The sequence below is a fragment of the Rutidosis leptorrhynchoides genome, chromosome 3, assembly GCF_046630445.1.
Source record: "Rutidosis leptorrhynchoides isolate AG116_Rl617_1_P2 chromosome 3, CSIRO_AGI_Rlap_v1, whole genome shotgun sequence".
Classification (NCBI taxonomy): Eukaryota; Viridiplantae; Streptophyta; class Magnoliopsida; order Asterales; family Asteraceae; genus Rutidosis; species Rutidosis leptorrhynchoides.
This window is the reverse complement of record NC_092335.1, coordinates 390179674-390323852: the sequence shown is the minus strand read 5'-3', so window position 1 is coordinate 390323852 and position 144179 is coordinate 390179674.

The following is a 144179-nucleotide window of genomic DNA, read 5'->3' as shown; positions in this document are numbered from 1 at the left end:
ATAAAGGAAACTGTTTAGTTTCTATATTCTGTAACATACAAGTTTAAATTATAAATGTTTTGAAGAAGTGTTGGGAATTGAAGCACGAGTTAGTATAATATAATGACGTCAGGCCAACGTGATTATATTACAGTAAGTCGTGCTAAATTTTAATGGAAGATGATGATTCATATAATTTATAATCATCATTTGTCATGTTACACGACTCTTACATTCTACTTAACCTCTGAACATATCAAGAAAATATATTCTTGATAGTTCTATCCTTAGTGATTCTGGTAATTTGATAAATCAAATTGTGATATTACGTTCCTTTCTGCTTAGAACATTAGGTTCATTCGAAACTTCATACCTACGAATTCTGGACCATTACTCGCTTTACTTAAGAGTCGAGAAGAGAATAAAAATGCAAAGAGCTCCGACATATAAGGGAAAATACAAAGCCTGATAATGACACCGAAATTACAAACCGTGTATATCGATACGTATTGCAACATAAAGACATGGGAGAATTAAAAACACTATAACCCCAAGGAAATAGTAGAAGTAAACAGATTCCTCCAGTGGTAGATGAAAAAGAAGAAAGACAGAAGCGATAATCAGAAAAATATCCAGGATAAGAACTGGATGGAGCATTTTCACAATCTTTGGAAATATGAATTAAGGAAGAAAGTATTGGAGTGGTGAAAATAATGAAACGGAAGAAGTTAATTTATAGCAAAATTCCAGACACAGCAATCGAGGCAATTCACCGCATTTAAATCAAAGAAAATCTCAATTTCCTTAATTACCGGAGAATCGAATCTTATAGATTATGAAGATGTCTTTAAATCCCTTAATTTCCGGAAATCAACTTTAACCATGTCAAAAGTTAAAGCAAACAGATATTTCATCATTTCACTATTTTACGATAGCTTCGTTTATACTCTTTCTATAATCACTTATTCATATTACTCAACGATGATAAAACTCTATTTTTAACTCATATTCATCATTAAAATATTCTTGTTATAAACAACGACGATCTCTATCTATACGAACTCCTCTCTGTTTTGTCCGCCCTAAAATTATGGCATAAACGCTCAAAGTTTTAAATGAGCTCAATACTATTCATAACACATTTCATGTGTTCAGTTTACTGAAATGCTTGTATAGCACCATCATCCCTTTTGAGGATAACCTAGTCAAATGACACTCTTGTTAATCCTTTAGATAACCTCCGCATTAAAAATAAAATGCACTTCGTAGAATTTATGGATCGTATGATTTAAACTCTCGAAACAAAACAATATTCTATCTGTTGGAATTCACGCAAGGCCCCGAACATACCTGGGAACGTGAAGATCAAATAAAACGTAAATATCCTCGTCTATGTATGAACAACGCCGATTGATGGCAACAACTAAAATTTCGGGACGAAATTTCTTTTAACGGGTAGGTACTATAACAACCCGGAAATTTTCGACAAAATTTAAACCTAACTTTTATGAAATACCAACGATTCACGAACAATTATTTGTAAATAATAATACATTAGTATTAATTAATATTATTATTATTAATAATATCTATCAAGATTAACATTATCATTTACAATTATCATTATCAGTATTGACAAATAATATTATTATTAATATTATTATTATTATTATTATTATTATCCAAATTTTTATTATTTATCATTTATTATGATTAATATGATTAGTAATAACATTAACCTTATATATATCATTAACATTAGTATTAGTATTATCATTTAAGTATTATTATTATTGTTACTAATATTATTATTAGTTATCATTTTTAATATTATTATTAGTATTAATGATATTGAAAGCATTATTATTCTTATTGTTAAAATTATTATTATTAATATTATTATCATAATTATTATTACCATTACCATTATCATTATCATTAATAATTAATATAGTTATTATTATTATTATAAAAATATTATCATTTATTATTATTGTTACTAATATCATTTATTATCATTTATCATTAATAGTATTATTTCTATTATTAATACTTTTATTATTATTAATAAGATTATCAAATTATTATTATTAATATAATTATTTATAATGAATATTAATTAAAAATATAAAAAGAAAGTCAAAAACAATGAACTAATCATGTAAATTTTTTTAAAATCTGCTTTTAATTATTAATCAGATCCAGCTTTTTATTTTTTATTAATCGTGATATTTTTTTATTATTTCCTGTCACCATTATATTTTTTTTTCAAATCGTGATACCTGCTCGATTCCTTCTACTGGTTTCAAATTTGGATTTATCAACCTCATTGTGATTATATACAATCTCTAATTCTTATTGAAATCAAACAGAAAATAATTTTTTTTTTCCAAAATGTAATATAGCAGTTTTGTTAGGAATAAATTACTCAAACTAACTTCAAAATTTCGTATTCCAATTCATCAAATTGAGTTTGAATTTTTGAGTCAAAGTTTCGAAAGTAAAAAGTCAACCTAGGTGTTCATGAAGAAATTCGGATTCGATTCAATGTTTCAGGTTAAATTAATGATTTCAAAAGTTTCTATAATTGATTTAAAACGTATTTCATGTTATAATCAGAAGCTAAAACGATCTAGATTTCACAATCAAATTTTGGGTTTTATTTTTATTTTTCTTCGACTGCAGCAGCTGCTGCTACACAATTATATATTTTTTTATTAATTTAATTAACTCCTAAGTATTTCTGTATCAATTTAAAATGCTAAAACTAATTTTGTGTTCGAGTATTGATTAATTGATTAATTCAAAGTTGACTTTTGAAATTAGAAAGAAGAAGAAGGATAGAAAGACAGATAGATATAAGATAATAGATCGTGTAATATAAAACAGAAAAACACACTTGGAAGCATGGTTAAGAGTGTTAGCGGGGTAGCGATTGATCGCGGGTTCGAGCCCCGTCTTGGGCAATTTTTTTTTAAAAAGCTTTTTGAGGTAGTTTTCCTTTATCAAAATTATTATTATTATTATCTTTATTATTGTCATTACTAATTATAATCATTGTTATTATAATTATTGTTACTAGTATTATTATCATTAAAAGTATCATTATAAATATTAGTATTATCATTATTATTATTACTAGTATTATCATTAAGTATTGTTATTATTATTATAGTTATTATTATTATTATTACTAGTATCAAGTATTATTATCAAAAGTTATTATTTTCATTATCATTTTATTATTAAAATGAGTATTTTTATTATTATTAAGAACTATTGTTATTATCATTTTCATTAAAAACTACTATCATTATTATTATTATTTTTACTACTAAACTCATTATTATTATTACTATTACTATTTAAGATATTAAAAAAATTATTAATATTACTACTACTGTAAACATATAACATTTTAATTATTATAAGAACTTTCACGTTTACAATTATTATAATTATTATTATTAATTTTACACCTTATTATGATTATTATCCTTTTACTACTAGTATTATAAGTACATATATACAGAAATATATATAAAAATTGAAATAATATATACAAACTTATTCGATTACAAGTATATGTGTTAATATATATACTTGATATAGGTTCGTAAATCCGAGGTCAACTCAACTCTGTACTTGTTCAGTACCATCCTATGCATAATTACTACAAACTATCATATCGTATCGTGAGTTTATTTGATTCCCTTTTACTCTTTACATTTTTGGGCTGAGAATACATGCACAACTTTTATAACTGTTTTACATGCTAGACACAAGTATTAACTTTAAACTATGCTATACCCGGCTATGTCCGACTAAGTCCCTAACCGACAAGTATAAACACAACTTGTCTTTGGGGTAAACTTTGAACAACTTTTGGATCTGCGTGATCTACTAATTGGTCCCTGCGAGACCAAGCTTATGAACAATGTTTGGATCTGCGTGACTACTAATTGGTCCCTGCGAGACCAAGCTTATGAATAACTTTTGGATCTGCGTGATTTACTAATTGGTCCATGTGAGACCAAGCTTATGAATAACTTTTGGATCTGCGTGATCTACTTTTTGGTCCCTGCGAGACCAACTTTATGAATAACTTTTGGATCTGCGAGATCTACTAATTGGTCCCGGCGAGGCTAAGCTTATGAACAAAAATCTTGTGGTCTAACACTATTACTGAAATCATTATTTATGACAAACCTATGAAGTCACTCAACCTAGTGTTGACTTTTTAAGCATGTTTATTCTCAGGTACTTAAATATTGCTTCCGCTGTATATCTGATGCTTTGATGATGATTGCTTGCCATGCTTGGAGTCTTCATTTCATATCATATCAATTAAAGACATTTAATGCGTTGTTCATTAAATACAATGTAATCTATTTATCTTCCGCTATAAAACTCAATAAAACGTCTCATATAGAGTCATTCTCGTTTATACAACTGTGATTTGATATATTTAGTGACGTTATTCTTCCAGGCCCTATCTGGAGGACGTCACAAATACAGCAGGAGCATTGGTTAAACCAAAAGGCATGACAAGAAACTCATAGTGTCCATAACGAGTTCGGAAAGCAATCTTAAAAACATCAGTTTTCTTGACTCTCAATTGATCATAACCCGACCTAAGATCAATCTTCGAATAGATACTTGACCCTTGCAGTTGGTCAAACAGGTCATAAATATGCGGGAGTGGATAACGATTCTTGTTGGTTAGTTTGTTGAGTTCATGGTAATTAATACACGTCCTCAATGTGCCATCTTTCTTCTTGACAAAAAGAACGGGTGCTCCCCATGGAGACGAACTAGGACGAATGAAACCTTTCTCCAAAAGTTCTTGGAGTTGGTTAGATAATTCCTTCATCTCGGATGGAGCTAAACGATATGGTGCCTTTGCAATAAGTGCAGCACCTGGGGTCAAATCAATTTGAAACTCAACCTGTCATTGGGGAGGGAGACCAGGGAGTTCTTTAGGAAATACTTCGGGAAAGTCTCTAACCAACGGTACATCTTCATTGCGTTTCTCTTCCAGTTCTACTTCCTTAACATGAGCCAAGATAGCTTAATATCCCTTCATTAGATACTTCTGGGTTTTAATACAAGAGATGATATTGAATTTGGAACCACTCTTTTCACCTTGAATGACTAGAGTTTCACCATTCTCTAGAGGAATGCTAACGGTTTTATCGAAGCATAGGATTCTCGCTCTCAATGGCGCTAAACAATCCATTATAGATACATCGAAACTTCGTAACTTGATCGACAACACGTCAATGTACTTATAAGTTATGAGGTAGTTTGGTTATCTTCAAATCAGATGATGTTTATCCTTCATGTAATCACATTGAGATTTTCGAATAAGTAATTTGGAAATTTTCTTTGATTCACTTTCTATTCCATATGTCATGATATTGGAATTTCTATATGAATTACCGTAACATAATCACGTTGATCAGGCATCATTATGTTTCACTACTTCACACTTCCATTCCAAGGTCACTCCATAGGGCCAGGATATGTGATCAAACTACAGAATTTTTATTAGAAAACTTTCTAAGGACTTAAAGCTCAATTGCTGTTTAAAGAGTTCATAACCTAAAGCGTTTCCTAACACACTAAAGATTGCATGGAGAGAATCTTCATGAGTTTAGAAGGACATTTTCTGGTTCGTAAACCAAGGCATCACGGTATGTATTATAACAATAATGTTATGTACATGACTGTAATATATGACATGGAAAATGTCGTGAAATTCAGAAGTCATAAATGACATCCTTAGGAAAGGAAGCAGGGTATCGAGAGGGATGCTAAGGAAAGATACAAGGGCAAGATATAAAGAAACGTATAATAAGGAAGCACTAAAAACTAAGGCAGGAATATGAACAAGTAAAGGCATTTAAAACTAAGGCAAGAATATAGACAAATAAGAAAGGCACTTAAGCTAAGCCAGGAAAGGTTATAGTCCTAAAGAGTGCTAAAGAACCCTGACTAACATGTAAGGCACACATAATATGCAATCCTGGTTCTCTATAACAAACCTGGCTCTGATACCACTTTGTCATACCCCCAAATAGGGCCGGGGAAATATGACTTCACAATATCACAACACAAGTATGTATAAACGAGAAAAACTCTACATAAGACGTTTTAACAAGATTTGATTTGCAGCGAAAACATAAAAATGTTTTACATAATGAAATTCATATGTAAATAACAAATGATAAGTCTAATATGTGAACTCCAATGCAACAGCTAACTAAGCATCATAGGGCAGCATACAAGCTAATCTTCACCTGAGACAAACATGCTTAAAATGTCAACACAAAGGTTGAGTGAACATCATAGGTTTAATAATCATAATAAGTTTTAGACCACAAGATTTAATTCAAAATATTCAATATGCCATGAGTTATAATATCGAACTAAACATTAACCCCTGACACTGTACGGGTGTCGGCAATCATTATTATGTACCCCCTTGACGATTACGCCAATGGGTAGAGACGTCACTCTCAATAGGCCTACTCACAATAATTAAGCTTGTAAAATTTCAATTCCAGCAATTAACGATATTATGGCGGGGATTTGCATGTAAAGATAAATACATGTTTAATAAAAGTCTCACGAAATTGCATATCAAATAGTTTAGGCACTTGTGTCTAAATTGTAAATTATTTTAAAAGCAAGCATGTGTCTCACCCTAAAGTTTATAAAATAGTTAAGAAATAGTAAAAAGAGGGGCTATGAAGTTCACCTTAGTAGCAAGCAAGTAATTCCACGCAAGTAGCATGAACGAAGTATGTAATCGGAGATCTCAACCTAGTGATATAACGTTTGATTAGTTAATGTCTAATAGACATAAAGCTTGTTTATTAATATAGCAAACTATATTAACAGTGACGGTTTTTGAGAAAAGTTCCTATCTCTCAAAAGTTTCTATTTTTGGGAAACCTACTATTTATGGAAAGCTTCCACTTATAGTAAGCTCCTAGGTTAAGAAACCCGGGTTATAATTCTTAACAAAGATGTTGTACAATCTCGCCCAAACTTCGTTGCTATCATGCAAGTCACTCGAATGATCAGTTGTTACCGGGCGCCCAGGATTCTTGACCAGAATCTAAGTCATGGCATTCGAAATCCACAAGCGGTTCCCACAAGGTAACAAGGACCACCCTAGGCCACAAGTAGCGGTGATGTTTGTAGACTTTGTACGTTATCTTTAATTATAACCTTCACGTAATAAGTGTATACACACAACGAATTATTAATGTACTTAATAATTATATATGTGATAATATAACTTAGTGTAATTAAGGTGTTACCATATAGATAAGTTTACAAGTTATAGTAGTAATATTATTACTCTAATTACTTTTGATTAATCAACCTTAGAGTAACCGTATCATGTTTTGTACATACCTATCCTTATATATATATATATATATATATATATATATATATATATATATATATATATATATATATATATATATATATATATACACACACTTACATGATACATACATATTTTCTTTATTATTATTATTCATGTATATGTTTATAACTATATGATATATGTATTTATTATATATGTGATACATATACTTTAAGTATAAAGATGGTACATATATATACATACAACTACATATCAACTTTTTGTATTTACCAATTTCATATACACATTCATTAATTAATCGCAAGTACATATACATATATACATACACACACGCGTATACACATACCCATATATATATATATATATATATATATATATATATACTACATGTGTATATATACACATATACATATCCCGCATGCATGCATGCATGCATGCATGAATGCATGCATGCATGTATATTTATATTTTTTTACAAGACCACTTTCATATATTATACCATTATCATGTTCTTAGATCATAATATTAACTTCATAATTTCATAATATCACTATAATCTCTTATAAAGATCACACCCTTTATCACAATTATTAACCATAATATTTATTCATATTCATAATCTTTAACTTATTAATCTAACTTTATGATCATCATAATTATTTATAGTTTATACTCATAACACTTTATCCATAATAATCATAATCATAATCTAATAACTTTTAACCGTATTCATCATATTTATAATACCTTTAACTATTATTATTATTATCTAGTTTTATCATAATTCTTAATATTATTAACTAGTTCATAACTTTTTATTATTCATACACCATTCATGATACTTCTTCTTATTAACCATAATCATAATTTATTTATAAACCTTTATCTATTTTAATTTACTTCATAAACAAGATCATAATTAATCAACATGATACAATAAAAGTAATAGGTTTAAAAGTATGATTATCATAGGGTTCTAGGTATACCTTAAGAGTTTAAGACCAAGAAAAAGGTGATGAATATGGACCGAAACAGGATGCTGAAATCCAGCAGCAACTCGTCCCAAACCAAAGGCCTTTTGGGTCTGTTTTGTCACGCAAGAACCAGTAGGAACCACGCAGAAAAATTGCAGCTACACAGGTCGATCTTGGGGCTATTCTTGATCACAATTTGCAGCACGAAAAAGGCTGTTTTGGTGGTCGAAAAATACAGCAGAAACTGAAGCAACACAGTCAACTTTTATGGGCTATTTGGGTCACGAGATATAGCAGAAAAACAGCAGCAGGAAAGCGACTTTAAGGGCTGTTTGAGTGGCAGTTTGACAGCAGAAAAAGGGATGTAGGTGGCGGTGGTGATGGCTGCAAAAACACAGCAGGAAGTGGCGGTTTTGGGACCGTTTTGAGTGGCGATTTGGAGGGCAGCTACAGAAGCTAAGTATGGCGATTTATATGGTTGTTGGAGCTGTTTAAGTGTCGAATAAAAGAGGAAGGGGGAAGCAAAATCTGCCGAGTACAAGCAAAGAAGGATAGGCCTTTTTTGTGGTTTTAATTTGTGGTACCATTGTGAATGAGAAAAGATCAAACTAATGGGTCTTTTTATAGGAGATTAGGATGTGTTGTAATCACATTAGGATTGTTCGGAAATAACTTAGTGATCAAGGACTTGGAACTAGATTAGGATGCAAGGAATTTGAAGTTGATTAGGATCAGGATTTAGATTAGCTTAGTGATCAAGTTTTTCTTCCTTTTTTTTATTTACAAACCGTCCCATATTATTTTTATATATTTATTATTTATTTTAATTTAATTCATCTCATATTCATTAATTATATAATTTATCTATTTTTTTAGTTACTTTTATTTAAAATACATTTTATTTAATCATTTTACAATATTTGTCTATGTCTTTTATTAAATTTTATTTAATCCTCAAGAGTTTTACATTCAACTAAGATTACTTCAAGTTTAATAATTTAGTTGTTAAACACTACAATTTAATTGTAAAGCTAATTATATAACTTTATATTATTTTGTTATATATTTTCTTATATACAAAATAACTTAATTAGGGTTAGGGTTTATATTACTAGAGTTTTAATTAATTAATATTTGGGGTTAGGGTTTCAGTTTATTAATTACAAGCATTAATTTACAGGTCGCTCATTTAGTCAAGCACTTATTATATCCGAATAACAACCGTAATGATAATACATAGAATCATATAATTAAACCCTAAGGGCAATCTGGAAAATTCAGAATAGAAAAATGAGGGTTGTTATAAATTCCGTTGGGGTGATACGGTGCATGCTTTATGCCTCTCAGTTTAATCCAAAGCACACCGGGTACCTGATGCGACGATAGTGTCTGAAGAGTTTCCTCATAACGCGTTCGTGGGTGGCAAATGAGGGCATTCAATGTCAATATCGCCGTTAAAAAAATAATAATGAAGAGACACAACCATGATCAGTTTTGGCTAGGGATGACAATGAATCGGGTGATGCCGTATCTATACTCATATCCATTGAGTTTTTGTTCATTCATATTCATATCCATATCCATTTAATTTCGATTCATCCAACCATATCCATATCCACTAGATGATGCGGGTTAATGGATATCCTTTGTATATTGAAACGATGTTATAATATTTCCTCATATGCGATAAAAACAAAAACGTAGTATAGCAAAAATGAATATAACATGACATAATCAAAATATATCTACAAGAATATGTAATCTTTGCCGAAGATAAAACACATTTGTTGACTTTACTATTAAACATAGATTATGAAAAATTAAATATGTAATTTGTTCGTTTATTTTGTTAGGTTACGTGTTTTATTGTAATATATCATAGTCATTTCATTATAAGGTTGAAAGAAAAATGTAAATCTAATAGTAAATGCATTTGTAATAATAAATATGTAAGCATATATTAATATTTGTGTCTTTATATATGTATTTCGGGTGTTAATTGATATATCCATGGATGAAAATTTTCATCCATGTCCATGTCTATATCCATATCCATATCCATATCCATTTAGGTTTATCCATATCCGTATCTATATCCATTTAGAGTCATCCAGATCCATCACGAAGCGAGTGGATCGGATGGATATCCGTTGGATCGGGTGACCATTGTCATCCCTAGTTTTGGCTGCCCCGTGAACCCCGCCAAGGGCGCTGCCGCTTGAACCCCGCCAGGAGCAATGCCCTTTGGGCCCCGCAAAGGGGCCCCTTGACACCTGCAAATTAAGCGATAGTTTTTTTTAACGGCCAAAGAATGATTATAAATAAATAAAACGATCTCTAGCAAGGCGCTAAGGGAAAATTACAAAGGAATAGACAGCCATGAGTTCCAGTTTGAAACTAAATGACCTCTATGTTTAATCCAACGAAAAGTAATTAATCTAATGAAATCAAATAAACTACTTTTGTTACAAAAAGAATCTAAGAAAACAACACCGTTCCTGAACCGCCATAAAGCCCATAAAGACGTCACCACAACCGCGATGATCCGATCTTTTGACAACGGGCGTAAACGAATACCTTCTAACCAGGTAAAAAAGGAATCCCAAGATGACATTTGAGGCATATCTCAATCAAGCCAGATACGTATTTTATGCCATAAATCCCGAGCCACATCACACTCGAAAAACAAATGATCTCTATACTCCACCCCATTATTACAAGACGGACAAACAATAGAAGAGACATTGATCCCCTTCGTGGATAGGTTCTAACGAACAGGAAGAGAATCTAAACGAAAACGCCATAAGAAAATATTAACTTTTCTAGGCATAAACATGTACCAAATAGTCTTAACTTGCGAGGTCGGAAGAAGCAAGTAATCAATAAGCTCTCTAGCTTTTTTAACTGTATAACGACCATCATTATTCAAAGAGCATGTCCAAGAATCCGGGCGATCGCACAACACAGGTTTACCAATAATCCCGAAAAGTCTATTCATAAGATCCTCATTTCTACCACCTAAATAATCTCTAACCCAAGTAAAAAGCCAATTACCATCAACCCATTTATCCGAGATGTATGCATTCGGGGTTGAATCCAAGTGAAGTATTTTGTTAAAATGGTGCGAAAGAGGTTCGTTTCCAACCCATAGGTCGTGCCAAAATCGAATACTACGGCCATCCCCTATTAACATACGAAAACAATCTATCGGTAACAGCTTCTTAATCGTGATATTCGAACATACAGAAACGATCGATGCCCAAACTGACGAGCTGCTGTGATTCGAATGAAAATTATGCCCATGTATCGATTTAACAACTCTAGCCCACAAGTCGTTCGGGTTCTTTAAAAACCACCACCACCATTTAAATACTAAGGCGAAATTGAAAGCTTTAAGGCTTCCAATATTCAGCCCACCTTTGTCAAACGAAGCTAACACTTTCTCCCATTTGATCCAAGACATCTTTTTGATCGAGTTACTTCCACCCCAAAAAAAGTTAGCTCGTATCGATTCAAGACTTTTAAGAATAGTATCGGGACATTTAAATAAAGAAAACCAATAAATCCCTAAACTACCCATAACATTTTTAATAAGGGTCAGTCTTCCGCCTGCCGAAATAAGACTCACCTTCCATGTAGATAATTTAGCCCGAAACTTCTCACATAACGAATCCCACTTTGACACAATTTTCATATTCGAACCAATAGGAATACCCAAATAAGAGGTAGGAAATGTACCAACTCGAGTGCCAGTAGCACTCGCAAATGATTCTACCTCAGATTGGTCCACCCCGATACCAAAGACATGAGATTTATTGAAATTTAGCTTTAAACCTGAGGCCTTATAAAACACTTCTAAAATAAGAAGAATGTGTCATAACTAAATAGCACTCCAATCTGAAAAAATAATTACATCATCCTCATATATAAAATGAGAAAGATTAATGTTCTCCTTCCCCACTTTAATCCCGCGAATAATATTTCTTTCCATGGCATGATTAAAAGCTAGATGAAGGCCTTCCATGACAATAATAAAAAGAAAAGGACTGAGAGGATCACCTTGTCTCAACCCCCGTTTCAAAGGAAATTCACGAGTCGGAGAGCCATTAACAAGGACTGACGTGCGAGCTGAAAAAAGACACCCCTTAATCCATGAACACCATTTATCGCCAAAACCCAAAACCGATAACATAGATAAAAGATACTCAATATTAACTGAATCGTACGCCTTCTCGAAGTCAACTTTAAACATGAGCATCTTTTTATTTTTTCTTTTGTACCAATCGATTATCTCACTCAACATGAGTGGGCCATCTAGAATCTGACGTCCAGCAATAAACAAGGTTTGAACCGGACTAATAATTTTATCGATGATACTTTGAAGACGATTCGTAAGAATCTTGGTGACTGTCTTATAAAAACAACCAACCAAGGATATAGGTCGAAAATCGGTAATCAACATCAAGTTATGAATTTTCGGGATAAGAGAAAAGAAAGCTGAATTTGCACCGCGAGGCATGGAACATGAAGAGAAAAAACCTCTAATGTCCCTGCAAAAATCAAACTTTAATAGATCCCAAAAGTGTTTAATGAAACGAAAAGAGATACTGTCCGGCCCGGGAGCTTTAGAACTACCACAACTCCACACCGCTCGTTTAATTTCCTCATCATCAACGTCTACTTCAATAGTCGAAGTTTCTGTTTCAGTGAGGACACGAATAGGCCGTGGATCAGAACAAGAAAAATCAGCTTCATGAACATCGAATTTAGCTTTGAAGTGATCGAAAAATCTCTCTTTAATATCATTCGGATCATCAAACCAAACCCCGTCAACTAAGAGACCTTGAATGTGTTGAATTCGACGGGTGCGTTTCAAAGAGGAGTGAAAAAATTTAGAATTTTCGTCACCCTCCACGTCCCAATTAACTTTAGCTTTTTGAAGAAAATCAAGATCAATAAATTTAGATAATTCATTCTTTTCGTACGCCAAAGAGTTACGCAAATCCACTTCCGGATTGCTAGCCAAACCCGAATCGATTATGATATCTAACTCGTCAATCTTACCCGTGATCACTTTCAACCTCTTCGCTTCATTTGATCTAGTATTATGGATCCAACTTTTTAATTAACCTTTTAGTAATCTGAATTTGGCCACAATATCAAGATTGGAGTCCACACTAATCAAATCCCACGCTATACGAACCGAATCATCAAAGTCCTGTCGGTCGAACCAAGAATTAAAAATCTTAAAGTAAGTAGGTCCGAAATCAACCTTGTCTTGGAATAAAAGAAGCGGAGAATGGTCCGAAGAACCACGAGGAAGAACAAGCCCTTTCAAGTCGTGAATGGCATTAAACACGTTCTCGGTAATGAAAAATCTATCAATCTTACTGAACTTGCTTCCCGACTTATTACGCCAAGTGAATTTCAAACCACCTAAAGGGACATCAAATAATTCATCATGCTCCATGAATTCATTAAAACAAAATGAGTCTTGAGAACAAAACACCGAACCACATCTTTCATCCGAATTTCTAACAGAATTCCAGTCTCCCATAAAAATATAATCACCGGGATGAGAAGAAACAAAAAAGGAGAGTTTTTCCCACAGACTACGTTTTTCCACCAACGGTTGGGGAGCATACACATTAACCATAAAGACATCAATATCAAAACGAAGCCACTTACCCTTAACAATCACAAAGTTATCATCGCACCAAATGTCGCTTCTAACAAAAACTTTCGGGTCCCATATAGAAATGATACAACCTGAAAACCCTCGGGCCAAGCTCAAAGCATAATCAAAATTTGGATTACCCCAAAAAGATCTAAGACGAAACATATGTAAACGAGACAACTTAGATTCTTGTATGGCCAAGAATTCAATATTATGCGTTACACATAGATCTTTAATCCATTTTCTTTTATCAAATAACAACGAACCGCAACTATTAATAGATAGAATCTTCGTGAGAAACCAAAATTTTCATAATCACGATTCAAGAATTTCTTATTACCTTTGGTGGTGAAACCGAGAAGCTCACCAATACCAAAAAATATCATCACTTTGATCATTACTAAATTCAGCGACTCGGTCATGATTAAGAAAAATAAACGGGGTATGACAATTGACTGATGGAACTGAACAAAGACTTACATTCTGATCTGTATCATTCGTAAAATCCGGAGGATGTGATACACTCCAGCTAGCAGTAATTAGTTTGGTAGAATTTGAAGCTGCATCATCAGGTAATTCATTACCTAGATTCACAAAATTGTCATTTACGTTTCTGTCTTTGGAACATTCGCTCTTCTTTTTAGACGACGCTGAAGACAAGTCTTTAGGAACATCCTCGCCTGACTTAACATTGGAAAAAGCATTATTCGATTATGTTTTTTCGCTACTGACTTCGGACGAGGAGTTTAGGTCAACCCCCACAAATTCTTTTAAGTGATTCGTAACATACTCTTCATCACTATCATTCTGTGAATTACACGAACCCTCATCTCCAACCGACCGATTTTCATCTATGTTTTCCAGCTTAATTGTGGAATCGATATCAAATAACCAAGTGCCTACTTCATTAACCATCACCTCCACTTCTACATCATCACAAAAAACACTAGCAATGGAGGATATCGGTTTTTTTGAGTAAGTAGTGATGCATACCCTACTTGAAGAAATATGTAATTTACAATTAGATTCGAAGAACAAGAAATGACCAAATTGTGAAGCCACCTTCTTGCTTGCTTTAGTACCCCATGCACATGTCGGTAAACCTGAGATTTCAATCCAAATAATTCGTTCATCTACAATAAAAGAATTAGATGGTACTTTCATGCACGAAAACAATTCCAACATATTGGGATTTGACTTAAATTCTAAACAAGTATCGATAGAATGAAAATGAAACCAAATCCATAAGCCGCCAACATATTGAACTTTGAAGTCTGAGAAGCCTTCCACAATGCATTGTTGATAAATGGTATACAACGAGCCTAATTCTTTAACTTTAGCTAGGACAATATGACCATTATCAGTCACATTAATCAAATCGTCTGCTTCTAAGGATACTTTCTTGACATCTTGTTTCATCCCGTTCAACTTAGACGCATATGTAACACCATATGGCACAATCTTATCAAGCCTAACAGAACACTGAGAAGTTACCTCATCAGCAACAATAGGTTTATCAAACACTCTTTTCTTTTGCAACTGATTTTCAATTGGTTTTTTAACCTTATCGAATTTGGATGCTTCGACATACAAATGGAAATTCCCTATCCATATGTCAGATAAACGCTTCTCCATAGCCTTAACATTCTTCACACCCATGAATCTAACAAACGCGAATCGTTTTCCCGTTTTTGCTCTTTTTTTTCCAACATAAACAATCAATAGACAGTCGTATTGATCGAAAACCTTACGAAGAGAATCTTTATCTGCATAATCAGGGAAATTAGTCACAAAAAAGGATTGATTACAAGGTTCTTCTGACTTCTGGAAATCAATATTGATCTTCCTGTAAATCGTTTTTCCAGATTTCCTTTCATTTTTGATCGGTACGTTACGAGTATTCCCGGCCATGGTGAGGTGGCGTTTGAACCCGCCGAAGATCACCGGAGAAACAAATGGTGGCAGGACAATTGATCTAAAATTTAGATCTAAGATCTAATGTGAAAAGAAGTTTGTTACTGTAGCGTGAGAGAAAAAGAGGGATTTTTATTATACTTTTTTCTCTACCAATCCACGGAGGACGAGTACAGGGTAGTTTTCTTGTTAAGCGATAGTTACAAGTCAACTCTTACGAGTGTGTATTTCATACTCTCCGAACTCGTTATTAAGTATAACTAATTAACTCTTGCGTTCTGGTAAATCTCAATTAATTAAAATAATGTTAGATAACACTAATTTTTTTTTAGAACGGCAATATCGGCATCGAATCCTCTCATTTGCCATCCACGCACCTGTTAGGAAGAAACTCCTCGCATCCATTGCGCAAAGCGTACCCGAAATACTTTAGGTTAACTGCTTGGCCCGTAAAAAGTGAAGGAAACCAGAAAACATAGAAACTTTATCAGGTAAAACATAGAAAGCTTCAAATTAATAAAAACGAAGAGACTAGTTAATGACTTACAATTTACAGAGATGAGTTGAACAAAATTTAACATATCAAAAAGTAAGTGAACTTATCATCACTTGTTCAATAATGAGTTCAAGAGTTTTTTTAAAGAGATTTTAGTCTTTATGAAAAGTAATTAAGGAATTTCTAGTAGTTTATAAGTAACTAGTTTTCGAACCCTCGCTTCACGCCGGGAGTTCGGTTTTCAATGTATTTTATTGCGTTTAGTTTGTAAAATTATTTCGTGGCTAACGATGATGTCGTTGAAGCGCAACTCGAGTCGAGTTAAAAGGTATAACTCGTGAAAGATTTAAATGTTATTTTAACTTAACAATATATGTGCATCTCCACGTTTCGCTATGGAATTGTCGACTTTTAAAAATTTAACACAAAATCAACGTGTATGAAAAGTACCCCAAATATTTATCGTTTTTTAAAAAGCGTCCGTTTTGCATATAGTTAGTGACATTGTGTTCCTAAAATTATTTCGAGTTTAACGATGATGTCGGAAAAATTTAACTCGTTGTGAGCGAGAAGATATGACCCGTTGAATATATGAATGGAGTTTATTTAAGATTTTTTATGAAAATGGTTATTTGACAATTTAACCCCCTATTTTTAAGAGTCGATTTGAGTTTTTGAAAAAAGTGTGGGGGGCTTTGTTGGTGAAATGCAATTTAGTAAAAATAAAAAAAAATAAAGTGAAAAATCGAAAATACCCCTAGTTACTATTCTTAACTTTTAATATTTGAAAATGTGAGTTTAGGTCTTGTCGCAGAGTAAAAATGTGTGTTTGTCATTATTTCGAAAAAAGTTATCATAATATTCTATTTTTTTTCAAGTGCTGGTGTGTGAGTTTACGTTTAGAAACAATAATTTAATTTTTCCTTTGTTATTAATTCTACAGAATAGAATACATAAACTTAGAAGATTTAAATATAATCAGGAGAATAGTGCTTACGAGAAATATTTCTATAGTTCCATCTCATCACAACAATCTTCTAACGCACCACTTAATTTATTAATTATTATTATTGTTATAAAATTCCGTCATTATCAGTCTATCAACATCATCAACTCATGCCATCCTCATAGGCGAAATTTCATTGTCTTCTCCATTGTTGAATTCTTTCCCTATTATGGTATTCTACACTCCTAGATGTCACTGCTAAATATCATAGTTATCAAATTCCGTCATTATTGTTTGTGTAATCATTTGTTGATGCTTGGATGCAAAGTTATTTTATTTATCAAGTATTATATGATATGTTTCAATGTTTTAATTTTAGTTAGGGTTGATATTTTATATTAGCATATGATTTTGTGGACTCAAACAAGGGAGGTTCGGAGGAGTAACAAATTGATCGATTGCTTGGAGTCTAGGATTTTCAAGAGCTCAATTTTTTTATATACATAGACATAATTGAAGATGTGAAAAACATGAAAACTAGATAAACACAATTAAAGTTGTGAAGACGATGCATAATAGGCTCAATAACAGTGGCGAAACTACTTGGGGTAGGGGCTAGTGGAATTTTTTTTTTCAGTGTAAAAATTTTGGATTTTTCGACTTTTGCCCCATTGGATTGTTTTTTTCTCCAAAACGTACATATTTTGCCCCAAAGACATTCAGATTTTGCTAAAAAACTTTCAAATTTTGCCCAAAAACATTTATAATTTGCTTAAAAACCTCAATATTTTGCCCCAAAGCCTCCATATTTTGTCCCAAAAAAGTTCTACGGTTTTAAATATTTTTTTTACCCCCGGTGAAAAAAATTCTAGTTCCGCCACTGCCCAATAACAACAATCAAAGACCCTACAAAAAGAAGAAATCAAAATCCACTAACATTCTAACTAGGGATGACAATGTCCACCCGATCCAGCTGATATCCATCCGATCCACCCGTTTCGTGATAGATATGGACGAACTTAAATGGATATAGATACAGATATGGATGAACCTAAATGGATATGGATATGGACATTGATGAAAAGTTTCATCCATGAACATATCCATTAACATCCGAAATACAAATTCAAATTCAAAAATATAAATATATGCTTATACATTTACTATTACCGATGCGTTTACCGTTAGATTTACATCTTGTTTTCGAAATTATAATGAAAAAACTATGATATATTACAATAAAACATGTATATCTAACAAAATAAATGAACGAATTACATATTTATTTTTTCATCATCTATGTTTAATAATAAATTCAACAAATATGTTCTATCTTCGACAAAGATTACACATTCTTGTTAAACTAGTTTTATTATCTCATGTTATATATATTTTTTCTATACTACGCTTTTATTTTTCATCGCATATTAGGAAATATTATAACATCTTTTTAATATCCAATGGATATCCATTAACTCGCTTCATCCAATGAATATGGATATGGATATGGATACGGCATCACCCGATCCATATCCTCCATTGACATTCCTAATTCTAACAAGACTCAAAGGGCCCTTATTAAAAGTGCTTATATTATTCATTAGGGTCTAAGGGACTAAGGGTCTTTTTAATAACTTATATTATTCGTTATGATCTAAAGACTTTTTTTCGACCTCGTTTTAGGTACTTAAATTCTCGAGACCGGCTGTGAACTCAAAATGTATATCAGGTAGAAGATTTGGTTGAGATATTTTTGTGGCTAAGATGTGTTACTACTTGGCTATATAAGCACCCCTTTTTACATTTGATAATAAAACATATAGTCAATGTCTTCTTTTTTTCATATTACAAAATCGTGAAACATAGTTTCATTAGTCTCTATTAATACCAATACAGATTCTATTTAAGAAAGCTTTCAAACCTGTATTGTACTTTGAGTTACGTTGTTTAATGATTAGCATATTACTCACAATATTCATGCTTTTTATTGACTGTATTATAGTTTGTTTTGATACTTTCTATGTAAGACTTAACATTGCTATGGCGTTCGTATAATTATGTGTCATTAGAACCGGAATACATGCAACAATCATGATGGAGTGTTGATAGCATTAAAATTATACATATTTTTTGTCGGTGCATATTTGTAAATTTATAGTTCTATCGTCTATATAATGTTTAATTCAGTAATTGGACATTTATGTAATCGTACAATGGATATTTGAAGTTAATCGTATTTCGTTGATATATCGATTGACTGTCAAGACAGTCGACCGACGGTCTCCGACCATCGATCGAGGGTTACAACATATAGTGTTGGTCCGTTTAAGGATCATTAACAACCATATTCGAGCAAGATCAAAGACGGAAGAGATAAACATGATGAACACGAATAAATCAATATAATATAATAAATGTTGAAGTTACAATATTGATTTAAACAGAGAAACATTGGTGCCAGGGGGAGATCGAGCATGATCTCCCCTTAGCAATGGATTGCCAAACACGGCTCACCAAATTAGGGTTTAAACTATTTTCTCTTATCTAATGAACACATAAACTGGTATTTATAGACAAACTAGACAAACCCTAATGGGCCTCACTCATATGAATGAGCCTCTTGAACATTATGGCCCAACAGTTACATATGCTCCTGTAACTGACCAGTTTCATGTGTATACATCAACTAGGTGTACAAAAGAATAATAAACGTTATTCGCCCAGCGACGACCATACAAATATGCATCAACAAATTCCCCCTTGGACGTTGCTAGCGAATTATTGTAAACACCTCTTGCAATCTTCAATCAATCTCCGTAGTAGTACCATAATCTTTATGAATCACAAGCTCCATCAAAAGTCTTCCAGAATACATGAAAACCCAAACTTCGAACATCAATGTTTCCGCTCATTGAAGTCGAAATGCTAATAGTCATCCTGTAGTTTCTTCAAACTTCACTCATATGTGTTAACCATAGTACTAATACAACAAGATTCCCCCTGTGACTGATCTCGATCAAATTCCTGATGTTCTAGTCTTCATACAAACCAATAGGCTCAGTATCGTCAACTGTAGAACTTCCCCCTCTCAAATAGTTGCATCTTAATAAACTTTATAAGGCACATATCATCTTCATGACTAAAAAATTATAGGCATATAATAAAGTTTTTCATCCCACAACTAACGATCCCAAACATATCAATAAATACTCCAATTAGTCACCAAGAATGACAAATGTATGATCCTGTGATTGCGTAACAATAACCCAAAAGTGCGGAATATAAAATATAACATAATTGGCCCATGAATAATCATATGCTCCCGACTACCCCACAATATTTCTCAAAATCAATTACACTCATGCTCTTCAATTTATTCACAATCTTTTGTAAGTCTAATGAACAAAGGGATATCGTACATTAAACTTGTATAAACGACATCTTCATGTGAATATATAAAAATTGAAGAACACACCTTTATTAACCCGAAAAATTCTTCCAGAAACTGCAGCAAAATAAAAAATACACATCTAAATATTCAACGGTCGGATCATCACCAAAATTTTACCTCACCTAGAACGATATGTCTTTCATCTACAAAAAACATTTCACGTAGATCCAACGGTAGACAAAGCCATAATGATTTTTCTATTACAACGGCAAATTCATAACCCCAAACGTTTTTCTGAGCAACTGCTGGATTAAAAAATTGTATCTTCACATTTAACGGTCCAATCACTTTCATATTTTAACCACAGTTCTATACGTTCTGAATCTACATCCCAAAAATCAAAGCGATCCAACGATTGAATAACTTGTTATGAATTTTTCCATATATTGCTACATAATCAAAACTCTAACGAGTTTTACTGAACGACCGCAGCAGCTTCGATAATTCATATCTCAACATTGAAAGCTCCAATCTCTATGAAATTTTAACCACCGTTAGATCTACGTGTATAGATCCCACAGTCCAAAAATCAAGTAGATCTAACAGTTAACGAAACCGTTATGAATTTTCTCTCACAACAGCGCAATCAAACTCCAAGAGTTTTTCAAAAACGGCTGTGAACTTCGGAAAATCATATCTCACAATTGAAAGGTCTGATCGCCTTTAAATTTTATCTGCTTTTAGATATGTGAGTTACGAACTTACAGTAGAATTTTCAAGGTAATCCAACAGGTGACGAATCCGTTACTAATTTTCTCCCGCAACAGCTCCAGAAACTCTGAATTTTTAACCCTTCTTCAATTTAACGTCTTCGATCGATCCAAATCAAGAGCTCGGTTGTTTCCAGCTCTGATACTAATTTGTTGTTTGAGTTGGTTCCTCATTCACCACATCATCGAATACCTCATCAAGATATACATCCTCCCCCTCAAATTGTAGTGTCGTTTCCTCGAACTGAGGAACCGAATCATCAGAATCCGACTCATCATTCTTTGGCCCAGTTTCCAGTGCACTTTCTTCAGCTACAATCGGTATGTTACTTTGCACATGCACATCAGACATGCGTTCAGTGGAGATACGCATGTTGTACATCATTTGTGCTGCAATCTCTTTATCCTCAGAGTTATCCTTAGGTAGATGGAACGACTTGAACAAATCATCATAATCAAACTGCCACGAATACCCTTTACTAGTTGGAATAGAAGCATGCCTTTGAATATCAATTTCAGTACGTTCTTCAAAACACCGAGAATCCAATTATATACCCTTTTACACATATTCCCATAACCCAAGAATCTTCCTGTAATCGCTTTCGGATTGAATTTTCCACCTGTATCCTGAACCTAAATGGTACAAAGAGAACCAAACGGTTCAAGATGTTTGATATTTGGTTTTATTTTCAATAGAAGCTCATAACATGTCTTGCCATAACGTTTCACTACAAGAACCCTATTCATCGTATAACACACATTTGAAACTGCTTCACTCCAAAAAGTAACAAGTAATTCTGAGTCAGCCAACATGGTTCTGGCAATCTCAATTATAGTTCTATTTTCATCTGCGGAGTGTACGGTGAACTGAACTGTTGTTGAATACCACTTCAATTACAGAACTCTTCCATCTTCTGATTCTTAAATTCGGTCCCATTATCTGTCCAGATCTTTCTTACTCTCAATTTGTACAATGTATCAAGTCTCGTGATCAGCAACTTGATTTGATCAAACGTATCAGCCTTACTTTTCAGCATTACTAGCCACGTGAAACGCGAGTATTCATCGGTAACCACTAAACAATATGAATGTCCAGTGATACTCTTCTTGTTGATTGGACCAAACAGATCCATATGGAGAAGCTCAAGAGGAGTATCAATGGAATGATGTTTCTTGACTTTATGTGGTTTCTTGGCGTGCTTCCCTTTCTTACACTGCAGACAACCATCAGGAACATGAAACCTTTTGACATTAAATCCTTCAACCAAATTGTTGTGAACTAAGTGGTTCATCTTCCTGAAGCTTAGATGACCCATCCGTTTATGCCACAAGATGGACTCCTGTTCAGTAGCTTTGGACACAAAAGCCTGCTGCCCTATTGTTGCTTTGACATAAGCCTTTGAGATATCCAGAATATATAGGTCTTGCATCTTGGTGCTGTCATAAGAATCATGTTTTTCGGAACTTTGTAATCTTTTCTCATAATATAACACTGCTGCTCGTCAAATAAAACTTTATGCCTCTTATCACAAATTTGAGAGACTGACAGCAGGTTATTTGACATTTCTTTCACATAACTTACTTTATCAAAATTGATCGAGGAATTAGAAATCATTCCTTGAGCAGTAATAAAACCTCCTTGATCACCTGCAAAAGAAACAGGTCCACCTTTAATAGATTTAACATCATGAAGCAGTGACATGTTTCCTGTCATGTGCCTGGATGCCTCACTATTCACAATCCACGTGTTTTTGTTTGGACTGTAGGCGACCTGCACAAGTAAAGAAAAATGATTAGTTTAAGGGGGATACCCATGCCTTTTCGGCAATGGGTTTCCCGTCAATAGTAACATCCTTTTCATTTCCCTTATGATTAGCAGTACCTGAACTGCTAGCCCCAACGACTTCATCCTTAGTTTTCCACATTTGATTTTTATGTAAAGGTTTCTTAAAATACACATTGTTTTAAACGACCTTTAACTTATTTGTTGATTTGGACGGATGATCAGGAATCACATGCTTTTCAGACTTCCCAAAGGTAGGCCTGGAAGACATATGATTCTTTGGAGGAGAAACTAATCTAAATTTGTGAAATTTCTTAGGGGGACTCAGCTCAATCCTCCTCCTGGGTGCTATGAACCTTTTTGGATAATTAATTGCCCTGTGACCTCCCAACCCACAATGAAAACACGAACGAGTAGTTTCTACATTATCATCCCTATAGTAAGAGTTAAACCTAGGGTTGTATGCAGGTGGGGATCTAGGTCTTTGAGGCCTTGGTGGAGACCTCGTTTGCACAGGCGACCTTACAGGATTCCTAATCGGAGACCTTTTAGGTGGAGGAACATATTTTGGCAGTGAGTTACACGCGGGTTTCAAGAAATCCTCCTCCTCAAAACTAGGACCTTTAACAAATTTAATTGGGGATCGGTTCCTAATTCTGACTGTTCTCTGATTAGCAAGGTTCTTCAAAATAGTTATGGGCTTGGGGTTAGGTTTCTCTACCTTATCAGCCTTTTCTACCCTTCCTTTAGAAGTCTCAGATTTCTCTACCCATTTACCCTTATCCTATTCAGTCACCACTGGTTGAATAGGAACATAGTCCTCACCAAACTGTTTCTCAAGTGGTGAGAAACTGTAATCATGCTCAAATGGTGGAGGGCACTGCTTATAGTCACCGCTAGACTCCTTTCCCGCTATGTTTTGACAATACTCTAGATCAAAAGCAGATCTTTTATAGATATACTCCTTATCTCTTTCAGTTTCATTACTAATCCTAAAGGACTCTTTCTCTCTCTTAAGGTCATCTAACTTAGGAATATGCCTCATTATGGTCTGAGTATTAAGAAACACATTCGATTTCAAGTCTGTCACCTGGTCATCTAAAGTCTTAATGATTTCCCTAAACTCTTTTTCTCTAGTTTTAAAATCAAGTTATCCTCATACGGTTTCTTAAGAACCTGATTACCTTTCTGAAGCATATCAATTTCCTGTTCTAAAGCAGTACAGTTATTACAGTTTTGGCAAATCTCAGTCAGTTTCTTAACCTGATCTTCTAAAGTGACACATTTATGACAGACATTAACACATTCTATAAGTTCCTTAAGTTACAATTCTAAACTAACACAATTTTCACAAGCGGTATTATTTTCAGCTTGTACCTTTCTTTTATTAGAAGAATCTGCCATAAAAGCATAGAGATGTGTAAATTTTTTCTCATCTTGACCAGATTCTGATTCTAATTCCGATTCCGATTCTGAACTTGAGCTATCAGACCCAATCTCCAAGTTACCCATCTTTTTCCCATTAACCTTCTCAGCAACATTACCCACTGTAACACCATCAGTACCAGAACCACTTCCAGAAGACTGAGCATCATTCTCACACGACTTCTGAGATTCATCATCTGAGGATGACGATTCACTATCTGTCCACACATCACCATAACTGTGAATGGCCCACTTAAACTTTTCTTTCACCCTTTTGTTCACAAACTCTCAACGCAAGTAATTTGCCCAGTACCATGCTCTGTCAATTCTTTCTTCCATCTTGCATCCAAGGCATTTGCACAGCTTGTCTTGTCCAACACATTTCATCTTCTCTCTTTCAGCTTTCTCTTTCTCAACCTCTTCCTCGGTCATTTGAACTCTCACAACATTCGCATGATGATCATAAGTATCAATCACATCAATGGACCAGTCGTACACCTCATCTTCATATGTAGCAGCCAAGGCCTTTGAAGACTCTTCTACAATTGGAATGTTGATCTTAGCTGTCGGTTCTCGCTTCTGATTGTGAAATGGATTATGAAAACCTGGTTGCTTCGGATGGCTACAGTTTCTCTTGAAATAACTCAATTCATTACACTTGTGACACCTCACTTTATTCATATCGAAGACAAACTTGGTGTTCTTGTTGACACCCAAATTCTTCTCATCGGTCTTCTGGAGATACCTCTTAGCCCTACGAATCACACTACCCATAGCCCAAAGGATGTCCATCTTCTCCATTTCATTCTCATTTATTTAATCATAATCCTCTTACTCTAAGTGACTGTTCTCGATGTGTCCATTCAGCAGATCATTGTACGAGTTCACAACCATAGCAACTAATGCCATGTCCTCCTCAACACCTTGAATAGTATGCAAGCGAATGTTATCTGTTTTGAGGATTTCTGAATTCTCATCCTGGCATGAAGTGGTCTGATGAAGAACACTTTGAGGAGCTGGAGTAACATAGCTTGACGTCTGTGATGACCAGGAAATTTTCGACCAAATTTAAACTTAATCTTTATATGATTTCCACAAGATAAGCAAAGTCTGTAATATTGATTCTCAAAATTTTTGAACTAATGTTATATATTCAGTTAACTTTTAACTGTTGACCGACGATTCACGAACATCTATTTGTAAATATATATATATATATATATATATATATATATATATATATATATATATATATATATATATATATATATATATATATATATATATATATATATATATATATATATATATATATAATAAGTTGGAATATTAATTATTAAAATTAATTATAAATAACTTGCAATGTGAATTTAAAAATTGATTTATGTATATTAAATATAGATATATACATATATATAATTTCAAGTTATTTAGTAAACGATAGTAACATTCGTTAATTGATTCGATTGATATTTAGATAAGTTAACTAAAATGTTTAAGATGAACAAGTAAAACACTAAATTGCTACAGTATTTTCGAATTGCTACAGTACCCGAAAAGCTACAGTGTTTTCGAAAACCACTATTTGCTACAGTGAAAATCATTTTGCTACAATAAAACACTATTTTAAAATGAAAATGTATGTATATTTTAAAAATGTTATAAAATATAATATTAACTTAGATATAAAACGTTTTGATTTAAAATAATATTATTACGTTAATTTATAGATGCAAATGACCAAAACACTCGAACGTACAAGATACACTTCGAGTAACATAGTTATTGGTAATGTAAGTCTATATTTTGACAAAGGTACACGTCGCGAAACGTAAAGTACAAGTTATTAAAACATACGAAGTAACGTTCGAAAAACCGGAACCTAGACATAAACTGGGCATCAACGTACAAGACAACGAAACTAAAGTTACAAGTCACCTATGCACGAGAATATAATATAATATATATATATAATTAATATAAATTATATATATTATATTATATAATTAAATAATATGTCGACAAGCTAGTGTACAAAAAAATGATAGCTGGATCAGCACCCAATGCGATCGCATGGGAATTGGGCATCACAGCCATGCGATCGCATGGCCCCAAAAGTTTGGCCAAGTCCTATAAATTGACACGAATTCTGCTCGAGTTGTTTGCACCTTCACAATTCTTTCTCTCCCTCTGTAAAGAAAATATATATATTTATATTATTATTATTATTATTATTATTATTATTATTATTATTATTATTATTATTATTATTATTATTATTATTATCATTATCATTATTATTATTATTATTATTATTATTATTATTATTATTATTATTATTATTATTATTATTATTATTATTATTATTAATCTTATAGTTAGGAGTATTATTATTATTATTATACATAAAATATTACGACGAAGTTATGTCCAAACGATTTCAAAACAAGCTTTTAGAGCGGGATAGAACTAAGGAAATTATGGTTTATAGCTATGGAGGTTATGAGTATTACTTGGGGGTTATGATCATGAGTCAAAGGTCAACCTAGCGTTTATCATCTCCGTTGCATCTACATACTTTCCTGCAATATTGAATCACACTATTGATACGTGAGCATTCATATCTTACCTTTTATATATTAATACTATATACATGTCTAGTGCTCGAGTATATATGTTTGTGCATGCTTGTATGCTTTAATTTTGTCGTTAAACAGTTTATTATGAATCACGAATTTGATACATATGCTACTGATATAAAGTATATGATATGCATGTCATTGGAAAGCTATCGAAAAATTAATAACTTTTCATTTAGAAATCCCGTGATTTCAATGAACGGATTAAAAGATATGGCCAACTGAATTATGTTTGACGTTAATTGAAATTGTGTTTGAAAATGTAAATTAATATTTAAAAAACTTATCTATGAGATTGATAAAATGGTTTTTAGATATTATTAATCGAGTAAATGAATTTCTATATAAGGCAAGTCTCGTTTTGTTGAACAATTGTCAAAGTTGACTATCTTATCATGTTATAAAGCTTTATAAACACTATAATCTGATTTTATAAGTATTGGAAAGCTTTGTGAAAGCCATGATAATTTAAATATAATATAGCTCCTGAAATAAATAATATTTTGAGTTTTATAAACTATAAATTCGTTCAAGACTGATACTATGTTAATATGATAAACATGTATAGATTTAAAGATCATATTGGGTCAGGATGACTTTTGAGATGACTTTTGTTAACTTTTGTATGTCGGTCTTGAGCATTAGGATTGTGATACACTATGACCCGACCTAGCTTGTTAGACCTGTATTGACCAACATATGTTCTCTAGGTTGAGATCTACGGTTATCTTGCATTCCGAGTTTCGATCACATTTCAGTGAATGACCTTATGTGCTGCTAAGGTGATTTTCATTTGCTCCCTTTTTAATTGCTTTTGCAATCTATATTTTTGGGCTGAGAATACATGCACTTTATTTTAAACGCAATGGATACAAGTACATACTAAATTCTACACCGAGTTTGAACCGAAAATCCCTTAGCTTTGGTAACTAGTAACTGCCGGTTATAAGAACTGGTAGGCGCGAGTAGTTATATATGGATCCATAGGGCTTGACATCCCCGTCTATTCCAGGTATAGAAACCCTAGCCTGAACTATAAAACAGACGTATGCTATTTGAGGTTAATACACGTTGGATTGCATGTATTGTACATGTTGGTTGCATGTATGTAAGAACATGGGTACTTATAATAACGTTAAAGTTTAGTTACCAGGGTGCTCAATTTCGTAGAATATTTTGATAAACGTTTCTGGATGAAACAACTGAAATCTTGTGATCCACCTTTATATACAGATTATGCGCAACATTAAAACTATGAATTCACCAACCTTTGTGTTGACACTTTTAAGCATGTTTATTCTCAAGTTCCTAGAAGTCTTCCGCCGTTTGCTTATACGTTATACAAGCTATGTGCATGGAGTCATACATGCTTTATTTAAGAAAATTTTGCATTCACAAAATCATCACCATGTATCTTATTTGACTGTATTGTCAACAGATGTATTGTTAAAAACTATTATATACGGTGATTGTCTATACGTAGAAATCATCAGATGTCGAAAACCTTGAATTTATATATTCATTTATGGTGTGCCTTTTCAAAAGAATGCAATGTTTACAAAACGTATAATATAGATATCAAAACCTCACTATGAAATCAATGAATGATGTATTCATCCAAATAGATTTGGACGGGTCATCACAACGTCAACTTATGAGTGTTTGAAGTGAAAGTTGTCTGAGGTAGTGGGTGTTTCTTATTAGATGAACCAATTGCTTGAGCTTTATAAACCACAGGGTTTTGAACCACTTCCAATCTTTTCAACCTTTCATGCAATTCAAGTTCCTTCACCTGCAACTTAGTAACAAAACTGCTAAACGAGTCATCCAAAATCACACAAGATTGCTCAATTTGATGCACAATAGGATCCCACTTAACCGGTAAACCCTCACGAAAACATTGCACAATCTTCTTATTTGTGATGACAATATCAAATCTCTTGAGCTCAGTCAACAAGCGATGGTACCTAGCAACAACTGCCTCTAAAGACTCATCAAGTTGAACCGCAAAGTTCTTCCATTCTTTCTTAATCACTTTACCCTTAGTCTTACGATATTCAGCGCTACCATCAACGCCACTCTTAATAGCATTCCAAATAGCATAAGTAGTCAAATGTGTCACAAACTGATGAAATATCTCCTTTGAAAGAGCTTGCGTAAGATGATTGTATGCTTTACATTCTAGATTGTAGTCCTCTCTTTCCATAACGTTAAGTTCCATAGGGATCTTAGATTCACCATGATTTTTGGTAGGAAACTTGTACTCAACCTTCAAGAAGTTGTATAAGCGAGAGTCAATTTCGTTTAGTGAGATTAAAAACCTAGGTTTCCAATCAGCAAAATCATTGAGAGATTCAAGCCTAGGAACGCGATACGAACTTCCTATCTCATTTTCCGTCTTAAGTAAGTGATGCAGACCCGACGAAGAAGCACCAACTAAAGCGGACTGAGTTTCTAAAGTTTCAAACTGCTCTGACATTGCAACCATACGGTTGCAATACATGGTTGCAGAATAGGAACATGGTTGCAGGTATTACACGGTTACACTAACATGGTTTCAAGTTACACGGTTGCAGTGTGTAACCGGGTTAAGGTAATATGGTTGTAGTGTGTAACCGGACGGGTAAGGGTGTATCTGGACGGTTGAAAAGACACACGGTTGTAGGTTAAACGGTTGTGATTTACACAGATGCAAGTGTGTATTTGTGAGGTTGCAGTAATGGGGTAGTGTATTCGTATGGTTGCAGTGTGTAACCATACGGTTGTATTCTTGATCATTCTAGGCAGAAAACTACACCAAAATTAGGGTTTTTGGTTAGATGAAGTCTAGCACTCGATCTGGATCAAAAATTTGATGTTTATTACATCCAAAACACTGAATTTGACCAGATTAACAATTTCAATTACCAAACACACAATTTTACACGTAAAATTTTTGAGATTTAGTGATTTTTTTACATAAACACCAAACCACAACTTTTAAAAACGATTTTGACACAAAACTGATCGTGTAATCCCTCACACAAGCTCTGATATCACTTGTAGGATCGTGTAAGGATCATTAACAACCATATTTGAGCAAGATCAAAGATGGAAGAGATAAACATGATGAACACGAATAAATCAATATAATATAGTAAACGTTGAAGTTACAATATTGATTTAAACAGAAAAACATTGGTGCGAGGGTGTAAGACCCAAATTATTATGATACAGCAGTGTAAATATGGTGCATAGAGTGTGGGTATCACTAGGTATTTAAACAGAGGTCAGAAGCGGTCCAGACACTTGTGCGCGCCGCACACACTTAAGGGTGTGCGTGGCGCACTTCTCCTGGGCACAATTCTCTGCATTTTAAATAAAAGCTAAATGAAGGGTATTGTCATCTTTTCACATGAGGACGAGTTGGGGTTGTAAAGGCTAGATTGGTGGTGGTTGAAACACACTTAACTATCATCTACCACATCATCTCTCCAATTCAATTCCTAGAGTGAGAAACCCTTTAAGAGAGAGAAAGCTTAAATCAAGGAGGAGGAAGCTTGATTCGGGTTAAAGCTCAAGTATTAAAGTGGTTCATCTAGCGTTTAGCTATGTTTTGATTGTGGAAGTATGTCCTAACTTTGATTTCCCTTCTTTAATTTATATAAGGGTTAGGGTTTGGGTTAGTGATGAACATAAAACCCATATTTGGTGATCTTGGGTGTTCTTGGGTAAGATTGAGTCATAAGGACTCAAATATGACTAACCTAGGGTTTTGAAATGTTAATTTGTGTAAAGGGGTCTTAAATGTTAGTAAATCACTAACACACTTAGTGGTTAAAGTGAACGGGTGTATTTGGGTATGATAGTGACCCAAATGAGTGTATTAACCTTGAAATGGGTCAAATGAGTCTTTGATGACCTAAGTGGGTTAATGGGTGCGAAAATGAGATAACTTTGTGTAAAAAGGTGTATTAAGACCATAATCGAATTGTTGGTAAGGGTTTGACATAATCCCGACCTAGTGTTACAATGAATGGTGCAAATGGGTCACGTTTGCACTATGGGCCAAATGGCACTTGGATGGCGAATAAGTTGGTTGACCAACTTGAATGTATGATTGATATATGTGCAAAATGTAATAGGTACGTTATTTTGAAGTTTTGAGCTTGGTTTATCAATTCACCGAAGGCATAAGGTGAGTGGAATAATTATGCGTATACGTATATAATGTATTTATTTGTGTAGCATGGAATGTGGAATTGTCGCGGTGTTCAAGACACCACATTCTACGTAAAGAGTGGAATTGTCGAGGTGTTTAAGACACCACTCATTGATTTGATTGACATGTAGAATAGTCACTGTGTTTAAGACAACACATTGTCATAGGAGTGGAATTGTCGCGGTGTTCAAGACACCACTCATTGATTCGATTGACATGTGGAATTGTCGCGGTGTTCAAGACACCACATTGTCATGGGGGTGAGTTAGTCGCGGTGTTTAAGACATCACCCGGGAAATTAGTGATTACGCGGCATATGTACACTAATGAATGTTATGAACTCTGATGGTCTCTAGCGAGTACCGTTCCCTTATACGATTGGTTAACCATGGTTGTGTGAATTTTGTATTAGCATATTTAATTGTGAACTATATGCTTTTGGTGCCGCTAGCTTATTATGAATTGCGGATATTGGTTTATGCATAATGTTTGCATAGTTGTCGAATTGCTAGCTTGTAGTGATTGCAAGTAAGTAGGTTATATATGTATATGTATAATTATTGCATTCACTAAACTTTAGCTTACCCTCTCGTTGTTTACCTTTTTATACGCTCCGGCGTGGACAGGGGTAAGGGCGTTCGTTTGGATTAGTGATCCCGTTTCGTTATGTTAGGAGAAGCTTTTGGACGTATAGCTTTTTGAAGTTTGACCGAGATTTGGGTAGTTTAACCCCCAAACATCATGCTCTAGTGTCGTTTGGAATTTAAACTAATTCGGTTGAAACTTGTATTTTGTACGAAACTCGTAATTTGGGCATATGTGGGCCCGGTGTCGTAAAACTCCTTTTATTATTGAATCGTGTGAGTTTTTCATATTATAATGTGTTGTTAAAAGCGTTTCGTCTAAAAGTGTCGGGAAATGGGATATCTTTAAACAAAAAATGGAAATTTTGGACAGCGGGCTGACTGGCCTTGTGCGCGCCGCGCACCCTAAGGTGTTGCGCGCCGCACACTGTACTGTAATAAAAAAAATTTATTTCACGTGTTCGATTGTATAACGGGTTGGGTTGTTACAAGTGGTATCAGAGCATGGTCTAAGGGATTTAGGCGACTTGAGTAGGTGCATAGACTTAGACTTTCTTGTGTATGCGCTTTATGCGGGACTTGTAGGAGACGGGTCGGATCGGGAATTGGTTAGTGCCAAGGTTTAGGTGAACTAACTATGCGCTAATTGTTTTGTGTTGTGTTTTGCAATCATCAAGCGAGATAGACGTTGTACTAGCGAGTTAATGCGACGTGCTCACGTAACAATGATTAGCTACCATTGTTACGGGTTCAAGTCGTGTCTAACAAGCGATGTACAATGAGTATTGAGCAAGATGGGATGGTGTGATATGTATACATGTAATATATATATATATATATATATATATATATATATATATATATATATATATATATATATATATATATATATATATATATATATATATATATATATATATATATATATATAGGTGTCGTTTCTTTCGTTTCGTTGTTTAACCTATTCCGTTTTATAGTATGAAGACGAGAAACGGACCCGAAAACCATGACGGAGGTACGAGTGAGGATGCCGAGTTCACGGCCAAGGTTGAGGCCATCTTTAAACGTCAAAAAGAGGAGTTTCTTGAAGACGTCAAGAAGATGTTTCTAGATTCAATTGATGAGCAAGTAGTCAATATGGTTAAGGAACAAGTTAAGCTTGTTCTACAAGAAGACAATGTGGGAAGGCGGGACTTCTTTTATAAGAATTTCAAGGATTCTCAAACCTCCCACTTTTGATGACGAAAGGGATCCGCTAAAAAGAAATCGTTGGATCTCCGATATGGAGGGGCTTTTCGAACTTGTGAATGCCCTCTCAAAAAGAAGACGAGGTATGGTTGTAGCGTGTTACGGGTTGATGCCAAGTTGTGGTGAGATGCGAAAATCCAACTTTACTACGAAGAACAATGTATGGATTTCACTTGGGACGAATTCAAGGCGGAGTTTTTCAACGAGTACCGAACTTCGGCCCATCTTACTAGACTTAAGGACGAGTTGCGTGCCTTGAGGCAAGGGTCGATGGATTTGAACACTCTCAAATCCGTTTTCTTGTCAAAGACCTAATTTTGCTCGGAGTATGTCGAGAATGATAAAATGTTGAAGGAAGACTTTTATCGAATCTTGAACGACAACTATCAAGATAAGATTAGTGTAAACGTGGTGAAAAGCTTTGATGAGTTGTTTGATATGGCCAAAGGTTTTGAGTCGCTCGCTTTGAGAAAGAGTGGCTTCACTTTTGGCAAAAGGAAGTTCGAAGCTACTAGTCATTCGAACAAGAAGAGTAAAGGTGCAACCGAGAGTGTTGGTAGTGTGAAGAAAGGGGCTTCCGGAGCTTTTCCTTATTCTTGTCACAATTGTGGACGAAGGGGGCATATGGACCGTGATTGTACCAAACCATCTACTACAACCAAACTCACTTGTTATAATTGTAAAGAACTTAAATCAAAATACTTAATAGCATGGCGATAAATTTATACAAAACTTCTACCCCGAGCACACGCAATGGAACCGTAGATAGTCAAGTGAAATCCAATCCACGAAATAATTTGATCTATGGACAACATCATTGTGGTAAAGGTCGTAATGCCAGAGAAATCATTAAAGAAGGGCACCGAAGGCCGGAGTGTCCCGAGTTGCGGGATGATCATGTTAAGAAGTTGGAAAAGGCGATGGGTATGGCTCGGGGACAAAATTACTTATTGACCCATGATGAGGCCAATCAATCAAACGAAGTTGTCTCAGGTACTTTCATGGTTAACTCTAATCCGGCAAGGATCCTATTTGATAGCGGTGCTAATTTATCGTTTGTTTCTCCAAGTTTTGTGCCAAAGCTTGATAAACCGCTAGCTAAGTTAAGTCATCCGGTAGAAGTCGAAATAGCGGATGGTAAGACGGTGCTAGGGTTGATGTGTGTAATGATTGTGATATTGTGTTTGGTTCCAAAACGTTTAAAATTGATCTTATCCCGATAAACTTGAGTGAATTTGATATTGTTGTTGGTATGGATTGGCTCGATCGTTATAGAGCTGATATTGCATGCCATGAAAAATCTATTTGTGTGAAGACCCCAAGTGGGGGAGAGTTAATTATTCATGACAAGAGACGGAGAAGACTTGTGCCATTATGCACTTATACACGGGCATGTTGTTTTCTTGTTAGTGGTGGTATGGTTTTCCTTGATCATATAGTTGATACTCGCGAAGAGCCACCTTCCATTCGTGAAATTCCAGTGGTTAGTGAATTTGAAGACGTTTTTTTGGATGAATTGTCGGGTGTTCCGGCGGAAAGACAAGTTGAATTTTGCATTGAGTTGGTTCCGGGGGCTACTCCCATTGCTAAAACTCCTTATCGTTTAGCACCAATGGAAATGCAAGAGTTGTTAAATCAAACCCAAGAATTACTTGAAAAGGGTTTTATTCGACCGAGTACTTCTCCATGGGGTGCTCCGGTTTTATTCATGAAGAAGAAGGATGGTAGTATGCGGATGTTCATTGATTATCGTGAGTTGAACAAGGTGACAATCAAGAATTGTTATCCATTGCCTCGGATTGACGATTTGTTTGATCAAATCCAAGGCGCGACTTACTTTTCTAAAATCGACTTACGATCCTGCTATCACCACATGCGGATCCGTGAGGAAGATATTGAGAAAATGGCCTTTCAAACGCGTTATGGGCATTTTGAGTTTGTAGTTATGCCTTTTGGTCTTACGAATGCACCGGCGGCATTCATGGATCTTATGAACCGAGTGTTCCAACCTATGTTGGACAAGTCGGTGATTGTGTTCTTTGACGACATACTTGTTTATTCGAAGAGTATGAAGGAACATGAACATCATTTGCGTGGTGTGTTGAAGGCGTTTCGAAGGAGAAGTTGTATGCAAAATTCTCCAAATGTGAATTTTGGCTAAGGGAAGTTCAATTCCTTGGTCATATTGTGAACAAAGATGGTATTCAAGTAGATCCGAGGAAGATTGAGACGGTAAAGAGTTGGGGACGACCGACTACGCCTACAAAAATTCGAAGTTTCCTCGAATTGGCCAGTTATTATCGTCGGTTTATCCAAGACTTTTCTAAAATCACTTCTCCTTTAACGAAGTTGACGAGAAAGAACGCGAGATTTAATTGGGAGAACGAGCAAGAAATTGCTTTTCAATTATTAAAAGAGAAGTTACGTCAAGCTCCGGTTTTAGTGTTGCCGGAAGGTGTAGAAGACATGACGGTTTATTGTGATGCTTCTTTAAATGGAATCGGTTGTGTTCTAATGCAACGAGGTAAAGTCATCGCGTATGCCTCTCGATAATTAAAGGAACATGAAACGAGATATCCGACTCATGATCTTGAGTTGGCGGCGGTTGTTCATGCGTTGAAAATTTGGCGCCAATACTTGTATGATGTCAAGTGTACGATTTATTCGGATCACAAGAGCTTAAAACATCTTTTTGATCAACGAGATTTGAATTATCGTCAACGTAGATGGATAGATGTGGTGAAAGACTATGATTATGAAATAATTTATCATCAAGGTAAGGCGAATATGGTCGCGGATGCATTAAGTCGGAAGAGTCAACATCCGACAATACGAGTAGGGTCGTTACGCATGATTATTACTAACGATTTTCTTGTAAAGCTCGGTGAGATTCAAATTGAAGCTTTTGTTAACAACAAACATGAGGAACGAATCGTGGGCCAAACGGAGTCTATTACCTTAGGCCCGCATGGTTTGTTATCCTTTAAAGGACGAGTGTGGGTGCCTAAAATGGGTGATTATCACCGAGTGCTACTTGATGAAGCACATAAGTCAAAGTATTCCATTCATCCGGGCGCGACGAAAATGTATCTTGATTTGAGAAAAGAGTATTGGTGGTCGAGCATGAAACTTGACAAAATATTAAATAACACAAGCATAATACGAACATAATATTTTATTAATAATTCTTCATCACTTAAACATTTAAACACTTAGGAGCTATTGTGACGACCCGGAAATTTCCGACCAAATTTAAACTTAATCTTTATATGATTTCGACACGATAAGCAAAGTCTGTAAAGTTGAGTCTTAAAATTTTGGAACAGTTTACATTAATGCATTTGTCCTTTGACTGCTCTCAACGATTCACGAACAATTAATTGTAAATAGATTTGTGTGTATTTAAATATATATGTATATACAATAATTTGGAAATTAACTTTAAATATTATATGTTGTTGTATTAAAAATTAATTATGTAAAATAAAATAAAAATATGATATTATGATAATTATTTACAACATATCTATATATATAAATAAAGTATGAGAATATATATTTTGTGATTTCAAATCTAATTAGAAAATGACAGTAACACTCAATCGTCATTCGATGGGTATTACACAAATTAAATTCAAACTAATATTATTTTAAAATAAACGGTGATTCGAAAATAAGTTATATAAATTATAGGCTTATTTAAAATATATTTAGAATTTATTTGTTGAATTTTAAAACTTTTTATATTTTACTTAGGGTTGAAAGTGAATAATTAATGTAATTTTAACTTAATAATTAATGATTGAATTTTATACCATAATGATCAGAATTAATAATTATAACTAATACAAAAATTTGGAAATTTTTTCGAAGACTTTTATTCACCACTGTTTAACCACGGGACGCGAACTACACCTAATAAGTATCGGCAGTCAGTCTGTGAGCTGTAAAACACGTTTTAATATTTTATGACTTACAGGAAAACCACCTAATATTATATACACATATTATGTTTACACCTAGATCATCACCATCTTTCTTGAAAAGAGACTACAATCGAAACCCATCACCTATCAACCTCACCACCGTACACCATCTACAACCATAACCGCCACTACCACTCAAACACCAGGAGCAACCGCTACCCTACCCTTAAACCACCTCTCCAACCATCAACCATCAATCATCATCATCACACTCGTTTTTTTTTCTCGTTGAAACCATACAACGGTTAGAAGCATGATGAACATAAGTGTATTCATACAAATCAACCATCTTTACATCGACAAACCACCTCTTCCTCTCTTCATTCGTGAACTATTATTGTTGTTGATAACTTTGAAAGAAAACCATTAAACGTCACCATTTTTTTCTGTTATAGTACAACGATTGTTTTTATTCGATTCATTTCACCTCCACTAATCAATATCTCATCATCTCCTTCGTGTCTTTCCTTGCTACTGTTTCTACACCATCATCAAACCCTCACACAAACTAAAACTATTTTCTTGTTTCTCTTTGGATCACAATCAAACCTAACAACCTGAAGATTTTCCTAACTGCTGCGAATTATTTTGTTTCAATTTCCATGTCACGAGCTAGTTGAAAATAAAATGGTACAGCTTTTGTTTATGTTTTGAGGTATGTTGGAGTTTAAAACACGTGATGTAACTGATAATGATTAAAGAGCTAAGAAAAAAAAGGTATGCAGTTTGTTGCCTTTACTGTCGAACCTACAACCCAACAACCCTCAAGCCATTTAATTAAAGTAATGGGCCTCTTATTTTAGTAGTCCAGCAGGTATGTGAGCCTGTTTGTCTTGATTGGACGGCCCAAATTGTTTTGAGTTTGTGGTATTGAAACCCATGAAATAAACACGATGACAGATTATTTCTGGTGATCTGTGTTAACGGGGATATGATGATAACGATCACGATAGATAGTAGAACGATGATGATTGATTAGTTATGATAATGATGATTATGAAACGATTAGTATCGAAGAGGATTCACGTAAGATAGATTGTGATGATCATGGATTATGATTATGCTAATAATTATAATTATGATGATTATGATTGTTAGATAGATGATGAGGGTATGTATATGATAAACGATAATGATGGTGATAATCGATTATGTATTGATAATGATGCGAAGATGATGAATGTAATAACAAGGATTAGATGTGCGAAGAAGAAGAAAGGGAAACAGTAAAAATCGAGTTAAATAAAAATTAAGTGGTGTTCTTAATCAGAAAAACAAGATAGCATGAATGGTTAAGGGTGTTAGTGGGATAGCGGGAGGTCGAGGGTTCGAGCCCGGGCATGGGCGTTTATTTTTTTAAAGACTTGTTACATTAAGGTAGTCTTTCTAACCTTATTATTATTATTATTATTATTATTATTATTATTATTATTATTATTATTATTATTATTATTATTATTATTATTATTATTATTATTATTATTATTATTATTATTATTATTATTATTATTATTATTATTATTATTGTTATTAGGTTATTAATAATATTAAAAAATATAATTATTAGTATTACTCATACAATTAATATTATTATCATTATTTTTAGTAATAGTAAAATTATTATTATTATTATTAGTACTAATATTATCATTATTATTAAAAATAGTATCTTTATAAAAACTATCATTTTTATCTTAGCATTATTTTTTTTTAAACTATTATTATTACTATCATTATTATTATTACAATTATTATTAAAATTATCATTAGTAGAATTATTCACATTGTTAACTTTATTAATAATATTAAGTATTATGATTAATATCATTTTTACCATTATTAATATTATTATGATTAATATTTTTAACAAACAAATGATATATATATATATATATATATAATACATATAACATAACAAAAATTAATATTTTTATATATAAAATGAATATATGAAACATATATATACTAGTAATATAAAAAGGATATAACTAATAAATTTATATATATATTTTTGTTCGACTACAAGTATATGTTTTAATATATATGACTAATATAGATTCGTGAATTCGAGGCCAACCCTACACTTATTCAATGACGTCATATGTATTTTTACTACAAAATAAAGTATAGTGAGTTTCATTTGCTCCCCTTTTAATTGCTTTTGCAATATATATTTTTAGGCTGAGAATACATGCGCTGCTTTTATGTTTGACGAAATAGACATAAGTACTTAAAATATATTCTACGTTGAGTTGTACCACCTTGCATATCTTCCCTAATAGTTTGGTACCTAATATTTACATGTTGTAAGAACATGTAAGCGCGAATCCTATTGATAGATCTATCGGGTTTGACCACCCCAACCGGGCTAGTCGCTCTAGTATCGTAAACGGTTGTATAGTACTTTGTTTTTACTACACTTGGTACAGAGTAGGGAGATTTCATAATAAAGAAAATATGCCACATTAATTGTTAAGTATGGTTACCGAAGCGCTCAACAAGTTATAGAATACTTTTATACACTTGCGAGTGTACATATATTCATGAAACTAAAATCTTGTGGTCTATTAAAATGATGGAAATGATCGATTATTATAAACTAATGAACTCACCAACCTTTTGGTTGACACTTTAAAGCATGTTTATTCTCAGGTATGAAAGAAATCTTCCACTGTGCATTTGCTCATCTTAGAGATATTACTTGGAGTCATTCATGACATATTTGCATTCGAGTTGTTGAGTTCATCAAGATTATTATTAAGTCAATTATAGTTGGATATATTATGAAATGGTATGCATGCCGTCAACTTTCGATGTAATGAAAGTTTGTCTTTTAAAAACGAATGCAATGTTGGTAAAATGAATCATATAGAGGTCAAGTACCTCGCGATATAACCAAATGTAATGTATTTTTCCAAATGGATTAGGATGGGTCACTACAGTTGGTATCAGAGCGGTGGTCTTAGCGAACCAGGTCTTGCATTAGTGTGTCTAACTGATAGTTGTTTAGATGCATCAGTGGGTCTGGACTTCGACCGTGTCTGCATGTGAAAAGTTTTGCTTATCATTTAGTGTCAAAAATTATTTGCTTATCATCCTTAAAGTCTAGACATGTCTTACTGCCTCTATTGCATAGACAGTGTATAGATAAATTCATATCTTAGTGTATCTGTTATTGTTACCTTTGCCTGACAGCTTCCGTAGATTCCTCCGTAACTTATGGGATTTTAGTATTATATATGCATATGTAAATTATGTATTGCAGGGTACTAATCTATATCCTATAATCTATTTCTTATCAAAAATCTTTCATCTGATCGTGCGAGATGAATCCCTCAACCAGTTCGAATTCCTCGAATTCCGACAGCTATTCCGATATGGAGTTTCACCTAAGCTCCGAAAGCAGTGTCACCAAAATGAATCAACCAATTCATCTGATGGGTTCGTAGCCTACTTAATCATTGGAGACAAAAAGAAATTGATCCTTTCCATCAACCAAATTAACCTCTTAGCGAAGAACCTGAAGCACTTACCGGCGAACCTATCTGAAACACCATTTTCAGCCTCATTTACATAGTAGCTCGACACGATTATATTCTATCCACAATTCTAAACCTTATTCATCCGCTCGTTCCGACCGACAATCATCCAGGAATAATAGAAGAAGTCAACGAACTTCGCGCTCGAGTAATCAATTTGGAGAATATGGTGCAAAATTTACCAGCTTCAGCAACATAACCGACACCAACAGTACCATCAATAACAGCACCAGTACCATCAACAATCCATGCCTCAACATCTCATTCTGTACCTCGAGTATAATCATCGTTCTACGTATCGTTCTACATCATTTATCTTCATTCGACATGGCGATTATGTAATCTCTAATGTTTTAGAGATTATATATTCTTATTCTAACGGTAAATCAAATGAGTTTAATATCATATTGACTCATTAAATCCATGGTTACATCTAAAGAAAATATATATGTATATATGTTTTCATAAAGATTGTAATTAAAAATTCTTTTTGTACAGACTGTTAATGGTGAAAATATTTTAACGGGTAGGTAATACCCTAAAAATATTTAGATTTCACATTAATAAGTTACACTTTACATTCTTCCAATCTGATTCAACAGTCATTTACTATCCTACTTACATCCACAGATATACGAATTCGTTCACCGCAGAATAACCATTTTCATTCAATTTCACATTCGGATTTTGACCTATCAGAATTCAACAAGTGGCATAATGAAGAAAACATTTTATAAAATAAAATTTGTTAGAAACAAACAAATTAACTATGAGAAGAATTTTGTTAGGAATCCACGCTAACTGTTCCTAGCTAACTGATTACACTTTATATATCGCAATTTATATTCGCGCAATTTTATTTATCGTCATTTAATTTCTGTTATTTATTTTACGCACTTTAAATATCGGGACACGTATACAAGGTTTTGACATATCATATCGACGCATCTATATATATTATTTGGAATAACCATAGACACTCTATATGCAGTAATGCTTGAGTTAGCTATACAAGGTTGAGGTTGATTCTCAAATAATATATATACTTTGAGTTGTGATCGAGTCTGAGACATGTATATAACGGGTCACGACATGTATTAATTAATTCGAATACTATATATTAAACTATATATGAATTATTGAATTAATAATTGTGGACTGCTAACTGTGGACTGCCAACATTGGACAATTAAAATGAATTAAAATATTGATTATAACATATGAAACTAAACAATTCTTCAAGTTTGCCACTTGATTTCATCTTAAACCTCATTTGTATCTTGACGATTACAATCTGCGTTCAAACCTTTTATGATTCTTGAAAATACCTCAATACATATGAAACTAAACAATTCTTCAAGTTTGCCACTTGATTTCATCTTAAACCTCATTTGTATCTTGACGATTACAATCTGCGTTCAAACCTTTTATGATTCTTGAAAATACCTCAATCTAGAGGAACTTGAGTAAACGTTTAACACGTATCTGTGCTAGCCCCTTTAGCGTTGTTATTACCAAAAATTACATTGCAATTCCTCTCCAAATTAGCCAATTTTGTCACAGCTTCAGCAAACCAACTTTGACTTTCATTCGGATTAGCCTTATTATAACCTTGATATATAAGTTTGCCTTTCGTTATCATTATCGGAAAACCGTTTATATTCCACCACAATAGCAGTAAACTTACCAGCAACTTCATTACTCATTGGCTTAAGTCTCTTAAAAGAACCATTATATTTGTTCATTAAAAACCCTATCATATAATCATCCACATCTTGTAACGAGAACTACCATACCAATTATCGGGAATCAGCAATCAGTATTTTGAAAACTCGCAGCATGTCTACATCAACAGTTATATGTATACATATTGTAGCGCCCTGACCAAATCGTGTTTGACGGCGCCGACTACTTAGGTCCCATTACGTGGTCATAAGTCTTTAAAATGACGTTTGACCAAAAATATGTCGCATTCATTTCAAAAGTTAAGATTTGTTCCCAAGTTTACAAAAATCGTTCATCCAAAAGTTACGTTACAAAGTTATAAGTACAATTGAAATCTATGCGACACGATTTAAAAGTAGCCAAAAGATGCTCCATGTATGCATGTATATACTCGACATCCAAGCAAGTATCAAAAGTAATGAGCAGAAGCATGTATCACAAAATGTTCAAGGACCTGAGAAAAACATAAAAATCTGTCAACGAAAACGTTGGTGAAATCATAGGTTTAAGTAATTAAGTACAAGTGAACCACAAGATTTGTAACATTGATATAATAGTAATACATTCCAAAAGTTTGTTTCACGAGCACCCATTATCAATGCTTAACATTCCTTCCATAGAACCCCATCACAATAGTGTTAGAACATACACTGTTTCTCGAAAATATATTTCATTCGTAAACGGTAGCGAACCGTTTGAATGAGGGTTTGTCAAACCCATATGGCCATATAACATAAGTTCTCGCTTACACCCGGTAAGTGTAACTAATGATAATCGAATTGAGGATTTTTGTTCAAACTCGTATGTAGAATGTTTGTTTTCCTGTACTTGTGTTCACTTAGTAAAAAGAAACGTTTATGTTTTCTCATCCCAAATGTAAGTTCAAAAGAGTAAAAGTGGGACTATGATCTCACCTTGAGTGCACGTATGAAAAGTACTTCACAAAGTAACGTGTACAAAGGGCAATGCTAGTCTTGACCTAAACAAATAGGTCGTATTAATAACGGTAAACACGATAGGTCAAAGATGTTCAATTAGTCCTATGGCTCGTTACGACTCGATTATGTAGCAGGTGAATCAATTTGTCAAGTTTCATGTAAGATACAAGTATAGAAACAAGCTAGGAAGGTTGCATAATCATTTGGTTAAGTTTGACAAAAAGTCAAACTTTGGTCGGTCAAAGTCAACGAAAAACTCAACACGTTCGGGTCGGGTCCCGAACTATTTTTCTGAGGTTTTTATTCATATATAAGCATGTTAGAACAAGTCTCATGTGAATCGGAGGTCCATAGCGTGCCAAACATTTTTCGTATTTTAACCAAGTAGGTCAGAACCTGGTCACGTTATATGTCGCGCCGCGACCCAAGGCTGCCGCGCCGCGGCATTTAACTGGTGCTGGTACCTGGTCAGTTTCAATTGTTCAAGTCTTTTTCCGAACTTCGATCAAACACAAAACACAAACCGCAAACACTTATGACACGCATCTTATATCGTTGGAAAGGTAATTTGACAAGGAACACAACTAAATACATTTTATCAACCAAAACCTTATTTGCAATAACCGACTTTTCAAATCAAAAGATCAATCAATGCCCACATTTAATGCTTCAAATCTTACAAGTGCACATTTATGATTCGGGTGTTTAATGCATACATAAAACACGCCATTTTGTAGGTAATCAAGCATACAATACAACTAACTACTTACTAACAATAATTCATGGCATTCAATGCATCAAATATTCATTTCAAGCTTATCAAACCCTAACCCAAATTCACCAAATCACTAATCAAGTTTATGGAGTTTTCTCAAGCAACCTACACATCAAATTGAAGCTAGTGATACTAGGAACACATTTAATACATGCATTTATAACATTTAACAACATTCAAACAACCAAATCACCAAATCAAGCACACCAAAGTTCATACTCAAGCTAGTTACTTCAAATAACAAAATCGAACATATAAATCATATATTCATGTTAGACTTGAGCCATAGACACTAATTAACAACTTTATAAGTTAAAAACATCAAGAACACAAAATCTAGTGATTTTAGAAAGTTACCCAAATGTAATGAAATCGGTATGGAATCGAAGAGGAAGTTGCAAGGATTCCAAATATGTAATTTGTTTTGCAAGACACCCGCTAGCTTGGATTTAGATGATGATTCTTTGTTTGAAGATTTGAGAGAAAAAAGGAAAGTATAGAAAGAAAAGGAAAATGAAATGGAAAAGAAAGAGGAGGTGGGTTGACTAGTCAAATGCTAGTCACCTCTTTGGCACTTTGGCGAAACTAGTCCCTCGAGTTCGGTTGCGGGTGCGTGAATTACCTAAACGAGATATTTTTAAAACGCGTATTAACGAGGGATGTCATAAACATATAACGGAATTTAAATAGTTAAACGGAAGAGTAAACGGAAAAAGGCGGGATGTTACATTACCTACTCCTTAAAAGAAATTTCGTCCCGAAATTTAAGTAGGCGTAGTAGTCGTTGTTTCTTCCTCGAAATCTTGCGTTTCCGAATTCGCGAATAGATGGGGATACTTCCTTTGCATTTGATCTTGCCTTTCCCAAGTAAACTCGGGTCCTTGTTTGGCGTTCCAACGGACTTTAACAATCGGAATTCGGCTTTGTTTCAATGTCTTGACGGAGGTGTCCACAATTTCAACCGGTTCCTCCACAAAATGAAGTTTGTCATCAATAGTAAGTTCCTCGAGAGGGATGACGATATCGGGTTCGGCAAGACACTTTTTCAAGTTAGATACATGGAAGGTAGGATGAACGGAGCTCAATTGGGGCGGAAGATCTAAACGATAAGCAACGGTTCCAATACGCTCCAAGATTCCGAAAGGACCAATATACCGCGGATTTAGCTTCCCGCGTTTCCCAAAATGGATTACACCTTTCCAAGGTGCGACTTTTAACATTACTCGGTCACTGACTTGAAATTCGAGGTCGTTGCGTCTTTTGTCGGTATAGCACTTTTGACGACTCCGGGCCGTCCGAAGCCTATCTCGGATTTATACGATCTTCTCGGTGGTTTTGTGAATGAGTTCGGGTCCGGTGATTTGTACATCGCCTACCTCGGCCCAACAAAGAGGTGAACGACATTTTCGGCCATATAGCGCTTCAAAAGGTGCGGCTTTAATACTCGCGTGATAACTATTGTTGTAAGAGAACTCGGCGAGAGGTAAGTGCTTATCCCAAGCTTTTCCAAAGTCGACAACGCAAGCTCGTAGCATGTCTTCCAAGGTTTGAATTGTGCGTTCGCTTTATCCGTCGGTTTGCGGATGGTATGCGGTGCTCATGTCTAAACACGTTCCCAACGCTTCTTGAAAGGTACGCCAAAATCTAGAAACAAAACGGCCATCTCGGTCGGAGATAATCGATAAAGGTACACCGTATCGGGCTACGATCTCCTTGATGTAAAGTTGTGCAAGTTTCTCCATTTTTTCGGTCTCCTTCATGGCAAGAAAGTGTGCGGATTTGGTGAGACGGTCAACAATAACCCAAATGGTATCATAACCGCCCGTCGTTTTTGGTAGTTTGGTGATAAAATCCATTGTTATTCCTTCCCACTTCCATTGCGGGATTTCGGGTTGCTGAAGTAACCCGGACGGTCTTTGGTGTTCGGCTTTGACTTTGGAACATGTCAAACACTTGGAAACGTAAGTAGCTACGTCCCTTTTGATGTTCGGCCACCAATATTGTTGTTTAAGGTCGTGGTACATCTTATTGGCACCGGGGTGAATCGAGTATCGTGACTTATGGGCTTCATCTAAAATAAGACTTCGTAGGTCCCCATAACTAGGCACCCAAATCCTTCCGGCAAAATATCGGAGTCCGGTTTCCTTAGTTTCGAATCGAGAGACGAGAATGTTCAAGAGCTCGCGTGAAACGTTTTCATCCTTGAGAGCTTCATCTTGGGCTACCCAAATTTTGCTATTAAGGTTTGTGTGGATGGTGATGTTTAAGGCTCGGACACGAAGAGGCACCGCTCTTTCTTTTCGACTTAAGGCATCGGCTACTACATTTGCCTTTCCGGGATGGTAACGAAGCTCGCAATCGTAATCGTTTAAGGTTTCAATCCACCTTCGTTGTCTCATGTTTAGTTACTTTTGATCGAAGATGTGTTGGAGACTTTTGTGATTGGTAAAGATAGTACTCTTGGTTCCATAAAGATAGTGTCTCCACATTTTAAGTGCAAAGACAACGGCTCCGAGTTCGAGATCATGTGTCGTGTAGTTTCGGTCATGAATTTTGAGTTGTCGAGAAGCATAAGAAATGACTTTCGTTTGTTGCATCAACACACACCCAAAACCATGTTTCGAGGCTTTGCAATACACAACAAAATCATCGTTGCCTTTGGGAACTGACAAGATAGGAGCGGTGGTTAGCTTCGTTTTCAAGATTTGAAATGCGCATTCTTGTTCGGTTGCCCAAACGAATTTTCTTCCCTTATGAGTTAACGCGGTTAGAGGACGAGCGACCAAAGAGAAATCTTTGATGAATCTACGATAGTATCCGGCGAGACCCAAGAATTGACGAATGTGAGTAGGAGTAGTAGGAGCCTCCCATTTACTAATGGCTTCGATTTTCGTTGGATCAACTTTAATACCTTGGTCACTTACAACATGACCAAGAAATTGAACTTCCTTCAACCAAAATTCACACTTGGAGAATTTGGCATAGAGTCGTTCTTGTCTTAAAAGTTCAAGCACAAGTCGGAGGTGTTCCTCGTGTTCTTCTTTGCTTTTAGAATAAACCAAAATATCATCGATGAACACGATAACGAATTTGTCAAGATACGGCTTGCACACGCGGTTCATAAGGTCCATGAACACCGCCGGTGCATTAGTGAGACCAAATGGCATGACAAGGAATTCATAACTACCATAATGAGTTCGGAAAGCGGTTTTGGATACATCTTCCCCCTTAACCCTTAATTGATGATAACCCGAGCAGAGATCGATTTTCAAATATACACAAGACCCTTGTAGTTGATCAAAGAGGTCATCGATGCGAGGAAGAGGATATCGGTTCTTAACCGTCAATTTGTTTTGTTCATGATAATCAATGCATATTCGTAGGGATCTGTCTTTCTTTTTAACAAACAAAATCGGAGCGCCCCAAGGTGAATGGCTAGGTTGGATAAAACCACGATCAAGTAGTTCTTGGATTTGACTTTGCAATTCTTGCATTTCGGATGGAGCGAGTCTATATGGTGCACGTGCTACGGGTGCGGCTCCCGGAATAAGATCGATTTGGAATTTAACCAGTCGATGAGGTGGAAGACCCGGCAATTCGTCGGGAAATTAATCAGAATAGTCACTAACAATTGGCACATCATCGATGTGCTTCTCGTCGGACTCGACTTTCTTAACGTGAGCAAGTATCGCAAAACAACCCTTACGGAGTAGTTTTCTAACTTTAATGCATGAAACAAGGTTGAGTCCGGTGCAACTCTTATCGCCATAGACGATCAAAGGTTCACCATTCTCGATAGGAATTCGGATTGCGTTAAGATCACAAAGGATGTGAGATTTCGTTTTGGCTAGCCAATTCATACCAATTATTACATCGAAACTTCCTAGTTCCATGGGTATCAAGTCAATTTCAAACTCATTACCCAAAATGTTTAACATACACCCCCGGTAATATGTGTCGGCACTTAATAGTTTTACGTTGGCCACTTCAATGGTATAAGTGGTATCTAGTGGAAGTGGTGGAATGTTAAAAGAATGAGTCAAAGTCTTAGATACAAAACTCTTATCGGCACCCGAATCGAATAAACAAGTAACATAAGTGTTGTTGAGAAGAAACGTACTTGTGACAAATTCATTGTCATCTCGGGCTTCCTCGGTGTTGATGTTGAAAGCTAGGTCGCGTGTGTTGGGGTTATCTTTCTTCTTCGGGCATGCATTTCTATAATGGCCCGTTTGGCCACATTCATAACATGTGCCCGTTTTTGGTGCATTGGGCCCCTTTCGAGCGATGGGGGCGACACTTTTACACTCATTGGCCTTATGACCAATTCCTTGGCACCGATAGAAAATTAGCTTGTCACATTCGCCAAAGTGATGTTTGTTACATTTGTTGCAAGAGGTAGGTTTCCGGCATAACCCTTCTTGTCGTCGGAGGTGTAAGGCTTCTTGGCAAAGTTGTTGTTGCTTGATTGGGGGGTTTCCCATTTTCTTTTGTTGTTACCCGACTTATCCTCGGCTTTAGGTGCCGGCACTACAATTTCGTCCACCGTTTCTATCAACTTGCGGGCCATGTTCAAAGCTTCTTGATGATTAGTGGGTTTGGATGACATTACCCCGTGTTTGATGCTCTTTGGGAGACCATCCATGTAAAGTTCAACCCTTAAAGCTTCGGGGTTCACAAGGTTTGGGCACATCAAGGCTAGTTCGGAAAATCGTTGATTATAAGCCTTGAGATCGTTTCCGACCGCTTTCAAAGTTCTTAGCTCTTGTTCGAGCCTTCGGGTTTCTTCACGAGGGAAATATTCGATGATCATCTTTTCCCTTAAGTCGGTCCAAGAGAGGGCGTGAGCTTCATCGGTACCCACCGATTGTACATAGGTGTTCCACCATGTGAGGGCGACACCGTCGAAAGTGTGAGTGGAATATTTGACTTTATCTTGGTCTCGACAACCGCTTATACTAAAAATGGCTTCCGTTTGTTCGAACCATCGAGTGAGTACAACCGGTCCCTCGGTTCCATCAAAGGTGTGAGGTTTGCACCCCATGAAGGCTTTGTAGGAGCACCCTTCGCTTGAGTTACCGGCCCCTTGATTGTTGTTGTTGTTATTGTTGTTGGTGGAGTGATCGGCCATGGCTGCCTCTACGGCGGTGGCTACCATTCGTTGTAGAGCTTGTTCAGGTGTCTCATGGCATGGCACACGACGAGGAGGCATTATTCCTTCAAAACACAAGAATACCGTTGATTAGTATTCTTAATAATACTAACCATGATATGGAATAAGGAGAGAGAGAAATTTTCCTTGACTCGCCTTAAATTCTTTATGTCATAATGTCGGAATGTTCATATGAGTCACCGTAATATAATCCCGGAAATTATATTACCCTAATTCATATGTGCATTCGACACTATTTCATATAGTCACGGTGGCGCGTCAATTAAATCAAGTAACGTGAGATTAAGGTTGAATAAGAATTAGATATGATAGAAGAGTTCGAGTATAATTTACAAGTAGTCAAGTAATTCCTACTTCAAGTCTATATGCCGGTTGTAGTCTTAATGTTTTAGCAGGGTGGTATAAAAATACTATTAAATTTAGCAGGAAATACTATTGAATACGATACATTTTTACACAAGATATTTATTTATTTATAGAATGGATATACTTAAACCTTGCTACAACACTTATAGGCAGTGTACCTAATCGTACAGTAGTGTAGTTTTTAGTAAGTCCGGTTCGTTCCACAGGGAATCTTTTTAAATAAAGCTTAACGCTATATTAGTTTACTTTTATAAAAATACAAATATATATATAAGTAATATTATTATTATAAAAGGGGGGTTTTTACTGTTTAATGACCTGTTTGTCGATTTTAAAACTTTAGTCACAGTTAAAACCAAATGTAAAATATTAAAAATAAATACAAGACTTAAATTAAAGCGTAAAGTAAATAACGATAATGAAATTGTGAATAATAAAAGTGCGATAAAATAAACTTGCGATAATTAAAAAGTACGATAGTTAAAAGTGCAATTAAATAAAATAACAATAAAAATGCGATAATTAGAAGTGCAATTAAATATAAAATAAAGGAAATTAAATATGAAATAAAAGAATTATGCTTATTTAAACTTTCGTAATCATGATGTTTGACGTGTTGATTTTAGTTTTATGCCCATGGGTTAATTGTCCTTTGTCCTGGATTATTTAATATGTCCGTCTAGTTTTTGTCCATAACAGTCCATCAGTCATAAATATAAAGTGCGAGTATCCTCGTCAAATTATCCTTATACCCGAAGTTAAATATTTCAACTAATTGGGGACTTAAACTGTAACAAGATTTTAATACTTTGTTTAATAATTACACCAGGATGTCGACTGAGTGTAATCCAAGGTTTTAATATTTTGTTATCAATTATACCAAGTGTCCTTGTACATAATTTCACCCCTGTTTTAATTATTCTAGTGGCTATTAATCCATTCCCTTATCCGGTTAAATGAACGATTATTCGTACATATAAATACCCCGCCCATCGTGTCCGATCGAGTGTATATGGTAATTTATAGGGACGCCCAATTGTAAATCTTTATATTAACATTAACAAACTATCATTTAGTTAAACAAATATAAAGCCCATTAATAGCCCATAGTCTAATTTCCACAAGTGTCGTTCTTTTGTTCAAACCCCAATTATGGTACAAAGCCCAATTACCCAATTTTAGTAATTAGCCCAACATCATGATTACTTTGTTTTAAATAAGCATAATATAACTTAGCTACGAGACATTAAATTAAAAAGGTTGAACATTACTTACAATGATTAAAAATAGCGTAGCGTTACACGGGCAGAATTTCGACTTACACCCTTACAACATTTGCTAACATACCCTTATTATTAGGATTAAAATTAAAATTAAAATTAAAATATAAATTATATATATATATTTTACGTATATAGATAGAGAGATGGATATATGTGTGAGTAAAAATGATCAGAATTCGGTTGGCTTTATAGGGAGTTTCAAACTTTGGGGCTCCGCGACTCGCGGCATTTTTTGCCTTCAAACTCCGCGAGTCACGGAGTTTGAAATTACAGCTCACAAACTTTGGAGTCTTTCTTGCCGACGGTTTTTTTATTATTTATATAATATATAAATAATTATAAGAATTATTTAAATATTATATTATATTTATGTGCATAGTTGACTTGTAATTTTTAGTCCGTTGCGTCGAGCGTTGAGAGTTGACTCATGTCCCGGTTCCGAATTTTCGAACGTCCTTGCGTACAATTTAATATCTTGTACTTTGCGTTTTTAATCTTGTACTCTTGTAATTTCGAGACGTTTCTTATCAATAATTGGAACCTCTTTGATTGTCTTTTGTACTTTTGAGCTTTTTGGTCGTTTGCGTCTTCAATTCGTCGAATCTGTCTTTTGTCTTCACCTTTTATTATTTAAACGAATATCACTTGTAAATAGAACAATTGCAACTAAAAGCTTGTCTTTCTTGAGGAATAATGCTATGAAATATATGTTCGTTTTTAGCATTATCAAATATTCCCACACTTGAGCGTTGCTTGTCCTCAAGCAATATCGTCTTGAAATACTAGAATCACTTCTTTATTCTTCACACTTTGTACATCAGTGATTTCTATACGGCGGTATAAACAATGGTAATAACGATATGGTTTACATTCCCACATGACTATAAAAATTTAGATCCATTAAGGAAATTGGATCTTTATGAAAACATTTGATCTTTTGAAAATTAAATCTAGTTTTTACCCTAGATAAGTTTTCCGGAATAACCCTTTACCGGTGTTTGCAAAATATTTTTGTGGGTTTGGTGGGTTTCAGATTTGAAAATTTTAGCTCAAAACTTGTGGTTTTGTGTCACCCACTTGCTAACCTTGTATTTGGAAAGCAACACGTCCAGTTTACTTGTCCCGTATATTACCTTTCGGTAAACTACCGTCCAGTTGTAAAGGAAAGCGTTGAACAAGCAACTGTTAAGGCAATGTCCCCTGACATGCTTTTAATTATGGTCTATAACGTGTCGGACGCAATTACTATCCTTGGTAGGAGCAATAGTAAAGCTCACCCTTATAATTTTTCGGTCTGGCACAAGGTCCTGTCTTTGACCACTATGCAACCACCGTTCTTACGGTTGACACCCGATTTAGTTCAGGTGACCTAATGAATTCCATGTGAATTCCTAGGATTTCACGTTCAATGGTAATGAACGCATTGAAAATAGGGTTTTCAGAAAACAAATCGGTTTGTAATTTTGATCAAAATATTTTCTCGTTCAAGCTCGAGTTTAGATATCATTGAATTCCATGAGTTTGAATTCTCAATCTTTAAGGTCAATCTCAAGGATTGAGTAATATCAGTCTTAAAAGCTGATTTTTAATCTTTAAGGAGATTATCCTTTCTGGGGATCTGATTCATTAGTCTTATCCAGCTAATTTGCATGGTGCCCCCCCCCCCCCATTTTACGAGATAAATCATTCTCATGGTTAGGATAAATCTGACCACTTGGCGACCATGTTTAATGCTGAGGTCCGTGGATTTCCTGCTGATTTTAGTGATGACTTTTCTGGATTTTTCGTCAACCTACAGCTGGTCTGGACGACAACTTCATGACCTAAATCAAGAAGCGCGTGTCTTTTTTCGGAAGACTTTACTTCCTTTTAATGATGGAATTGATTCATCATGTAGATCCATCTTTCTTACAGTAAATCAGGTAAAAGTTTTTAGTTTAGTCCAAAGCAAAAGTATTTTCAGTTATTTGTACAAAAATATGTGATATATGTTTTGAATAACTTGGAGAATTTTCCCACACTTGGTTTTTATTTTCCTTTTTATTATCCTCTATTCCATTTTAAATGAATTTTAACATTTTGGTTTGTTTCTCAATTTATGTCCTTTCTGAGGTAACAATAATTTCGGTGTTAAAACCTAGTTTTATCGTTCATAAATATGTATAAACATGATTTTGAGTTCATTTAATTGAAAATTTTGAAAATTTTTACTAGAATTGGATAGTCAGTATATAAGACTAGGACTGTTCTTTATTATCAGAGAGCACTAGATTCTAATACAAATACTACTTTACTAGTATTTCTAATGGTAACCAAGTGTATAAAGTAAAAATTTTAAAAATCCGAAAGAATTTAACCCCTTCCCACACTTAAGATCTTGCAATGCCCTCATTTGCAAGAAATCAGTAACAAATTAAATTATTGAGGGTGATTTGTGTGAAAATGATTAAATTTTACCAAAGTTTCCAAATATATTGGCGTTTGTTTGCTGAATGATAAATGGTGCACATCATTTGTTCATTCCGTCTTGTTGTTATTTCACATATATTTTGCATCTTGTCGTCAAAATTAGTTGCTTTTACTGAACTCAATGCCAATCTTTGAAAATGCGTTGTTTTACCCTGTTGTGTACATAAGATAAACTGCAAACATATACACATATTTTTGAAGTTTGGTATATTACCCCACATTCAAAAATTATTAAAATCTAAGAATAAAAGTTAGAAAATTATAAAAACTATTACAATATTAACATAAGTATTAAACGTATCAATATTACAAATTACAAAATAAATAAAACTAAGTAGACTAGGGATGATACTGGTACCAATAGGGGTTCCATGCATAACCATAGGTGCTATAAAATGCTTCGGCAGGGTTATACGTAGGATACGGTGGTTGCATCTCTATAGACCAGGGAGGGAATATGGGTTTTGGTGTAGGAATATAGTTTCTACCTATATGTTGGCAATGAGCTATGATTTGGTTTTGATGAACTTTTCAATCTTCAAATGCTCTCTGTCTAGCATTTTTGTACTCCTGTGAAGCTATAAACCTTTGCATTTCTTGCATTTCTTGCATTTCATTTCCCCCTCCTACATTACCTTGCTCTTGGTTTCTCTCAACCTGTGGATGTCTACCATGGTATTGTACTGCGGCGTTATTTCGCCTCTTCAAAACTTTCGCACCATGGTATACATTTAAACCTATAGTATCGCGGGGTTCTGGTTCTTCGACTAATAATCCCCCCCCCCCCCGACTTATATCCACACCGAGATATTCAGCAATCAAAGTAATAAAAATACCACCTCCTATTATGCTATGCGGTCTCATCCCCCTAACCATAGCTGATAAATAATAACCCACACAATAAGGTATACTTACAGCGCTTTGTGGGTCTCGAATACACATATGGTAAAACAAATCCTGTTCATTTACCTTTTCCTTGTTCTTACCTCTTTGTGTAATCGAATTAGCTAAAAACCTATGAATCACTCTTAATTCAGCTCTATCTATATCCAAATAAGAGTAATTTCCCCCTTTGAATCAGTGATGGCTTGTCATTTGACTCCATACACCATGTGTATCAAAATTTTCATCTATCTTTCTACCATTTAGTATCAACCCTCTACAACGGCAGATGCTAACTCCTCAGGCGTATATATACGTAAAGCCTGAGCCATGTCTAGTAAAGACATGTGGCGCATCGAACCTCCTAACAAAAATCTAATAAAAGATCGATCGGTTAAACTAGCTACCCGATCATTTAATTCTATACTACACAACAATTCTTCACACCCTACTTTATATACAGGTCTACGCATGGTGAATAAACGTACCCAGTCATTAAAAGTAGAATTACCATACCTCTGTGCAAGTAATTCCCTAATTGGCCCGGCCAATTCTACAGCTTCTAAGGGTCCCCATTCTATGACCCTAGGTACCTCAACAACTTTAGAATGAAGCGTATGCAACCCCCTTTGATACTTTGGATAATCTATCCAAAGTCTGTCAAATCTCAGGTTCGGGTGCAAATCTTCCAAGTGCATATCAGAAAATGTCATGACTGGATGAGGTATATCCTGCTTGTAGTAGTTATCCACCTCATGTTGTTCCGCATTCTCAGCAGGAGCATTGCGAGCTTGGGATGAAGATTCACCCCTTTCAGTCTGCAAAACACATCAAACACAATTTTTGTGCATCCAAATATGCATTAGTGTCAGCAAAATCATCAATCAAAATAATTACAATGACATGATCAATTTATATCAAACTTAAGCTCATTTTCACATTTTTATCAAATCTACACTTTTTCAAATAAGCATATACGAAAATGTTCCCCAAGTTCATAAGCATTCAACTCAAATTACATGTCAAAATAATCATTACTAGCAATTAAACAAGTTTCAAATGGCATTATCTCTCAAAAATCAAGTTCATGAATTTTTAGACTTGAAAAAGTCCACTTTAATTCTCAAAATCATGTTTAGGCTCAAAGTTTGGATCATTTAACTACCTAAACATGTTACACTACTTAATTTAGCAACAATTCATGATAAAAATCGGCCATAACCTATTTATATCAAAAAGCCTCAAATTTGCTCAAGAACACAAACCCTAGATTACTCAAAATTTGAAGTTTAAGGCTTCTAATCATGTTAAACAGCATCAATCTAGGTTATACAAGCATAATACATAAACAATTTAAGCCTAATTACACTAAAAAACATCAAAATCAAATTGGGAAAAAAATTGCTCAAGAACACTAATTTTCGGATTAAATGGTGTTTAGGTGTAGAAATTTACCGTTTTTCTTGAGTAATTCCTTGATAGCATCCTTCTCAATATGATTTTAGTAAAAGATTTGATGATTAACGGTTAAAAATTGTGATTTTGGGGGTGTATTTTCGTGTTTTTTCGGCCGTTATTTTCGCAGTGTTTTCTTTTTGTGGTGTGTGGTTTGAGACTGATCAGTTCGATCAGCTTTTAATTTTTTTCTGTAATTTGGTCCCTCCGCGACTCGCGGTGTTTGGACCCTTCAAACTCCGCGACTCGCGGAGTTTTTTTTTTTTTTTATAACATCTTATACTAATTAAAACAATTAAGTAATTAATTTTAAAATTTTGTTTCCCTTGTTATTTAGGACGAGGTCGTTTCGGATCGATGTCCTAGTCCGTCCTTCGACAAAATTTTAAAATTTGTCTTTTTGTAGCGATTGTTTTAAAAGTTAAGATTTTTGGGTTTTTTTAATGTTTTTGGCATACTTTAATTCAATAAGAAAAAAAATAATGATAATAAAAGTTCTCGTCCCTCCCTCGGGTAAAGCAATTTCGGTTCAACGACCTAGTCTTCAACTTACGACGAATTTTTAAAAATCATATTTTTAACTTAATGAGATAAAGTAAATTTTTGTTTTTAAATTCACACAATTTAAATATAAAATTCAAAATTAATATTAAAAATTCACACCAAACTTTAAAATTTGAAATGCATAAAATTAAAAATTCATATTTTAAAAATTAAAAATTCACACCAAACTTAATTTAAAAATTCATATTATAAATTCACACCAAACTTATATTAATTTTTCAATTATTTACAATTTTAAATATATTGTTTTTACAAAGTTTACAATATTAATTTAAGATTTATATATTAATTTTAAAAACATGGTAAAAATAAAATTAAAAATCTTTTTGGCTTTTTATCCCACTTTAATCAATCAAATATTATCAAAAATATGCGCCCCTGTTTTCGGTAAAGTAATTTCGGTTCCAAGACCTAATTTAACTCATGACGAATTTTTGAAATATTTTGGGTTGATTGATTAAAGATATTTATACCTTAAGAATAAACGTTAAATTTCGCAGTGATGTAATAAATTTTTGAATGATATCAATAATTTCGGTCGCCAAACCTAATTTTATTCAATACCAATTTAATACTTTATAGCGAACAAATTAGCGTTTATTATCAAAAGGTCAAAAATAAAAAAAAATAAAAAAACTGTACAGACTTACCTGTGAAATAGATTTCTTAGTTATATGATCTATCCCATTCATAAGATAGTCGGTTTAATTGGTTTTCCATAGCTACATAGGCGTAACCTCGAGCATTCAGTGTCTATTCTTCTTAACATATGAACGGTCCGTCTCTGCATAAAGTAACAAATTCTGTATTTGAATAGGTTTGATTATTTGAACATTTACCTCCATGTGACCATTTTCCGCATTTGTGACATCTTTCTAGGTGTCGTGCTCTTCTTTTCGCTGCGGATTTTGATTTTCCTTTACCAAATTGTAACTTATTATCTTCGCATCTGGATTCTTTTCTAACTCCGTCCATTCTTTCTCTGATTACTGATTACGTGTCATTATTACGTTTAGTGATCAAAGCGTGTAGCATTAGACTATGGTTTAGTTCACAGGCAGTCTTCATTTCCTAAAAAAAATAAATATTCAGAATGGGGGGAGAAGACTAGTTCTTTAGGGTCTGCCAGGGAAAGACCATTCGGGTTCCATTTTCGAGAACTACACGAAACCAGACAATCTAACTCTAACAGAAATACATATTATCCTTTAAATACTTGATTCTCCCCACACTTAGTTAGCTGTGGTGTCGAAATTGTGATTAACGTCGTTGTCGACTTCCATCGGACTATCTATGTAGTGTTTAACTCTGTGACCATTAACTTTAAATTCAATCCCATTTGAATTTATCAATTCTACCGTTCCGTATGAAAAAACTCTTTTGACTATGAATGGTCCAGACCATCTTGATTTCAATTTTCCAGGAAATAGCTTGAATCGTGAATTGAAAAGAAGAACTCTGTCTCCTTCTTTAAATTCTTTTAAACTTCTGATTCTTTTATCATGCCATTTCTTTGTTCTTTTCTTATAGATTAACAAATTATCGTATGCTTCATGTCTTAATTCTTCTAATTCGTTTAGTTGACTTAATCGTAGACGTCCGGCTTCATGTAAATCAAGATTACATGTCTTCAAAGCCCAAAATGCTTTGTGTTCAATTTCTACTGGAAGATGACATGCTTTTCCATAAACAAGTCTAAAAGGTGTGGTTCCAATTGGAGTTTTGTAGGCTGTTCTAAAAGCCCAGAGTGCATCCTCCAATTTAATGGACCATTCCTTCGGATTTGATCCTACGGTTTTCTCTAGAATACGTTTTAAAGCTCGGTTGGTATTTTCAACTTGTCCACTTATTTGTGGATGATATGCGGTGGAGATTTTATGAGTTACTCCATATCTTTTAAGAACTTTCTCAAGTTGATTATTACAGAAATGAGTACCCCGATCACTTATTAAAGCTTTCGGTGTTCCAAACCTTGCAAAAAGACGTTTTAAAAAGTTGACTACAACTCGTGCATCGTTAGTTGGGAGAGCTTGTGCTTCCGCCCATTTAGATACATAATCAATGGCTACGAGTATATATAGATTATTATGAGATTTTGGAAATGGACCCATAAAGTCAATACCCAATGTCAAATACTTCACATACTTGGATGACATTTTGTGGCATTTCATCACGTTGACTTATTTTTCCGGCCCTTTGACAAGCATCACAGGATTTGCAAAGAAGGTGTGCGTCTTTGTAAATTGTAGGCCAATAGAATCCAGCATCATAAACTTTTCTTGCTGTTAGTTGAGGCCCATAATGCCCTCCTGTTGGTCCTGTGTGACAATGGTTTAAAATTTTACTAGCTTCATCTCCAAATACACATCGGCGTATTATTCCATCGGGACAACTTTTAAACAGATGTGGATCTTCCCAAAAATAGTGTTTTATATCACTGAAGAATTTCTTTCGTTTTTGGTACGATAATCCTTTTTCAAGGAATCCACAAACTAAGTAGTTTACATAGTCTGCAAACCATGGGATTTCATTATAATCTATCTTCAATAGATATTCATCAGGAAAGTTGTCTTGTATGGCCGATTCATTTAGAACTTCTAATTCGGGATTTTCAAGACGAGAAAGATGATCAGCGGCGAGATTTTCTGCTCCTCTTTTATCTCGGATTTCAATATCAAACTCTTGTAAGAGTAAGATCCAACGGATTAATCTTGGTTTAGCATCTTGTTTTGAAAATAGGTATCTAAGAGCAGAATGGTCGGTATAGACCACCGTTTTTGCTAGAACGATATATGATCGAAATTTGTCAAAAGCAAAGACAATAGCAAGGAGTTCTTTTTCAGTAGTTGTATAGTTCGTTTGTGCTCCTTGTAACGTCTTACTAGCATAATATATAGGTTGAAATCGTTTTTCAATCCTTTGTCCTAAAACGGCTCCCATTGCAAAATCACTTGCATCGCACATTAGTTCAAATGGTAGATTCCAATTTGGTGTTATCATGATCGGCGCATTAGTGAGTTTTTCTTTAAGAATATTAAAAGATTTGATACACTCATCTGAAAAGATGAATGGAGCATCCTTTTCTAGGAGTTTATTCATAGGAGTGGCAATTTTAGAAAAATCTTTTATGAAACGTCGGTAAAAACCGGCATGCCCTAGAAAACTCCTAACTCCTCTAACATTAGTGGGATGTGGAAGTTTAGCAATTACATCTACTTTAGCTCTATCCACTTCAATTCCTTCTTTTGAAATTTTATGTCCAAAAACGATGCCTTCTTTAACCATGAAATGGCATTTCTCCCAATTAAGAACTAGATTTGATTTTTCGCATCTAATTAGCATTCGTTCCAGATTAACTAGACATGATTCAAATGTATAACCGAAGACTGAAAAGTCATCCATGAAAACTTCCATGCATTCTTCTATCATGTCATGAAAAATCGCCATCATACACCTTTGAAAGGTTGCAGGGGCGTTACAAAGTCCAAATGGCATGCGTTTGTAAGCAAAAGTACCATAAGGGCACGTGAATGTGGTTTTCTCTTGATCTTCGGGTGCTATTGGAATTTGAAAATATCCGAAAAATCCATCTAGAAAACAATAGTAACTATTTCCGGCTAATCTTTCCAACATTTGATCAATGAAAGGTAAGGGAAAGTGATCTTTTCTGGTGGCGTCATTTAATTTTCTATAATCAATACATACACGCCATCCTGTTACAGTCCTAGTAGGAATAAGCTCATTTTTCTCATTTGTAATGACAGTCATGCCACCCTTCTTAGGCACGCATTGAACTGAGCTTACCCATGGACTATCAGAGATGGGATAAATTAGACCTGCGTCTAGCAGTTTAATAATCTCTTTCTTAACTACATCTTGCATATTAGGATTTAGTCTTCGTTGGTATTGCACATACGTTTTATGACCTTCTTCCATAAGGATTTTATGTGTGCAATACGAAGGACTTATTCCTTTAATATCATGAATCTTCCATGCAATGGTTGGTTTATGAGCTTTCAACACAGAAATGAGTTGTGATTTCTCATTTTCAGTAAGAGAAGACGATATTATTACAAGTAATTCTGATTCACCATGTAAATAAGCGTATTCCAAATGGTTTGGAAGTGGCTTTAACTCTAATTTCGGAGGTTCTTCTATCGATGATTTGTATCGATATCTGTCTTCTTCATTTAGCATTTGAATTTCTTCTGTTGTTGGTTCATATCCATTAGCTATAAGTGTAGCTAACATTTCAGCTTCATCAATTGGTTCATTACCTTCTCCTAAAGAACATTCTCCTGTTCCTTGTAATTCTGGAAATTCTTCTAATAATTCTGCATGTGCATCTATAGTTTGAATATAATAACATGTATCATCTGCAGATTGCGGTTGTTGCATTGCTCTATCAACTGAAAAGGTAACACTCTCATCCTCTATACTTAGGGTCAGTTTCTTACCGAACACGTCTATCATTGCTTTAGCCGTGTTTAAGAATGGTCTTCCTAATATGAGAGGAACTTGAGAATCTTCTTCCATGTCCAGAACAACAAAATCTACTGGAAATACTAAAGTACCAACTTTAACTAGCATGTTCTCCATTATCCCTCTAGGATATTTTATTGATCTATCGGCTAGTTGTATGCTTATTCTGGTTGGTTTCAATTCTCCAAGGTCTAGTTTAGCGTATAGTGAATACGGCATTAGATTTATACTAGAACCTAAATCTGCTAATGCTTCTATTGAACTAAGACTACCCAGAAAACATGGAATTGTGAAACTTCCTGGATCAGATAGTTTTTCTGGTATCTTATTCAATAGCACTGCTGAACAATTAGCATTCATAGTAACAGCCGAGAGTTCTTCCATTTTCTTTCTATTTGAGATTAGATCTTTCAAGAATTTAGCATATCTAGGCATTCCTGAAATCACATCAATGAAAGGAAGATTTACATTTATCTGTTTAAACATATCCAAGAATTTGGATTGCTCGGCTTCAAGTTTCTCTTTCTTCATTTTACTCGGGTAAGGAAGTGGTGGTTGGTATGGTTTAACATAAGGTTTAGCCTTAACTGTGTTATCTTCATTAACCTTTTCAACTACCGGTTCTTTTTCCTTATCTTGATCAGGTTGTGGTTCTTGTGGAGTAGGAATAGCTTCATCAGAAGTTACAGGTATTTCAGGTGGTTTAAGTGTTGTACCACTTCTTGTGGTAATGGCTTTAGCTGTTTCATTCCGGGGGTTAGCATTTGTATCACTAGGTAGACTTCCCGGTTTTCTTTCACCTATTAACCTTGCTAGGTTACTTACTTCTTGTTCCAGATTTTGAATAGAAGCTTGTTGATTTCTAAATGCTTGAGAATTTTGTTCATTAGTTTGTTTTTGAGATGTGAAAAACTGCGTTTGAGTTTCAACTAGCTTCGTCATCATGTCTTCTAAATTCGGCTTTTTATCATCGGTTTGTTGTGGTGGTTTGTTTTGAAAATTAGGTCTTTGCTGATTGTAAGTATTATTGGATACTTGTTGATTGCTAGGACCTTGTTGGTTGTTGTATGGAATATTTCGGTTATAATTCTGGTTTTGATTGTAAATCGGTCTTGGCGGTTGATAATTATTCTGATAATTATTTCCAGGCCTTTGGTTTATGTATGAAATATTCTCTCTTTGTTCCATTGTTAATTCAATACTAAGACAATATTTTGTCAAATGTGGTCCTCCACACTGCTCACAACTAATTCGTATTGAGTGAATATCCTTAGTCATCTTTTTCATTCGTCTCTCGACAACATCTATCTTTGCGGAAATGGAATCTAAGTCATGGCTAGAATCGGCTCTAGCTGCTTTAGATGATCTAACGATATCTTTTTCTTGTTGCCACTCATGTGAGTGGGAAGCAGTGTTATCAATAATTTTGTAAGCATCAGTTTCGGTTTTCTTCATAATAGAACCACCAGCTGCTATATCTATGTCTTTCCTTGTAGTGATGTCTCATCCTTGGTAGAATATTTGTACTATTTGACAGGTGTCTAAACCATGTTGCGGACATCCTCTCAACAACTTTCCAAATCTTGTCCACGCCTCATATAGAGTTTCATTCGGCTTCTGTGTGAACGTAACAATTTCTCCTTGAAGTCTTACGGCTTTAGATGCAGGAAAGAATTGTTTAAGAAATTTTTCAACTAAAACATCCCATGTATCAATCGCCCCTTCAGGTAACGATTCCAACCAATCTTTGGCTTCTCCCTTTAAAGTCCAGGGAAATAACATGAGATATATCTGTTCATCCTCCACTTCTTGGATTTTAAATAGTGTGCAGATCCTATTAAAGGTACGTAGATGTTCATTTGGATCTTCCTTCGGCGCACCACTAAATTGGCATTGATTAGTCACCATGTGTAGAATTTGTCCTTTGATTTCATAATCTGGCGCATTAATGTCTGGATGAGTAATTGCGTGACCTTGGCCAGTGCGTTTAGCTCTCATTCGGTCTTCCATACTTAAAGGTTCCAGATTCTCCATAATTGAATTTGTTGAATCGGAATCACTAGAGGATTCTGATTTAATGGTTCGTTCCTCAACAATCTCTGTTTGAATGATTGGTGGTTCCGGAGGAAAGTTTAGTGGTTCAGGATCTACGAATCATTCCTGAATATTCTCCGGATTCTCAATTGTGAGGTCGGGTTCAAAAAATGGATTATCGGAAATTCGAACTGAAGTACTTGGTCGACTGGATGATGATTCTAAAGAGAAATCAACGGCAGTAATATTTGCTAAATGTCTTGATCTAGTTACAGGTGGTGAACGTACAAAAGGTGGTGAACGTCTTGCTCGGTGCATTCACTGAATATCCTATTAGTTTTAAAAAGGAAAGAAAAATTATAATAAGTTATCCAATCAATAGACTTTTCTGATTTTGCCCACGTTTCGAATAGCCAAAAGATGCAGCAGAGGGGCAGGATTCGTTTGGTCTCAATATAATTGAGTACTGTTTGGCTCCAATAACCCGGTCCACGTACAAATCCAACTATTATTACGAACCAGAAAATTTTGATGTCTATCAATTTAACCACTTAAAATAAATTTTCGTAATTTTAAGAAATTTAGATAAGAAGTAGAATAAAAATCTATGTCCTAAAACTAGAATAGTGAGAAATAAGAAAGAAAAAGAGCGTGTCGGAAAAAGGTCGAAAAAGAAAATTGGTTGAAAAATAAAAGGTGACGGAAAAATAAAAGAAACTTATAAAACTTAAAAACACTTGACTAACCTAACCTTATTACTACAACTAACTTAAAATTATAATCGCAAATTGAAATTACTATTTGGAATGATAATTGATACATAGGTAAAAGTCGTCTAAAAATATTAAAGCTTACAGGAAAAACTAAATCCCAAATGGAAATAACTTAAAAAGAAACTAAAACTTAAAAAGGCATCGCAAAATTCTAAAGCACCTAAATCTTAGTCTAAAGAAAAAGCCCTTAAGGAATTCTACGGCAAAGCCTAAAAATCTAGAAGTAAAAATAACTATGGCAAAAACTAAGTTTAAAACTAAATATGAGCTAAAAATACAAATATTACGCTAAAACGATTAAAAAGGGATAAAATATAAAAATATACAAAAAAGTTGTAAAAAATACAATTTTTATAAAAATATTATTTTTATATTATTTATTTATTAAAACTATTAATTTTACAATTTAATTAAACTAATTAAACAAAATATTAATAAAAACTAAAATAAATATTTATTTAAAACCTAATTAGGGTTTTATAATAATAATTATAATAATTACTCGTAATTAATGCCTGATTAGGGTTCTGTCGGCGTGTCAGGTTAGCTCCGCGAGTTGCGGTATTCCAAGAAGAAAAATCCGCGAGTCGCGGGGATCCAGAATTCAACTCAGGTACAGTTTTTTATTTGACGCGTTTTTTTTTCTTTTTATATTTTCTGTTTTTATATTTTTCTGTTTTAAAATCTAAATATTTGTATAATAAAAAACTTATATTTTAAAAACTTAAATAAAAATAGAACTACTTTATAATTTTAAAAATATCTTAAAAATAGATTTATATATATTAAATTTTTTTTCGGTTTTTTTTATTTATAAAATATATTTATAAAATAAATTAAATAAAACTTATATTTTTACAAACTAAAGAAACTTTATAAAACTTAAATATTTATCAAACTCCTAAAAATATTTATATTTTTGTTTTTCTTTTTATATTTTAAAACGTATTTTTATAAAAACGAATTTTAATAAAAGTAAACTAAAAATCTTTTTTTTTTATATTAGCGTTGCGCTTCCGGCTTTTAAAAGTTCCCCGGCAGCGGCGCCAAAAATAACTTAATGTTTTAGCAGAGTGGTATAAAAATACTATTAAATTTAGCAGGAAATACTATTGAATACGATACATTTTTACACAAGATATTTATTTATTTATAGAATGGATATACTTAAACCTTGCTACAACACTTATAGGCAGTGTACCTAATCGTACAGTAGTGTAGTTTTTAGTAAGTCCGGTTCGTTCCACAGGGAATCTTTTTAAACAAAGCTTAACGCTATATTAGTTTACTTTTATAAAAATACAAATATATATATAAGTAATATTATTATTATAAAAGGGGGGTTTTTACCATTTAATGACCGGTTTGTCGATTTTAAAACTTTAGTCACAGTTAAAACCAAATGTAAAATATTAAATATAAATACAAGACTTAAATTAAAGCATAAAGTAAATAACGATAATGAAATTGTGAATAATAAAAGTGCGATAAAATAAAGTTGCGATAATTAAAAAGTACGATAATTAAAAGTGCAATTAAATAAAATAACAATAAAAATGCGATAATTAGAAGTGCAATTAAATATAAAATAAAGGAAATTAAATATGAAATAAAAGAATTATGCTTATTTAAACTTCCGTAATCATGATGTTTGACGTGTTGATTTTAGTTTTATGCCCATGGGTTAATTGTCCTTTATCCTGGATTATTTAATATGTCCGTCTGGTTTTTGTCCATAACAGTCCATCAGTCATAAATATAAAGTGCGAGTATCCTCGTCAAATTATCCTTATACCCGAAGTTAAATATTCCAACTAATTGGGGACTTAAACTGTAACAAGATTTTAATACTTTGTTTAATAATTACACCAGGATGTCGACTGAGTGTAATCCAAGGTTTTAATATTTTGTTATCAATTATACCAAGTGTCCTTGTACATAATTTCACCCCTGTTTTAATTATTCTAGTGGCTATTAATCCATTCCCGTGTCCGGTTAAATGAACGATTATTCGTACATATAAATACCCCGCCCATCGTGTCCGATCGAGTGTATATGGTAATTTATAGGGACGCCCAATTGTAAATCTTTATATTAACATTAACAAACTATCATTTAGTTAAACAAATATAAAGCCCATTAATAGCCCATAGTCTAATTTCCACAAGTGTCGTTCTTTTGTTCAAACCCCAATTATGGTACAAAGCCCAATTACCCAATTTTAGTAATTAGCCCAACATCATGATTACTTCGTTTTAAATAAGCATAATAATAACTTAGCTACGAGACATTAAATTAAAAAGGTTGCACATAACTTACAATGATTAAAAATAGCGAAGCGTTACACGGACAGAATTTCGACTTACACCCTTACAACATTCGCTAACATACCCTTATTATTAGGATTAAAATTAAAATTAAAATTAAAATATAAATTATATATATATATTTTACGTATATAGATAGAGAGATGGATATATGTGTGAGTAAAAATGATCAGAATTCGGTTGGCTTTATAGGGAGTTTCAAACTTTGGGGCTCCGCGACTCGCGGCATTTTTTGCCTTCAAACTCCGCGAGTCGCGGAGTTTGAAATTACAGCTCACAAAATTTGGAGTCTTTCTTGCCGACGGTTTTTTTATTATTTATATAATATATAAATAATTATAAGAATTATTTAAATATTATATTATATTTATGTGCATAGTTGACTTGTAATTTTTAGTCCGTTGCGTCGAGCGTTGAGAATTGACTCATGTCCCGGTTCTGGATTTTCGAACGTCCTTGCGTACAATTTAATATCTTGTACTTTGCGTTTTGAATCTTGTACTCTTGTAATTTCGAGACGTTTCTTATCAATAATTGGAACCTCTTTGATTATCTTTTGTACTTTTGAGCTTTTTGGTCGTTTGCGTCATCAATTCGTCGAATCTGTCTTTTGTCTTCACCTTTTATTATTTAAACGAATATCACTTGTAAATAGAACAATTGCAACTAAAAGCTTGTCTTTCTTGAGGAATAATGCTATGAAATATATGTTTGTTTTTAGCATTATCAAGTCTAGACTCACTAATGTACCCTATGACTCGGGGTTGACACCAATGAACTCTAAATCCCTACAACCAAAGCTCTGATACTATCTGTAGCGACCTGACCAAATCATGTTTGATGGCGCCGACTACTAAGGTCCCATTACGTGGTCATAAGTCTTTAAAATGACGTTTGACCGAAAATATGTTGCATTCATTTCAAAAGTTAAGATTTGTTCCCAAGTTTACAAGAATCGTTCATCCAAAAGTTACGTTACAAAGTTATAAGTACAATTGAAATCTATGCGACACGATTTAAAAGTAGCCAAAAGATGCTCCATGTATGTATGTATATACTCGACATCCAAGCAAGTATCAAAAGTAATGAGCGGAAGCATGTATCAAAAAACGTTCAAGGACCTGAGAAAAACATAGAAATCTGTCAACGAAAACGTTGGTGAAATCATAGGTTTAAGTAATTAAGTACAAGTGAACCACAAGATTTGTAACATTGATATAATAGTAATACATTCCAAAAGTTTGTTTCACGAGCACCCAATTATCAATGCTTAACATTCCTTCCATAGAACCCCATCACAATAGTGTTAGAACATACACTGTTTCTCGAAAATATATTTCATTCGTAAACGGTAGCGAACCGTTTGAATGAGGGTTTGTCAAACCCATATGGCCATATAACATAAGTTCTCGCTTACACCCGGCAAGTGTAACTAATGATAATCGAATTGAGGATTTTTGTTCAAACTCGTATGTAGAATGTTTGTTTTCCTGTACTTGTGTTCACTTAGTAAAAAGAAACGTTTATGTTTTCTCATCCCAAATGTAAGTTCAAAAGAGTAAAAGTGGGACTATGATCTCACCTTGAGTGCACGTATGAAAAGTACTTCACAAAGTAACATGTGCAAAGGACAATGCTAGTCTTGACCTAAATAAATAGATCGTATCAATAACAGTAAACACGATAGGTCAAAGATGTTCAATTAGTCCTATGGCTCGTTACGACTCGATTATGTAGCATGTGAATCAATTTGTCAAGTTTCATGCAAGATACAAGTATAGAAACAAGCTAGGAAGGTTGCATAATCATTTGGTTAAGTTTGACAAAAAGTCAAACTTTGGTCGGTCAAAGTCAACGAAAAAGTCAACACGTTCGGGTCGGGTCCCGAACTATTTTTCTGAGGTTTTTATTCATATATAAGCATGTTAGAACAAGTCTCATGTGAATCGGAGGTCCATAGCGTGCCAAACATTTTTCGTATTTTGACCAAGTAGGTCAGAACCTGGTCACGTTATATGTCGCGCCGCGACCCAAGGCTGCCGCGCCGCGGCATTTAACTGGTGCTGGTACCGGGTCAGTTTCAATTGTTCAAGTCTTTTTCCGAACTTCGATCCAACACAAAACACAAACCGCAAACACTTATGACACGCATCTTATATCGTTGGAAAGGTAATTTGGCAAGGAACACAACTAAATACATTTTACCAACCAAAACCTTATTTGCAATAACCGAATTTTCAAATCAAAAGATCAATCAATGCCCACATTTAATGCTTCAAATCTTACAAGTGCACATTTATGATTCGGGAATTTAATGCATACATAAAATACGCCATTTTGTAGGTAATCAAGCATACAATATAACTAACTACTTACTAACAATAATTCATGGCATTCAATGCATCAAATATTCATTTCAAGCTTATCAAACCCTAACCCAAATTCACCAAATCACTAATCAAGTTTATGGAGTTTTCTCAAGCAACCTACACATCAAATTGAAGCTAGTGATACTAGAAACACATTTAATACATGCATTTATAACATTTAACAACATTCAAACAACCAAATCACCAAATCAAGCACACCAAAGTTCATACTCAAGCTAGTTACTTTAAATAACAAAATCGAACATATAAATCATATATTCATGTTAGACTTGAGCCATAGACACTAATTAACAACTTTATAAGTTAAAAACATCAAGAACACAAAATCTAGTGATTTTAGAAAGTTACCCAAACGTAATGAAATCGGTATGGAATCGAAGAGGAAGTTGCAAGGATTCCAAATATGTAATTTGTTTTGCAAGACACCCGCTAGCTTGGATTTAGATGATGATTCTTTGTTTGAAGATTTGAGAGAAAAATGGAAAGTATAGAAAGAAAAGGAAAATGAAATGGAAAAGAAAGAGGAGGTGGGTTGACTAGTCAAATGCTAGTCACCTCTTTGGCACTTTGACGAAACTAGTCCCTCGAGTTCGGTTGCGGGTGCGTGAATTACCTAAACGAGATATTTTTAAAACGCGTATTAACGAGGGATGTCATAAACATATAATGGAATTTAAATAGTTAAACGGAAGAGTAAACGGAAAAAGGCGGGATGTTACACATATAACAATTATCTCTTAGAATTATGATCTTTCAATCTGAATTTCTGAAAAGTGCTTTAGCCTATGAATCAGTTTTCTATGTTTTGAAAAAAGCTGATGAAGCAGTGAAAACTGAAGACTGCCTTGACAGTTAAAAGTTGATGATAAAGAATGGAGTGATGGAAACACTCAATGGAAAATTTGTACTGGAAAAATGGATTGAGCAAACCATGAAGGAGACTCTGAAACAAATCACAAGGACTAAACTTGTATATAAAGATTCCTGATGATTATGTTTCTGAAGAAATATTTAGCGAATACCTTACTCCTTAACCGCTCTAAATCATCGTGAATGAATCTCTTCATCACAATTTGATTGTGAAATTCTAAGATATCATCGTATCTTTCTTTATTAATATCCTCAATATTTCTGAAGATATCTTCATAAATATTCTTGTTCGATATCAATTATCTCTCCGCTCTATCTGTGTTATATCATAAAAGAAATTGTTTTAGTTTCTAAAATTCTGAAGAAAAAAAAAATTTGAATTTGAACTATGAATGAATTCTGAAGTAGTATTGGGAACTGAAGCATGAGTTAGTATAATATAATGACACTTGATCAACGTGATTATATTACAGTAAGTCATGCTGAGTTTCTAATGGAACGTGATGATTCACAGATCATAACGTCATCATGTGCCATGTTACATAACTCTTTCATTTTGCTTAACTTCTGAACATATCAAGAAAGTATATTCTTGATAATTCAATTCTCAGTGATTCTGGTAATTTGACAAATCAAATCGTGCTATTACGTTCTTTCTTGTTTAGAACATTAAGTTCATTCGAAACTCCATACTTATGAATTCTGGACCATTACTCGCTTTACTAGAGGTCGAGAAGAGAATAAAAAGGCAAAGAGCTCCAATATATAAGAGAAAATATAAAACCCAATAACAACACGGAGATTACAAACCGTGGATATTAATACGATTAGCAATATAAAGACACGGTAGAATTAAGAATACTATCACCCCAAGGTAATAGTAAAACTAAACAGATTTTTCTGGTGGAAGATTGAAAAGAAGGATGACAGAAATGATAATTAAGAAAATATTAAGGATTAGAACTGGATTAAGCATTTTCGCAATCTTTTGGATGTACGAACTAAGAAAGAAAGTATAGGAATGGTGAGAATAATGGAACGGAAGAGTTTAATTTATAAAGGAAAAATCAGACGTAACAATCGAGACGGATGACCGCATTTAATTAAAGAGATCCTAATTTCCTTAAATCTCGAAGAATCAGATCTTATAGATTTTCAAGATTTTCTTTTGAATCCCTTGAATTCTGGAATTCAACCATGACTAGTCAAAAGTTATGATGAAACATGTCTTTCTCATTTCACTATTTAGTGATAGCTTCATTCGTACTATTCGAGTAATCGATTTATTTTATCCGTATTACTCAATGATGATAAAACTCTATTTATCAACTCATATTCGTCATGAAAACATTTTTATTGTTAGCCATGACCACCTCACTCAAATTTCGGGACGAAATTTCTTTAACGGGTAGGTACTGTGACGACCCAGAAATTTCTGACCAAATTTAAACTTAATCTTTATATGATTTCGACACGATAAGCAAAGTCTGTAAAGTTGAGTCTCAAAATTTTGGAACAGTTTACATTAATGCATTTGTCCTTTGACTGCTCTCGACGATTCACGAACAATTAATTGTAAATAGATTTGTGTGTATTTAAATATATATGTATATACAATAATTTGGAAATTAACCTTAAATATTATATGTTGTTGTATTAAAAATTAATTATGTAAAATAAAATAAAAATATGATATTATGATAATATATATATATATATATATATATATATATATATATATATATAAAGTATGAGAATATATATTTTGTGATTTCGAATCTAATTAGAAAACGACAGTAACACTCAATCGTCATTCGATGGGTATTACACAAATTAATTTCAAACTTATATTATTTTAAAATAAAAGGTGATTCGAAAATAAGTTATATAAATTATAGGCTTATTTAAAATATATTTAGAATTTATTTGTTAAATTTTAAAACTTTTTATATTTTACTTAGGGTTGGGAGTGAATAATTAATGTAATTTTAACTTAATAATTAATGATTGAATTTTATACCATAATGATCAGAATAAATAATTATAACTAATACAAAAATTTAGAATTTTTTTTGAAGACTTTTATTCACCACTGTTTAACCACGGGACACGAACTACACCTAATAAGTGTCGGCAGTCAGTCTGTGAGCTGTAAAACACGTTTTAATATTTTATGACTTATAGGAAAACCACCTAATATTATATACACATATTATGTTTACACCTAGATCATCACCATCTTTCTTGAAAAGAGACTACAATCGACACCCATCACCTATCAACCTCACCCACCGTACACCATCTACAACCATAACCGCCACTACCACTCGAACACCAGGAGCAACCGCTACCCTACCCTTAAACCACCTCTCCAACCATCAACCATCAATCATCATCATCACACTCGTTTTTTTTCTCGTTGAAACCATACAACGGTTAGAAGCATGATGAACATAAGTGTACTCATACAAAACAACCATCTTTACATCGAAAAACCACCTCTTCCTCACTTCATTCGTGAACTATTGTTGTTGTTGATAACTTTGAACGAAAACCATTAAACATCACCATTTTTTTCTGTTATAGTACAACGATTGTTTTTATTCGATTCATTTCACCTCCACTAATCACTATCTCATCATCTCCTTCGTGTCTTTCCTTGCTACTATTTCTACACCATCATTAAACCCTCATACAAACTACCACTGTTTTCTTGTTTCTCTTCGGATCACAATCAAACCCAACAACCTGAAGATTTTCCTAACCGCTGCGAATTATTTTGTTTCAATTTCAATGTCACGAGCTAGTTGAAAATAAAATGGTACAGCTTTTGTTTCTGTTTTGAGGTATGTTGGAGTTTAAAACGCGTGATGTAACTGATAATGATTAAAGAGCTAAGAAAAGAAAAAGGTATGTAGTTTGTTGCCTTTACTGTCAAACCTACAACCCCACAACCCTCAAGCCATTTAATTAAAGTAATGGGCCTATTATTTTAGTAGTCCAGCAGGTATGTGAGCCTGTTTGTCTTGATTGGACGACCCAAATTGTTTTGAGTTTGTGGTAATGAAACCCATGAAATAAAGACGATGACAGATTATTTCTGGTGATCTGTGTTAACGGGGATATGATGATAACGATCACGATAGATAGTAGAATCATGATGATTGATTAGTTATGATAATGATGATTATGAAACGATTAGTATCGAAGAGGATTCACGTAAGATAGATTGTGATGATTATGGATTATGATTATGCTAATAATTATAATTATGATGATTATGATTGTTAGATAGATGATGAGGGTATGTATATGATAAACGATAATGATGGTGATAATCGATTATGTATTGATAATGATGCGAAGATGATGAATGTAATAACAAGGATTAGATGTGCGAAGAAGAAGAAAGGGAAACAGAAAAAATCGAGTTAAATAAAAATTAAGTGGTGTTCTTAATCAGAAAAACAAGATAGCATGAATGGTTAAGGGTGTTAGTGGGATAGCGGGAGGTCGAGGGTTCGAGCCCGGGCATGGGCGTTTATTTTTTTAAAGACTTGTTACATTAAGGTAGTCTTTCTAACCTTATTATTATTATTATTATTATTATTATTATTATTATTATTATTATTATTATTATTATTATTATTATTATTATTATTATTATTATTATTATTATTATTGTTATTGTTATTAGGTTATTAATAATATTAAAAAATATAATTATTAGTATCACTCATACAATTAATATTATTATCATTATTGTTAGTATTAGTAAAATTATTATTTTATTATTAGTACTAATATTAAATATTATCATTATTATTGTAAGTATTATTATTAATATGACTATTAAAAATGCCATTAAAACTATCACTATTATTAAAATTACCATTATTATTAAAAATAGTATCTTTATAAAAACTATCATTTTTTATCTTATCATTATTTTATTATTTTTTTAAACTATTATTATTAATATCATTATTATTATTACAATTATTATTAAAATTATCATTAGTAGAATTATTCACATTGTTAACTTTATTAATAATATTAAGTATTATGATTAATATCATTTTTACCATTATTAATATTATTATGATTACTATTTTTAACAAACAAATAATATATATATAAATATATTTAATACATATAACATAACGAAAATTAATATTTTTATATATAAAATGAATATATGAAACATATATATACTAGTAATATAAAAAGGATATAATTAATAAATTTATATATATATTTTTGTTCGACTACAAGTATATGTTTTAATATATATATGACTAATATAGGTTCGTGAATCCGAGGCCAACTCGACACTTGTTCAATGACGTCATATGTATTTTTACTACAAAATATAGTATAGTGAGTTTCATTTACTCCCCTTTTAATTGCTTTTGCAATATATATTTTTGGGCTGAGAATACATGCGCTGCTTTTATGTTTGACGAAATAGACATAAGTACTTAAAATATATTCTACTTTGAGTTGTACCACCTTGCATATCTTCCCTAATAGCTTGGTAACTAATATTTACATGTTGTAAGAACATGTAAACGCAAATTCTATTGATAGATCTATCGGGTTTAACCACCCCAACCGGGCTAGTCGCTCTAGTATCGTAAACGGTTGTATAGTACTTCGTTTTTACTACACTTGGTACAGTGTAGGGAGATTTCAAAATAAAGGGAATATGCCACATTAATTGTTAAGTATGGTTACCGAAGTGCTCAACAACTTATAGAATACTTTTATACACTTGCGAGTGTACATATATTCATGAAACTGAAATCTTGTGGTCTATTAAAATGATGGAAATGATCGATTATGATAAACTAATGAACTCACCAACCTTTTGGTTGATACTTTAAAGCATGTTTATTCTCAGGTATGAAAGAAATCTTCCACTGTGCATTTGCTCATCTTAGAGACATTACTTGGAGTCATTCGTGACATATTTCAAAAGATGTTGCATTCGAGTCGTTGAGTTCATCAAGATTATTATTAAGTCAATTATAGTTGGATATATTATGAAATGGTATGCATGCCGTCAACTTTCGATGTAATGAAAGTTTGTCTTTTAAAAACTAATGCAATGTTTGTAAAATGAATCATATAGAGGTCAAGTACCTTGCGATATAACCAAATGTAATGTATTCGTCCAGATGGATTAGGACGGGTCACTACAGCTATATTGCTCTTACATTCATTATAAAGTAATAAAATAAAAACACTCAGACATAATATAGTCCTAATAAACATATATAAAGGGATAGGTAGTTTTGATTATAGAGTCATTTGCGCGTCTCTTTTCTTCTTATGGAATTACTCCTTAGGCTTATTCTCTTCACACTTACTTTTTTCATACTCATTTAATGCTTTAATTTGTTGCAAGAAATTCAATGTGATGTCAAGACCCCTACGAAAAGACATTTCAAATGAAACACTCAACTCATGGATATGTTTTCTCACTTCAGTGCTAAGTTTATATTGATCTTTTATAAATTCAGTAACAATTCTATCCACGGTAAAGTCATCATCTTCTTCTTTATCAACTTTAACCATTTTCACATTAGAGCGAGGAACTTTGGATCTTGGAACTAACGAAATAGATTCAAATATTGCACCATAATGAATAGTTAATGAATTATCAGCATAGTTAATGGTAGCACGAGCGGTAGCTAAAAACGGAGATCCTAGGATTAATGGAGTTATCGGATCTTCTTTCATGTCCATCACAACAAAATCAATTTTGTAGAAAGCATAACCAACAATAACTTCAACTTTTTTAACAATCTCTAATGGCTCATGTAAACGACTATCAGCAAAACAGACATTTCCTTTGATTGGTTCCAACGACGGTTGAAATGTCCCGTTCTTATTGATTAAAAACGTTCCATATTAATTGATTTCGTTGCCAGGTTTTGACCTCTATATGAGACGTTTTTCAAAGACTGCATTCATTTTTAAAACAAACCATAACCTTTATTTCATAAATAAAGGTTTAAAAAGCTTTACGTAGATTATCAAATAATGATAATCTAAAATATCCTGTTTACACACGACCATTACATAATGGTTTACAATACAAATATGTTACATCGAAATCAGTTTCTTGAATGCAGTTTTTACACAATATCTTACAAACATGGACTCCAAATCTTGTCCTTATTTTAGTATGCAACAGCGGAAGCTCTTAGTATTCACCTGAGAATAAACATGCTTTAAACGTCAACAAAAATGTTGGTGAGTTATAGGTTTAACCTATATATATCAAATCGTAACAATAGACCACAAGATTTCATATTTCAATACACATCCCATACATAGAGATAAAAATCATTCATATGGTGAACACCTGGTAACCGACATTAACAAGATGCATATATAAGAATATCCCCATCATTCCGGGACACCCTTCGGGTATGATAAAAATTTCGAAGTACTAAAGCATCCGGTACTTTGGATGGGGTTTGTTAGGCCCAATAGATCTATCTTTAGGATTCGCGTCAATTAGGGTGTCTGTTCCCTAATTCTTAGATTACCAGACTTAATAAAAAGGGGCATATTCGATTTTGATAATTCAACCATAGAATGTAGTTTCACGTACTTGTGTCTATTTTGTAAATTATTTATAAAACCTGCATGTATTCTCATCCCAAAAATATTAGATTTTAAAAGTGGGACTATAACTCACTTTCACAGATTTTTACTTCGTCGAGAAGTAAGACTTGGCCACTGGTTGATTCACGAACCTATAACAATATATACATATATATCAAAGTATGTTCAAAATATATTTACAACACTTTTAATATATTTTGATGTTTTAAGTTTATTAAGTCAGCTGTCCTCGTTAGTAACCTACAACTAGGTGTCCACAGTTAGATGTACAGAAATAAATCGATAAATATTATCTTGAATCAATCCATGACCCAGTGTATACGTATCTCAGTATTGATCACAACTCAAACTATATATATTTTGGAATCAACCTCAACCCTGTATAGCTAACTCCAACATTCACATATAGAGTGTCTATGGTTGTTCCGAAATATATATAGATGTGTCGACATGATAGGTCGAAACATTGTATACGTGTCTATGGTATCTCAAGATTACATAATATACAATATGATGTTGTACGAGGTGTATATAAAATAGTTATTAATTTTAGCAGAAAACACTATTAAATACGATACAATTTTACACAAGATATTTATTTATTTATAGAATGGATATACTTAAACCTTGCTACAACACTTATAGGCAGTGTACATAATCGTACAGTAGTGTAGTTTTTAGTAAGTCCGGTTCGTTCCACAGGGAAATCTTTAAACAAAGCTCAACGCTATATTAGTTTACTTTTATTAAAAATACAAATATATATATAAGTAATATTATTATTATAAAGGGGGGTTTTTACCGTTTAATGACCGGTTTGTCGATTTTAAGACTTTAGTCGCAGTTAAAACCTAATGTAAAATATAAAATAAATACAAGACTTAAATTAAAGCGTAAAGTAAATAACGATAATGAAATTGCGAATAATAAAAGTGCGATAAAATAAACTTACGATAATTAAAAAGTACGATAATTAAAAGTGCGATTAAATAACAATAAATAAAAGTGGATTAATTAGAAGTGCAATTAAATATAAAATAAAGGAAATTAAATATGAAATAAAAGAATTATGCTTATTTAAACTTCCGTAATCATGATGTTTGACGTGTTGATTTTAGTTTTATGCCCATGGGTTAATTGTACTTTGTCCTGGATTATTTAATATGTCCATCTGGTTTTTGTCCATAACAGTCCATCAGTCATAAATATAAAGTGCGAGTGTCCTCATCAAATTATTCTTATACCCGAAGTTAAATATTCTAACTAATTGGGGATTCGAATTGTAACAAGGTTTTAATACTTTGTTTAATGAATACACCAGGTTATCGACTGCGTGTAAACCAAGGTTTTACTACTTTGTTAACAATTACACCAATTACCCTTGAATGTAATTTCACCCCTGTTTTAATTATTCTAGTGGCTATTAATCCATTCCCGTGTCCGGTTAAATGAACGATTATTCGTACATATAAATACCCCGCCCATCGTGTCCGATCGAGTGTATATGGTAATTTATAGGGACGCCCAATTGTAAATCTTTATATTAACATTAACAAACTTTCATTTAGTTAAACAAATATAAAGCCCATTAATAGCCCATAGTCTAATTTCCACAAGTGTCGTTCTTTTATCCAAACCCCAATTATGGTACAAAGCCCAATTACCCAATTTTAGTAATTAGCCCAACATCATGATTACTTCGGATTAAATAAGCATAATAATAACTTAGCTACGAGACATTAATATAAAAAGGTTGAACATAACTTACAATGATTAAAAATAGCGTAGCGTTACACGAACAGAATTTCGACTTACACCCTTACAACATTCGCTAACATACCCTTATTATTAGAATTATAATTAAAATATAAATTATATATATATATTTTTCGTATATATGAGAGAAGAGAGATTATAGATTATGAAAAATGATCAGAATTCGGTTTGCTTTATAGCCAGAGTTGATTTTTGGGGCTCCGCGACTCGCGGCAAAATCCTCTTCAAACTCCGCGAGTCGCGGAGAATGTATTTACAGCTCACACCCTTGGAGTTTCTCTGCCGACGGTTTTATAATATATATATATATAATATATATATAATTAATATAATTAATTATATATTATATTATATTTATATGCATAGTTAACTTGTAATTTTTAGTCCGTTGCGTCGAGCGTTAAGAGTTGACTCTGGTCCCGGTTCCGGATTTTCGAACGTCCTTGCGTACAATTTTATATTTTGTACTTTGCGTTTTGAATCTTGTACTCTTGTAATTTCGAGACGTTTCTTATCAATAATTGGAACCTTTTTTATTGTCTTTTGTACTTTTGAGCTTTTTGGTCGTTTGCGTCTTCAATTCGTCGAATCTGTCTTTTGTCTTCACCTTTTATTATTTAAACGAATATCTCTTGTAAATAGAACAATTGCAACTAAAAGCTTGTCTTTCTTGAGGAATAATGCTATGAAATATATGTTCGTTTTTAGCATTATCAAATATTCCCACACTTGAGCGTTGCTTGTCCTCAAGCAATATCGTCTTGAAATACTAGAATCACTTCTTTATTCTTCACACTTTGTACATCAGTGATTTCTATACGGCGGTATAAACAATGGTAGTAACGATATGGTTTACAGTCCCACATGACTATAAAAATTTAGATCCATAATTGGATCTTTATGAAAACATTTGATCTTTTGAAATCTAGTTTTTACCCTAGATAAGTTTTCCGGGATAACCCTTTACCGGTGTTTGCAAAATATTTTTGTGGGTTTGGTGGGTTTCAGATTTGAAAATTTTAGCTCAAAACTTGCGGTTTTGTGTCACCCACTTGCTAACCTTGTATTTGGAAAGCAACACGTCCAGTTTACTTGTCCCGTATATTACCTTTCGGTAAACTACCGTCCGGTTGTAAAGGAAAGCGTTGAACAAGCAACTGTTAAGGCAATGTCCCGTGACATGCTTTTGATTATGGTCTATAACGTGTCGGACGCAATTACTATCCTTGGTAGGAGCAATAGTAAAGCTCACCCTTATAATTTTTTGGTATGGCACAAGGTCCTGTCTTTGACCACTATGCAACCATCGTTCTTACGGTTGACACCCGATTTGGTTCAGGTGACCTAATGAATTCCAGGTGAATTCCTAGGATTTTACGTTCAATGGTAATGAACGCATTGAAAATAGGGTTTTCAGAAAACAAATCGGTTTATAATTTTGATCAAAATATTTTCTCGTTTAAGCTCGAGTTTAGATATCATCGAATTCCATGAGTTTGTAATTCTCAATCTTTAAGGTCAATCTCTAGGATTGAGTAATATCAGTCTTAAAAGCTGATTTTTAATCTTTAAGGAGATTATCCTTTCTGGGGATCTGATTCATTAGTCTTATCCAGCTAATTTGCATGGTGCCCCCCCATTGTACGAGATAAATCCTTCTCATGGTTAGGATAAATCTGACCACTTGGCGACCCTGTTTAATGCTGAGGTCCGTGGATTTCCTGCTGATTTTAGTGATGACTTTTCTAGATTTTTCGTCAACCTACAGCTGGTCTGGACGACAACTTCATGACCTAAATCAAGAAGAGCGTGTCTTTTTCGGAAGACTTTACTTCCTTTTAATGATGGAATTGATTCATCGTGTAGATCCATCTTTTCTTTTCTTTCATTGGGTAAAACAGTTTAGTTTAGTCCAAAGCAAAAGTATTTTCAGTTATTTGTTACAGATATATGTGACATATGTTTAAAATAACTTGGTAAATTTTCCCACACTTGGCTTTTATTTTCCTTTTTATCGTCCTCTATTCTATTTTAAATGAATTTTAACATTTTAGTTTGTTTCTCAATTTATGTCCTTTCCGAGGTAACAATAATTTCGGTGTTAAAACCTAGTTTTATCGTTCATAAATATGTATAAACATGATTTGAATTCATTTAATTGAAAAATTTTACTAGAATTGGGTAGTCAGTATATAAGACTAGGGCTGTTCTTTTTTATCAGAGAGCACTAGATTCTAATACAACTACTGCTTTACTAGTATTTTTAATGGTAACCAAGTGTATAAAGTAAAAAATTTTTAAAATCCGAAAGAATTTAACCCCTTCCCACACTTAAGATCTTGCAATGCCCTCATTTGCAAGAAATCAGTAACAATTTAAATTATTGAGGGTGATTTGTGTGAAAATGATTAAATTTTACCAAAGTTTCCAAATATATTGGCGTTTGTTTGCTGAATGATAAATGGTGCACATCATTTGTTCATTCCGTCTTGTTGTTATTTCACATATATTTTGCATCTTGTCGTCAAAATTAGTTGCTTTTGCTGAACTTAATGCCAGTCTTTGAAAATGCGTTGTTTTACCCTGTTGTGTACATAAAATAAACTGCAAACATATATACATATTTTTGAAGTTTGGTATATTACCCCACATTCAAAAATTATTAAAATCTAAGAATAAAAGTTAGATAATTATAAAAATGATTACAATATTAACAAAAATATTAAATGTATCAATAATTACAAATTACAAAATAAAATAATAAGTAAACTAAGGATGATATTGGTACCAATAGGGGTTCCAGGCATAACCATAAGTGCTATAGAATGCTTCGGCAGGGTCATACGTAGGATATGGTTGCTGCATCTCTATAGACCAAGGAGGGAAGATGGGTTTCGGTGTAGGAATATAGTTTCTACCTATATGTTGGCAATGTGCTATGATTTGGTTCTGATGAACTTGCCAATCTTCAAATGCTCTCTGTCTAGCATTTTCGTATTCCTGAGAAGCTATAAACCTATGCATTTCTTGCATCTCATTCCCCCCTCCTACATTACCTTGTTGCTGGTTTCTCTCCACCTGTGGATGTCTACCATGGTATCGTACTGCGGCGTTATTTCGCCTCTTCAAAACTTTCGCACCATGGTATACATTTAAACCTATAGTATCGCGGGGTTCTGGTTCTTCTACTAATAATCCTCCCCCCCCCCCCCCCCCGACTTATATCCACACCGAGATATTCACCAATCAAAGTAATAAAAATACCACCTCCTATTATGCTATGTGGTCGCATCCCCCGAACCATAGCTGATAAATAATAACCCACACAATATGGTATACTTACAGCGCTTTGTGGGTCTCGAATACACATATGGTAAAACAAATCTTGTTCATTTACTTTTTCTTTGTTCTTACCCCTTTGTGTAATCGAATTAGCTAAAAACCTATGTATCACTCTTAATTCGGCTCTATCTATATCCAAATAAGAGTAATTTCCCCCTTTGAAACGGTGATGGCTTGTCATTTGACTCCACACACCGTGTGTATCAAAATTCTCATCTATCTTTCTACCGTTTAGTATCAATCCTCTACAATCGGCAGACGCTAACTCCTCAGGCGTATATATACGTAAAGCCTGAGCCATGTCCAGTAAAGACATGTGGCGCATCGAACCGCCTAACAAAAATCTAATAAAAGAACGATCGGTTAAACTAGCTACCCGATCATTCAACTCTATACTACATAACAATTCTTCACACCATACTTTATATACAGGTCTACGTATGGTGAATAAACATATCCAGTCATTAAAAGAAGAATTACCATACCTCTGTACAAGTAATTCCCTAATTGGCCCGGCCAATTCTACAGCTTCTAAGGGTCCCCATTCTATGACCCTCGGTACCTCAACAACCTTAGAATGAAGAGTATGCAAACCCCGTTGATATTTTGGATAATCTATCCAAAGTCTGTCAAATCTCAGGTTCGGGTGCAACTCTTCCAAGTGCATATCGGAAAAGGTCATGACTGGATGAGGTACATCCTGCTTGTAGTAGTTATCCACCTCCTGTTGTTCCAAATTTTCAGCAGGAGCATTGCGGGCTTGGGATGAAGATTCACCCCTTTCATTCTGCAAAACACATCAAACACAATTTTTGTGCATCCAAATATGCATTAGTGTCAGCAAAATCATCAATCAAAATAATTACAATGACATTATCAATTTATATCATACTTAAGCTCATTTTCACATTTTTGTCAAATCTACACTTTTTCAAATAAGCATATACGAAAATGTTCGCCAAGTTCATAAACATTCAACTCAAATAACAATACAAAATAATCATTATTAGCAATTAAACAAGTCTCAAATGGCATTATCTTTCAAAAACCAAGTTCATGAATTTTAGACTTGAAAAAGTCCACTTTAATTCTCAAAATCATGTTTAGGCTCAAAGTTTGGATCATTTAACTACCTAAACATGTTACACTACTTAATTTAGCAATAATTCATGACAAAAATCGGCCATAACCTGTTTATATCAAAAAGCCCCAAATTTGCTCAAGAACACAAACCCTAGATTACTCAAAATTTGAAGTTTAAGGCTTCTAATCATGTTAAACAGCATCAATCTAGGTTATACAAGCATAATACATAAACAATTTAAGCTTAATTACACTAAAAAGCATCAAAATCAAATTGGGGAAAAAATAGCTCAAGAACACCAAATTTTGAATTAAATGGTGTTTAGGTGTAGAAATTTACCGTTTTTCTTGAGTAATTCTTAGATAGCATCCTTCTCAACATGATTTTAGCAAAAGATTTGGTGATTAACGGTTAAAAATTGTGATTTTTGGGGGTGTTTTTCGGGTTTTTCGGGAGTGTTTTTTGCAGGTTTTTATTGTTTTGGGGTTGGGACTGATCTGTTCCAGCTCTTTATTTTTTTCTGATTTTTCATCCCTCCGCGAGTCGCGGTGAAACACCCTTTAAACTCCGCGAGTCGCGGAGTTTTTTTTTTTTTTTTTTTTTTTTTTTTTATAATCATTAACTTTTGAAAACAATTAAGAAATTAATTTTAAAATTTTGTTTCCCTTGTTATTTAGGACGAGGTCATTTCGGATCGATGTCCTAGTCCGTCTCTCGACAAAATTTTAAAATTTGTCTTTTTGTAGCGATTGTTTTAAAAGCTAAGATTTTTGGGTTTTTTAATGTTTTTGGCATACTTTAAATTAATAAGATTAAAAATAATGATAATAAAAGTTCTCGTCCCTCCCTTGGGTAAAGCAATTTCGGTTCAAAGACCTAGTCTTCAACTTACGACGAATTTTAAAAATCATATTTTTAACTTAATGAGATAAAGTAAATTTTTGTTTTTAAATTCACACAACTTAAATATAAAATTCAAAATTAATATTAAAAATTCACACCAAACTCAAAATTTAAAATGCATAAAATTAAAATTTTATATTTTAAAAATTAAAAATTCACACCAAACTTAAAATTAATTTTTCAAATATTTACAATTTTAAATATATTGTTTTTACAAAGTTTACAATATTAATTTAAGATTTAAATATTAATTTTAAAAACATGGTAAAAAATAAATTTAAAAATCTTTTTGTCTTTTTATCCCACTTTAATCAATCAAATATTATCAAAAATATACGCCCCTCTTTTCGGTAAAGTAATTTCGGTTCCAAGACCTAATTTAACTCATGACGAATTTTTGAAATATTTTGGGTTGATTGATTAAAGATATTTATACCTTAAGAATAAACGTTAAATTTCGCAGTGATGTAATAAATTTTTGAATGATATCAATAATTTCGGTCGCCAAACCTAATTTTATTCAATACCAATTTAATACTTTTTAGCGAACAAATTAGCGTTTATTATCAAAAGGTTAAAAATAAAAAAAATAAAATAAAAATAAAAACTGTACAGACATACCTGTGAAATAGATTTCTTAGTTATATGATCTATCCCATTCATAAGATAGTCGGTTTAATTGATTTTCCATGGCTACATAGGCGTAACCTCGAGCATTCAGTGTCTTTTCTTCTAAACATATGAACGGTCCGTCTTTGCATAAAGTAATAAATTCGGTATTTGAATAGGTTTGATTATTTGAACATTTACCTCCATGTGACCATTTTCCGCATTTGTGACATCGTTCTAGGTGTCGTGCTCTTCTTTTCGCTGCGGATTTTGATTTTCCTTTACCAAATTGTAACTTATTATCTTCGCATCTGGATTCTTTTCTAACTCCGTCCATTCTTTCTCTGATTACTGATACTATTTCACTCGGTAGTATGTCATTATTTCTTTTATTGATCAAAGCGTGTAGCATTAGACCATGGTTTAGTTCACAGGCAGTCTTCATTTTGTAAAAACCTAAAAAAATAAAAATTCAGAATGGGGGGAGAAGACTAGTTCTTTAGGGTCTGCTAGGGAAAGACCATTCGGGTTCCATTTTCGAGAACTACACGAAAACAGACAATCTAACTCTAACAGAAATACATATTATCCTTTAAAGACTTGATTCTCCCCACACTTAGTTAGTTGTGGTATCGAAATTGTGATTAACTTCGTTGTCGACTTCCATCGGACCATGTATGTAATGTTTAACTCTGTGACCATTAACTTTAAATTCCATCCCATTTGAATTTATTAATTCTATCGTTCCGTATGGGAAAACTCTTTTGACTATGAATGGTCCAGACCATCTTGATTTCAATTTTCCAGGAAATAGCTTGAATCGTGAATTGAAAAGAAGAACTCTGTCTCCTTCTTTAAATTCTTTTGAACTTCTGATTCTTTTATCATGTCATTTCTTCGTTCTTTCTTTATAGATTAACGAATTTTCGTATGCTTCATGTCTTAATTCTTCTAATTCATTTAGTTGACTTAATCGTAGACGTCTGGCTTCATATAAATCAAGATTACATGTCTTCAAAGCCCAAAATGCTTTGTGTTCAATTTCTACTGGAAGATGACATGCTTTTCCATAAACAAGTCTAAAAGGTGTGGTTCCAATTGGAGTTTTGTAGGCTGTTCTAAAAGCCCAGAGTGCATCCTCCAATTTAATGGACCATTCCTTCGGATTTGATCCTACGGTTTTCTCTAGAATACGTTTTAAAGCTCGGTTGGTATTTTCAACTTGTCCACTTGTTTGTGGATGATATGCGGTGGAGATTTTATGAGTTACTCCATATCTTTTAAGAACTTTCTCAAGTTGATTATTACAGAAATGAGTACCCCGATCACTTATTAAAGCTTTCGGTGTTCCAAACCTTGCAAAAAGACGTTTTAAAAAGTTGACTACAACTCGTGCATCGTTAGTTGGGAGAGCTTGTGCTTCCGCCCATTTAGATACATAATCAATGGCTACGAGTATATATAGATTATTATGAGATTTTGGAAATGGACCCATAAAGTCAATACCCCAAATGTCAAATACTTCACATACTTGGATGACATTTTGTGGCATTTCATCACGTTGACTTATTTTTCCGGCCCTTTGACATGCATCACAGGATTTGCAAAGAAGGTGTGCGTCTTTGTAAATTGTAGGCCAATAGAATCCAGCTTCATAAACTTTTCTTGCTGTTAGTTGAGGCCCATAATGCCCTCCTGTTGGTCCTGTGTGACAATGGTTTAATATTTTACTAGCTTCATCTCCAAATACACATCGGCGTATTATTCCATCTGGACAACTTTTAAACAGATGTGGATCTTCCCAAAAATAGTGTTTTATATCACTGAAGAATTTCTTTCGTCTTTGGTACGATAATCCTTTTTCAAGGAATCCACAAACTAAGTAGTTTGCATAGTCTGCAAACCATGGAATTTCTTTATAATCTATCTTCAAAAGATATTCATCAGGAAAGTTGTCTTGTATGGCTGATTCATTTAGAACTTCTAATTCGGGATTTTCAAGACGAGAAAGATGATCAGCGACGAGATTTTCTGCTCCTCTTTTATCTCGGATTTCAATATCAAACTCTTGTAAGAGTAAGATCCAACGGATTAATCTTGGTTTAGCATCTTGTTTTGAAAATAGGTATCTAAGAGCAGAATGGTCGGTATAGACTACCGTTTTTGCTAGAACGAAATATGATCGAAATTTGTCAAAAGCAAAGACAATAGCAAGGAGTTCTTTTTCAGTAGTTGTATAGTTCGTTTGTGCTCCTTGTAATGTCTTACTAGCATAATATATAGGTTGAAATCGTTTTTCAATCCTTTGTCCTAAAACGGCTCCCATTGCAAAATCACTTGCATCGCACATTAGTTCAAATGGTAGATTCCAATTTGGTGTTATCATGATCGGCGCATTAGTGAGTTTTTCTTTAAGAATATTAAAAGATTTGATACATTCATCTGAAAAGATGAATGGCGCATCCTTTTCTAGGAGTTTATTCATAGGAGTGGCAATTTTAGAAAAATCTTTTATGAAACGTCGGTAAAAACCGGCATGCCCTAGAAAACTCCTAACTCCTCTAACATTGGTGGGATGTGGAAGTTTAGCAATTACATCTACTTTAGCTCTATCCACTTCAATTCCTTCTTTTGAAATTTTATGTCCAAGAACGATGCCTTCTTTAACCATGAAATGGCATTTCTCCCAATTAAGTACTAGATTTGATTTTTCGCATCTAATTAGCATTCGTTCCAGATTAACTAGACATGATTTAAATGAATCACCGAAGACTGAAAAGTCATCCATGAAAACTTCCATGCATTCTTCTATCATGTCGTGAAAAATCGCCATCATACACCTTTGAAAGGTTGCAGGGGCGTTGCAAAGTCCAAATGGCATGCGTTTGTAAGCAAAAGTACCATAAGGGCACGTGAATGTGGTTTTCTCTTGGTCCTCGGGTGCTATTGGAATTTGAAAATATCCGGAAAATCCATCTAGAAAACAATAGTAACTATTTCCGGCTAATCTTTCCAACATTTGATCTATGAAAGGTAAGGGAAAGTGATCTTTTCTGGTGGCGTCATTTAATTTTCTATAATCAATACATACACGCCATCCTGTTACAGTCCTAGTAGGAATAAGCTCATTTTTCTCATTTGTAATGACAGTCATGCCACCCTTCTTAGGCACGCATTGAACTGGGCTTACCCATGGACTATCAGAGATTGGATATATCAAACCTACATCTAGCAGTTTAATAATCTCTTTCTTAACTACATCTTGCATATTAGGATTTAGTCTTCGTTGGCGTTGCACATACGTTTTATGACCTTCTTCCATAAGGATTTTATGTGTGCAATACGAAGGACTTATTCCTTTAATATCATGAATCTTCCATGCAATGGCTGGTTTATGAGCTTTCAACACAGAAATGAGTTGTGATTTCTCATTTTCAGTAAGAGAAGACGATATTATTACAGGTAATTCAGATTCACCATGTAAATAAGCGTATTCCAAATGGTTTGGAAGTGGCTTTAACTCTAATTTCGGAGGTTCTTCTATCGATGATTTATATCGATATCTGTCTTCTTCTTTTAGCATTTGAATTTCTTCTGTTGTTGGTTCATATCCATTAGCTATAAGTGTAGCTAACATTTCAGCTTCATCAATTGGTTCATTACCTTCTCCTAAAGAACATTCTCCTGTTCCTTGTAATTCTGGAAATTCTTCTAATAATTCTGCATGTGCATCTATAGTTTGAATATAATAACATGTATCATCTGCAGATTGCGGTTGTTGCATTGCTCTATCAACTGAAAAGGTAACACTCTCATCCTCTATACTTAGGGTCAGTTTCTTACCGAACACGTCTATCATTGCTTTAGCCGTGTTTAAGAATGGTCTTCCTAATATGAGAGGAACTTGAGAATCTTCTTCCATGTCCAGAACAACAAAATCTACTGGAAATACTAAAGTACCAACTTTAACTAGCATGTTCTCCATTATCCCTCTAGGATATTTTATTGATCTATCGGCTAGTTGTATGCTTATTCTGGTTGGTTTCAATTCTCCAAGGTCTAGTTTAGCGTATAGTGAATACGGCATTAGATTTATACTAGCACCTAAGTCTGCCAATGCTTCTATTGAACTAAGACTACCCAGAAAACATGGAATTGTGAAACTTCCTGGATCAGATAATTTTTCTGGTATCTTATTCAACAGCACTGCTGAACAATTTGCATTCATAGTGACAGCCGAGAGTTCTTCCATTTTCTTTCTATTCGTGATTAGATCTTTCAAGAATTTAGCATACCTTGGCATTCCTGAAATTACATCAATGAAAGGAAGATTTACATTTATCTGTTTAAACATATCCAAAAATTTGGATTGCTCGGCTTCAAGTTTTTCTTTCTTCATTTTACTCGGGTAAGGAAGCGGTGGTTGGTACGGTTTAACATAAGGTTTAGCCTTAACTGTGTTATCTTCATTAACCTTTTCAACTACCGGTTCTTTTTCCTTATCTTGATCAGGTTGTGGTTCTTGTGGAGTAGGAATGGTTTCATCAGAAGTTACAGGTATTTCCGGTGGTTTAAGTGTTGTACCACTTCTTGTGGTAATGGCTTTAGCTGTTTCATTCCGGGGGTTAGCATTTGTATCACTAGGTAGACTTCCCGGTTTTCTTTCACCTATTAACCTTGCTAGGTTACTCACTTCTTGTTCCAGATTTTGAATAGAAGCTTGTTGATTTCTAAATGCTTGAGCATTTTGTTCATTGGTTTGTTTCTGAGATGTGAAAAACTGCGTTTGAGACTCAACTAGCTTTGATATCATATCTTCTAAATTTGGCTTTTTCTCGTCGGTTTGTTGTGGTTTAATCGGAAAAATAGGTCTTTGCTGATTGTAAGTATTGTTAGATACTTGTTGATTGCTAGGACCTTGTTGGTTGTTGTATGGAACATTTCGGTTATAATTTTGGTTTTGATTGTAAATCGGTCTTGGCGGTTGATAATTATTCTGATAATTATTTCCAGGCCTTTGGTTTATGTATGAAATATTCTCTCTTTGTTCCATTGTTAATTCAATACTGAGACAATCTTTTGTCAAATGTGGTCCTCCACACTGCTCACAACTAATTCGTATAGCATGAATATCTTTAGTCATCTTTTCCATTCGTCTCTCGAAAGCATCTATCTTTGCCGAAATGGAATCTAAGTCATGGCTAGAATCGGCTCTAGCTGCTTTAGATGATCTAACGATGTCTTTTTCTTGATGCCACTCATGTGAGTGGGAAGCAGTATTATCAATAATTTTGTAAGCATCAGTTTCGGTTTTCTTCATAATAGAACCACCAGCTGCTATATCTATGTCTTTTCTTGTAGTGATGTCGCATCCTTGGTAGAATATTTGTACTATTTGACAGGTGTCTAAACCATGTTGCGGACATCCTCTTAATAACTTTCCATATCTTGTCCACGCCTCATATAGAGTTTCATTTGGCTTCTGTGTGAACGTAACAATTTCTGCTTGAAGTCTTACGGCTTTAGATGCAGGAAAGAATTGTTTAAGAAATTTGTCAACTAAAACGTCCCATGTATCGATCGCCCCTTCAGGTAACGATTCCAACCAATCTTTGGCTTCTCCCTTTAAAGTCCAGGGAAATAACATGAGATATATCTGTTCATCCTCCACTTCTCGGATTTTAAATAGTGTGCAGATCCTATTAAAGGTACGTAGATGTTCATTTGGATCTTCCTTCGGCGCACCACTAAATTGGCATTGATTAGTCACCATGTGTAGAATTTGTCCTTTGATTTCATAATCTGGCGCATTAATGTCTGGATGAGTAATTGCGTGACCTTGGCCAGTGCGTTTAGCTCTCATTCGGTCTTCCATACTTAAAGGTTCCAGATTCTCCATAATTGAATTTGTTGAATCGGTATCACTAGATGATTCTGATTTAATGGTTCGTTCCTCAACAATCTCTGTTTGAATGATTGGTGGTTCCGGAGGAAAGTTTAATGGTTCAGGATCTACGAACCGTTCCTGAATATTCTCCGGATTCTCAATTGTGAGGTTGGGTTCAAAAAATGGATTATCGGAAATTTGAACTGAAGTACTTGGTCGACTGGATGACGATTCTAAAGAAAAATCAACGGCGGTTATATTTGCTAAATGTCTTGATCTAGTTACAGGTGGTGAACGTACAAAAGGTGGTGAACGTCTTGCTCGGTGCATTCACTGAATATCCTATTAGTTTTTAAAAAGGAAAGAAAAATTATAATAAGTTATCCAATCAATAGACTTTTCTGATTTTGCCCACGTTTCGAATAGCCAAAAGATGCAGCAGATGGGCAGGATTCGTTTGGTCTCAATATAATTGAGGACTGTTTGGCTCCAATAACCCGGTCCACGTACAAATCCAACTATTACTACGAATCAGAAAATTTTGATGTCTATTAATTTAACCACTCAAAATAAATTTTCGTAATTTTAAGAAAGTTAGATAAGAAGTAGAATAAAAATCTATGTCCTAAAACTAGAATAGCGAGAAATAAGAAAGAAAAAGAGTTCGTCGGAAAAAGGTTGAAAAAGAAAAATGGTTGAAAAATAAAAGGTGACGGAAAAATAAAAGAAACTTATAAAAACTTAAAAATACTTAACTAACCTAACCTTATTACTACAACTAACTTAAAATTATAATCGCAAATTGAGATTACTAATTGGAATGATAATTGATACATAGTAAAAGGTCTAAAAATATTAAAGCTTACAAGGAAAAACTAAATCCCAAATGGAAATAACTTAAAAAGAAACTAAAACTTAAAAAGGCGTCGCAAAATTCTAAAGCACCTAAATCTTAGTCTAAAGAAAAAGCACTTAAGGAATTCTACGGCAAAGCCTAAAAATCTAGGAGTAAAAATGACTATAGCAAAAACTAAGTTTAAAATTAAATATGAGCTAAAAATACAAAAGTTATGCTACAACGATTAAAAAGGGACAAAATATAAAAATATATAAAAAAAAATTGTAAAAAGTACAATTTTTATAAAAATATTATTTTTATATTATTTTTTTAATAAAACTACTAATTTTACAATTTAATAAAACTAATTAATACTAAATACATAAATTAAATAAAAAATAAAAATAAAAATAAAACTTATAATAATAATAATAATAATTAGATTTAAATAATAATTATAATTAATTATAAACCGTAATTAATGCTGAATTAGGGCTTCCTGTCGCCTGTCAGATACCCTCCGCGAGTCGCGGCATTTATTGCATCAAACCCCGTGAGTCGCGGGGTTTCAAATTTCAGCTGACAGGTTTCAAATTCGACGCGTTTTTTCTTTATTTATTTTTTTTTTATTTTCTGTTTTCTATTTTAAATTTAAATAAAATATATATATATAATTAAAATAAAAACTTAAAATACTTTATAATTTTGTAAAAATAAAAGAAAAACTTAAAAATATATTTAAAATACTTTTTTTTTATCTTTTTAATTTTTATAATTTTTAAACAAAAATATATATATAACAAAAACTAATTAAAACTTAAAATATAAATTTTTTTTTTTTTTTATATTGACGTTTCGCTTCGGTGATTCCCCGGCAGCGGCGCCAAAAATACTTGATGTTGTACGAGGTGTATATAAAATAGTTATTAATTTTAGCAGAAAACACTATTAAATACGATACAATTTTACACAAGATATTTATTTATTTATAGAATGGATATACTTAAACCTTGCTACAACACTTATAGGCAGTGTACCTAATCGTACAGTAGTGTAGTTTTTAGTAAGTCCGGTTCGTTCCACAGGGAAATCTTTAAACAAAGCTCAACGCTATATTAGTTTACTTTTATTAAAAATACAAATATATATATAAGTAATATTATTATTATAAAGGGGGGTTTTTACCGTTTAATGACCGGTTTGTCGATTTTAAGACTTTAGTCGCAGTTAAAACCTAATGTAAAATATAAAATAAATACAAGACTTAAATTAAAGCGTAAAGTAAATAACGATAATGAAATTGCGAATAATAAAAGTGCGATAAAATAAACTTACGATAATTAAAAGTGCGATTAAATAACAATAAATAAAAGTGCGATAATTAGAAGTGCAATTAAATATAAAATAAAGGAAATTAAATATGAAATAAAAGAATTATGCTTATTTAAACTTCCGTAATCATGATGTTTGACGTGTTGATTTTAGTTTTATGCCCATGGGTTAATTGTCCTTTGTCCTGGATTATTTAATATGTCCGTCTGGTTTTTGTCCATAACAGTCCATCAGTCATAAATATAAAGTGCGAGTGTCCTCATCAAATTATTCTTATACCCGAAGTTAAATATTCCAACTAATTGGGGATTCGAATTGTAACAAGATTTTAATACTTTGTTTAATGAATACACCAGGTTATCGACTGCGTGTAAACCAAGGTTTTACTACTTTGTTAACAATTACACCAATTACCCTTGAATGTAATTTCACCCCTGTTTTAATTATTCTAGTGGCTATTAATCCATTCCCGTGTCCGGTTAAATGAACGATTATTCGTACATATAAATACCCCGCCCATCGTGTCCGATCGAGTGTATATGGTAATTTATAGGGACGCCCAATTGTAAATCTTTATATTAACATTAACAAACTTTCATTTAGTTAAACAAATATAAAGCCCATTAATAGCCCATAGTCTAATTTCCACAAGTGTCGTTCTTTTATCCAAACCCTAATTATGGTACAAAGCCCAATTACCCAATTTTAGTAATTAGCCCAACATCATGATTACTTCGGATTAAATAAGCATAATAATAACTTAGCTACGAGACATTAATATAAAAAGGTTGAACATAACTTACAATGATTAAAAATAGCGTAGCGTTACACGGACAGAATTTCGACTTACACCCTTATAACATTCGCTAACATACCCTTATTATTAGAATTATAATTAAAATTAAAATTAAAATATAAATTATATATATATATATTTTTCGTATATATGAGAGAAGAGAGATTATAGATTATGAAAAATGATCAGAATTCGGTTTGCTTTATAGCCAGAGTTGATTTTTGGGGCTCCGCGACTCGCGGCAAAATCCTCTTCAAACTCCGCGAGTCGCGGAGAATGTATTTACAGCTCACACCCTTGGAGTTTCTCTGCCGACGGTTTTATAATATATATATATAATATATATATAATTAATATAATTAATTATATATTATATTATATTTATATGCATAGTTAACTTGTAATTTTTAGTCCGTTGCGTCGAGCGTTAAGAGTTGACTCTGGTCCCGGTTCCGGATTTTCGAACGTCCTTGCGTACAATTTTATATTTTGTACTTTGCGTTTTGAATCTTGTACTCTTTTAATTTTGAGACGTTTCTTATCAATAATTGGAACCTTTTTGATTGTCTTTTGTACTTTTGAGCTTTTTGGTCGTTTGCATCTTCAATTCGTCGAATCTGTCTTTTGTCTTCACCTTTTATTATTTAAACGAATATCTCTTGTAAATAGAACAATTGCAACTAAAAGCTTGTCTTTCTTGAGGAATAATGCTATGAAATATATGTTCGTTTTTAGCATTATCACAATACAAGTTGATTAAGTTATGGTTGGAATAGATTTGTTACCAATTTTCACGTAGCTAAAATGAGAAAAATTATCCAATCTTGTTTTACCCATAACTTCTTCATTTTAAATCCGTTTTGAGTGAATCAAATTGCTATGGTTTCATATTGAACTCTATTTTATGAATCTAAATAGAAAAGTATAGGTTTATAGTCAAAAAAATAAGTTACAAGTCGTTTTTGTAAAGGTAGTCATTTCAGTCGAAAGAACGACTTCTAGATGACCATTTTAGAAAACATACTTCCACTTTGAGTTTAACCATAATTTTTGGATATAGTTTCATGTTCATAATAAAAATCATTTTCTCAGAATAACAACTTTTAAATCAAAGTTTATCATAGTTTTTAATTAACTAACCCAAAACAGCCCGCGGTGTTACTACGACGGCGTAAATCCAGTTTTACGGTGTTTTTCGTGTTTCCAGGTTTTAAATCATTAAGTTAGCATATCATATAGATATAGAACATGTGTGTAGTTAATTTTAAAAGTCAAGTTAGAAGGATTAACTTTTATTTGCGAACAAGTTTAGAATTAACTAAACGATGTTCTAGTGATTACGAGTTTAAACCTTCGAATAAGATAGTTTTATATATATGAATCGAATGATGTTATGAACATCATTACTACCTCAAGTTTAGTAGGTAAACCTACTAGAAGTGACAAGAAATGATCTAGCTTCAAAGGATCTTGGATGGCTTGAAAGTTCTTGAAGTAGGATCATGACACAAAAATAAGTTCAAGTAAGATTTTTACTCGAATTAAGATAGTTTATAGTTATAGAAATTGAATCAAAGTTTGAATATGAATATTACCTTGAATAAGAAAGATAACCTACTGTATATAACAAAGGTTTCTTGATCTTAGATGATTACTTGGAATGGATTAGAAAGCTTGGAAGTAAATTAGTAAACTTGAAGGGATTTTTGAAGTGCTCTTGAAGTGTTCTTCCTATGATGATTATAGCTTGATTCTTGAAGTGATTTTTGATGAAGACTACTGGAAAAATACGTTCATAATAGTGTGTGTGTGTTGAGAGAGAATTAGAAAGAGAATTGGAAGTGAAATGGAGTGAATGATGAGTGGTAATTGGTGAGTGGTGAGTGGGGTTAAAAGGAGTTCTAGTTAGTTGACTAGCTCATGGTAGAAGTTAAAATTGATTAGTCATACATGACATAATCAAGAGTGGAATCCCATGCTAGTTTCTATTGGTATATACTCATAGTAAGTACGTTTTGAAGCTGTGTATAATACGGGTAAGAATACGACTAGAATTCTTGATGAAAGAAAAGAATGGAAAAGTAACTGTAACCATTTTCGTTAAGTATGAGTGTTTTGATATATGTATTGAAGTCTTCCAAAAGTATTTTAATACATCTAAATACACTACATGTATATACATTTTAACTGAGTCGTTAAGTCATCGTTAGTCGTTACATGTAAGTGTTGTTTTGAAACCTTTAAGTTAACGATCTCAATTAATGTTGTTAACCCATTGTTTTTTATATATAATGAGATGTTAAATTGTTATATTATCATGATATTATGATATATTAATATATCTTAATATGGTATATATACATTTAAATGTCGTTACAACGATAATCGTTACATATATGTCTCGTTTCGAAATCCTTAAGTTAGTACTCTTGTTTATATGTATATAACTCATTGTTAATATACTTATGGAGATAATTACTTATCATAATCTCATGTTAACCATATGTATATCCATATATATATCATCATGTCGTTTTTACAAGTTTTAACGTTCGTGAATCGCCGGTCAACTTGGGTGGTCAATTGTCTATATGAAACATATTTCAATTAATCAAGTCTTAACAATTTTGATTGCTTAACATGTTGGAAACATTTAATCATGTAAATATCAATCTCAATTAATATATATAAACATGGAAAAGTTCGGGTCACTACAGTACCTACCCGTTAAATAAATTTCGTCCCGAAATTTTAAGCTGTTGAAGGTGTTGACGAATCTTCTGGAAATAGATGCGGGTATTTCTTTTTCATCTGATCTTCGTGCTCCCAGGTGGACTCGGGTCCTCTACGAGCATTCCATCTAACCTTAACAATTGGTATCTTGTTTTGCTTAAGTCTTTTAACCTCACGATCCATTATTTCGACGGGTTCTTCGATGAATTGGAGTTTTTCGTTGATTTGGATTTCATCTAACGGAATAGTGAGATCTTCTTTAGCAAAACATTTCTTCAAATTCGAGACGTGAAAAGTGTTATGTACAGCCGTGAGTTGTTGAGGTAACTCAAGTCGGTAAGCTACTGGTCCGACACGATCAATAATCTTGAATGGTCCAATATACCTTGGATTTAATTTCCCTCGTTTACCAAATCAAACAACGCCTTTCCAAGGTGCAACTTTAAGCATGACCATCTCTCTAATTTCAAATTCTATTCTTTTAATGTCAGCGTAGCTCTTTTGTCGACTTTGGGCGGTTTTCAACCGTTGTTGAATTTGGATGATCTTCTCGGTAGTTTCTTGTATAATCTCCGGACCCGTAATCTGTCTATCCCCCACTTCACTCCAACAAATCGGAGACCTGCACTTTCTACCATAAAGTGCTTCAAAAGGCGCCATCTTAATGCTTGAATGGTAGCTGTTGTTGTAGGAAAATTCTGCTAATGGTAGATGTCGATCCCAACTGTTTCTGAAATCAATAACACATGCTCGTAGCATGTCTTCAAGCGTTTGTATCATCCTTTCGCTCTGCCCATCAGTTTGTAGATGATAGGCAGTACTCATGTCTAGACGAGTTCCTAATGCTTGCTGTAATGTCTGCCAGAATCTTGAAATAAATCTGCCATCCCTATCAGAGATAATAGAGATTGGTATTCCATGTCTGGAGACGACTTCCTTCAAATACAGTCGTGCTAACTTCTCCATCTTGTCATCTTCTCTTATTGGCAGGAAATGTGCTGATTTGGTGAGACGATCAACTATTACCCAAATAGTATCAAAACCACTTGCAGTCCTTGGCAATTTAGTGATGAAATCCATGGTAATGTTTTCCCATTTCCATTCCGGGATTTCAGGTTGTTGAAGTAGACCTGATGGTTTCTGATGCTCAGCTTTGACCTTAGAACACGTCAAACATTCTCCTACGTATTTAGCAACATCGGCTTTCATACCCGGGCACCAAAAATGTTTCTTGAGATCCTTGTACATCTTCCCCGTTCCAGGATGTATCGAGTATCTGGTTTTATGAGCTTCTCTAAGTACCATTTCTCTCATATCTCCAAATTTTGGTACCCAAATCCTTTCAGCCCTATACCGGGTTCCGTCTTCCCGAATATTAAGATGCTTCTTCGATCCTTTGGGTATTTCATCCTTTAAATTTCCCTCTTTTAAAACTCCTTGTTGCGCCTCCTTTATTTGAGTAGTAAGGTTATTATGAATCATTATATTCATAGATTTTACTCGAATGGGTTCTCTATCCTTCCTGCTCAAGGCATCGGCTACCACATTTGCCTTCCCTGGGTGGTAACGAATCTCATAGTCGTAATCATTCAATCCACCTACGCTGCCTCATATTCAGTTGTTTCTGATTAAATATGTGTTGAAGACTTTTGTGGTTGGTATATATAATACTTTTGACCCCATATAAGTAGTGCCTCCAAGTCTTTAATGCAAAAACAACCGCGCCTAATTCCAAATCATGCGTCGTATAATTTTGTTCGTGAATCTTCAATTGTCTAGACGCATAAGCAATCACCTTCGTTCGTTGCATTAATACACAACCGAGACCTTGCTTTGATGCGTCACAATAAATCACAAAATCATCATTCCCTTCAGGCAATGACAATATAGGTGCCATAGTTAGCTTTTTCTTCAATAACTGAAACGCTTTCTCTTGTTCATCATTCCATTCAAATTTCTTCCCTTAATGCGTTAATGCAGTCAAGGGTTTTGCTATTCTGGAAAAGTCTTGGATGAACCTTCTGTAGTAACCAGCTAGTCCTAAAAACTGGCGTATGTGTTTCGGAGTTTTCGGGGTTTCCCACTTTTCAACAGTTTCTATCTTTGCCGGATCCACCTTAATACCTTCTTTGTTCACTATGTGACCGAGGAATTGAACTTCTTCCAACCAAAATGCACACTTTGAAAACTTAGCGTACAATTCTTCCTTCCTCAATACTTCTAACACCTTTCTCAAATGTTCACCGTGTTCTTGGTCATTCTTTGAGTAAATAAGTATGTCATCAATGAAAACAATGACAAACTTGTCAAGGTATGGTCCACACACTCGGTGCATAAGGTCCATGAACACAGCTGGCGCATTAGTTAAACCAAACGGCATAACCATAAACTCGTAATGACCGTAACGTGTTCTGAAAGCAGTCTTTGGAATATCATCTTCTTTCACCCGCATTTGATGATACCCGGAACGTAAGTCAATCTTTGAATAAACAGACGAGCCTTGTAGTTGATCAAATAAGTCGTCAATTCTTGGTAGTGGGTAGCGGTTCTTGATGGTAAGTTTGTTCAACTCTCGGTAGTCGATACACAACCTGAATGTACCATCTTTCTTCTTGACAAACAAAACAGGAGCTCCCTACGATGATGTGCTTAGTCGAATGAAACCACGCTTTAAAAGTTCTTGTAATTGGCTTTGCAGTTCTTTCATCTCACTGGGTGCGAGTCTGTAAGGAGCACGAGCTATTGGTGCAGCTCCTGGTACAAGATCTATTTGAAATTCAACGGATCGCTGTGGGGGTAATCCCGGTAATTCTTTCGGAAATACATCGGGAAATTCTTTTGCAATGGGAACATCATTGATGCTCTTTTCTTCAGTTTGTACTTTCTCGACGTGTGCTAGAACAGCATAGCAACCTTTTCTTATTAGTTTTTGTGCCTTCAAATTACTAATAATATGTAGCTTCGTGTTGCCCTTTTCTCCGTACACCATTAAGGGTTTTCCTTTTTCTCGTATAATGTGAATTGCATTTTTGTAACAAACGATCTCTGCTTTCACTTCTTTCAACCAGTTCATACCGATTATCACATCAAAACTCCCTAACTCTACTGGTATCAAATCAATCTTAAATGTTTCGCTAACCAGTTTAATTTCTCGATTCCGACATATATTATCTGCTGAAATTAATTTACCATTTACTAATTCGAGTAAAAATTTACTATCCAAAGGCGTCAATGGACAACTTAATTTAGCACAAAAATCTCTACTCATATAGCTTCTATTCTCACCCGAATCAAATAAAACGTAAGCAGATTTATTGTCAATAAGAAACGTACCCGTAACAAGCTCCGGGTCTTCCTGTGCCTCTGCCGCATTAATATTGAAAACTCTTCCGCGTCCTTGTCCATTCGCGTTCTCCTGGTTCGGGCAATTTCTAATAATGTGGCCCGGTTTTCCACATTTATAACAAACTACATTGGCATAACTTGCTCCGACACTACTTGCTCCGCCATTACTCGTTCCGACACCATTTGTTCCTTTCGTTCTATTAACCCCTTGTCTGTAGACCTCACACTTCGCCGCGCTATGACCATTTCTTTTACACTTGTTGCAAAATTTGGTGCAGAACCCCGAGTGATACTTTTCACACCTTTGGCATAGCTGCTTCTGATTGTTGTTGTTGTTGCGGTTATTATTGTTGTTGGGATGATTGTTGTAGTTGCTGTTATTGTTGTTGTTGTTGTTGTTGTTGGGCCGTTTGTTGTAGTTGCGATTGATGTTGCGATTGTTGGGATAATTGTTGCGATTATTGTTGTAATTGCTGTTGTTGTTGTATTGGTGATTCTTATCACCGTTTTCCTCCCACTTTCTTTTGACTTGCTTCACATTGGCCTCTTCAGCAGTCTGTTCTTTAATTCTTTCTTCAATCTGGTTCACTAGTTTGTGAGCCATTCTATATGCCTGTTGTATGGAGGCGGGCTCGTGTGAACTTATATCTTCTTGGATTCTTTCCGGTAATCCTTTCACAAACGCGTCGATCTTCTCTTCCTCATCTTCGAATGCTCCCGGACACAATAGGCACAATTCTGTGAATCGTCTTTCGTACGTGGTAATATCAAATCCTTGGGTTCGTAACCCTCTAAGTTCTGTCTTGAGCTTATTGACCTCGGTTCTGGGACGGTACTTCTCGTTCATCAAGTGCTTGAATGCTGACCACGGTAGTGCGTACGCATCGTCTTGTCCCACTTGCTCTAGATAGGTATTCCACCATGTTAACGCAGAACCTGTGAAGGTATGCGTAGCGTACTTCACTTTGTCCTCTTCAGTACACTTACTTATGGCAAACACCGATTCGACCTTCTCGGTCCACCGTTTCAATCCGATCGGTCCTTCGGTTCCATCAAATTCCAAAGGTTTGCAGGCAGTGAATTCTTTGTAGGTGCATCCTACACGATTTCCTGTACTGCCAGATCCAAGGTTATTGTTGGTATGTAGCGCAGCCTGTACTGCGGCTATGTTTGAAGCTAGAAAAGTACGGAATTCCTCTTCATTCATATTCACGGTGTGTCGAGTAGTCGGTGCCATTTCCTTCAAAATAGTCAAATGGAACAAGTTAATCATACAGAATATTAAGAGTAGTTAATAGTATTTTGTAGCATAATATGAACTCATTTATAAAAGCTTTTTCTTCATATTAGCGTTTTATAAGTTTAAATTCGGGTAGTACCTACCCGTTAAGTTCATACTTAGTAGCTAATATACAATTCAACTACTACAATTCTATATGAAAAACTGATTGTAATAATATTTCGCGTTCAAACTTTTATACAATATTTTACAAACTTACAATACCGCTTATTTTACATAAAGCATGAAATATAGCACACAATAACTTTGATACAAGATGGTTGTGAAGATAATTCTAGCTAGTACATAAGTCGTTCAGCAAAGGCAATAAAGACACGTAATTCATACGTCCAGAAACAAGTCATGCATTCTGGTTTTACTAGGACTACTTCCCATCCTTGGTCTTGTGGAACATAACCGTTATGGCCGTTGATAAGACAGCGTGTTGTAACGTCGTCAAAGGGACGAGGGTTACATAATGACCAACAGTCTCATAATAACCTAAAAACCTCATTTCTTACCCCAATTACCGACTCCGTCACTTGTGGGAACGTTTTGTTTAATAGTTGTAGCCCGATGTTCTTGTTCTCACTTTGGTGAGAAGCGAACATTACTAACCCGTAAGCATAACATGCTTCTTTATGTTGCATGTTAGCCGCTTTTTCTAAATCACGAAGTCCTATATTCGGATATACTGAGTCAAAATAATTTCTTAACCCGTTGCGTAAAATAGCATTTGGGTTCCCCGCAATATATGCGTCAAAGTAAACACATCGTAACTTATGGATTTCCCAATGTGATATCCCCCATCTTTCAAACGAAAGCCTTTTATAAACCAAGGCATTCTTGGAACGTTCTTCGAATGTCTTACAAACTGATCTCGCCTTAAATAGTTGTGCCGAGGAATTCTGACCGACTCTAGACAAGATTTCATCAATCATGTCTCCGGGTAGGTCTATTAAAATATTGGGTTGTCTATCCATTTTGTGTTTTTATACTGTAAAATAGACAAGAGTTAGATTCATAAAAAAATACTTATTAATACAAGCAATTTTTACATATATCATAAAGCATAAGCACACTATATTACATATATTACACCACACGAATACAACTATCTTATTCCGACTCGCTCGTTTCTTCTTGTTCGGTTTTGGTTCGTTTTGCCAAGTTTCTAGGGATATATGATGTTCCCCTAATACGAGCCGTCGTTGTCCACATTGGTTTAGAAAAACCTGGTGGTTTAGAGGTTCCCGGGTCATTGTTACAACTTAAGGACTTCGGGGGTTGACGATACATATAAAGTTCATCGGGGTTGGAATTAAATTTCTCTATTTTTATGCTCTTTCCCTTATTATTTTCTTTTGCCTTTTTAAATTCAGTTGGGGTAATTTCTATAACATCATCGGAATTCTCGTCGGAATCCGATTCATCGGAGAATTGGTAATCCTCCCAATATTTTGCTTCCTTGGCGGAAACACCATTGACCATAATTAACCTTGGTCGGTTGGTTGAGGATTCTCTTTTACTTAACCGTTTTATTATTTCCCCCACCGGTTCTATTTCTTCTTCCGGTTCCGATTCTTCTTTCGGTTCCGATTCTTCTTCCGGTTCCGACTCTTCTTCCGGTTCCTCTTTGGGAACTTGTGAATCAGTCCACGAATCATTTCAATTTACATTTGACTCTTCATTATTATTAGGTGAGTCAATGGGACTTGTTCTAGAGGTAGACATCTATCACATAATATCAAACACGTTAAGAGATTAATATATCACATAATATTCATATGTTAAAAATATATAGTTTCCAACAAAAATGTTAAGCAATCATTTTTAAAGAAAACACTGTCGAAGTCCAGACTCACTAATGCATCCTAACAAACTCGATAAGACACACTAATGCAAATTTTCTGGTTCTCTAAGACCAACGCTCTGATACCAACTGAAATGTCCCGTTCTTATTGATTAAAAACGTTCCATATTAATTGATTTCGTTGCCAGGTTTTGACCTCTATATGAGACGTTTTTCAAAGACTGCATTCATTTTTAAAACAAACCATAACCTTTATTTCATAAATAAAGGTTTAAAAAGCTTTACGTAGATTATCAAATAATGATAATCTAAAATATCCTGTTTACACACGACCATTACATAATGGTTTACAATACAAATATGTTACATCGAAATCAGTTTCTTGAATGCAGTTTTTACACAATATCATACAAACATGGACTCCAAATCTTGTCCTTATTTTAGTATGCAACAGCGGAAGCTCTTAGTATTCACCTGAGAATAAACATGCTTTAAACGTCAACAAAAATGTTGGTGAGTTATAGGTTTAACCTATATATATCAAATCGTAACAATAGACCACAAGATTTCATATTTCAATACACATCCCATACATAGAGATAAAAATCATTCATATGGTGAACATCTGGTAACCGACATTAACAAGATGCATATATAAGAATATCCCCATCATTCCGGGACACCCTTCGGATATGATATAAATTTTGAAGTACTAAAGCATCCGGTACTTTGGATAGGGTTTGTTAGGCCCAATAGATCTATCTTTAGGATTCGCGTCAATTAGGGTGTCTGTTCCCTAATTCTTAGATTACCAGACTTAATAAAAAGGGGCATATTCGATTTCGATAATTCAACCATAGAATGTAGTTTCACGTACTTGTGTCTATTTTGTAAATCATTTATAAAACCTGCATGTATTCTCATCCCAAAAATATTAGATTTTAAAAGTGGGACTATAACTCACTTTCACAGATTTTTACTTCGTCGGGAAGTAAGACTTGGCCACTGGTTGATTCACGAACCTATAACAATATATACATATATATCAAAGTATGTTCAAAATATATTTACAACACTTTTAATATATTTTGATGTTTTAAGTTTATTAAGTCAGCTGTCCTCGTTAGTAACCTACAACTAGGTGTCCACAGTTAGATGTACAGAAATAAATCGATAAATATTATCTTGAATCAATCCATGACCCAGTGTATACGTATCTCAGTATTGATCACAACTCAAACTATATATATTTTGGAATCAACCTCAACCCTGTATAGCTAACTCCAACATTCACATATAGAGTGTCTATGGTTGTTCCGAAATATATATAGATGTGTCGACATGATAGGTCGAAACATTGTATACGTGTCTATGGTATCTCAAGATTACATAATATACAATACAAGTTGATTAAGTTATGGTTGGAATAGATTTGTTACCAATTTTCACGTAGCTAAAATGAGAAAAATTATCCAATCTTGTTTTACCCATAACTTCTTCATTTTAAATCCGTTTTGAGTGAATCAAATTGCTATGGTTTTATATTGAACTCTATTTTATAAATCTAAACAGAAAAGTATAGGTTTATAGTCGAAAAAATAAGTTACAAGTCGTTTTTGTAAAGGTAGTCATTTCAGTCGAAAGAACGACGTCTAGATGACCATTTTAGAAAACATACTTCCACTTTGAGTTTAACCATAATTTTTGGATATAGTTTCATGTTCATAATAAAAATCATTTTCTCAGAATAACAACTTTTAAATCAAAGTTTATCATAGTTTTTAATTAACTAACCCAAAACAGCCCGCTGTGTTACTACGACGGTGTAAATCCGGTTTTACGGTGTTTTTCGTGTTTCCAGGTTTTAAATCATTAAGTTAGCATATCATATAGATATAGAACATGTGTGTAGTTAATTTTAAAAGTCAAGTTAGAAGGATTAACTTTTATTTGCGAACAAGTTTAGAATTAACTAAACGATGTTCTAGTGATTACGAGTTTAAACCTTCGAATAAGATAGTTTTATATATATGAATCGAATGATGTTATGAACATCATTACTACCTCAAGTTTAGTAGGTAAACCTACTGGAAGTGACAAGAAATGATCTAGCTTCAAAGGATCTTGGATGGCTTGAAAGTTCTTAAAGTAGGATCATGACACAAAAACAAGTTCAAGTAAGATTTTTACTCGAATTAAGATAGTTTATAGTTATAGAAATTGAATCAAAGTTTGAATATGAATATTACCTTGAATAAGAAAGATAACCTACTGTATATAACAAAGGTTTCTTGATCTTAGATGATTACTTGGAATGGATTAGAAAGCTTGGAAGTAAATTAGTAAACTTGAAGGGATTTTTGAAGTGTTCTTGAAGTGTTCTTCCTATGATGATTATAGCTTGATTCTTGAAGTGATTTTTGATGAAGATGATGATTAACTACTGGAAAAATATGTTCATAATAGTGTGTGTGTGTGTGTTGAGAGAGAATTGGAAAGAGAATTGGAAGTGAAATGGAGTGAATGATGAGTGGTAATTGGTGAGTGGTGAGTGGGGTTAAAAGGAGTTCTAGTTAGTTGACTAGCTCATGGTAGAAGTTAAAATTGATTAGTCATACATGACATAATCAAGAGTGGAATCCCATGCTAGTTCCTATTGGTATATACTCATAGTAAGTACATTTTGAAGCTGTGTATAATACGGGTAAGAATACGACTAGAATTCTTGATGAAAGAAAAGAATGGAAAAGTAACTGTAACCATTTTCGTTCAGTATGAGTGTTTTGATATATGTCTTGATGTCTTCCAAAAGTATTTTAATACATCTAAATACACTACATGTATATACATTTTAACTGAGTCGTTAAGTCATCGTTAGTCGTTACATGTAAGTGTTGTTTTGAAACCTTTAAGTTAACGATCTCAATTAATGTTGTTAACCCATTGTTTATTATATCTAATGAGATGTTAAATTGTTATATTATCATGATATTATGATATATTAATATATCTTAATATGATATATATACATTTAAATGTCGTTACAACGATAATCGTTACATATATGTCTCGTTTCGAAATCCTTAAGTTAGTAGTCTTGTTTATATGTATATAACTCATTGTTAATATACTTATGGAGATACTTACTTATCATAATCTCATGTTAACCATATGTATATCCATATATATATCATCATGTCGTTTTTACAAGTTTTAACGTTCGTGAATCGCCGGTCAACTTGGGTGGTCAATTGTCTATATGAAACATATTTTAATTAATCAAGTCTTAACAAGTTTGATTGCTTAACATGTTGGAAACATTTAATCATGTAAATATCAATCTCAATTAATATATATAAACATGGAAAAGTTCGGGTCACTACAACGGTAATCCTAAACGATTATAAATGGAAAACGGCATAACGTTAATGCTAGAACCAGTATCAGCTAATCCCATAACTGGATTTGGACCACGAATTAAACAAGGGATTTGAAATTCCCCCGAATCAGTGCACATAGCAACAGGAACGTCAGGTGATGAATACGGATCTACCAGATTATTTGTGAAGGAATAAATAGGGCGGAAACCTTCCTTTCTTCTTTCTTCCAACTGTCTCATAGTATCAGCCAACCAATCATCTTTATCTTCAAATTCTGATTTTTCATATTTTTCACTATTAACTTCATTATTTTCATCAACCTTTTTATTAAATTCCTCTTCCTTCTCATCAAACAACTCATGCATGAAAATTACCTCATCACGATCAAGACCTCGAACCTTAGCATCTTTTGACTTATCTTCTTCAGTAGCAGTTAACTTCTTTATTTCTTGATCATATTCTTCCTCTACCATATCAAATTCCCACAAATACTTCAAACCAGGTTCATAAACATCAACCCTATTCACTTCCCTAATAACATTCACCTTTTCAAAACGAACTTTATTAGAAACTTCAGATTTAACCGGAACTTTACCCTCGACAAGTTTAAATAACTTAGTAACATTGCGCTCTAGGTCTTGAATTGACGCTTGATGATTATTTTATACTTGGGAAAGTTGAGCCTTTATGTTATCATTAGCTTCATTTTGATTTTTGATGAAAGTGAGGATGCTTTCTTCAAGATTAGATTTCTTATCATTAGAAGAATTTGGAATGAAGGGTGCTCTAACAGGAAAGAAACCAGATGGGTTTTTATTATTAGCAGGATAAGGCATATTATAATTATTACGGTAGTTCGGGTTTCCTTGAAATTGATTAACATACGAAACATTCTCAACTTGCTCCATGGTAAGACTAGCAACACAATCTTTAGTAGCATGAGGACCTTGGCATTTTTCACAACCTACCTTAATCATATGCATTTCCTTAGTAAGCTTTTCAATTTGCCTTCCTAAATTACCCAATTGCACATTCATAGCTTTAACCATATCTTCAGAATCAAAACTAACAGATTTTACCGAACGAGAAATATCTAAGTCTTGGTGCCATTCATGGGAATGATCAGCCAACTTATTATTAACAGTTTTGGCTTCTTCGGCAGTTTTGCTCATAATGTTTCCTCCAGCAGATGTATCAATCTCTCTTCTCGTAGCAATATCACAACCCTTATAGAAAGTAGTTACCTTTCTAAACTTATCCAAACCATGTTGCGGACAACCTCTAAGCATTTGACTAAATCGAACCCAAGCAGAATAAAGAGACTCATTAGTTTTCTGATGAAAATTAGCAATTTCAGTTTGAAGGGTGACAGTTTTAGACGCAGGAAAGAATCGAGTGAGAAACTTCTCAACCATCGTATCCCAACTAGTAATATCTCCTTCAGGTAACGAGTTTAACCATTCCCTAGCTTCATCTTTTAGTAACCATGGGAAGAGACGAAGATAAATAATATTACTCTCCACATTATTAATGTTATACAGATTACAAATATCATTAAAATTCCGAATGTGGGCATTAGCATCTTCCTGCTCCGTATCCCTAAATTGATTATCTTTTAGCAAATGAAAAATAGGACCCTTAATATCAAAATTTTCTTTTATTTCGGGCTGAGTAATAGCATGACCTAATCCTTCCCGACCAGCTTTCATTAATACTTCCATTGAATCAGTCATTTTAATTTCTGAACCAAAAAGAGATTCCAAATTAGAATCAGGACTAGACGGAGGGCTAGATAATGAATCATCACTAGAAGTAGTTCCTTCTTGGAAATCTAATTTCTTAACAATTTTCGAATCCTTAGAAAGTTTAAATAATATATCAGGATTTCACAACGTTCTTTGTAAAACTGGTTTCTTGGACCGAGTAATCATGTGATCTAAAATCATGAAAAAAAATGTTTTAGGAGAAAATCTTTTAAGCCTTAAAGGATTTATATATTTAAGTTTTCTATTTAAGAAATATCTTAGGATATAAGTAAATTTTAAATTAATAAATATATTAAATATTAAAGACGTAATTAATAATATAAATATTAAATAACAACTTTTATTGCATAACAACGAATAATCAAACATACATGGCCTATTGAATCTTTCAATACTTATGTAACCCGTCAGCATCTAGGTTCGGGCAGGAGCCTTTAAATCGGAACCCCAGCAACCCTCTCCTAAAGGAAGACAGTCATCACCCGTTTTCAAGAAATATCAATAACCAAAGTATATCCAATCTCCGTATTTACCGCGCTACACTTCCCCTAAAGGATGGTGCTTCATTTCTCCGGCAGCGGCGCCAAAAAGTTGATGTGTTGAAAGTGTGCAGTAATGTTTAGCTTATTCTTCAACTTTTAAATTTATAAAACCTTTATTTAATACACTTTAACACCCTAACTAGGAACAAAGCCCGATCAGAGGTAGTATGTAAGGTTATCGTCCCAAGAGAAGTGTGGTAACGATAAGTATTGCTTTATTATTTAATTCTTATTAAAGAATTAAAGATATATTTTTATGTCTTTTATTTGATAGATTTCTCTTAGGAAAGAGTTTGCTTTTAAAGATAAATAAATTAAGGAATTGAAAATTCAAAATAAAATACAAATAAAGATACAAGTAAAGATACAATTGATTACATGGACAATCAATTCATACGGAATTCATATTAGATAAGTTTCATAACTTATATTAACACAAAGTAGAATAACAATCATACACCAATTATTATCCCTTAATAGGTTAAACTAAGTGTTGCATAGTAATTAATAAGTAGGATTTAAAGCATATGCTAGATATGTGATGTGCATAACTAACATCTTAATTCTTCATGTTCAATTCAATTACATGATACATACCAATCTTGTGATGAGGATCAATATGCAAATAGACTGACAAATTATATAAGCTATTAAACACCAAGTAGATCAACTCAAGTTACAAGCTGAAAGTCAATTACTACTAAGTTTTCATGCAATCATTAATTAAACAAATCCAAACAAAGGATCTTCGATTAAACCTAACAATATCAACTTCTATTATATAAGCGTAATTTAAATCAAATAAGTTTATCACTATTAAACTCTTTAACTTAGTTGCATGCAATTTAATTTAACAAGTTTGATGGACTAGATCTAAACAAGTAGCATGAATCAAATAATAGATTTATCAGATCAATGAATAATCAACCTTAAAATCATGTTATTTAATCATTAAGCATGGCAAACAAGTGTAATCAAGCAAAACAGATTCGAAACAGTTTAAATATCATTACAGAAACTCAACCATACAAACCTGGAAAAGAACCAAAAACTGCACAGAATGAAGCACGAAGCCGGCGGCTTCCTTCACACCAAGCCGGCAGCTTGGGTGTGAAGCCGACAGCTTCATCTGAATCCCAGATGAAGTCTAACTTTCGTCCACGTAATCACTATGAACGTTTAGTTCATAGTAAAAGACGAACAGAGACGAATACAGAAAATAAAATAGACAAAACAATAAATTAAAGATAGAATCATACCTTGAAAAGAAGGTAGATGTAAAATTACTTGAATAAAATCTTGAATCTTGATTACAAAATAGTAAATCTAACCTAAGGGTTTAGAGAAAACCCCTAAAAAATGACCTATCTACTTCTAAACTTTTGAACATATGAAAACTGAAACCAGGGGCTTCAATTTATAGGATTCTTAGGCGGTGGCCAAGCCGGCGGCTTCAATGGGAAGCCGACGGCTTGCATTGAGTCGGTGACTCCTCGGGCAAGTTAAACTTAATCAGCAAGTCATTCTTGTAACCGTCATACTGAAGCCGGCGACTTCATTGCCATGCCGGCGACTTCTCTTGATTCGACGGATCTTTCTGAATTTATCTTGATTTTGTTTCCATTTTTACTTGAACTTGATCAATAAGTTGAGAAAACGTGTCAACCAGACCGGCGGCTTCATTGGGAAGCCGGCGGCTTCATTGGGAAGCCGGCGGCTTAATTGGGAAGCCGGCGGCTTCCTTTGCCTTTTTCTTGATCAACAAGTTCTTTCAATTTCTATCGATTCTGGAACATTCTGGTACTTTTATCCTCAAAGTCGGCGGCTTCCTTAGAACCATGACAGCGGCTTCATACAGCCGATTCGCAATTTTCTTCATTTTTGATCCTGTTTAATACATAACTTGGACATAATCATTAGAAATATCTTTTTCCCATTTTTACCCATTTTAGTGTGTTTTGGCATCAAAATGACTCAAAAATACTAAGATAACTCCTCAAAATTTTATCAAAAAACTGTATAATTTAGGAGTTATCAAATTTTCTACACTTAAACCTTTACTTGTCCTCAAGTAAACGTTATAAATTATATCATGGGTATTAAAGTAAAATTGTAAAGTCAAAAGTATGTCTTAATAAGAAGTTAGTATTTATTATTCATAAGAACTAGTCTGAACCAGACCAAAGATTACAAGTAGTCCTAAAGGTTATTAAGTCAGATTTATACAGTTTGGTCATCATTGGATTCTTTTGTTTTCAAACTTTAAAAAGTGTATGGTTCTCATTGGAACTCTTTTCTTTCGTTGGCCTTCATTGGACTCTTTTTTCTTTTCAACAATTGCTTTTTGCAATATCTTTTTCTTGGTCCCAATTTGGACTCTTTTGTTGCCTCAGTGGTCCATGCTTCTTATGCCATATGGTAGTGGCTATAAGCTTGCACTCGTTTCATAATTTTTGGCTTTTAACTTCTTATCTTAAAAAAGTAATCCGATCTCGAAATTGAGAGTAGTTCTATTTATTAGCATTAAGATTAAGTTAGTAGAAAGACATAAATTTGACTAAGAATTTATAATTTCGAAAAATTTTAAAATTATACCCATTTTTCAACCTTTTCAAGAAAATTTGATAGTATCTTTTATACTTTTTCAAGTGATTAATCACTTCCCTCCCCACACTTAGATTATGTAATGTCCTCATTGTATTTATAATAAAAGAAATGAAATACTTAAATAATGGACATAATTAAAAATAAGGGAAAGAGTGATGTTACTCGATTTGTAGGATCATAGAATGATTTGCGAGCACATTTGCGAACTTCTTTTGAATTGAATAAGTAACTTGACAAAATATTAAATAACACAAGAATAATACGAACATAATATTTTATTAATAATTCTTCATCACTTAAACATTTAAACACTTAGGAGCTATATTGCTCTTACATTCATAATAAAGTAATAAAATAAAAACACTCGGACATAATATAGTCCTAATAAACATATATAAAGGGATAGGTAGTTTTGATTATAGAGTCGTTTGCGCGTCTCTTTTCTTCTTATGGAATTACTCCTTAGGCTTATTCTCTTCACACTTACTTTTTTCATACTCATTTAATGCTTTAATTTTTTGCAAGAAATTCAATGTGATGTCAAGACCCCTACGAAAAGACATTTCAAATGAAACACTCAACTCATGGATATGTTTTCTCACTTCAGTGCTAAGTTTATATTGATCTTTTATAAATTCAGTAACAATTCTATCCACGGTAAAGTCATCATCTTCTTCTTTATCAACTTTAACCATTTTCACATTAGAGCGAGGAACTTTGGATCTTGGAACTAACGGAATACATTCAAATATTGCAGCGTAACGAATAGTTAACGAATTATCAGCATAGTTAATGGTAGCACGAGCGGTAGCTAAAAACGGAGATCCTAGGATTAAAGGAGTTATCGGATCTTCTTTCATTTCCATCACAACAAAATCAATTTTGTAGAAAGCATAACCAACAATAACTTCAACTTTTTTAACAATCCCCAATGACTCATGTAAACGACTATCAGCAAACCAGACATTTCCTTTGATTGGTTCCAACGACGGTAATCTTAAACGATTATAAACGGAAAACGGCATAACGTTAATGCTAGAACCAATATCAGCTAATCCCATAACTGGAATTGGACCACGAATTAAACAAGGGATTTGAAATTTCCCCGGATCAGTGCACATAGCAACAGGAATGTCAGGTGATGAATACGGATCTACTGGATTAATTGTGAAGGAATAAAGAGGGCGGAAACCTTCCTTTCTTATTTCTTCCAACTGATCAGCCAACCAATCATCTTTATCTCCAAATTCAGATTTTTTAGATTTTTCACTATTAACTTCATTATTTTCATCAACCTTTTTATTAACTTCCTCTTATTTCTCATCAAACAACTCATGCATGAAAATTACCTCATCATGATCAAGACCTCGAACCTTAGCATCTTTTGACTTATCTTCTTCAGTAGCAGTTAACTTCTTTATTTCTTGATCATATTCTTCCTCTACCATATCAAATTTCCACAAATACTTCAAACCAGGTTCATAAACATCAACCCTATTCACTTCCCTAATAACATTCACCTTTTCAAAACGAACTTCCTTAGAAACTTCAGATTCAACTGGAACTTTACCCTCGGTAAGTTTAAATAACTTAGTAACATTGCGCTCTAGGTTTTGAATTGACGCTTGATGATTATTTTGTACTTGAGAAAGTTGAGCCTTTATGTTATCATTAGCTTCATTTTAATTTTTGATGAAAGTGAGGATGCTTTCTTCAAGATTAGATTTCTTATCATTAGAAGAATTTGGAATGAAGGGTGCTCTAACAGGAAAGAAACCAGGTGGGTTTTTATTATTAGCAGGATAAGGCGTATTATAATTATTACGGTAGTTCGGGTTTCCTTGAAATTGATTAACATACGAAACATTCTCAACTTGCTCCATGGTAAGACTAGCAACACAATCTTTAGTAGCATGCGGACCTTGGCATTTTTCACAACCTACCTTAATCATATGCATTTCCTTAGTAAGCTTTTCAATTTGCCTTCCTAAATTACCCAATTGCACATTCATAGCTTTAACCATATCTTCAGAATCAAAACTAACAGATTTTACCGAACGAGAAATATCTAAGTCTTGGTGCCATTCATGGGAATGAGCAGCCAACTTATTAATAAGAGTTTCGGCTTCTTCGGCAATTTTGCTCATAATGTTTCCTCCAGCAGATGTATCAATCTCTCTTCTCGTAGCAATATCACAACCCTTATAGAAAGTAGTTACCTTTTTAAACTTATCCAAACCATGTTGCGGACAATCTCAACGCATTTGACCAAATCAAACCCAAGCAGAATAAAGAGACTCGTTAGTTTTCTGACGAAAATTAGCAATTTCAGTTTGAAGGGTGACAGTTTTAGACGCAGGAAAGAATCGAGTGAGAAACGTCTCAACCATCGTATCCCAACTAGTAATGTCTCCTTCAGGTAACGAGTTTAACCATTCCCTAGCATCATCTTTTAGTGACCATGGGAAGAGACGAAGATAAATAATATTACTCTCCACATTATTAATGTTAAACAGATAACAAATATCTTTAAAATTCCGAATGTGGGCATTAGCATCTTCCTTCTCCGTACCCCTAAATTGATTATCTTTTAGAAAATGAAAAATAGGACCCTTAATATCAAAATTTTCTTTTATTTCGGGCTGAGTAATAGTATGACATAATCCTTCCCGACCAGCTTTCATTAATGCTTCCATTGAATCAGTCATTTTAATTTCTGAACCAAAAAGAGATTCGAAATTAGAATCAGGACTAGACGGAGGGCTAGATAATGAATCATCACTAGAAGTAGTTCCTTCTTGGAAATCTAATTTCTTAACAATTTCGAATCCTTAGAAAGTTTAAATAATATATCAGGATTTGACAACGTTCTTTGTAAGACTGGTTTCTTGGACCGAGTAATCATGTGATCTAAAATCATGAAAAGAAATGTTTTAGGAGAAAATATTTTAAGCCATAAAGGATTTATATATTTAAGTTTTCTATTTAAGAAATATCTTAGGATATAAGTAAATTTTAAATTAATAAATATATTAAATATTAAGACGTAATTAATAATATAAATATTAAATAACAACTTTTATCGCATAACAACGAATAATCAAACATACACGGCCTATTGAATCTTTTAATACTTAAGTGACCCGTCAGCGTCTAGGTTCGGGCAGGAGCCTTTAAATCGGAACCCCATCAACCCTCTCCTAAAGGAAGACAGTCATCACCCGTTTTCAAGAAATATCAATAACCAAAGTATATCCAATCTCCGTATTTACCGCGCTACACTTCCCCTAAAGGAAGGTGCTTCACTTCCCCGGCATCGACGCCAAAAATTTGATGTGTTGAAAGTGTGTGCAGTAGTGCTTAGCTTATTCTTCAACTTTTAAATTTATAAAACCTTTATTTAATACACTTTAACACCCTAACGAGCAACAAAACCTGATCAGAGGTAGTATGTAAGGTTATCGTCCCAAGAGAAGCGTGGTAACGATAAGTGTTGCTTTATTATTTAATTCTTATTAAAGAATTAAAGATATATTTTTATGTATTTTATGTGATAGATTTCTCTTAGGAAAGAGTTTGCTTTCAAAGATAAATAAAATAAGGAATTGAAGATTCAAAATAAGATACAAATAAAGATACAAGTAAAGATACTAGTGATTACATGGACAATCAATTCATATGGAATTCATATTAGATAAGTTTCATAACTTATATTAACACAAAGTAGAATAACAATCATAGACCAATTATTATCCCTTAATAGGTTAAACTAAGTGTTGCATAGTAATCAATAAGTAGGATTTAAAGCATATGCTAGATATGTGATGTGCATAACTAACATCTTAATTCTTCATGTTCAATTCAATTACATGATACATACTAATCTTGTGATGAGGATCAATATGCAAATAGACTGACAAATTATATAAGCTATTAAACACCAAGTAGATCAACTCAAGTTACTAGCTGAAAGTCAATTACTACTAAGTTTTTATGCAATCATTAATTAAACAAATCCAAACGAATGATCTTCGATTAAACCTAACAATATCAACTTCTATTATATAAGCGTAATTCAAATCAAATAAGTTTATCACTATTAAACTCTTTAACTTAGTTGCATGCAATTCAATTTAACAAGTTTGATGGACTAGATCTAAACAAGTAGCATGAATCAAATAATAGATTTATCAGATCAATGACTAATCAACCTTAAAATCATGTTATTTAATCATTAAGCATGGCAAACAAGTGTAATCAAGCAAAACAGATTCGAAACAGTTTAAATATCATTACAGAAACTCAACCATACAGACCTGGAAAAGAATCAGAAACTGCACAGAATGAAGCACGAAGCCGGCGGCTTCCTTCACACCAAGCCGACAGCTTGGGTGTGAAGCCGACAACTTCATCTGAATCCCAGATGAAGTCTAACTTTCATCCACGTAATCACTATGAACGTTTAGTTCATAGTAAAAGAAGAACAGAGACGAATACAGAAAATAAAATAGACAAAACAATAAATTAAAGATAGAATCATACCTTAAAAAGAAGGTAGATGTAAAATTACTTGAATAAAATCTTGAATCTTGATTACAAAATAGTAAATCTAACCTAAGGGTTTAGAGAAAACCCCTAAAAAACGACCTATCTACTTCTAAACTTTTGAACATATGAAAACTGAGACCAGGGGCTTTAGGTTATAGGATTCTTAGGCGGTGGCCAAGCTGGCAGCTTTAGTGGGAAGCCGGCGGCTTGCATTAAGTCGGTAACTCCTCGTGCAAGTTAAACTTAATCTGCAAATCATTCTTGTAACTGTCATACTGAAGCCGGCGGCTTCATTGCCATGCCGGCGGCTTCACTTGATTCGCCAGATCTTTCTGAATTTATCTTGATTTTGTTTCCATTTTTACTTGAACTTGATCAATAAGTTGAGAAAACGTGTCAACCAGGCCAGCGGCTTCATTGGGAAGCCGGCGGCTTCCTTTACCTTTTTCTTGATCAACAAGTTCTTTCAATTTCTATCGATTCTGGAACATTCTGGTACTTTTATCCTCAAAGTCGGCGGCTTCCTTAGAACCATGCCGGCGGCTTCATACAGCCGATTCGCAATTTTCTTCATTTTTGATTCTGTTTAATACGTAACTTGGACATAATCACTAGAAATATCTTTTTCCCATTTTTACCCATTTTAGTGTGTTTTGGCATCAAAATGACTCAAAAATACTAAGATAACTCCTCAAAATGTTATCAAAAAACTGTATAATTTAGGAGTTATCAAATAGCAAGATTGATATGATTCGGACTCATTTCAAAAAGGCCCAAGATAGACAAAAATCTTATGCCGATAAGCGTAGACGACAAAGTGAGTTCCAAGAAGGCGACATGGTGATGCATAAAGTTTCGCCATGGAAAGGTGTTATTCGGTTTCAAAAACGAGGAAAGTTAGCTCCTCGGTTTATTGGTCCTTTTAAAATTTTAGCTCATGTTGGTGAAGTAGCGTATCGTTTGGAATTACCCGAAGAGCTTGCGGGGATCCATAATACATTTCATATTTTCCATCTCCGTAAGTGTCTTGCGGATGATTCTTCATGGGTGCCTTTAGACGAGATTGAGCTAAACAATAAGTTAGAGTATATTGAGGTGCTGATTGCTATACTCGATGAAAAGGTGAAAAGGTTGAGGAATAAAAAGGTGAGAACTTATAAAGTTCTATGGCGTCGTAGTAAAGGTTCTGAGTTTACTTGGGAGCCCGAAGAGTTTGTGTTAGTTTATCTTCCCTCTTGTCATGTGGCTTGGATCACGAGGACGCGCTACGATTCAAGTGGGGGAGAGTTGTAAGACCCAAATTATTATGATACAGCAGTGTAAATATGGTGCATAGAGTGTGGGTATCACTGGGTATTTAAACAGAGGTCAGAAACGGTCCAGACACTTGTGCGCACCGCTCACACTTAAGGGTACGCGTGGCGCACTTCTCCTGGGAACAGTTTTCTGCTTTTTAAATAAAAGCTAAATGAAGGGTATTGTCATCTTTTCACATGAGGACGAGTTGGGGCTGTAAATGCCAGATTGGTGGTGGTTGAAACACTTAACTATCATCTACCACATCATCTCTCCAATTCAATTCCTAGAGTGAGAAACTAATAATGCTAAAAACGAACATATATTTCATAGCATTATTCCTCAAGAAAGACAAGCTTTTAGTTGCAATTGTTCTATTTAAAAGTGATATTCGTTTAAATAATAAAAGGTAAAGACAAAAGACAGATTCGACGAATTGAAGACGCAAAGGTCCAAAAAGCTCAAAAGTACAAAATACAATCAAAGTGGTTCCAATTATTGATAAGAAACGTCTCGAAATTACAAGAGTACAAGATTCAAAACGCAAAGTACAAGATATTAAATTGTACGCAAGGACGTTCGAAAATCCGGAACCGGGACATGAGTAAACTCTCAACGCTCGACGCAACGGACTAAAAATTACGAGTCAACTATGCACATGAATATAATATAATATATAATTAATTCTTAAAATTAATATATATATTATATTATATTTAAAAAACGTTGGCAAATTAAAAGACAAACCTTTGTGAGCTGGAATTAGGAACTCCGCGAGTTGCGGAGTATGGAGGCCAAAAATGCCGCGAGTCGCGGAATCCCCCTGGACGAAAATTCCTATAAAAGCCAGCGAATTCTGATCGTAAAAATATCCATAATCTATCTCTCTCTCAATATATACGTAATATATATATATATATATATATATATATATATATATATATATATATATATATATATATATATATATATAATTTATATTTTAATTTTAATTTTAAATCCTAATAATAAGGGTATGTTAGCGAATGTTGTAAGGGTGTAAGTCAAAATTCTGTCCGTGTAACGCTACGCTATTTTTAATCATTGTAAGTTATGTTCAACCTTTTTAATTTAATGTCTCGTAACTAAGTTATTATTATGCTTATTTAAAACGAAGTAATCATGATGTTGGGCTAATTACTAAAATTGAGTAATTAGGCTTTGTACCATAATTGGGGTTTGGACAAAAGAACGACACTTGTGGAAATTAGACTATGGGCTATTAATGGGCTTTATATTTGTTTAACTAAATGATAGTTTGTTAATGTTGATATAAAGATTTACAATTGGACGTCCCTATAAATAACCATATACACTCAATCGGACACGATGGGCGGGGTATTTATATGTACGAATAATCGTTCATTTAACCGGACACGGGAATGGATTAATAGTCTCACTAGAATTATTAAAACAGTGGTGAAATTATGTATAAGGACACTTGGCATAATTGATAACAAAGTATTAAAACCTTGGGTTACACTCAGTCGACATCCTGGTGTAATTATTAAACAAAGTATTAAAATCTTGTTACAGTTTAAGTCCCCAATTAGTTGAAATATTTGACTTCGGGTATAAGGATAATTTGACGAGGACACTCGCACTTTATATTTATGATTGATGGACTGTTATGGACAAAAACCAGACGGACATATTAAATAATCCAGGACAAAGGACAATTAACCCATGGGCATAAAACTAAAATCAACACGTCAAACATCATGATTACGGAAGTTTAAATAAGCATAATTCTTTTATTTCATATTTAATTTTCTTTATTTTATATTTAATTGCACTTCTAATTATCGCATTTTTATTTATTGTTATTGTATTTAATTGCACTTTTAATTATCGTACTTTTTAATTATCGCAAGTTTATTTTATCGCACTTTTATTATTCGCAATTTCATTATCGTTATTTACTTTACGCTTTAAATTAAGTCTTTTATTTATTTAATATTTTACATTTGGTTTTAACTGCGACTAAAGTTTAAAAATCGACAAACCGGTCATTAAACGGTAAAAACCCTCCTTTAAAATAATAATATTACTTATATATATATTCGTATTTTTATAAATTAAACTAATATAGCGTTAAGCTTTGATTAAAAGATTTTCCCTGTGGAACGAATCGGACTTACTAAAAACTACATTACTGTACGATTAGGTACACTGCCTATAAGTGTTGTAGTAAGGTTTAAGTATATCCATTCTATAAATAAATAAATATCTTGTGTAAAATTGTATCGTATTTAATAGTATTTTCCTGCTAAAATTTAATAGTATTTTATATACCCCTTAGCTTTCAAACATCAAGTATTTTTGGCGCCGCTGCCGGGGAACATCTAGCTTAAAAGCTGGAAGCGCAACGCTAATATATATAAAAAACAAAAAAATTTATTTTTAGTTTACTTTTAATAAAAGACGCTTTTGTAAAAATACGTTTTAAATATTCAAAAATATAAAAAGAAAAACAAAAATATAAATATTTTTAAGAGTTTGTTAAATTTTTAAGTTTTATAAAGTTTCTTTATTTTTATTTTATAAAAAATATAAGTTTTATTTAAATATTTTGTGTTTATTTAAAATTTAAAAAAAATTTAAAAAAAAACCGAAAAAAATAAATATATATAAATCTATTTTTTTAGATTGTTATTTTTATAAAATTATAAAGTATTTCTATTTTTATTTTAGTTTTTAAAACATAAGTTTTTATTTAGTTTTTATAAATATTTTATTTAAATATTTAAACAGAAAATATAAAAAAAGTAAAACGTCGAATTTAAATCAGCTTGTCAACTGAAATTCCAAACCCCGCGACTTGCGGCGTTTGTAGCCACGAGGCACCGCGACTCGCGGAGCCGTCTGACACGGGCCACACAGAAGCCCTAATTCGCATTAATTACGGATAATTATTAATTATAATTAATTTTAAACCCTAATTAGGTTTAGATTTTAATATTATTTAGTTTTACTTTTTATTTAATTTGTATTTTAGTTTATTTAGATTATTTAAATTACAAAATTAATAGTTTTATAAAATAAATAATATAAAAATAAAATTTTTATAAAAATTGTACTTTTTACAACTTTTAGTATATTTTTATATTTTGTCTCTTTTTAATTATTTTAGCGTAATATTTGTATTTTTCGCTCGTATTTAGTTTTAAACTTAATTTTTGCCATAGTTATTTTTATTTATAGATTTTTAGGCTTTGCCGTAAAATCCCTTAAGTGCTTTTTCTTTAGACTGAGATTTAGGAGCTTTAGAATTTTGCGACGCCTTTTTAAGTTTTAGTTTCTTTTTAAGTTATTGCCATTTGGGATATAGTTTTACTTGTAAGCTTTAATATTTTTAGAAGCAACTTTTAATTTTTAGTTTTTAGTGCCTTTTTAAGTTTCAACGCGCTACTTTCTTATTTTTATTTTTCGACGCCTTTTACCTATGTATCAATTATCACTTCAATTAGTAATCTCAATTTGCGATTATAATTTTAAGTTAGTGATAGTAATAAGGTTGGGTTAGTCGAGTGTTTTTAAGTTCTATAAGTCATTTTTTTTTATTATTTCTTATTTTTCGACGCCTTTTATTTTTCAACCCTTTTCTTTTTCGACGCGCTCTTTTTCTTTCTTATTTCTCGCTATTCTAGTTTTTAGGACATAGATTTTTATTCTACTTCTTATCTAAATTTCTTAAAATTACGAAAATTTATTTTAAGTGGTTAAATTGATAGACATCAAAATTTTCTGGTTCGTAGTAATAGTTGGATTTGTACGTGGACCGGGTTATTGGAGCCAAACAGTCCTCAATTATATTGAGACTAAACGAATCCTGCCCCTCTGCTGCATCTTTTGGCTATTCGAAACGTGGGCAAAATCAGAACAGTCTATTAATTGGATAACTTATATAATTTTTCTTTCCTTTTTAAAAACTAATAGGATATTCAGTGAATGCACCGAGCAAAACGTTCACCACCTTTTGTACGTTCACCACCTGTAACTAGATCAAGACATCTAGCTAATATTGTCGCCGTTGATAATCCATTTTTTGAACCCGACCTCACAATTGAGAATCCGGAGAATATTCAGGGACGATTCGTAGATCCTGAACCATTAATTTTTCCTCCGTAACCACCAATCATTCAAACAGAGATTGTTGAGGAACGAACCATTAAATCAGAATCTTCTAGTGATTCAGATTCAAGAAATTCAATTATGGAGAATCTAGAACCTTTAAGTATGGAAGACCGAATGAGAGCTAAACGCACTGGCCAAGGTCACGCAATTACTCATCCAGAAATTAATGCCCAGATTATGAAATCAAAGGACAAATTCTACACATGGTGACTAATCAATGCCAATTTAGTGGTGCGCCGAAGGAAGATCCAAATGAACATCTTCGTACCTTTAATAGGATCTGCACACTATTTAAAATCTGAGAAGTGGAAGATGAACAAATATATCTCATGTTATTTCCCTGGACTTTAAAGGGAGAAGCCAAAGATTGGTTGAAATCGTTACCTGAAGGGGCGATTGATACATGGGACGTTTTAGTTGAAAATTTTCTTAAACAATTCTTTCCGGCATCTAAAGCCGTAAGACTTCAAGGAGAAATTGTTACGTTCACACAGAAACCAAATGAAACTCTATATGAGGCGTGGACAAGATTTGGAAAGTTATTAAGAGGATGTCCGCAACATGGTTTAGACACCTGTCAAATAGTACAAATATTCTACCAAGGATGCGACATCACTACAAGAAAAGACATCGATATAGCAGCTGGTGGTTCCATTATGAAGAAAACCGAAACTGATGCTTATAAAATTATTGATAACACTGCTTCCCACTCACATGAGTGGCACCAAGAAAAAGATATCGTTAGATCATCTAAAGCAGCTAGAGCCGATTCTAGCCATGACTTAGATTCCATTTCCGCAAAGATAGATGCTGTCGAGAGACGAATGGAAAAGATGACTAAAGATATCCACTCAATACGAATTAGTTGTGAGTAGTGTGGAGGACCACATTTGACAAAATATTGTCTTAGTATTGACTTAACAATGGAACAAAGAGAGGATATTTCATACATAAACCAAAGGCCTTGAAATAATTATCAGAATAATTATCAACCGCCAAGACCGATCTACAACCAAAACCAGAATTATAATCGAAATATTCCATACAACCATCAACAAGGTCCTAGCAATCAACAAGTATCCAACAATACTTACAATCAGCAAAGACCTAATTTTCAAAACAGACCACCACAAATCGATGATAAAAAGCCGAATTTAGAAGATATGATGACAAAGCTAGTTGAAACTCAAACGCAGTTTTTCAAATCTCAAAAACAAACTAATGAACAAAATGCTCAAGCATTTAGAAATCAACAAGCTTCTATTCAAAACTTGGAACAAAAAGTAAGTAACCTAGCAAGGTTAATAGGTGAAAGAAAACCGGGAAGTCTACCTAGTGATACAAATGCTAACCCCCGGAATGAAACAGCTAAAGCCATTACCACAAGAAGTGGTACAACACTTAAACCACCTGAAATACATGTAACTTCTGATGAAGCTATTCCTACTCCACAAGAACCACAACCTGAACAAGATAAGGAAAAAGAACCGATAGTTGAAAAGGTTAATGAAGATAACACAGTTAAGGCTAAACCTTATGTTAAACCATACCAACCACCACTTCCTTACCCGAGTAAAATGAAGAAAGAGAAACTTAAAGCCGAGCAATCCAAATTCTTGGATATGTTTAAACAGATAAATGTCAATCTTCCTTTTATTGATGTAATTTCAGGAATGCCTAGATATGCTAAATTCCTTTCATTGATGTAATATCAAATAGAAAGAAAATAGAAGAGCTCTCGGCCGTTACTATGAATGCTAATTGTTCCGCAGTGCTGTTGAATAAGATACCAGAAAAACTATCTGATCCAGGAAGTTTCACAATTCCATGTTTTCTGGGTAGTCTTAGTTCAATAGAAGCATTGGCAGACTTAGGTGCTAGTATAAATTTAATTCCATTTTCACTATACACTAAACTAGACCTTGGAGAATTGAAACCAACAAGAATAAGCATACAACTAGCCGATCGATCAATAAAACATCCTAGAGGGATAATGGAGAACATGCTAGTTAAAGTTGGTACTTTAGTATTTCCAGTAGATTTTGTTGTTCTGGACATGGAAGAAGATTCTCAAGTTCCTCTCATATTAGGAAGACCATTCTTAAACACGGCTAAAGCAATGATAGACGTGTTCGGTAAGAAACTGACCCTAAGTATAGAGGACGAGAGTGTTACCTTTTCAGTTGATAGAGCAATGCAACAACCGCAATCTGCAGATGATACATGTTATTATATTCAAACTATAGAATCACATGCAGAATTGTTAGAAGAATTTCCAGAATTACAAGGAACAGGAGAATGTTCTTTAGGAGAAGGAACTGAACCAATTGATGAAGCTGAAATGTTAGCTACACTTATAGCTAATGGATATGAACCAACAACAGAAGAAATTCAAATGCTAAAAGAAGAAGACAAATATCGATACAAATCATCGATAGAAGAACCTCCGAAATTAGAGTTAAAGCCACTTCCAAACCATTTGGAATACGCTTATTTACATGGTGAATCTGAATTACCTGTAATAATATCGTCTTCTCTTACTAAAAATGAGAAATCTCAACTCATTTCTGTGTTGAAAGCTCATAAACCAGCCATTGCATGGAAGATTCATGATATTAAAGGAATAAGTCCTTCGTATTGCACACATAAAATTCTTATGGAAGAAGGTCATAAAACGTATGTGCAACGCCAACGAAAACTAAATCCTAATATGAAAGATGTAGTTAAAAAAGAAATTATTAAACTGCTAGACGCAGGTCTAATTTATCCAATCTCTGATAGTCCATGGGTAAGCCCAGTTCAATGCGTGCCTAAGAAGGGTGGCATGACTGTCATTACAAATGAAAAAAATGAGCTTATTCCTACTAGGACTGTAACAGGATGGCGTGTATGTATTGATTATAGAAAATTAAATGACGCCATCAGAAAAGATCATTTTCCCTTACCTTTTATTGATCAAATGTTGGAAAGATTAGCCGGAAATAGTTACTATTGTTTTCTTGATGGATTTTCCGGATATTTTCAAATTCCAATAGCACCCGAAGATCAAGAGAAAACCACGTTCACGTGCCCTTATGGTACTTTTGCTTACAATCGCATGCCATTTGGACTTTGCAACGCCCCTGCAACCTTTCAAAGGTGTATGATGGCGATTTTTCACAACATGATAGAAGAATGCATGGAAGTTTTCATGGATGACTTTTCAGTCATCAGTGATACATTTGAATCATGTCTAGCTAATCTTGAACGAATGCTTATTAGATGCGAATAATCAAATCTAGTTCTTAATTGGGAGAAATGCCATTTCATGGTTAAAGAAGGCATCGTTCTTGGACATAAAATCTCAAAGGAAGGAATTGAAGTGGATAGAGCTAAAGTAGATGTAATTGCTAAACTTCCACATCCCACCAATGTTAGAAGAGTTAGGAGTTTTCTAGGGCATGCCAGTTTTTACCGACGTTTCATAAAATATTTTTCTAAAATTGCCACTCCTATGAATAAACTCCTAGAAAAGGATGCTCCATTCATCTTTTCAAATGAATGCATCAAATCTTTTAATATTCTTAAAGAGAAACTCACTAATGCGCCGATCATGATAACACCAAATTGGAATCTACCGTTTGAACTAATGTGCGATGCAAGTGATTTTGCAATGGGAGCCGTTTTAGGACAAAGGATTGAAAAATGATTTCAACCTATTTATTACGCTAGTAAGACGTTACAAGGAACACAAACAAATTACACAACTGAAAAAGAACTCCTTGCTATTATCTTTGCTTTTGACAAATTTCGATCATATCTCGTTCTAGCAAAAACGGTGGTCTCTACCGACCATTCTGCTCTTAGATACCTATTTTCGAAACAAGATGCTACACCAAGATTAATCCGTTGGATCTTACTCTTACAAGAGTTCGATATTGAAATCCGAGATAAAAGAGGAGCAGAAAATCTCGCCGCTGATCATCTTTCTCGTCTTGAAAATCCCGAATTAGAAGTTCTAAATGAATCGGCCATACAAGACAACTTTCCTGATGAATATCTATTGAAGATAGATTATAATGAAATTCCATGGTTTGCAGACTATGCAAACTACTTAGTTTGTGGATTCCGTGAAAAAGGATTGTCGTACCAAAAACGAAAGAAATTCTTTAGTGATATAAAACACTATTTCTGAGAAGATCCACATCTGTTTAAAAGTTGTCCAGATGGAATAATACGCCGATGTGTATTCAGAGATGAAGCTAGTAAAATTTTAAACCATTGTCACACATGACCAACAGGAGGGCATTATGGGCCTCAACTAACAGCAAGAAAAGTTTATGATGCTGGATTCTATTGGCCTACAATTTACAAAGACGCACACCTTCTTTGCAAATCCTGTGATGCTTGTCAAAGGGCCGGAAAAATAAGTCAACGTGATGAAATGCCACAAAATGTCATCCAAGTATGTGAAGTATTTGACATTTGGGGTATTGACTTTATGGGTCCATTTCCAAAATCTCATAATAATCTCTATATTCTCGTAGCCATTGATTATGTATCTAAATGGGCGGAAGCACAAGCTCTCCCAACTAACGATGCACGAGTTGTAGTCAACTTTTTAAAACGTCTTTTTGCAAGGTTTGGAACACCGAAAGCTTTAATAAGTGATCGGGGTACTCATTTCTGTAATAATCAACTTGAGAAAGTTCTCAAAAGATATGGAGTAACTCATAAAATCTCCACCGCATATCATCTACAAACAAGTGAACAAGTTGAAAATACCAACCGAGCTTTAAAACGTATTCTAGAGAAAACCGTAGGATCAAATCCGAAGGAATGGTCCATTAAATTGGAGGATGCACTCTGAGCTTTTAGAACAGCCTACAAAACTCCAATTGGAACCACACCTTTTAAACTCGTCTACGGAAAAGCATGTCATCTTCCAGTAGAAATTGAACACAAAGAATTTTGGGCTTTGAAGACATGTAATCTTGATTTACATGAAGTTGGATGTCTACGGTTAAGTCAACTAAACGAATTAGAAGAATTAAGACATGAAGCATACGAAAATTCATTAATCTATAAGGAAAGAACGAAGAAATGGCATGATAAAAGAATCAGAAGTTCAAAAGAATTTAAAGAAGGAGACAGAGTTCTTCTTTTCAATTCACGACTCAAGCTATTTCCTGGAAAATTGAAATCAAGATGGTCTGGACCATTCATAGTCAAAAGAGTTTTCCCATATGGAACGATAGAATTAATAAATTCAAATGGGATTGAATTTAAGGTTAATGGTCACAGAGTTAAACATTACATAGATAGTCCGATGGAAGTTGACAACGAAGTTAATCTCAATTTCGATAACACAGCTAACTAAGTGTGGGGAAAATCAAGTCTTTAAAGGATAATATGTATTTCTGTTAAAGTTAGATTTTCTGTTTTTGTGTAGTTCTCGAAAATGGAACCCGAATGGTCTTTCTCTAGCAGACCCTAAAGAACTAGTCTTCTCCCCCCATTCTGAATTTTTATTTTTTTAGGTTTTTACGAAATGAAGACTGCCTGTGAACTAAACCATGGTCTAATGCTACAAGCTTTGATCACTAAACGTAATAATGACACACTTCCGATTGAAATAGTATCAGTAATCAGAGAAAGATTGGACGGAGTAAGAAAAGAATCCAGATGCGAAGATAATAAGTTACAATTTGGTAAAGGAAAATCAAAATCCGCAGCGAAAAGAAGAGCACGACACCTAGAAAGATGTCACAAATGCGGAAAATGGTCACATGGAGGTAAATGTTCAAATAATCAAACCTATTCAAACACCGAATTTGTTACTTTATGCAGAGACGGACCGTTCATATGTTTAGAAGAAAAAACACTGAATGCTCGAGGTTACGCCTATGTAGCAATGGAAAATCAATTAAACCGACTATCTTATGAATGGGATAGATCATATCACTAAGAATACTATCTCACAGGTAAGTCTGTACAGTTTTTATTTTTTTTATTTTTATTTTTAACCTTTTGATAATAAACGCTAATTTGTTCACTATAAAGTATTAAATTGGTATTGAATAAAATTAGGTTTGGCGACCGAAATTATTGATATCATACAAAAATTTATTACATCACTGCGAAATTTAACGTTTATTCTTAAGGTATAAATATCTTTAATCAATCAACCCAAAATATTTCAAAAATTCGTCATGAGTTAAATTAGTTCATGGAACCGAAATTACTTTACCGAAAAGAGGGGCGCATGTTTTTGATAATATTTGATTGATTAAAGTGGGATAAAAGCCAAAAAGATTTTTAATTTTATTTTTACCATGTTTTAAAATTAATATAAAATCTTAAATTAATATTGTGCAATTTTTAAAAGTAATATATTTAAAATTGTAAATATTTGAAAAATTAATATTTTTAAGTTTGTATGTATAACAACAAAAATATAATATAAGTTTGGTGTGAATTTATAATATGAATTTTTAAATTAAGTTTGGTGTGAATTTTTAATTTTTAAAATATGAATTTTTAATTTTATGCATTTTTAATTTAAGTTTGGTGTGAATTTAAAAACAAAAATTTACTTTATTTCGCTAAGTTAAAAATATGATTTTTAAAATTCGTCGTAAGTTGAAGACTAGGTCTTTGAACCGAAATTGCTTTACCCGAGGGAGGGACGAGAACTTTTATTATCATTATTTTTAATCTTATTGAATTAAAGTATGCTAAAAAATTAAAAAAAAAAAAAACCCAAAAATCTAAGCTTTTAAAACAATCGCTTGAAAAAGACAAATTTCAAAATTTTGTCGAGGGACGGACTAGGACATCGATCCGAAACGACCTCATCCTAAAACAAAGGAAAACAAAATTTTAAATTTATTTTATATTTGTTTTATAAGTTAAGGCTTATTAAAAAAAAAAAAAACGCCGCGACTCGCGGAGTTTGAAGAACAAATTCACCGCAAGTCGCGGAGAGACCAAATTACAGAAAAAAAAATAAAAAGCCGAACAGATCAGTTGCACACTCCACACCCACAAAATACTGCGAAATACACACACAAACACATCTCAAATTCGTAATTTTGGGCCGTTTTTTATCAAATCTTTTACTAAAATCATGTTGAGAAGGATGCTATCAAGGAATTACTCAAGGAAAACGGTAAATTTCTACACCTAAACACCATTTAATCCGAAAATTAGTGTTCTTGAGCAATTTTTTCCCAATTCAATTTTAATGCTTTTTAGTGTAATTATGCTTAAATTGCTTGTGTATTATGCTTGTATAACCTAGATTGATGCTATTTAACATGATTAGAAGCCTTAAACTTCAAATTTTGAGTAATATAGGGTTTGTGTTCTTGAGCAAATTTGGGGCTTTTTGATATAAACAGGTTATGGCCGATTTTTGTCATTAATTATTGCTAAATTAAGTAGTGTAACATGTTTAGGTAGTTAAATGATCCAAACCTTGAGCCTAAACATGATTTTGAGAATTAAAGTGGACTTTTTCAAGTCTAAAATTCATGAACTTGATTTTTGAGAGATAATGCCATTTGAAACTTGTTTAATTGCTAGTAATGATTATTTTGACATGTTATTTGAGTTGAATGCTTATGAACTTGGCGAACATTTTCATATATGCTTATTTGAAAAAGTGTAGATTTGATAAAAATATGAAAATGAGCATAAGTTTGATATAAATTGATCATGTCATTGTAATTATTTTGATTGATGATTTTGCTGACACTAATGCATATTTAGATGCACAAAAAATTGTGTTTGATGTGTTTTGCAGACTGAAAGGGGTGAATCTTCATCCCAAGCTTGCAATGCTCCTGCTGAGAATGCGGAACAACGGGAGGTGGATAACTACTACAAACAAGAAATACCTCATCCAGTTATGACATTTTCTGATATGCACTTGGAAGATTTGCACCCGAACTTGAGATTTGACAGACGTTGGATAGATTATCCAAAATACCAAAGGGGCTTGCATACTCTTCATTCTAAAGCTGTTGAAGTACCTAGGGTCATAGAATGGGGACCGTTAGAAGCTGTAGAATTAGCCGAGCCAATTAGGGAATTACTTACATAGAGGTATGGTAATTCTACTTTTAACGATTGGGTACGTTTATTCAACATGCGTAGACCTGTATATAAAGTATGGTGTGAAGAATTGTTGTGTAGTATAGAAATAAATGATCGGGTAGCTAGTTTAACAGATCGATCTTTTATTAGATTTTTGTTAGGAGGTTCGATGCGCCACATGTCTTTACTAGACATGGCTCAGGCCTTATGTATATATACGCCTGAGGAGCTAGCATCTGCCGATTGTAGAGGGTTGATATTGAACGGTAGGAAGATAGACGAAAATTTTGACACGCATGGTGTATGGAGTCAAATGACTAGCCATCACCGATTCAAAGGGGGAAATTACTCTTATTTGGATATAGATAGAGCATAGTTAAGAGTAATTCATAGGTTTTTAGCCAATTCGATTACACAACAAGGTAAGAACAAGGAAAAGGTAAATGAACAGGATTTGTTTTACCACATGTGTATTCGAGACCCACAAAGCACTGTAAGTATACCTTATTGTGTGGGTTATTATTTATCAGCTATGGTTAGGGGGATGAGACCGCATAGCATAATAGGAGGTGGTATATTTATTACTTTGATTGCTGAATATCTCGGTGTGGATATAAGTCGGGGGGATTATTAGTCGAAGAACCAGAACCCCGCGATACAATAGGTTTAAATGTATACCATGGTGCGAAGGTTTTGAAGAGGTGAAATAACGCCGCAGTACGATATAATGGTAGACATCCACAGGTTGAGAGAAACCAACAGCAAGGTAATGTGGGAGGGGGAAATGAAATGACAGAAATGCAAAGGTTTATAGCTTCACAAGAGTATGAAAATGCTAGACATAGAGCATTTGAAGATTGGAAAGTGCATCAAAACCAAATCATAGCTCATTACCAACATGTAGGTAGAAACTATATTCCTACTCCATCGCCCGTATTTCCTCCCTGGTCTATAGAGATCCAACCACCGTATCCTACGTATAACCCAGCCGAAGCATTTATAACACATATGGTTATGCATGGAACCCCTACTGGTATCAGTATCATCCCTAGTCTACTTAGTTTTATTTATTTTATTATTTGTAATGTTGATACATTTAATCCTTATGTTAATATTGTAATAGTTTTTATAATTTTCTAATTTTTTTTTATTAGATTTTAATAATTTTTGAATGTGGGGTAATATACCAAACTTCAAAAATATGTATATATGTTTGCAGTTTATCTTATGTACACAACAGGGTAAAACAACGCATTTTCAAAGACTGACATTAAGTTCAGCAAAAGCAACTAATTTTGACAACAATATGCAAAATACATGTGAAATAACAACAAGACGGAATGAACAAATGATGTGCACCATTTATCATTCAACACAAACAACAATATGTTTGGAAACTTTGGTAAAATTTAATCATTTCTACGCTAATCACCCTCAATAATTTAAATTGTTACTGATTTCTTGCAAATGAGGGCATTGCAAGATCTTAAGTGTGGGAATGGGTTAAATTCTTTCGGATTTTTAAAAATTTTTATTTTATACACATGGTTACCATTAGAAATACTAGTAAAGTAGTAGTTGTATTAGAATCTAGTGCTCTCTGATAATAAAGAACAGCCCTAGTCTTATATACTGACTACCCAATTCTAGTAAAATTTTTCAAAATTTTCAATTAAATGAACTGAAAATCATGTTTATACATATTTATGAACGATAAAACTAGGTTTTAACACCGAAATTATTGTTACCTTGGAAAGGACATAAATTGAGAAACAAACCAAAATGTTAGAATTCATTTAAAATGGAATAGAGGACAACAAAAAGGAAAATAAAAGCCAAGTGTGGGAAAAATTACCAAGTTATCTTAAACATATGTCACATATTTCTGTAACAAATAACTGAAAATACTTTTGCTTTGGACTAAACTAAACTGTTTTACCCGATGAAAGAAAAGAAGAGATGGATCTACACGATGAATCAATTCCATCATTAAAAGGAAGTAAAGTCTTCCGAAAAAGAAACGCGCTTCTTGATTTAGGTCAGGAAGTTGTCGTCCAGACCAGCTGTAGGTTGACGAAAAATCTTGAAAAGTCATCACTAAAATTAGCAGGAAATCCACGGACCTCAGCATAAAACAGGGTCGCCAAGTGGTCAGATTTATCCTAGCCATGAGAAGGATTTATCTCGTAAAATGGGGGGACACCGTGCAAATTAGCTGGATAAGACTAATGAATCAGATCCCCAGAAAAGATAATCTCCTTAAAGATTAAAAATCAACTTTTAAGACTGATATTACTCAATCCTTGAGATTGACCTTAAAGATTGAGAATTCAAACTCATGGAATTCAATGATATCTAAACTCGAGCTTGAACGAGAAAATATTTTGATCAAATTATAAACCGATTTGTTTACTGAAAACTCATTTTCAATGCGTTCATTACCATTGAACGTAAAATCCTAGGAATTCATCTGGAATTCATTAGGTCATCTGAACCAAATCAGGTGTCAACCGTAAGAACGGTGGTTGCATAGCATGGTTAAAGACAGGACCTTGTGCCAGACCGACAAATTATAAGGGTGAGCTTTACTATTGCTCCTACAAAGGATAGTAATTGCGTCTGACACGTTATAGACCATAATTAAAAGCATGTCAGGGGACATTGCCTTAACAGTTGCTTGTTCAACGCTTTCCTTTACAATCGGACGGTAGTTTACCGAAAGGTAATATACGGAGCAAGTATACTGGACGTGTTGCTTTCCTAATACAAGGTTAGCAAGTGGGTGACACAAAACCGCAAGTTTTGAGCTAAAATTTTCAAATCTGAAACCCACCAAACCCACAAAAATATTTTGCAAACACCGGTGAAGGGTTATTCCGGAAAACTTATCTAGGGTAAAAGCTAGATTAAAATTTTCAAAAGTTCAAATGTTTTCATAAAGATCCAATTTCCTTAATGGATCTAAATTTTATAGTCATATGGGACTGTAAACCATATCGTTACTACCATTGTTTATACCGCCGTATAGAAATCACTGATGTACAAAGTGTGAAGAATAAAGAAGTGATTCTAGTATTTCAAGACTATATTGCTTGAGGACAAGCAACGCTCAAGTGTGGGAATATTTGATAATGCTAAAAACGAACATATATTTCATAGCATTATTCCTCAAAAAAGACAAGATTTTAGTTGCAATTGTTCTATTTAAAAGTGATATTCGTTTAAATAATAAAAGGTGAAGACAAAAGACAGATTCGACGAATTGAAGACGCAAAGGTCCAAAAAGCTCAAAAGTACAAAATACAATCAAAGTGGTTCCAATTATTGATAAGAAACGTCTCGAAATTACAAGAGTACAAGATTCAAAACGCAAAGTACAAGATATTAAATTGTACGCAAGGACGTTCGAAAATCCGGAACCGGGACATGAGTAAACTCTCAACGCTGGACGCAACGGACTAAAAATTACGAGTCAACTATGCACATGAATATAATATTATATATAATTAATTCTTAAAATTAATATATATATATTATATTATATTTAAAAAACGTCAGCAAATTAAAAGACAAACCTTTGTGAGCTGGAATTACGAACTCCGCGAGTTGCGGAGTATGGAGGCCAAAAATGCCGCGAGTCGCGGAATCCCCCTGGACGAAAATTCCTATAAAAGCCAGCGAATTCTGATCGTAAAAATATCTATAATCTCTCACTCTCTCTCAATATATACGTAAATATATATATATAATTTATATTTTAATTTTAATTTTAATTTTAAATCCTAATAATAAGGGTATGTTAGCGAATGTTGTAAGGGTGTAAGTCAAAATTCTGTCCGTGTAACGCTACGCTATTTTTAATCATTGTAAGTTATGTTCAACCTTTTTAATTTAATGTCTCGTAGCTAAGTTATTATTATGCTTATTTAAAACGAAGTAATCATGATGTTGGGCTAATTACTAAAATTGGGTAATTGGACTTTGTACCATAATTGGGGTTTGGACAAAAGAACGACACTTGTGGAAATTAGACTATGGGCTATTAATGGACTTTATAATTGTTTAACTAAATGATAGTTTGTTAATGTTAATATAAAGATTTACAATTGGACATCCCTATAAATAACCATATACACTCAATCGGACACGATGGGCGGGGTATTTATATGTACGAATAATCGTTCATTTAACCGGACACGGGAATGGATTAATAGTCACTAGAATTATTAAAACAGTGGTGAAATTATGTACAAGGACACTTGGCATAATTTATAACAAAGTATTAAAACCTTGGGTTACACTCAGTCGACATCCTGGTGTAATTATTAAACAAAGTATTAAAATCTTGTTACAGTTTAAGTCCTCAATTAGTTGAAATATTTGACTTCGGGTATAAGGATAATTTGACGAGGACACTCGCACTTTATATTTATGACTGATGGACTGTTATGGACAAAAACCAGACGGACATATTAAATAATCCAGGACAAAGGACAATTAACCCATGGACATAAAACTAAAATCAACATGTCAAACATCATGATTACAGAAGTTTAAATAAGCATAATTCTTTTATTTCATATTTAATTTTCTTTATTTTATATTCAATTGCACTTCTAATTATCGCATTTTTATTTATTGTTATTGTATTTAATTGCACTTTTAATTATCGTACTTTTTAATTATCGCAAGTTTATTTTATCGCACTTTTATTATTCGCAATTTCATTATCGTTATTTACTTTACGGATTAAATTAAGTCTTTTATTTATTTAATATTTTACATTTGGTTTTAACTGCGACTAAAGTTTAAAAATCGACAAACCGGTCATTAAACGGTAAAAACCCCCCTTTAAATTAATAATATTACTTATATATATATATATATATATATATATATATATATATATATATATATATATATATATATATATATATATATATATATATTCATATTTTTATAAATTAAACTAATATAACGTTAAGCTTTGATTAAAAGATTTTCCCTGTGGAACGAACCGGACTTACTAAAAACTACACTACTGCATGATTAGGTACACTGCCTATAAGTGTTGTAGCAAGGTTTAAGTATATCCATTCTATAAATAAATAAATATCTTGTGTAAAATTGTATCGTATTTAATAGTATTTCCTGCTAAAATTTAATAGTATTTTATATACCCCTTAGCTTTCAAACATCAGAAACCCTTTAAGAGAGAGAAAGTTTAAATCAAGAAGGAAGAAGCTTGATTCGGGTTAAAGCACAAGTATTAAAGTTGTTCATCTAGCGTTTAGCTACGTTTTGATTGTGGCGGTATGTCTTAACTTTGATTTCCCTACTTTAATTTATATAAGGGTTAGGGTTTGGGTTAGTGATGAACATAAAACCCATATTTGGTGATCTTGGGTGTTGTTGTGTAAGATTGAGTCATAAGGTCTCAAAGATGACTAACCTAGGGTTTTGAAATGTTAATTTGTGTAAAGGGGTCTTAAATGTTAGTAAATCACTAGCACACTTAGTGGTTAAAGTGAACCGGTGTATTTGGGTATGATAGTGACCTAAATGAGTGTGTTAACCTTGAAATGGGTCAAAGGAGTATTTGATGACCTAAGTGGGTTAATGGGTGCGGAAATGAGATAACTTTGTGTTAAAAGGTGTATTAAGACCATAATCGAATTATTGGTAAGGGTTTAACATAATCCCGACCTAGTGTTAGAATGAATGGTGCAAATGGGTCACGTTTGCACTATGGGCCAAATGGCACTTGGATGGCGAATAAGTTGGTTGATTAACTTGAATGTATGATTGATATATGTGCAAAATGTAATAGGTACGTTATTCTAAAGTTGTGAGCTTGGTTTATCAATTCACCGAAGGCGTAAGGTGAGTGGAATAATTATGCGTGTACGTATATAATGTATTTATTTGTGTAGCGTAGAATGTGGAATTGTAGCGGTGTTCAAGACACCACATTCTACGTAACGAGTGGAATTGTCACGGTGTTTAAGACACCACTCATTGATTTGATTGACATGTGGAATAGTCGCGGTGTTTAAGACAACACATTGTCATGGGAGTGGAATTGTCGCGGTGTTCAAGATACCACTCATTGGTTTGATTGACATGTGGAATTGTCGCGGTGTTCAAGATACCACATTGTCATGGGGCTGAGTTAGTCGCGGTGTTTAAGACATCACCTGGGGAATTAGTAATTACGCGGCGTATGTACACTAATGGATGTTATGAACTTCAATGGTCTCTAGTGAGTACCGTTTCCTTGTACGATTGGTTAACCATGGTTGTGTGAATTTTGTATTAGCATATTTAATTGTGAACTATATGCTTTTGGTGCCGCTAGCTTATTATGAATTACGGATATTGGTTTATACATAATGTTTGCATAGTTATCGAATTGCTAGCTTGTATGCGGTATTGTGTAAGTGATTGCAAGTAAGTAGGTTATATATGTATATGTATAATTATTGCATTCACTAAGCTTTAGCTTACCCTCTCGTTGTTTACCTTTTTATAGACTCCGGCGTGGACAAGGGTAAGGGCGTTCGTTTGGATTAGTGATCCCGTTTCGTTATGTTAGGAGAAGCTTTTGGACGTATAGCTTTTTGAAGTTTGACCGAGATTTGGGTAGTTTAACCCCCAAACATCATGCTCTAGTGTCGTTTGAAATTTAAACTAATTCGGTTGAAACTTGTATTTTGTACGAAACTCGTTATTTGGGCATATGTGGGTCCGGTGTCGTAAAAATCCTTTTATTATTGAATCGTGTGAGTTTTTCATATTAGAATGTGTTGTGATAAGCGTTTCGTCTAAAAGTGTCTGGAAGTGGGAGATCTTTAAACGAAAAATGGAAATTTTGGACAGCGGGCTGACTGGCCTTGTGCGCGCCGCACAATGTACTGTAATAAAAAAAAATTATTTCGCGTGTTCGATTGTATAACGGGTTGGGTTATTACACAGAGGAGATCGAGCATGATATCCCCTTAGCAATGGATCGCCAAACACGGCTCACCAAATTAGGGTTTAGACTATTTTCTCTTAACCCTAATGAACATATAAAGTGGTATTTATAGGAAAACTAGACAAACCCTAATGGGCCTCACTCATACGAATGGGCCTCTTGAACATTATGGCCCAACAGTTACATATGCTCCTGTAACTGACCAGTTTCATGTGTATACATCAAGTAGGTGTACAAAAGAATAATAAAGGTTATTCGCCCAGCGACGGCCATACAAATATGCATCAACATATAGTATATAAATAGGTTACGTGTTTCATTGTTATGTTACACAACCTACACATACCGTACTCGTTCCAAAACCATCTGTAATCGTTTCATATCATACCCTACACAAATAACAACTGCAGGTGTCGATTTAATATTTTGTACGTTTGATTCTTCGATCTCGAAAGTCCTAGTTTATTCAATTAATTATTGTCTATTGATTTCCGCATCTAGATAGAGTATATATTTGATCTAAGATCTAATAATCCGTCCACAAAGTGGTATCTTAGCGAAAAGTTACTGAGCCAATTTCCTGCCTCAGAGCTATTCAGAGCTAATAGAACGTTTTTAATCAAAAATCAAGAGAGTTGTTTTTGAGTTTTCTGAAAACTTTGAATTGTAATCAAAAGTTTGAATTTTTACGCTTTAAAATCGTGTTTTTGAGTGTGTTCGTGTCCCTAGGTGTTTTCCTAAAGTTCCAATAGTAAAAACTTAGGTTTCTCCTTCGTAAACAGCCGTCCAGGTCAATTTATGCTCCAAAAACCCAAGTTATCTGATCTGCTACCCGACGAACTACCCTCGATTGACCGTCCCCTACCATTGACCGTTGGACAGTAGTCAGTCAACTGATCATCTTGTACCCCCAACTGATAGTCGACCATCGACCATGGGAGTAATTGTAGTCAGAAGTCCGAATTTTTACGTGTAAAAATCATGTCTTTGAGTGTGTTCGTGTCCGTAGGTGTTTTCCTAAACTTCTGATCGTAAAAACTTAGGTTTCTCCTTCTGAAACAGTCGTTTAGGCTCAAAAAACCCTAGTTTTCTGATCTGCTACCTGACGAAATACCATTAACTGACCGTCCCCTACCATCGACCGTTGGACAGTAGTCAATCAACCGATCGTCTTGTACCCTCAACCTATAGTCGACCATCGACCGTGGGAGTAATTATAAAATCAGTTGACAGTTAGTAACAGACCATCAACTTACGCTTGACCATCAGTCGACCCTCGTGACCATCGGCCGATAGTCTTAGATATGGGTGTTCACGGTCCGGTTTTGCCGAAATCTCAAACCAAACTAGCATTCACTGTTTCAAATATATTAAACCAAATCAGACCGAGAATGTTGTCCTACTGGACGGTTTGATCTGGTTTGGGCCGGTACGGTTTCACCGATCTGACAGTTTTGAGTTTCTTTCTTTTTTTTAGTTTCTTTCATTTCCATATTATTTGGCACAATAGTTGATTTTATTGCATTTAAATGAACAAATTTTCTTTCGATTTTAATTTTCTGTGGGTCAAATAATGAAAATTTGAACACCCTTTTAATCTGATATGATGATACTTGGCATACATGTCGTTTATATATGTCTAAAGGCAACCCCATATGTAGGTCTGTATATGTTTGTAGATAGATGGTTTTGGAGGTAGCAAAATGCTTAGTTGGATAATGGGTAAGATAGAAAAGGTTAAATTATATATATATATATATATATATATATATATATATATATATATATATATATATATATATATATATATATATATATATATATATATATATATATATGGTCCGGTCCGATTTTAATAGTTAACTTGTTGCTCAAACTGTAGTCGGATCAAATAACCCGGTTTGGCCAAAACAAAAGTCGTCGAACATGAATATAAAAACTCAAACCGGCCAAACTGAACCAAATAACCCAGTTCGTTCGGTTTTAACGGTTTAGACGGTTTGATGAACACCCCTAGTTTTAGACACTCAATCGACCGTAAAATACAGGAACAAATTTAATTAACTGATTCACAATATCTGAACCTAGTTAATACACAAGTACTGATTATGCATTAGCTATAATCGGAACGAACCTTCAAAGACTGTTATTATCGGAAAATGAAGCAGGAGTATGAATAAGGATCTCAAGTTGGAATTACTGAATGATTATGTTCACTGGAAATCTTGATTTATCATTTATCTTAATGGTATTGACACACGCATGTGGAACATGATCTTAACTAAGTATGTATTCCCAAAAGGTTCCGACAGTATTACTAAACATCCTCATGAGCTTAGTACCTCTGAACGTGAAGACAATAATTTGGAATGAAAAACCTATGCACACATTACTCAAGGATTGTCGAAAGATATCTATCATAAATTCAACAGCAACACAACATCCCATAACATATGGACGGCTATTGAAATTGGAGTTCAAGGAAACGAGTCTTATCGTCAAAAGAAGGGTAATGCACTGAAGATGGAATGGAAGAGTTTAGCTACGTTGAGTAATGAGAGCTAGAAGATACAATCACGAGATTTCGTCATCTTATATCTGATTTGAAAAGTTTTGGAGTTGTACTTACTCCTACTAAAGAAATTAAGGGTCTGAAAGATGGACTCCCTGAGAAAAGGGATTTATTTATTTATTTATTTTTTTTCCCGACAAACTGGGCTTATATTAATTTTCCAAAAACATACACAGGCCTGGACATACCCAAGGCCCAAAAAAACAAAGCAAATACAACCAAAAAAACATACAGAAACAAATCCAAACAAATACATACAGAAACTACACACTACCACTTAATTTCCCACATTTCCTCAACCTTCTTGACTGCACTTGATTGTTTGACTTTAAAAGTCAACAATTTACATTTGATAAATTCAGTAATTCTTCTGCATACACCCTCTGCTTGCATATACTCACTTTTAAAAATCCTGTTATTCCTTTCTTGTCAAACAAATTTAGACACAAGTAGCCACTACCAATCGATTTAAAATACACCAAATGTTACTTCTGACAGGATATCTACAGATACCTTGAATAATACTCTGCAAATCATCGGCAGTCCTTTATATACCAATTTCTACTTCAATAACTTCCACACATTCAAACTATATGCACATTTGAAGAAGAGATGACTAGAGGAATCTGCTTCTTTGCCACAAAAAACACACTTCAAATCTTGATTAGGCATCCACTTCAACATTCTATCTTGAGTATTTAATTGTTTTAAAATAGCCAACCAAAGAATAAAAGCTTGTTTTGGATCATAGCCTTTAAACCATACAACATCATACCACCATACTACTGCTCTATTGGATCTTAAGTCCATCCACACTTGGTGAGTAGAAAATGGCACTCTCTTACCTTCATTACTAATCCAATGATACTGCAGTCTGCCCTGGAACAAAACTGAGCCAATATGATGTTTGATTTTATCTCTAAGCTTAAGTAAATATCTCCAACCCCAGCTGTCATTTTGGTTAGGGCCAATATCTCAAAAACTTTGACCTTTTATTTTGACTAAGTTGACCCATACACTCAATAATGAATCCTCCTTATTGATAATTCTCCAGATTTGCTTAACAATAAGCACTTCATTCCACTCCTTAAGAGGTTTTAAACCAAGCCCACCCTGATCCTTAGGAACACATACATCTTTCCATGCAACCTTAGCCTTACCCTTTGAACTTTCAGATTGACTCCAGAGGAAACCCTCAGAAGCTTATCTATTTCATCTACAACTCCACTAGGAAGCACAAAAACTGAAGCCCAGTAGTTTTGCATAGATAAAAGCACAGATGAAACCAATTGCAATCTGCCAAAGTTTTTCATCGGAAGATGAAAACCCAAAAAAAAAAACGTACAAAAGGAGGATACGAGAAGGCTCGTAACTAGAAAACAAACTAACCGATTAGTAATCGCAATCTACTAATGAACCAACTTGAGCTACACAAAACATCTCCAAACAAAGGAGAGACGGACAAACAAAATAACAATGAACCCAAACATCAAAATGTGAATAAAAATCCAAAGACACAACAGAAGTAAAAACATAAAGTATCAACCAAACTGAATCCCCACAAATCAAACCAAGTCGTGCTTATCAGCTTTAGAAGAACTATTACGACAGTGGGAACCCAGTTTAACAACCTTACCACTGACTTTAATTTAACCAAAATGATCTTCTTTCGCGAACGATTCTCAAACTTATATGTCAAAAAATTAGAGAAATCGCTAACAACAAGCGTACACACTGAGGGGGATCAAACCGCGATCCGCCAAACTTTAGAAAAAGCCATGTCCGTCACCCTTAGTTTTATAAGAAATCCGATCCACAGACTTGTCATCGTTGCTCGTGCCTACATCAAAAGTTACGTAAGTGTCAAGAACAGGGGCCTCACGAAATAAATTTTGTACCGCGTCACAAAAATCGATATCATCCACATTATCTCCCAAACCCACTAAACATCACCAACCATTTTACCCTTTCATTTTACAACATCAGGAAGCCTATACGGATCAACTGAGGGAGCAAATTTCTTATTTTATTGCGAAGAAGATTGGCCCAAAACATTAGGTACCTTAGTGATCTTATCGATAGGAAAACTTAAGCAACTTGAACCACCTGCATGTCATCATATACCACACCATTATCTGAAACTACACTCTTACTCGCACCCTTACCTTAAGAGTATGCCCTGAACATTTCATAATGATTTGAATAATCTACTGATTATTGGCGGGAAATAGGCACCGACTGATCCTTAGCCACGGCCACAACAACATCATTTTTTACACCACGAACAATACGGTTCAATTGGAAACTTAATCTGATGCCCAAACCTGAGTGCTACGACTACCCTCGTTTGCTTCTAACACAACATCGACAAGCTGTAGTTCAAGTAGCTGCAGTTCAAATATAAACGCAATCTTAACACTTCACCGATTAAATCACTTGCTACTTATATCAATTCTAAAACCCTTAAAATCTCGTGACTGTTTTTTTCTATTTTTTACTTACCATTAACTTTGATTTAACCCAATCTATTATAATAATTGGCGTGAAGATGAGCCATCTAGCTTGACTAGTTTCCAAACTACGAAAGAAAATAGAAAGAAATAATAATATGCAGCTCTGAAGAACATTGTTATCATCAACAAAAGTTGTCTACCTAAGTCCTGCTCATTTCTTTGGTAGCAAGCAACAACAACGTTACGGAAAAGGAGAAAGATGCCCAATCCGTAGGCAATGCAAGCCACACTATTGTTTCAAAAAAGGACACGTATCAGCAATACACAACAATGTAGGTTAATATCAATCTACGTGTAACAAATTAGAGAATATAATGGCATTTCATTTATTTATTTATTTAGCATATTCCTTCCAGTTTGAATTTTTGCGATTTCGCCGTTCGGATTGTGGGAGAGTACTAGAGTAGTGGTAAGGCCCAAGTTCGATCTAGGCTCGGGTTTGTCAGAGTTCTAAGTATTATAGGGTTTATAATCACTATATCTATCTATATATCTATATAAAAAAGAGTTTAAAAAAGTTGACATGGGATTAGTAGCTTAATTATTGCAAATTGTGCCATGTGAAAAATCCACTTGTCCATTCCTCTATGATCCTGAATAATTTTTTTCATAAATTAACGAAATTTAAAATTACAAGTGGAAATGGCGTATATAATCAAAATGGGTATACCCCATCCCTTTTAACAAACCTTATCTCCACCATTTTTAGAAAATACATGTAACATCCATTTTAAAGAGGATACGATCTGTACCAAATTTTTTTTTTAAAGAGGTGTTATTTTGATGTTGAGGTAAATATGGTGCCATTGCAAGCAAACGTATTTGTATGTTTTATTTGTGGTTTGACATGGTTGATCACACAAAGAGTTTAGTATAACAAATTAGTAACATTAATTGTTTTTTGATAAATTTTTTATGAGATACTTTATTATACGACTTATAATACAAATTTATTTGCATGTCAAACCAAAATCCACATAGAAGATAAAAGTTATATCTATATGTAACTAATTTAGAAATATCTTTTGAGAAGTCGTGCAACGCACGGGCTCAAAGCCTATATAAATCAAAAAGTCCTTAATTATAATCACTATATCTATACATATATATAAACCAAAAAGATTTTTATCACATGTCATCTTCTTAATAGTCCTTAATCACGTGAAATTTTTCTAATAAAATCCTTAACTATATATATATATATATATATATATATATATATATATATATATATATATATATATATATATATATAGGGTCATCAAGAAGGGGGAAACACTTTTTTGGGGGAAGTGGGGGAAAGTATTTTTTTTTTATTTTTTTCTCAAACATTAAGATCACATGAAAATATGAACATTTAAAAAAGACACTTTGTGATGAATGTTATTATTTTGGTGAGAAATCGCCTGAAGAAATAAATGATAACATGCATCATAAGTAATGTTTTAATTAGATTTTTTTCTTTTTATGTGAAGTTTTATTTTTCAAAATTTAGTCCGATTTAGAGTTTGGAGTTTACAGTTTAGTGTTTTGGGTTTAGTCCCCAAACTCAAAACTCTAAACCATAAACCCTAAACCCTAAATCTAAATTGTTCGTGTCAAAAATTCACTCTAAAACCTAATTTCTAAACCCTAAACCATAATTTCTAAACCCAAATTTATGAACCCTTATTTTTAAACCCAAATTTCTAACTCTATAAAAACACTTTAATTAATACATTACATAAGATATATGTTATCATTTATTTCTTCCAACATTTTTCTGTTAAAATAATAATATTTATCTCAAAGTCTCTTTTTTAAATATTCATATTTCATGTGATCTTAATGTTTGAAAAAAAAATTTCTAAAAAACGAAAAAGAATTAGTTTCCCCCCTTCCACCCAAAAAATTGATTTCCTCTTGATTAAAACAAACTATATATATATATATATATATATATATATATATATATATATATATATATATATATATATATATATATATATATATATATATATATATATATATATATGGAAAAGAAAATTCATGTTGATTGAAATATATTTTTATATTATACTACATGTATTACTATTATATATAATTAATAATAAATATAAATATAATTATAATTTTATATATATAACCATTAATATATTTATATATCAAATTAGTTAAATCAAATTAATTTTCTTAATTATATCGTAAATATATATTAGATCTATTTACATGAAACAACCCATCATTATAAATGTATTTACTAATTACTAATTATGACAAGACATTATCCAACATCGTCACTTTTATTTGCGAACTCATTACCTTAGTGGTTTACTTGAGTTTAAATTTATTTGTTTTATCAATATTGGATTTTTATTATTATGTTTTTAAAATTTGATCAACGTTATTTAAATTCCCTAATTATCCGATACTATTACACGTATACTTTTTCCGCTCATTAACAGCAACGTAATGTACAGGCCCAAAAACTCGATAATGCGAAAGATAATGCAATGCACGTGCTCATAAGTAATAATATGATGGAATTTCAAAACGTGTTGAAGAAAGAATGGAACACACGGGCTCAAAAATTTTCTATTTCAGTTAGAAAATCAAGTAAGTTTTAATAGTTTTATTTAACAACTATACAACACACGGGGCTCAAAAGTCTATCATATCATATTTTTTGACACATTTCTATCTATTGGTCACAACAATAATTGTTTGATAACACGATTATTTTACCCACTCATGCAACATATGGGTATGTATGTATATATGTATATATATATATATATATATATATATATATATATATATATATATATATATATATATATATATATATATATATATATATATATATATATATATAACAAAAAGTTTTTCTTGATTGTGGTTGAAAGTTATTTATGGATTGTTATATGTATAGATTATATATATTATTTACAATATTATTTTATATAATTAATTGTATTATTTATAGATAAAATTAAATATTTGTCCGTAATATATGCTCCGTAGAATTAATATGCTCCGTAATATACATGTCATGCTCCGTAAGATATGCATATTATTTATAGCTATCATATCTTATAGTTCATATATACATATTAAAATATATTATATTATCCTACTAATTATTAATTTTTAACTTAGTTAATAAAGAGTATTTAATAATAAAATTATAAATAAACTAAGTAAGTAACAAGTTAGTTATTTACTAATTAATATTATTAATAAAAATGATCTTTTAAAATTCTTAAAATCACGGGCTCTTAAACTCAAAAGAATAATTATTTGAAAAAATCAATTAATTCTTCAACAATATTTTATCCACCGTGCATCGCACGTGCGCTAAAACCTATTATAGCAAAATTGTAAAGTGATTTTTAACTGGTTTTTTAAATATCATGTAATGAACGGGCACCATATAGTAACTATTTTATAAAGTGTTAGCATTTTAGTAATTTTATCAATTATTATCATTTTATTGAAAATATTAACTCAAAAATACTTATTTAATTGTTTGATACATTCGATTGAATTTGCACTTTTATTTATCCACCCGTGCAACGCACGATTTACATATCAATATGAACTGAAAATTGCATTTTTTGCACGGTTTTTTACACACCCGTGCAACGCACGAGCTCAAAAACCTAGTGTATATATATATATATATATATATATATATATAATAAAGTTGCCCTCACATGTTTTATTGGTTTAACGACATGTTGTCAAACTTATATATGTTCATCTAGCCATTTTCACAAATATTTCTAGAGTAACCCATGCATCGTAACTTTTTATCGTACAAAAAGTAGTATAATTCTTCACGTACGATACAAAATACGTACATCAGTACATTTAAAAGCTCATTATTTATAACTTTTTCGTGCT